The sequence below is a fragment of the Pan troglodytes genome, chromosome 8 (assembly GCF_028858775.2).
Source record: "Pan troglodytes isolate AG18354 chromosome 8, NHGRI_mPanTro3-v2.0_pri, whole genome shotgun sequence".
NCBI classification, from domain to species: domain Eukaryota; kingdom Metazoa; phylum Chordata; class Mammalia; order Primates; family Hominidae; genus Pan; species Pan troglodytes.
This window is the reverse complement of record NC_072406.2, coordinates 74,456,802-74,600,980: the sequence shown is the minus strand read 5'-3', so window position 1 is coordinate 74,600,980 and position 144,179 is coordinate 74,456,802. Positions and strand designations below refer to the sequence as shown.

Below are 144,179 nucleotides of genomic sequence, written 5' to 3'. Positions count from 1 at the left end.
TTTTTTAAAAAAAACATAATCTAGCTATATTCTGTCCACAAGAAACTTGCATGAGATTGAAAGATGAATAGATTGAGTTGTGAGGTGGAAAAAGACATTACCTGAAAATAGTAACAGAAAGAGAGTAGAGATGGCTATATCAGACAAAATAAGCTTTAAAATGGAAATTATAATAAGAAACTAAGAAGGACATTATATATTTTGAATAAGCCATTCCATCAAGGTGATATAACAATTATAAATACATTACCTATATTTTTATTTTATGTATTTTTTGTTTTTTTAAATAAGTAGTGTACACACCTAACAGTAGAACCATAACATACATGAAATAAAAAGTGACAGAATTAAATGGAGAAATAGTTTTATAGTGATAGTCAAAGACTTAAATATCCCACTTTTGAAAATGGATAGAACAAGTAGACAGAAGACAAAAAAGAAAATAGAAAATTTGAACAATATAAACCATTTAGATCTAAGATATATACAGAACATTTCTCTCAACAGCAGTAGAATACGCATTTTCCTCAGCTGCGAAGTGATCATTCTCCAAAATAGACCATATGTTAGGCTACCAAACAAGTCTCAGTAAATTTAAGAAGACTGAAATTATACAAAGTATGTTCTGTAACCACAATGGAGTGAAACTAGAAATAAATAACAGAAGGAAATTTCCAGTATCTTGAAGTATTTTTTATTTTTTCCTAGTGGTTTCTTCTTTAATCTATTGGTTGTTTAAGAGTGTCATTTAATTTCAAATTTTAAAAAAGTTAATCAACATACTCTTAAATCACTAATGAGTTAAAGAAGAACTCACCAGGGAAAAGTAGAAAGTATTTTAAGACAAATGAAAATGAACAATTTTCAAACTTTTGGCATGAAGAGAAAGCAGCACTTGGGGAAAATTTACAGCTGTAAATAATTACATTAAAAAATAAGAAAGATCTTCAGCCAAAAACCTAACTTTATATCTTGAAGAACTAGAAAAAAAAGCAAACTAAGCTCAATGCTAGCAGAAATAAATAAATAATGATTAGAAGGAAGATGAATTAAAAAGAGATAGAAAAATAGTAGAATCAACAAAACCAAAAGTTGTTATCTTTAAAGATCAACAAAATTGACAAACTTTAGCTAGACTAAGAAAGAAAGAAGACTCAAATGAGTAAAATCAGACATGAAAGTGGATCATTACTGTATTAGTTTACTAGGGTTTCTATAAAAAAAAAACACAGATGGGTGTTTAAACAATAAAAATTTATTTTCTCAGAGTTTCAAAGACTAGAAGTTCAAGACCCAGGTGTCAGCAGACTTGGTTTCTCCTGAGGCCTCTTTCCTTGGTTTACAGAAAGAGATCACTATCTTGCTGCCTCTTCCATGGTTGTCTCTGTACATGTGCATCCCTGATTTCTCTCTGTGTATCCTCATCTGCTCTTTTTATAAGGACATCAGACAGATTGGATTAGGTACACCATAAAAGCCTCATTTTAACTTAATCACATCTTTAAAAGCCGTGTCTACAAATATAGTCACATTCTGAGGTACTGAGTGTTAAGGCTTCAACACATGAATCTGAGTGAAAGGGGGGATTACTATTACTATTACATTACAGAAATAAACATGATTATAAGAGAATACCATAAACAATTGTATGCCAACAAATTAGGTAACTTAAATAAAATGAACAAATTCCTAGAAACGTACAAATTGCCAAAGCTGACTCAAGCAGAAAGGAAAAATGTGAACAGACCTATAACAAGTAAAAAGATTGAATCAGAAAAACAAACAAATATTAAACACTTAAAAATTTTCTCAGTAAGAAAAGCTCAGGAGCGGTTGACTTACTGATGAATTCTACCAAATTTTTATTTAAAAATTGACACTAATCCTTCTCAAACTCTTTGACAAAATAGAAGACGAGATAACATTCTCACCTCATTCTGAGTCCAGCATTATCTTACAATAGTATTTAAAAGAATATAAAATCCTTAAGAATAAATTTAACCAAGAAGGTGCAAAACCTACACCTAGAAAACTACAAAACACTGCTGAAAGAAGAAGACCCAAATAAGTAAAAGACACCCAATGTTTAAGGTCAGAAGACTTAATATTGTTAAGATGGCAATACTTCCCAAAGTAATCTACAGGGTCAATTCAATCCCTATCAAAATCCCAACAACCTATTTTGCAGAAATGAAAAAGTGGATTCTAAAATTCATATGGTATTGCAAGTCACCCTCAATAGCTAAAACAATTTTGAAAAAGAGCAAAGTTGGAAGACACACTTCCCAATTCCAAAACATATTACAAAGCTACAGTTATTAAGTCAGATGGTATAGTATAAGAATAGACATACAGATCATTGGAATAAATTGAAAGGTCAGAAATAAACCCATAAATCTGTGGCCAGCAGATTTTCAACACAGGTGCCCAAATCATTAAATGGGGAAAGAATAGTTTATTCAGCAAATGGTGCTAGGAAGTTTGACCCTCATCTCACACCATATACAAAAATTAACACAAAATGGGTCAAAAACGTAAATACGAGAGCTAAAACTTGCAAGAAAGGGGTTGTTGTGGGTTGAATTATGCCCCTCATAAAACATACAGAAATGCTAACCCTAAATACCTCAAAATATAACCTTATTTAGAAATAGAATCTTTACAAAGGTAATCAAATTAAAATGAGGTCATTCAGGTGGGCCCTAATTCAATATGACTGGTATCTTTGTAAAAAGGGAAATTGTGGACATAAAGACAAGCGTGCACAGAGAGAATATGATGTGACTACACAGAAAGAAGATGGCTACATGACTCAAGTGATGCATCTGCAAGCCATGGAATGACAAGAATTGCCAGCAAACACCAGAAGCTGGTAGAGGTAAGGAAGGATTTTCTCCTAAGCTGCCAGAGAGAGCATGGCCTGGCCATGCTGACATCTTTGAATCTGTAGCCTCCAGGACCATGAGGCAATAAATTTATTTTGTTTAAGCCACCCAATTTGGTACCTCATTACAGCAGCCTGGGAAAGTAATACAGGGGTAATTCTTCATGACCTTGGATTTGGAAATACTTTCCTAGTGATGACACCAACAGCATAAGCCATAACAGAAAAATATAGATACATTGAACTTCATCAAAATTTAAAACTTCTGTGCATCAAGGACACTATCCAGAGAATAAAAATCAAACTCACAAAATAGGAGAAAATATTTGAAATTCATACTTCTGATAAGAATCTAGTATCCAGAATACATAAAGAGCTCTTACACCTCAGCAACAAAAGGATGAACAGTCCAATTTTTAAAATAGGCAAAGAACTTAAATAGACGTTTCTACAAAGTATACAAATGGTGAAACAAGATATACAAATGGTCAGCAGCACATGAAAAGATATTCAATATCACTAGTCACTAGGGAAATGCAAATAACAAACACAATGAGATAATGAGATACCACTTTACACACACTAGAATGACTATATATTTTTTAAAAGAGAATAAGTGTTAATGAGAATATACAGAAACTGGAGCTTTCATATGTTGCTGGTAGGAATGTAAAATGGTGCAGCCACTGTGGAAGACAGTTTGGCAGTTCTTTAATAGGTTAAACATAGACTTATCATGATCCAGCAGTTTCACTCCTAGATATATACCACGAAGAATTGAAAACATGTGTTTAAACAAAACTTTGTACAGAATCTTCATGGCAACACTGTTCACAATAACCAAAATGTGGTAACACCCCAGCAACTGATGAGTAGACAAACAAATATGGCATAGCCCTACAATGGAATATCATTTAGCCACAAGAAGTAACAAACTACTGTGATGGTTGGTCAACATTGTGAATGCAATAAGTGCAACTGAATTGTTAATTTTAAAATGGCTAAAATGGTAAATTTTTTGTTGTGTATATTTTACTAAAATAAAAAATAAGTGAAACAATTGTATCTGGGTTCATTTTAGGTCATTGCTCCTTCACATAAAATTTTTGGATGGAACTATACATATCCTTGACATCGCTATAGTATTGAATCTTTCTGTCTATTTACACAGTTTATTAAATTATACATTCAGGTTATTATATTCCAGATACTACCATTGTGACTTCTTCTTTGATTCATAGACTATGTAAATATATCTGCTTAATCTCCAAAGATTTGGGGTGCTTTCTAGTTTTCTTTTTATTATTGATTTCTAGTTAATCCCATTATGATCAAAAGGCATATTCTGTTTGTTTTTAATCCTGTCAAATTTGTAGAGATGTGTGATCAATTGTTTGCTCCATGTACCCCTGAAAAACATGTCACATACATACAAATACAGTACATAGATCTTGTTTGGACTCTGATTCAACAATATGTTTTACAACATCAGAGACATTTGAACATAGACTAAGCTTTGAATAGGATGATATTAAGTAATCATTAAATTTGTTGAATGCGTTAATAATATCTACTAGAAACACAGACTAAAGAGTTAATGGTTAAATTTTATTATATTTTACACAATTTGTTCGTAGAGTAAATTGAAAAGATTGAGAAGTATATTTCCTTTAAGACTTTTACACTAGATACCTTTTCATACTCACAAAGTATACATGATAAATAAACCAAGCTGACTGGCTTCACATGGAAAGCTGGTCTGGTATTTTTCAGAGGACTTAATTAAGCACAGATAGAGTCCCTTTTCTTTTTTTCTTTTACTGCTAACAGATTATTTTTCTTTCTATTACTATACAAAAATATTTGAACCAACCAATATTTTTGGACACAAGCATCTAGTATACACAGTTGTAGATCTGTGGAAATATTTATAGAGTGTAATTAGAAAACCCATAATAAAAATTTTTATTCAAATTATTATTTTTTTAATGTAGCAAGACTGAGGTGTGGTTTCTGATCAAAATAAATTTGCTAGGACGTCAATTGTCATTACTGCCCAGGGACGTGAGTTGGTAGTCTTCAATGTAAGAATCAACTAAGGTTTTGAGCAATGAGCCATAAAGGAGAATGCCATTGCGAATGCATTCAACTAGAATTGACCTTTGTAGGCTGATCACGGAGGGTATTTAATGAAAAGAAATAGTTTCCCTCTATTCCATGGGTTTAAAACTACCTCCACATATAGTTTTTGGGAAATTTGGAGAGACACATGAAAAATACCATTTGCTAACTGCCTGAGCTCAACTCCTTGCAGTCAATATGACAGAAACTAATTTTTTTCTGCTATCTGATGCAGAAACTGAAGTTGAGAGACGCTGAAACTTTCCCAAGTCCACACAGCTTGTATAGTGTAATGAGTACAGCCAACAATTTATTGAACATCCACTGTGAGGTGCCCAGTAAGCCAAGTATTTTACTATCATCAGCATTCTCATGATGAGCCTGTAAGAAATGTATGATTATATCTATTTGACACATGTGAAAAGTAGGTTTCAGAAAGCTTACATGACCTGCTCAGAGCTTTACACTAAGTGCTGCGCTATTGGGATTTAATCTTGGATCTGTCTGGCTCCAAACCCTGTAATTCTTCCCCATGCATTATAAAGCCATTGACTGCCATGTGTTTCACATTAAAATGATCATTTAACTACATTCATATAGAGTTGTTTTAGAACATATTATCTTCAATTTTTTCCCTTTTTTGCCAATGGTTTTGTCATTAGTTTCTTAAAATGTATAAAAATAATGCTTCTTGTAGTTTTTTTAAGTTTAAATAATAAGAAAGGTATAGAAAAATTTCCCCCTTTCCCATTCCAAATTCTTCCCAGAAATGACTGTTAGATTTCTTACATAGGCTGTTTTATAAAGCTTCTATTTATATTCAAACACACACAAACACACATTTTCTGTTTACTCAGATGAATACATATTTTGCATACTCTGCTGTACATTTCTTTTTTCACTTAGCATATCTTGCATATCTTTCTGTACAGGTATATATAGTTCCATATTTTCAATTTAATGGCTACATGTATTCATATTTGTTTGTCATATAAGTACTGAGCTCTAACTGATTATACTACTGGAGCTCCTATTCATATTTCTTTGTATGGATTTACACAATCCATGTAACCAAGCCCTACTATGGTTATTTCCCTTTTTAAATTAAATTCAATTTTTTAACTTTTACCTTAGGTTCAGGGGTACATGGACCGGTTTATTATTTAGGTAAACTTGCGTTATGTGGCTTTGTTGTACAGATTATTTTGTCACCCAAGTACTAAGCCTAGTATCCAATAGTTATTTTTTTCTGCTCCTCTCCCTCCTCCCACCCTCTATACTCCCATAGGCCCCAGTGTCTGTTGTTCCCCTCTATGTGCCCATGTGTTTTCATCATTTAGCTCCCACTTGTGTGAACACATGGTATTTGGTTTTCTGTTCCTGCATTAGTTTGCTAAAGATAATAGCCTCCAACTCCATCCATGTTCCTGCAAAGGGCATGATCTCATTCTGTTTTATGGCTGCTTAGTATTCCACGGTGTATATATACCACATTTTCTTTAACCAGTCTACCATTGTTGGGCATTTAGGTTGACTCCATGTCTTTGCTATTGTGAATACTGCTGCAGTGAACATATGTGTGCATATGCCTTTATGGTAGAACGATTTATCTTCCTTTGGGTATATAGTCAGTAATAAGATTACTAGGTCAAATGGTAGTTCTGTGTTTAGCTCTTTGAGGAGTTGCCACACTGCTTTCCACAATGATTGAACTAATTTACGCTGTCATCAACAGTATATAAACGTTCCCTGTTCTCTGCAACCTCAGCAGCATCTGTTATCTTTTGACTTTTTAATAATAGCCATTCTGACTGGCATGAAATAGAATCTCATTGTGGGTTTGATTTGCATTTCTTGAATTATCAGTGATGTTGAGCATGTTTTCATATGCTTTTTGCATGCATGTATGTCTTCTTTTGAAAGGTATCTGTTCATGTCTTTCACCCACTTTTTAATGAGGTTGTTTGTTGCTTGTAAATTCAAGTTATTTATAGATTCTGGATATTAGACCTTCGTCAGATGCACAGTTTTCAAATATTTTATCCCATTCTGTAGGTTGTCTGTTTAGCCTGTTAACAGTTTCCTTTGCTGTGCAAAAGTTCTTAAGTTTAATTGGAACTCATTTGTCAATTTTTGCTTTTGTTGAGATAGCTTTTGGCATCTTTGTCATGAAATCTTTGCACATTTCTACGGCCAGAATGGTACTGCCTAGGTTGTCTTCCAGGGTTTTTATAGTCTTGGATTTTACATTTAAGTCTTTAATCCATCATGAGTTGATTTTTGTACATGGTGTAAGGAAGGGGTCCAGTTTCAGTCTTTTGCATATGGCTAGCCAGTTATCCTAGTGCCATTTATTGAATAGGGAGTCTTTCCCCATTGCTTGTTTTTGTTGGCTTTGTTGAAGATCAGATGGCTGTAGGTGTATGGCCTTATTTCTGGGCTCTCTATTCTGTTCCATTGGTCAATGTGTCTGTTTTTGTACCAGTACCATGCTGTTTTGGTTACTGTAGCCCTGTAGTGTAGTTTTAAATCCAGTAATGTGAGGCCTCCAGTTTTGTTCTTTTTACTTGAGATTGCCTTGGCTATTTGGGCTCTTTTTTTGTTCCATATAAATTTTAAGATAGTTTTTTCTAGTTCTGTGAAGAACATCATTGGTAGTTTGATAGGAATAGCATTGAATCTGTAAATTGCTTTGGGCAGTATGGCCATTTTAATGATATTGAGTCTTCTAATTCATGAGCATGGAATGTTTTTCCACTTGTTTGTGTCATCTCTGATTTATTTGAGCAATGTTTTGTAATTCTTATTGTAGAGATCTTCCACCTTCGTGGTTAGCTGTATTCCTAGGTATTTTATTGTTTTGTAACAACTGTGAATGAGATTACATTCCTGATTTGGCTCTTGGCTTGGCTGGTGTTGGTGTAAAGGAATGCTAGCAATTTTTTTATGTTGATTTTGCATCCCAAAACTTTGCCAAACTTGTTTACCAGCTGAAGGAGCTTTTGGGCTGAGACTACAGGGTTTTCTAGATATAGAAGCATGTCATCTGCAAAGAGGGATAGGTTGACTTCCTTTCTTCTTATTTGGATGTCCTTTATTTCTTTCTCTTGCCTGATTTACCTAGCCAGGGCTTCCAGTACTATGTTGAATAGTAGTGGTGAGAGGTGGCATTCTTGTCTTGTGCCAGTTTTCAAGGGGAATGCTTCTAGTTTTCACCTATTAAGTATGATGGTGACTTTGGGTTTGTCATAGATGGCTTTTATTATTTCGAGATATGTTCCTTCTATACCTAGCTTATTGATAATTTTTAACATGAAAGAATGTTGAATTTTATTGAAAGCCTTTTTTTTGAGAGAATTATGTGATTTTTATCTTTAGTTCTATATATGTGATGAATCACATTTATTGATTTGCATATGTTTGAACCAACCTTGCATCCCAGGGATAAAGCCTACTTGATCATGGTAGGTTAGCTTTTCGATGTGCTGCTAGATTCAGTTTGCAAGTATTTTATTGAGAATTTTTGCATTAGTGTTCATCAAGGATATTGGCCTGAAGTTCTCTTTTTTTGTTGTGTCTCTGCCAGGTTTTGATATCAAGATGATGCTGACTTCCTAGAATGAATTGAGGAGGAGTCCCTCTTTGGTTTTTTGGAATAGTTTCAGTAAGAATAGTACCGGCTCTTCTTTGTACATCTGGTAGAATTCGGCTGCGAATTCATCTGATCCTGGGCTTTTTTTGGTGGGTAGGTTGTTTATTACTGATTCAATTTTGGAGCTCATTATTGGTCCAAATCAATTTCTTCCTGATTTCTTCTTGAGAGGGTGTACGTGTCCAGGAATTTATCCATCTTTTCTATGTTTTCTAGATTGTGTGCATGGAGCTCTTTTTAATATTATCTGATGGTTATTTGTATTTCAGTGGGATCAGCGGTAACATCCCCTTTATCATTTCTGATTGTGTTTATTTGGATCTCTTTTCTTTTCTTCTTTATTAGTCTAGTTTGTGGCCTATCTAATTATTCTTCTCAAAAAACCAACTCCTGGATTCATTGATCCTTTGAATGGCTTTTCACGTCTTAATCTCCTTCAGTTCAGCTCTGAATTTGGTTACTTCTTGTCTTCTGCTTCCTTTGCAGTGGTTTTCGCTTGCTTCTCTAGTTCTTTTAATTGTAATGTTAGGTTGTTAATTTGAGATCTTTCTAACTTTTTGATGCGGGCATTTAGTGCTATACATTTTCCCACTTAACACTGCCTTAGCTGTGTCCCAGAGATTCTAATATGTTGTTATTTTTGTTCACATTAGTTTCAAAGAACTTCTTGATTTCTGCCTAATTTCATTATTTACCCAAAAGGCATTCAGGAGCAAGTTGTTTAATTTGCATGTACTTGTATGGTTTTGAGTGATTTTTTTAAGTCTTGATTTCTATTTTTATTGTGCTGTGGTGGTCTGATACTGTATTTGGTATAATTTTGATTCTTTTGTATTTGCTGAGGATTATTTTATGTCTGATTGTGTGGTCAGTTTTAGAGTATGAACATGTGGTGATGAGAAGAATGTATATTCTGTTCGTTTTGGGTGGAGAGTTCTGTAAAGGTTTATCGGATCCATTTGGTCCAATGTTGAGTTCAGGTCCTGAATATTTTTGTTAATTTTCTGCCTTGATGACCTGTCTAATACTGTCAGTGGAGTTTTGCAATTTCTCACTATTATTGTGTGGGAGTCTAAGTCTTTTTGTAGGTCTCTAAGAACTTGCTTTATGAATCTGGGTGCTTTTGTGTTGGGTGCATATATATTTAGGATAGTTAGATCTTCTTGTTGAATTGAACCCTTTACCACTATGTAATGCCCTTCTTTGTCTTTCTTAATCTTTGTTAGTTTAACATCTGTTTTGTTATTTCCCTTTTTTATTGCACACAAAAATTGAATTAGGTGCTTGCAAAATCAAGGATTAGCCCTTTAAGCAAATTTTGGTTATAGTAAGTAATGGGACAGAAATTTCAGGGACCCAAGAGACTAAGAAACCAGTTTTAAAAATGTATTGTACAACCTCTTTATTCTCTACTCAAGTGAATATCATCCAGAATTAAGATGTTATAACATTGGCTTCTTTTCATTGCTGGTGAGCGGAAGTCTTTCAAACATCTGAGCTCTCTGGACTCACCATGTTTTACCAACATGATCATGGGGGGTTTTGCCTACTGTGAGTGACATCTTCAAAGGGAGAGTACGTTCTGGCTCTTTTGATTAAGGTGGAAATCATTGTGAGTGCCCCTTTGAGAACTGTTCTAAGAGAAACTACCTATTGCTAATTTAGTAAAGTGATATTAAACAACGTGCTGGAATAGTTTTTTGAACATACATTTTCCATAAACTCTGCAATCATTCCATGTTCAGTTTGTAGCAATCATGTGAAGTCATTCTTTTCAGAAAGGAGCATGCGGATCTTGATGTGACTTACTTGAGAATGATTGTTATCTCACAATTTGGTATTTCTGTGTTTCCTTAAGACACACACACACACAATCAATAAATAGAGTACCTTAAAAAGGGGAAGGTTCACTAAGGATTTATTGGAATAATGGTGAACTCCCAAAAGTGGAATTGTTTACTTAAATGACATGCCTTTTCAATTTTGTAAATATTGTCAAAATATTTTCTGAAAATATCTTTAAATTTATATTCTTACATGTTTATACTACTCTCACTCCCTCAACACACACAAATGTGCATGTACACACACATACACACATTTTTATCCTGGGCAATATCAGGGTTCTAATTGTGGATAATATAATTTGTAAAATATGGTATCTTGGTTTTCAATTGTATGCTTAAATTATGAATGGGTTTTAGCATCACATATTCTTTTACTTATGACTTCCCTGCCTAATAATTTCTTTTAAGAATTTCAAAACAAAATGGGGAAATCATTTCATGACAGATAAATATGAATGAAGACAAACCCAAATTCCCTTTGGAAAAAAAATTATCTTTTCTGCAGAACTGCTCAGATTTTTACTACACTTATGTGCACTGTAATTTTTCAAGAGGGAGATGGAAGAGAAAGGTTTGAAGGAAAATCTTCATTTCACACTCTTCTTCCCCTACCTTTCTTACCTCAACAGCTTATAATGATTCCACCTCTGGTTCCTAGATGCTGTAGAAAATATTATTTATGAGTATATATTACTGTGTGTAAAAATTATAGAGTGAATGGTTATTGCTATATAACTATATAGTTAAATATATTTAAGTTAATATATTTAACTATATAGTTATAGTATGTACCATTAAAAACTGTCTTAGATGATGACAAAAGGGGGATTAGATAAACTACAAAAAAGTATAGAAACTTGCAAAGATGACTACCAAAAATCCATCCCTTCCCAACACCAGCAAGCTGCTCCTCCCATCAACAGTGAAGACCATTTCACCTCCTTTTAACTCCCATTGGCACTGTGATTTGCAGCAACTTATAGAATATGATGGAAGTGGTGCTGTGCGAATGCCCAGCCCTTAAGAGATCTGGCAACTTCTGCTTTTACTTGATTATGGAGTGAAACCTGGGGTTGGCCGTAATGTAAGAGAGAGAAAAACAGGCCCATCCAGCTTGCAGCCAACCTAGATGAAGTGCCCAACATGTGCGTGAAGCCATCTTGGACATTCCAGCTCAAGCCAAGCTCCCAGCAGATTGTAATCACATGAGGGATCCTAGCCAATATCATGTGAAGAGGAAGTACCCCAACTGAGCCCAGCCAACCCACAAGACCATGAAAAATTGAATAAATAACAAAGGGAGGGATTGTAACAGTACCTAAATGTTAAAGTAGAGCTGACAATAGTACTGAGAGACAAAATCACGTGAATTGTAGAATGAAAACCAATTGTCAAGACACGCGAGCTCAGTGTAGATGGGTGGGAGAGGCCCCAGACCAATGAGACAGTACAAAACTCTAATCCTGAGTTAGACTTCAGCAGCTAGGACTGATATTTTACAACTGTGTTTCCAGTGGAATTTTCTATGATGATGAAAAAAATATGTAGCTTCTGAGTACTTGAAATGTGACTAGTGTATCTTTGGAGCTGAATTTTTAATTGTATTTAATTTTGCTTAACTATCATTTAAATTTAAATAACCACATGTGGCCAGTGACTACAATATTGGATAGTGCAGATACTACATCACATGCAGGACTTTACTCTGATGAAGGGATAAAAATCTCCAACAACTCACCCCAAAATTGTGTCTTTTCCATGTGCATATCCCTCAGAATTCTGAGAGGAACCTTACTACTTAGACCTTGATCTACCTGAGCTGCTTAGAGTTACCAAATTACCTGTCAATATCTCCATACGCAAACCCAAGAATCAGAAAGCATAAGTAAGACACTCCTCCTTGTGTTCTCGGAGTAAACAGAGATGGGGCTGAAAGTAATGACTTAAATAAAGTCTGTCTCTACCTTTTATACTAAGTCTATAAATAGCCTCGAGGTAAAATCATCTATTATAAAGGGAATTTCTAAGAACTTTAATTAGGGTATTTAAAATTTAAATTCATATATATATAGTGTGCTCCCCAAGCGTCTTTCAGTATAGAAATATTTTGTCTATATGACCACTATTAACCTCTTGCAGTGGCGGTAAGACACATTTTGGGAAAGCTCTGCTAGAAAACTGCAGAAGAATTTCTATTAAGCTAGGCTAAATGTCATAGTGAAATATTGAAAACTTCAACCATGAATACTACATAACTTTCCAAAATCAATTCAATTTCCTTAATTAGAAAATTAATCATTTGAGATTATTAAACAAATATGAGACAAGATTAAAATGATGATTTTCATTTCCTTATAGGTTAATTTTTAAATATTTTTTAAAAATAGAGTAATACTCTTCTCAAAGAAGGCAAAATTGTAGCTGAGACTTAATTTAATTATATGGTAACTGGGCTCCAAAATTTTCAAACACCGATTTTAACATTTTTACCTAATGAAGGCAATATTGACATTTACATGAATAAAATTACCATTTTTCTGTACCTATCTGGCAATGAGCCATGATTTTCCAAAGAGCCAAGGACAAATAACTATTTCAAGGACTCTTTGCTAGAGAGAAATGCTTGTATTCTTAGGAGAATAGAATTTGTTCTGCTTCACTGTCTAATTTAACACCACTGAAATTGAAAATGAAATGTATTATTTCTACTTCCTATGAGTCCTCAAAAATCTTTCTGCCTTCTAGAGTTTGTTCCAATTGGATCATCAAACTAAGGTAAACCAGGAAATTATTCCAGTCACTTAAAGATTTGGCTAAAATATGAGATATCTCTTCTCCCAAATTCCTATTCCTGGCATTTTATTTTTGATAGCAGTCCTCAAAGTTCATCTTCCTCCAAGATTCTCATCCTGGATGCATACTGGAATAACTGGGTCTGGGGGTAGCCTTTTGAAAATGTAGATTCCTGGGCCCCACCCCAGACTAATCTCAGCATGGGGAGGAGAGAGTAGGAGGGCCAAGCAAAGACATCCTTAAAACCACTCAGTAGATTCTCATGACAATCACACCATTGGGCTTGTCTATTCTGCTCATTTTACGGACTTGGGAGCCGAGGGCCAGCCAGCTAAGTGAGCTGTTACCATTTCATTTATTCTTCCCAAGACAATCAGGACTGGAGCCGTCTAAATACTTGGTGGTTTCCAAGCTTGGGCATGAGCCACCGGGGTTACAAAGGATGTCTCCAGGGTCTCCTTAGAGGGTGAAAGGGGACATGAGGAGGGAGCAGATTCTCATCTCTCACCAGAGAACCAGTCCTAACTGTATACTGGGGTTCTTCATATTTTGTTTGAAAAGAGGGTTCCACTACTAAAATATGCCAAGTCTGAGAAATCACTCCACTAAAACTGTGAACGTGATGTTAATAATGTCCATGTCTGAGATGTTTATCAAAGTCTCTTAGGAGCCAGACACCAGTTCAACTAATAATGAAATGTAAAAACACTTCAAAGAACAGAGGAGTGTTTATTCTCAAGTCACATTTTTTTTCAGGTGTTTGGTGAGCTCTAAGGAGATATGTGAGTTCAAATATTAGCACCCATGAAAAATATGTGTCACACGTAAGAATCCCAGGTCACAGGTGCAAGTTTATTAAATTAAAAACAAATTTTTTTTTTTGAAACTGACAATTTCTAGTTCATATCTCATTACTCTGATATGTAATATTAAGGGTACTGTTCCTGCCCGTGGTTGGGCCTAATTTGGGGAGGTTAGACAGTTCCAAGGCATCAGGGAAGGGCTCTGGTCCCTGGTGCTTGTCTGACCTCACTGGCATCCTCTAGGATACCCTCCATCTCACCGAGCCTCAGGGCATGAGTACACACAGAGCCCTTTCATTCCTAACTATAAAGCCTCTGGGGTCCAGCTTTCTATCAATGGCCTTTGCCTATCGCTTGGTCTCTCTAGAAAGCATCCTGCTGCTCCCCCAGCCGTCCTGGGTTTGGGGGACCTTGTGAGGGTGTCTCAGGCTCCTCTGTTCAGACACCCCTTCCACCATTTCTACTCCATTGCTTCCCCGCCATACTGCCAAGCGGGCATCTGTGAAGCTTGCTGCCTCTCCTAGCTCCACACTGGAAGCAAGGCACAGCCCTTTCCTGCTGCTGGATCCCCAAAGCTTTCTCAAAGGAACAGCCCCAGCAGTGGGGACCCAGGCATAGGGTCTCTCTGTGGGAACCATCAGTGTCTATGTATCACCAACTCTCCTTTCTTAAGGAGATTGCATTCCAAGGGGAGGAAAAACTCTAGAACTGAGAACATTGTCTTCTCAAACTATTATTCTGTTCTGGAGCCTTAAGAATCCAGGCTTTTGCAACTCAAAACACTTTTTTTTTTCTCAAGGCAATTGTTTACAACGGCCTATTTTAAAGCCAAATACAAACAATTGCCTGCTCATTCTTCCTTTCTCTTCTATCATTTCTTCCCAGGAGCTGCCCCAGTGGAGTTGAGGAGAGTCACAGGAGACAAAGGAGGATGGGGGAATAAACAAGTTAGTTAATACATCAATATTCTAACTTCCTACACATGCATATTGATCAGGTTCTGTACAAAATAAGGTATAAAATAAAATGTACAAAATAAAAGTGTGAGGCTCCTTGTTCAAAAATTATTAGGTTAGTGCAAAAGTAATTGAGGTTTTTGCCATCACTTAAAAAAAAAAAGGCAAAACTGCAATTACTTTTGCCCTAACCTGATACAATGAATTTCAAGACGGCTATAGCAGAGTGTTAAACCACACACGGGGCCTTTCTGAATACAATTGCCCTGTATGACCGCGTATGTCCACACCTACAAAGCTGGCCCTGTCTTTAGCTCTTAAAACATATTTTTCTTCGATTTTCGGTGGAGTGTAATTGGTACTGTCATCCCTCGGCATTCTTGGGAGATTGATTCTGATCCTCCCCTCATCCCCAGATACTAAAATCTGTGGATGCTTAAGTCCTTGATATAAAATGGTGTAGTGTTTGCATATAACCTATGAACATCCTCCTGTATACTTTAAATCATATCTAGGTTACTTATAACACCTAATACAATGTAAATGCTATGTAAATAGTTGTTATACCTTTATATTATACAATTTATATTATTTTATTATTGTTAAATGTAAACATAGTATTATTTTTATTGTTGTATTGTCATTGTTTATTGGGTTTTCCAAATATTTTTGATCCAAATCCACAGATGCAGAAAATTATCAAAATAATTTGGAGGATAATTTAAGTAGCAATAGGAATTCATAATATAAACTATAAAATATGATAGATGACTATGCAGTTTTTTATAATCATGTGTGGATATTAAATGGCATGGAAAATTATTGCCATGATTCTGTATGTTGGAAATGTTAATGTTTCTGCCCTGACTACACCACATTTCCAGAGAAACAGCCCTATCCACCATTCTGGAAGCAGGGCCCCTATTTCACCGCTTGGCTTCTCCCTCCTCCCTCCTCTATCGCTGATTGGCTCAGGTGTGAGTAACAGATCCAAAAGCAACCAATCAGTAGACTTGCCAGAAAGCTTTTATCTATGTGGACATGATGGAAAAATGAAAAGGGCAAAGTTTGAAATGTAGACTAAAAACTCAGAATGTATCAGACAGTAAGGGTAAGGGCTCAGTTACAAAGTCACAAGGTAGAGTTGAAGCTTGAGGAGCCACTGTAAGTAGTAAACTGAAAGTATGGGGGAGCAGAAATTAAGAATAAAAGAAAGCTTGTAGGAAACAGGGCAAGAAGTAGATAGAGGCTAGCCAGCCTTGTTGTCCACAGGAAGGACTTGGAGCTCCTGTTGCTGAGGTGTTGAGAGCTGCTGCAGTTTCAGACTCACACTCTAGCCCAGCTCCCCCAAGGGACTTATCCTAACCTGGGATCTGTTCTTGGATTTCCAAGACAATGTCCTTGTCATTTCTTGTAAATCCTTTCAGTAAGCCCTTTGAATGGACTGCCTTCAGTGAGTCTCCATCTTGCAACTGTTATGAAAGACTGTGTAGATTGCAAGCCCAATTTTATATTTTCAGTGTGTGCTTACACATATGCATGGTTATAAAACAGTGTCACATAATTGCCAATAGCATTTTTCAGTGTACCAAGATTAGGTGGCTTCTTTATTTCTCCACTAACTGATCTGATCACCTAAAAGACACTTCCCACTGGCTCCCTGGGACAATTAGACTTGGCAATGTTCCAATCTTCTGTGGCATAAACGTCTCCATTCAGTTCACACATTTATTTAAAGTTTGGCTGGGCGTGGTGGCTCACGCCTGTAATCCCAGTACTTTGGGAGGCTGAGGTGGGAGGATTACTTGAGCCCAGGAGTTCGAGATCAGCCTGGGCAACACAGTGAGACTTTGCCTCTACTAAAAACTTTTAAAATTAGCTGGATGTGATGGTGCATGCCTGTAGTCCCAGCTATTAATACTTGAGAGGCTGAGGCAAGAGGATGGATACCTTGCGCCTGGGAGATTGAAGCCGCAGTGAGTCATGGATCATGCCACTGCACTCCAGACTGGGCAACAGAGTGAGACCTTGTCTCAGTCAAGCAATCAATCAATAAAAAGTTCAATTCCCTAGGTTATTGTTAAATATATACTTGCATGTGCAGAAAATAACATATTTGTAAGGCTATTCATCACAGTATTATCTGTAACAGCAAAACAATCTCTGTCTGTTGATAAGGAAAGAATTAAATAAATTATGAAGCAGCCTTACAATGAAATTACTTTCGAAAAATCAACAAGCAAAAGAATGAGTACACTATATACTGATATGGAAATCCCAGTGATATATTTTAAATAGAAATATATTTAAAAGGTCAAAAATACTTATGTTACCATTTACTTAAGAAAAGAAAAAAATAAGAATAAGATTACATGTTCACATTTTTTAGTAATAGCATAAAGAAACTCTGGAAAGATACACAAGAAGCCAATTAAAATGGCATCCTTTGGGAGGCATGGCACTAGGGGACTAGTAATGAGGTGGATGGAAAGAAAGACTCTTCCTGTAAGTCTTTGTTTTCTTCCAATTTATGGACCACATGAATATATTACTATAAAAATGAAGCATGGCCGGGCACAGTGGCTCACAACTGTAATCCTAGCACTTTGGGAGGCCAAGGTGGGCAGATCACAAGGTCAGGGGTTTGAGACCAGCCTGGCCAGAATGGTGAAACCTTGTCTCTACTAAAAATACAAAAAAATTAGCTGGACATGGTGGTGCACACCTGTAGTCCCAGCTACTTGGGAGGCTGAGGCAGGAGAATCGCTTGAACCCGAGAGGTGGAGGTTGCAGTGAGCTGAGATCACGCCACTGCACTCCAGCCTGAGTGACAGAGTGAAACTCTGTCTCAAAAAAAAATAAAAATGAAGCATATTTTCAAGTGTAATAATCTCTTCTGAGAGTGATTTAAATAGTATCTTTTGTGTGACTCTGGGCAAAATCATCAGTCCCTCAAACTTACCCTAAGTCCCCCTATATAGCATCTGATTAGAAATAAATTAAGTTCTCTCATGATGGTAGAGTGAGGGGAACTCTGATCCCTGCTGGTGACCTCTCTTCTCTACCTGGTCATGCTTCATGCTTTCCCTGCTAGCATCCGTAGCTGAAGCTAGCAACTGATATACATAGTTTACAGTCTGGCTTTTTTTTTTTTTTTTTTGAAACAAGGTTTCTCTCTGTCACTCAGGCTGAAGTACAAAGGCAAGATCATAGCTCAAAAGATCCTCCTGCCTCAGCCTTCCAAGTAGCTGGGTCTAAAAGAGTACACCACTACACCTGGCTAGTTTTTACTTGTTTTAGATATGGGGTCTCACCATGTCTCCCAGGCTGCTCTCAAACTTCTGACCTTGGGCAGTTCTTCTATCTTGGCCTCCCTAATTGGTGGGATTACAGACATGAGGCACTACACCTGGCTGTCTGGCCTTTCTTAATGGAGTCAGGCCGAGTGGTCCTACCAGGCTGACATGGCTTTATCTTAGCACCTGTTGATGCTCAAGACCTCCTGGGTCTCTTCCATATCCTCCTTCTGGCTCTGCTTTAAGTCCCATCCCGTACCTTCTGCTATACAATCATCCTGCCCAGGCCTGCTGACTGCCACTAAACAATCTCCTGATGTGACTCAAGCCCACCCACCCCCATTCTCCTTTCCCCCAGTTATAGGAACCCCTGGCCCAAGCCCTGGCACATAGGAATTAGAAGAACCCTGGAAAGCTAAACCAGAGTCCTCCTTGTATCTACGTTGCAGAGAATCTCCAAGTTCACACTGATGTGGCCAGTCCCCAGGTTTCTACGGTATGCGGAAAACTTGCAATGCTATCTCCAACCAGAGATCCAAATGTAAAACTAGGCAAAGCCCCTGCCCTTAGCATTCCCCTCCACTTTTTTTACATACTTGGGTTTGGCCCAGAGGGGAAGGACTTTGTTTTATAATTTTTATTTTTAAAATGAGCAAATACTTTCAAGATGCTAATTTTCTATTATCATTGGTGGGAAAATGAGAGTTTTATGTACTGTCCTTTGTACTTTTCTAAATTTTTTTCATATTTTTATTTTTAAAATATTTGAAGACAAAAAATTTAATTCAGTCCCAGTTTTAATGATGTTTCAGGACCATTTTTAGAACTATTTTGGGGGAACAAGCTGGGATTTAATTCAACATCATGATGGGTTTAGTTTGTGGGTTCACAACTAGTAAGAAGAAAATTTTAAATGGAAGATAAAATTCTCATCGATACCACCACCAATAGCTCAGTGATGGTTTCTTTTTCTTCTAATAACCAGATAATTGTCTTGGATCACTAGTTTATTCAGCTAGTTCAGACCCAGTCTAGCAAACAGGTAAGAAGGGATAATTTATGTGGCTCCTCTATAACTATCTTTTCTCAGGTCTCAAAATTTAGTCTTTGAAGTCCATACTGCCTGTTCGAGAGAATGCTGACCTTCCTCCATAGCAATAACAGATTTTATTCAAGGTAACAATGTACGCAGAAACCACTTCCCCATCTCCTTTGTGGATAATTATGTCCATGTGGCTAAATTCTGGCCAAAAAGATATGAGTTAATGTCATATGGGACTTCCAGTAGAACAACTCAGAGAAAGCTAACTCCCCTTCCCCTTTTCTTTGTCTCATTTCTTGAAATGTGGATACAATATGTGGAGATCTGGCAGCTGTAAAAGGAAAATAAATCTTGGGACCCCAAAATCACTAGGCCAAGGGAAAAGTCAAGCTGGGAACTATGTCAGACAAACCTGCTTTCCATTTTATAAGATAGCTACAAAGACAAAAAGCTACATACCTCCCTCACAATTTGCCCACAAGGAAGTTCCTTGCGGACACAGGACAGATAGAACTCAAAGTCATCTCTCCAAGGCTCACCTGAGACAAATGTGTATCTGATTGCTTCCTCTGCCTTTTGTTTATGTAAAAATGAAGATTCACTGAGCCAGACAAAATTGTGCATTCAGTGGAAGGCTGATCAAGGACTCAAAAGAATACAACCTTTTGTTTTGTATCTACTTATAACCTGGAAGCCCCCACCTCAAATTGTCACAAACCAATGTACATCTTAGACATATTGACCAATGTCTTATGTCTCCCTAGAATGTATAAAAGCAAGCTGTACCCTGACCACCTCGGACACATGTCGTCAGGACCTCCTGAGGCTGTGTCACAGGCAAATCATTAATCTTGGCAGAATAAACTTTCTAAATTGATTGAGACCTGTCTCAGATACCTTTTGGTTTACACAACCACCTTGGATCATAAGATGCATCTTCAAGGACTGTAAGACCTCAAGGTTGAAAGCCACCCCAGAGAAATAGAAAGAAGGAAAGAACCAGGGACCAGGGTCCCTTATGACTTAATGGACGCTCTGTATCAGGTTTCAGTCCTGAAAGTCTGCCTCCAGATTTCTTTCTTCTTTGTTTGTTTGTTTGTTTCTTTCTTTCTTTCTTATTTTTCTTTCTTTCTGTTTTTTTTTTCAGGGTCTTAGTCTGTCACCCATGCTGGAATGCAATGGTACAATCACAGCTCACTGCAGCCTCAACCTCCCCTGGGTTAGGAGATCCTCCCAACTCAGCCTCCTAAGTAGTTGAGACTATATGCGTGCACCTGGCTAAACTTTGTATTTTCCGTAGAGACAGGGTTTCACCATGTTGCCCAGGCTGGCAGATTTCTTTTATGTAGAAACTAACCCTTGTGTTTTTTTAAGCAACTTATACTTTGGCATCTTTTAATATCAACCTGGTTTAATGTCTAATGGATATTTAACTGAGTACCTTCATTTTTCTACAAGATAGTTTAATTATTTTTCTCTCCCTTATTTTCTCTTTCCTCCTTTTCTTCACTTCCTACTTAGCTCTTTAGAGATGCAATTATAGCCTTTTACCTCCTCTTCACCAGACACTTCCTACAGGACAAGTTCATCTATGTGCTTAGAACCTCCAGAGCGGATCTCTCACCCACTAGAAGGTTGCCTTGACAAATAACAGTCAATTTATAACCCAAAGTATATCCATGAGAGTTTTTAGCCACCTTTACAACCTATTTCTGCCTATGAAGATGCTAACATTACTGCCCAGTAGATAAGTCACCAAAGTAAGTATGCAGACCCCGCACCTGCTTACTTCCACCTCGGTGCAGGTCTCCCCCTTTAAAAGCACCCACATTCTCTCCAGAAGCAAAGTAATACCCTTAAGGCAGGAATCCTGTACTTCTTCCCATAAGTTATCTTTGCAATACAAAGTCACTTTCTTTGTATTAGCCCTTGCTTTTGTTAATTGGACTCTGCAAGTGGTGAACATTTTGCATTACAGATGCAATCGTGGACAGGAATTTGTTCATTCGTTCAACAGATTATTATTGCACATCCAGGCTCCAGACATTATGCTAAGCATTCAGTATTCTGGTGCCAGGTGCTGGAATAATAAAAATAAAAATAGTAATTATTGTTACTATTATGGATACTGTGTTAGCTTCCTTTTCCACTTGCCCCTCCAAATCCACTCTCCACACACCCCATTTTGTGCCCCTAGGAGGCTGACCTATATGGATACCACGAGTGGGCTTCCTTACCCTTTAGCTCCAGTTGGATGTGGTCAGTGAAGAGAACCAGCGGGAGCTAAAAGGAGAGAGGAGGAAGAGGTTGGAGTGTTTATTCCCCCAGCTCTTGTATTAGTCCATTTTCATGCTGCTGATAAAGACATGTCTGCGACTGCCTAATTTATAAAGAAAAAGAGGTTTAATGGATTCACAGTTCCACGTGGCTGGGGAGGCCTCACAATCATGACAGAAGGCTAAAGGCACTTCTTACATGGCAGCAGCAAGAGAGAATGAGAACCAAGCAAAAGGGGTTTCCCCTAATAAAACCATCAGATCTCGTGAGACTTACAAGAACAGTATGGGAGAAACTACCACGTGATTCAATTATCTCCTACTGGGTCCCTCCCACTGGGAGCTACATGTGGGAATTATGGGAGCTACAGCTCAAGAGGAGATCTGGATGGGGACACAACCACACCATATCAGCTCCCTACTGCAGGATTGCTGTAAACTGGCTTTGTCTGGCTTCCAGTCAGGCAGCTCGCTTCACACTATTCTCTGTCTCCAGATTCTCACAACTGCCCCTTTTCTTCCGTCTGTGGGCCTCAGGTAGTCATTGTGGCCAGCTGTACTGAGCTTGAGTTTTCACTATGTTCTATCCATGTCTTTTTTATAAAAAGTCTCTTTTCAAAACACTCTTAAATTAATTCATTGCAATGTGCCATCTGTTTCTTTCTGGGAACTGAAGAACTTCTTATGACGTGTTTCTTTTTTGGCAGATACTGCTAGGTATACCATTTCATCAAATCTTTACAATCTTGTCTATATTTTGCCTAGTAAGGCTGAAAAATAGAGAGGCTGAGTGAATCATAAGGAAGGTGTTGACTAGGTTCTTTTATTTTCCTAACCTGGACACATATAGAGATAGGCTGGACCTTATACAAAACAATACAAGCAGGATTTATCATGGTGTACCCTTCCATCTTGCTCTCCATCCCAGCTTTTCTCTCTGTGTCTCTTGCTTGCAATATCCTGTTGCTACCCCTTGGAGTTCAAGGATCCCTGTTGTGGTGTCTCTGGTCTGTCATCCCAGCAGTGCTCCTTGCTGTGGTTATCTTCCCTGTGCTACAAGCTCTCAGAACACTGTCCTCCCTTCTCTTCAGTGATGCCGAGTTACCCTGATAATAATACTGAGCTCTGCAGCACTTGCTGATAATTATTCATTGTTACCTCTCCAAGGGTAGCAAGAACTCTAATTGACCAGTTACCTTAAACAAAGGACTTAACCTGTACTGGTAGTTTTAGAGACTGCTGTGGTGACTAAAGAGACATTTTGGTGGTTATATCGTCATTGACTGCAGACCCACTTGGTATAAGGTGGTCTTGTGCAAGACACAAGAAAAATAATTCATATTTAGTTCTACGAAAAATTCTATGGCAATTCTCCATCAAAGTATTCTGATTTGATTCCCAATATTGTCTTCCCTAATGTATCTTTTAAAATTCTTAGTTATATATTCCACACAAGGAGAAGAATTCTCCAGGCGATATGTGGAATTAGTAGAAGTAAAAAAAAAAAAAAAATTACTTTCGGTGGTGGAACGAGACTCCTTGATACCGTTCATCTGTTTAGGAAAAGTCCAGCCAAGTCCATTTTATCGGTATCAAAGACAACATGTAACTTAGCCTCCTAAACAGTTTTAAATTATCTTTCCACATAATAGCACATTTTTTTAAAAGAGTAAGCTGCGTCCAAAAGTGTGTTCAATATATTTCTCCAGACAACAAACATTCTAGAATTTTAACTTATTTGTTTCTGGTATAACTGGAGGCAAGAAAAAAAATTCAAATGATTCTAGTTGCATAACAAAGTCTACATACCAGGAACTGTAAGAGTCATTCCCAAAAGCAGCTCTTCAAATGTGCATGCCCTATTTCCATTATCCAAACAATGCTTGAGTGAGTTAGCACTTTCTTACTAGAAAAGCCTTGTTTATATTGAAGGATACTGATGGCAAATAATTCTGCCAAAAACATTCTATAGCACAGGTAAAAGTCTTGCCTGAAGGATAGAACTCAAGAGACCCCTGGCATTTGGTTCAGCATGGTACATTTAATCATAATATAAAATTTGCAAAAAAGTGTGGACCCTTGCAATATTCTCTTCCTATGGCAGTGGAGAGAATTCTATTACTCTTATCAATTTTTCTTGACTTACGCAGTAAGAGGCAGATTCTAAAGATTATAATAACTTTGATAGTTTTAAAACATGGCTGCAAATTCTGTGACATTCTTCCCATTGAGAGGTGTGGTCTCCGTTCCTCCCTCTTGAACCTTGACAAGCTTGTGAAATCTTAGGCCAGTAGAGTATGGCAGAAGGAATGCTAAGTGATTTCCAGAGCTGGGGCATAAAGGGCCATACAGCTTCTGCCCCATTTGCTGGAAAATTCTTCTTGGAGACTTCAGCCTGAGTCTGTCATGCTGGAAAGAACTGGGGTAGGCACTCCTGTTGCCAATCTCGACTGAGTCCAGGCTTCCAGTCATCCATCCATCCCTAATGATAGGGACAAGAGGCAGGGAAATTCTGGGCAGAAGAGGATGGGTCCCCAGCGAGGGCCCTACCCTCAAGCCTGGAACCACAGCCCAAAGTGAGAACATACATCCCTGTTTTCCCACTCAAATGCTGACATTTCCAAAACCACCCATGGCTCACCCCACCCCTCATTGTGTGTCCATAAAAATCCTAGGCTCTGCCAGCAGAGAGAGAAGAGGAAAAACAGTTGGACATCAGAGACTATGGTTGAATGTTGGAGAGAAGCATTTGACTTCAGAGGGACAGCTTGACAGGGTAGCTTCAGAGAGGAGTCCAATCTAGACAACTGGACTCCAGGGGAAGATCACCTTCCTGCTCCATCCCCTATTCAGCTCCCCTTCCCACTGAGAGCCACTTTCACCAGCAATAAAATCCCCCACCTTTACCATCTTCAACTCATTTATGTGAGCTAATTCCTCCTGAATGCTAGACAAGAACTTGGGTGCCAAGAGGGTGCATGCAAAAGGTGTCACACTGACCCTACACTGAGCTGCTAACACATAAGCCATCTGCAGACAGCAATGGTAAAGGAGTGCTGACTCTAACACTTCTTTTTGGGCTTAAGGGGGAGTGCCCCCCGCTAGATGCTGCTGCAGGCCCCGCATGGAGTTGTGCTCCTGCTGGTGCCCAGAAGCAGTTGCCCCGGCTCCTGCACCCGCATGCTCCTTCCCACGAGGGGTTGAGCACAGTAGGTTCCAGTGAGTGAAGTTTGCCCCTGCTGTTGCTGAAGCAGCTAGCTAGCTCCAGTGCCCGCACTCTAGTTCCTGCCCGCAAAGCAGTCAGGGTAAATTTCCTGTTTCACTGCCAAGAATACAGACATGTGAGTGAAACTCACATGGACCATCCTAACCAGCCCATTTTCCAGCTGAATACCTTCAAGCAAACAGAAAATTCCTCTAAGGAAACGCTTTGGAAATCCTGACCCACAAAATCTTGAGGTGCTATTTCAACCACAAAGTTTTAGGAAATTTGTTTTCTAGCAATAATCAGAACAATTACTTCCTAAGTTAAATAGTCATTGATCAGTACACCACTATTAGGCAGGGTAGTTCTATCTGACAGACAAGAAATGGCTTACAAAGTCACAGAGTAATGTAGGGTGTTTTAGTCCATTTTGTGCTGCTATAGCAGAATATCTGAGACTGAGTAATTCATAAAGAACAGAAACTTACTATCTCATATTTCTGGATGCTGGGAAGTCCAAGAGGAAGATACCAGCAATTGGTCTGGTGAGGACTTTCTTGCTATATCCTCATATGGTAGAAGACAAAAGGCAAGAGAGAGTGAACCCACTCCTGAAGCCTTTTTAATAACAGTATTAATCCATTCATGAGGATGCAGCCCTCATAACGTAAACACTTCCTGGTAACCACTACCTCCTAACACTGCTGCATTGGAGATTAAGTTTCCAATATATAAATTTTGGGAACATATTCCAACCATAGCTCAGGGGTAGAGCCTGATTCCAACTATCATTGAGAACTGTGTGTTTTTTCTTCACTATGCCATCTTTTCTTGTTGGTCATAAAATTTTCAAACAAGCATCTTAAAATAACTAAGTCCATTGGCTTTCAAACTGTGTTCTCTGGAGCTTGAGAGTTCAAAAAAAGGTCACTGAAGACTCATGCTAGGAGACGAAGCAGTGCAGGATAGTCAACAAAGAGTAGGAGGGTTTCTGATCTTGTTTGAAACCAAATGTGTTCTCCTTCTAATAGTTGTATAAAGATGCTGATATTCCACGTAAGATATCTTGTTAATATAATGCCCCCTTACTAAAACAAAAACAAACAGATAAAAATATTTTTGAAGTAGTATTCCAGTCCAAGAGACTCATTTTAAAATTTAAAAGCCATGACCTGATAAACAAAGCATCTTGTCCAGTGTTATATTGTTGACCAATTCGGTCTTATGATTAATATTCCAGTGATTTTGCCATGTTTATACAATCTGCCTTTGTCATGCATATTAGCAAGACTCAGGACTGATAGGAGTCATTTTATCCAACCAATATTTATTGAACACCATGCCAGTCTCCACACCAGGTGCAGTATTGAGCATGATGGTCATGGTCATCGATGTGATTGGGGTTATAACTTGATAGGTAATAATTTTCAACCAATAATCCATTTGTTTCCTTTCTATAAGTAGCTTCAGCTTCTGTCCCCATCTTATTCCTAACAGGAACTATCAACAGAGAAAACATCAAAAGTCATATGATTTAGTCTCTTGCAGAGCACAGGAGTTAAGTTGTGATAGAGGAATAGGAAGGAATTAGGGAACTATAACAATCCAGAAGCAGGAACAATTAGGTACCAAATAAGTGGAGTAGTACTGTTTCTATAAGAGCACCAGTAACATAGACTTTTGAAATTGCTACAAAATTGCCAAAATGATTTTTAAAGAAGTTTACTCACTTCTTCATGTTATTTTATTTTGTTTGAGAATATTGCTTTAATTATTCCATGAATTTTTTTCAAGCACTACACTTTTCAAGAAGCATTTTATATAACATTCTATTTAAAGATCAAACTAAACACAAGTAGGAATGTGAGAAAGGTTTTGAAAAATAAATAAGCCACTTGAGAGAGTATATTGACGTGGGTAATTTCTGAGGTTCTTTAGATATAGAGATAATTGATCAAAATAGGTCATTGATTCAGTTATAAAAATTCAGTCCCTTCAGACAAATCACTTGTAGAACTTGTGAACCAAAGAACTCTAATGATTGAATGAACACAGTGGAGTCTTTATTTTTAAAGGTGCAAGAGGGATATTTTAAACTTTCTATTTTCATTTTAATTTAAATATATAAAGGCTCTGCTTCAACTCTTGAGAAATTCTAGCTGTAGGAACAACCTTTCCAAATCATTTTCTTCTTTAAAAAATTCTAGTTTTGGCAAAAGCATCTTCAGTTTATCCACAAACCATTGACTTTTCATAATCCATAATTTAAATCAGAAAGTGCTTTTCTTTTTCAATAGAGAAAGCTAACTTATCTGACATTGTCATCATGGAATAGTGTGTTGCAACAAGCTAGAATTCTAGAAAGAGTGATTTTTTTTTTTTTTTTTTTTTTTTTTTTTTTTGTGATGGAGTCTTGCTCTGTCTCCCAGGCTGGAGTGCAGTGGCGCGATCTCAGGTCACTGCAAGCTCCGCCTCTGGGGTTCACCCATTCTCCTGCTTCAGCCTTCCGAGTAGCTGGGACTACAGGCACCTGCCACCACGCCCGGCTAATTTTTTGTATTTTTAGTAGAGACGGGGTTTCACCATGTTAGCCAGGATGGTCTCGATCTCCGGACCGCATGATCCGCCCGCCTCGGCCTCCCAAAGGGCTGGGATTACAGGCGTGAGCCACTGCGCCCAGCCAATCATTTTTATTATAGATGAATTATTTGTTTTTACATCTATAAAATACAAGCAAAAATATGTCACACAAATGTATACTGATGATTATTTAATCTTTGGTGATTCACATAGCATAGCTGCATCACCTTGTAAACATTTATTCTCATTGTCTTCAATAATAGATACAAATGATGACAAATATTGGGCTGGATCTCTAATAATGCACTGACAAAACTTTGAGGAAGCTTTTAAAATCAATCTTTTAAATGAGATTTTACTTTCGTTGGTCTAAAACACATCTTAAAAACAACAACAACACACACACATAGTTACATATACAGTCTCTTACTTTTGACCGTTTGGCTTACAATTTTTTGACTTTACAGTGGGTTTGTTAGTACATAACCTCACCCTAAGTACTTATTTATCTCTCCAAATCAGAGCTGAACTCTTTGTGACTATGGCCTGAAGCTTGACTTCTTGAAGCTCTATATGACAAGCTACTAACACAGGAGTCCAACTGAAAGACAGCACTCAATAAATGTTTATCAAGAAAATATATAATAGACAGTGTTTCATAGCAGTTTACTCATATTGATTAGTTTTGCTTTGTTTTTCACAACAACCTTATGAATGAGGAAAGTCGACCAAAAAATTGAGGCTTAGAATATGTATCACTTCTACAGCCATGGTATTATGTGGAGGAACCAGAACTCAGCTCTTCTGACTGAATCCTGTCTTCTTTTCACTCCTCGACCCTATTCCTCTCACAGAAGGAGAAAAAAAAGAAAAAAAAAGGCTTTGAGCAGTTTTGTTGTGTGGTTACTGTGGCGAATTAAACATGTGTTAGAGTGTGTTAGTTCATTCTTACATTCATTTATTCTCCAGCACTGTGCCTTTTTCATTTGCTTCACAATATTTATTACACTTTGCAATTTCATACCTATGTGCATATTTATTTGTTGTCTGTTTCTCCTACTAGACTGTAAGTCCACAGGGGTAGGGAGCAGGTTGGTTTAACTGACAGTGTGTGTTACCCAGAGCCCAGCCCAGTGCCCTACACATAGTGGATATAGGGAAGTTGAAATTTTTCCCTCTGAAGGTTCAAGTCAAAATCTACTGAAGTGAATTGATAATAGATCAACAGGAGAAAAGACATACAAATTTATTAATGCACATATGGACACAGGAATATTTCAAATATGAGACTCAAAGAAGAGCCAGATGATTTAAGTTTTTGTACCAATACAGGAAGTAATACAAGCTGGTAGCAGGTTATGGGAGGCAGAGGGGAGAAAAGGCGTGGTGAGCAAAAGCTGTCATGGTATGCAGATGAAACCTCACAGGTAGCAGCCATCAGAAAGAATAGATGGTAGTCTGTGATAGCAGTTTCTCTGTTGGAACTTTTAAAAGTGTCAGACATTTAGCCTTCTTTTTCTGCGATTTAAACTTTCCTAGATCTGGATAAGAAAACCCCGCAGAAAGCCTCTGTCTCTGCTGTTTACTTCACTAATATAGATTTTCTCTACAGATGCAAACCTGCCTTACAAAGGACTGTTTTTAGAGCTGTTTCTGTGTGTGCAACTCATCTGAATATCCATCTCAAAATGTGCCAAATAACTATATTTTGGAGTAGCATATTTTGGTTTCCTTCCTGGGCATTTGTTAAATATTTTTTGAGTATTTGTTGAATGTTACAGAAATCATATGCATTCCGTCCTTCATCTCTAAGCTGCAATAGTATTAGGGAGCACATTTCTCCTCAGGAGGAGGGGGAACTGAGTAAAGGGCACAGCCAGCACCAGAACCAAGTCCCTAGGGTTCTACCCTGTATACTAACCATATTCTCAGAGCCAAGTCACTGACATTCAGTCTCAAATATTCACTTTTTACCTCACTAAGATGTTGAATATGACATTTCCTTCCACAATTGACTTCCTAAATAGGAAAAATAAAGTTTAGAATTCTTATTAATTCATAGATGCTTCCTTTGTCTTAAACTTTTTATTTAATTTTGAAAGTAAAACGTACAGTGATACAAAACTCATACAAATAATATATAAAATATAACTTTTCCCCAAACCTGGGCCCATTTCCAGAGCAAGCCTCTTTTCAGTTTGTTTTGTTTTGTTTTGTTTTGTTTTGTTTTTGAGATGGAGTCTCGCTCTGTCACCCAGGCTGGAGTGCAGTGGTGCTGTCTTGTCTCACTGCAAGCTCTGCCTCCCGGGTTCACACCATTCTCCTGCCTCAGCCTCCTGAGTAGCTGGGACTACAGGCACCCACCACCTCGCCCGGCTAATTTTTTGTATTTATAGTAGAGACGGGGTTTCACCATGTTAGCCAGCATGGTCTCGATCTCCTGACCTCGTGATCCACCCGCCTTGGCCTCCCTAAGAGCTGGCATTACAGGCATGAGCCACCGTGCCCGGCCTCTTTTCAGTTTTTGTACATCTTTTCAGAAACATTTTATTTATTTACTTCCATGTGTATATGGGGAGGAGGTGTGTGGTGTGTGTGTGTGTGTGTGTGTTTTCAAGGTAAGTGCTTTTAAAGTGTAATGTAAGTATGTATCTCTTAAACATCAAATTTTAGTATATAGCTACAAAATATGGCAGAAATCTAAGAGGTTGTTACTAGATACCATTCCCAAGCTTTTCTCTCAATTACTTTAGTAAGAGAAATCTAAGCAACCTTCACAAACAAAATAAAAACTATTATCTTAAGATAAAAAACCCTGAAGCATTACTTTAAAAGTTTTTATTTTCCTTACTTGCAGTTACCTTCTGTATTAGTCCATTCTCATGCTGTTAATAGAGACATTCCTGAGACTGGGTAATTAAGAGGTTTAATTGACTCACAGTTCAGCATGGCTGGGGAGGTGTCAGGAAACTTACAATCATGGCAGAAGGGGAAGCAAACATGTCCTTGTTCACATGGCAGGAGGAAGGAGAAGTGCTGAGCTAAAGGTGGGAAAGCCCCTTATAAAACCATCAGATCTTGTGAGAACTCACTCACTGTCATGAGAATAGCAGCATGGGGGTAGCCACCCCCATGATTCAACCACCTCCCACCGGGTCCCTCCCACAACATGTGGGGATTATGGGAACCACAATAAAAGATGAAATTTGTGTGGGACACAGTCAAACCATATCACCTTCCCTTCATTTCAGTCCTTTCCACTCACTTGAATAAAGTATTCTCCAAAATACCCGCAAGTGAAAAACTACATGATGTAGTGGAAAGAAGAGTGAAGTTAAAGTCCACTTTGGGCTGATCCTAAAACAGGATTGAGAAGTTATTGTAACACTCTCTTGTGAAAGTCACTGAACTTCTCTCCACTTTCATATTCTTGTCTATAAAGTGAGAATAAGAATTTCTTCTCTACATACCTTATGAGATATTGTGGAAATCAAATCAGACTATACAGTTTTTGTGCTTGGAATATAGAACATGTATTCAAAGAATTTTCAAGACCAGCTTATGACCTCTTTAGTTCCAGCATTCATATCAAGTTCATGCTGGTGTCCTTTACAAGGTGACATTTGGGAAGGGATGCATGAAAAATGTCTTAGAGTTCACATACTATTTTGGTAAAGTGTGTTGCCTTAAGCATTTACAAAGACCAAGTGCAACCTGCCAATTTTACTGAGGATCATCGATTCTTGTATAGCTCTCCCTAAGATTTTTGAGAAATGAATAAATTTCTAAACAATTCCTAAAAAAGAAAATGTTTACATGAAGAAAACCAATAATTGTACAGTAACACCTTTAAGTAGGGTGATGTTATAACTTATTATCCAAACCAAGACATTCTTGACGGTGAAAGAAGATATACTACAAGACAGCAAGTGTAAACCAGGACTGTCCTGAGAAAACCTTAACATAGGGTCACCCAACCTGAAATGCTACCCTGCCTCTAGTAGAGTGAGTCTAGTTCATAACCACCATTGACGGACCTGATTTGCTGACCTGTCCAGCTGCTCCTTCCTTAAGATTTAGAGCTTAGTCTGTGCAAGCTTTTCAGTGCTCCCTGAGGATATGAGAAGAATTAGGAAACGATTATGAGATTTTTATAAAACTAAACTGATTCCATTTAAAGATTTGTATCTTTTATTCTGAGAATATGTCTCTTCCACTTTTTTGGTACTTAAATATAATTTCAAGTGTGCATAGTCACGTTTTTTTTTATTTTTATTTTTCAATGTCAGTTCCAGTTTAGAATGTATTCAACTGCAAGGAACCTGCTAAAATAGGTCTAATAAAAAGTTTGGAAGTAGAAGATCAAGGGCTGCTATAAGTGTTCAGTGATGTTATCAAAGACCCAGGCTCCATCTATATGTCTAGTCTACCATCCACAGCACGATGCCTTCCTCCCTCTTGGTAGCAAGACAGCTGCTACAAGTCCAAGCATCACATCGAAGCTACAGACAGAAAGAAGCAGGGAAAGGCAAGGGCCTTCTATTCATAATGTTTGGTTTAGTTTAGTTTAGTTTTAATTTGACAACAGAAGACTTCCACAGTAAATGGACAGAACAGGGTCAGATGACAATCTTTAGACCAATCACTGACCAGGGGACATCATGACAGCCAAAGAGCTCTTTTTAAAACAAATTGCAAATCATGTCTTCAAATCCTCCAGCAGTTTCCCATTGTAGGTAGGGTAAAAGCCAAAGTGTAGTGGGCCTACACAATCTGACCTCCTCCTACTCATCTTCTGTGTTCCCTGTCTGATTGGGTCTCTTTCTGTTTTCCCCCTCTCTGTTCCAAACCTCCTGGCTTCTTTGCTGGTCTTTGAACACACCCAGGCTGACTTTTCCTCAAGGCCTTCCAGCCTCCAGATACTGGCATGACTCACTCCCTTCTCCTAGGGGTCCCCTCTAACCATCCTATGTAAAAGAACCACCATCCCTGACCTCTCAATACATCATTTCCTAGCTCACCTTGCTTAATTGTTCTCCCTAGCCCATCTTCTGACATAGTCTCTTGGCTTATGTACTTAGTTATCGTTCATCTCCTCTCACTAAAATATAAGCTCCTTGAGGGCAAGAACTTTATCTGTTTCATTCAGTGCTGTATCCTTAATGATTACAATTATGCCTGATTCATAGTAAGTACTCAATTAACAATTGTTGAATAAATGAATGAATTACCGCACTAGTCTAAAGTCTCATGATTCACCCTTAGGGTTGAAGAAGAGGCCAATCTTTCCTATGGTAAGGGATCTGTCCTGTCTAACTGAACAAGTCTGACTATTAGCAAGGAAGAGAAGGAGGGAATGGCTACTGAGTAGGTAGCTTGTAGTGGCTGCCACAACATTCTTACTTGGGAAGTTGAAACAGTAGAAACATTCTGTTGGTTCCACCCCATTTTTAAAACAACTAAAACCAAAATTATAGTATCTAGAAAACTTCCTGGTAACCAACATTATTGCCACTCTATCTTTTCACCTTTGCCCTTCAACAGGACTAGTGACCTTGGTCCTCTCCCCTTCTGCACTGGATGGTCCTTCCAGGTACATGACACTTCTTAGCTATCAGCCTTCTCTGCGTTGACTCCCTGAAAGCTTCCACTTCCCAGAGCTACCCTGTGGGCAGTTCCTTTTCCACACCCAATTCCCGCCTGATGTGGAAGATGGAACCCAAAAAATAAGGGGCTCTCCTGTATGTCTTGATCATAAATTCCTAAGAAGCAAACCATTAATAATGGCTTATAGCATGGACTTGAAACAAAATATATTAGAAGGCACATGCAAGAAAACATTTAGTAACAAAATAATTTCAAAATTATTTAAGTAGAATTCCTAGAAGATAAATTCTCATTCTCTTTATTTACTGATTAGAATCAAGATATCAAGATTTTAGTCCTTGGTCAGCAACTGCCGCTGGAAATGTAATTAGATTCGAAATAACACATTCTAAATTTATCTTTTAACTCTCACAAATTGTATTCTGCCTCTAAACTTTATCCCTGAGCCTCCACTCCTTCTCCCTGGGTTGTTCCAAACTTTCATTTACCTTTATGATTAACCTCAAAAACTTCTCTTTTTAAAGCAAAATGGTGATCTAATGCCAAGAAACTGGGAGCATGGTTCCTGATTCTGTGTTGCATAATTTGAAGAGTGGATGTACCCACAATGTGGAGAACAGTCAGCGGGGTTGTGGGTGGGAAACAAGAGAAAGGAGGACAGATTCCCCTGTCCCCAGCATGCATGGAACATCTGTTCGTTTATATTAAATGGAAAGTCAGGCTCACCACAGCATGGCAAACCAACTTCTGAGGTATAATTGCGTAGTTAATATTCAAAAGAAATAGTATGCTCTGTAAAAACAAACAATTTTCTCTTGGCAAGTGGGACTTTACTTTTGAAATTTTATGTAAGATTAAATAACCACTTATCATCATTTCAGCACTGAATTTCAAAACAGACCTAAAGGTGTTTTGTACTCATTCGGGCTTAATAATTAACAGGGAGATGGCCTTCTCATCCCCCGTTCCCTGCTTGGTGCCCCAGGTGCATGTATGCATGGACATGTGTGGTGGACATACGTTCATTAAACTAAGAATTCAGTGCCTATGAGTGGGCACTCTAGGTGGAGATGATGGTGTTCAAGATCCATGGGGCCCCTGCTTTCCGAGAGTTTACACTGTGGTGGGAAGTGACAGTAAATAACCATCATACAGGCAGAAAAGTGTCAGATATAGATGAACGACAGGTTCTACAATAAAGGGATATATGTACACTCCCTTGCATGCACATACTCCCCAGCCCCTAACACATGCTATGTTTAGATGTTCAGATAATATGTCTAGGGTTTGATAACACTTTTTCCCCACTTTAATGCATGTTCTTTCTTGAAATTTGGAGGAAAAAAAAAAAGCCTATAATGAAAAAAAAAATCATCACCACTAATCCCACCATACAGATGTGCTGGATATCGCCCATGTGCCCCTGCAAATCCACTCTCCTGCCTTCTTCACCCTGTGTTGTGCCCTCGGAGCCTGATCTGTAGGGGCTGCATCAACCAGCTTCCTTGCCTTGTGCCTTCCAGTTGGGCTTGGACAATGGGAGGCACCAGCAGGAGAGTGGAGGGGTGGAGGAGAGAGACTGGGGTATTTACTCTCCTTGTTCACTCCCTGCTGCATCTGTCTATGAAAGGGCTCCTGTCAGACAGCCCACTCCACACAGCCACCCACTCGGGTTCTGGCAATCTCTCTCTTTAAATCCTTCTCACATCTTTGTAAAATGTTCCTTTATTAAATGCTTTTCAAAATACCTAGTCTGAGTGTGCTAACCATATCCTGTCAGGAACCTGACTCAAAGACCAGAGATAATATCTTGTATATTTATTTTCTAATATGTTTCTAGTAACAAATATTTATAGTTTAGCTCATGCTTTTGTCACTTAATGTTATATTGCAAACATTTTGCCATATTATTAAATATTATTTAAAAAGATTACTTGCATGGTAATATTTATTCTATTCATAATTTAAGCCTTTATGATTATTGAACACTTGGATTATTTCTAACTTATTATTATATAAACAACTGTGATGAATAGCCTTATTTGCATTTTTATTCTGTTTAAATAGATATTTCCCCACACTGAGGCTATGAACACATTCTTCCATATTGTCTTCCAAAAGCTTTATTGTTTTGTCTTTCATATTTAGACCTACAATATAACTTGTAGTTGATCTTTCTTCTGTGTAGGCACTCAGGCTGTCCCAGCACCATCTATTTAAATGACCATCCTTTGTCCATTGCTCTGTAATGCCACCTTTTTCATAAATTAGATATCTGTCTATGCGTAGATCTATTTCTGGGCTTCAGTCTATTTCATTGGTCTGTCTAATCTTGTGAAAATACCATACCATTTTAATTAATATAACTTTACAATAAGTCTTGATATCTAACAAAATAGATCCTTTCACCGAGTTCTTTCTTTTCAAAATTGTCTTGACTATTCTTTTATTTCTTTAGGAGCATAGGGAGTGCTGGGAGGGTTTTTCTATTTTGTTTTTAATTTTTTAAAAATAAACATGATAATATTGATTTTTTGAAAGAGTATAGTTCTGTGAATTTTGACACAAATATAGATTCATATAACCACCACCACCAAAGTCAGGATATAGACAGTCCCACAACACCAAAAAAAAAGTCTCATGCTACCCCTTTGTAGTCATATTTTCCCTCAACCCCAACCCCTGGCAAACACTGGACTGTTCTCCATTGACATAATTCTTTCTTCTTAAAAAGATCATCTATATGGAATCATATAGCATGTAACATTTTGAAATTGGCTTCTTTAACTCAGCACAATGTCTTTGATATACACTCAAGCGGCTGTATGTATCAATAGTTTGGTTCCTTTTTGTTACTGAGTAGTATTCGATTGGATGTTTGTACCACTGTCCTGTTTATGCATTCACTTTTTGAAAGGTGAACCACAGTTTTGTTTACCTATTGACCCTTTGGGTGGTTTCCAGTTTTAGCTATCATGAAGAGAACTGCTATAAACATTTGTATATAGATTTTTACTGGAACATAGGTTTTCATTTCATTTGGGTAAATACCTAGGAGCGAGATTGCTGGACCATAAACATATGTTTAATTTTATGAGAAACTGCCAAACTCTTTTCCACAGTGGTTGTACCATTCTGTATTCCCACTGGCAATGTTTGAGAGTTTCCGTGGCAGAACATTTAGAGTTTCAGTGGCAGAACATTTGATATTACCTTTTTTTAACCTTCTAATAGCCTTAAAGTGATATCTCATTTGTTTTAATTGGCATTTCCTATGTGTCTAACAATGTTGAGCATCTTTTCATGTGCATATTTGCCTTTTGTATATTTTTTGTGATGAAGTGTCTAGTCAAGTCTTTTGCTCATTTTTTAACTTAGGGAGTTTGCTTTCGTATTGTTGAATTTTATGTATACTGGATACAGGTCTTTTTTGTAGAATATGTGATTGGAAAATATTTTATCTTACTCTTTAACTTCTCTTTTCATTCTCTTAAGTGTCCTTCACAGAGAAAATATCTTTTAATTTTGATAAATAATCATTTATAATTCTTTCCTTTATGAATTATGCTTTTGGTATTATATATATATATAATCCATTTTATATGTATATATATATATTAAATGGAAAGACAGGCTCACCACAGCATGATAAACCAACTTCTGAGGTATATATATATACACATATGTATACCTATATATATATATATACGTATATATACCTATATATATATACACATATATACCTATATATATATATATACACACACACACATATATATGCCTGAGGTATATATATATAATATAGATATATATTTTTTCCCTACTCCCAAGTCATGAAGATTGTTAACCTACGTTTCATTCTAAAAGTGTTAGGTTAAATTATTCATTTAAAATTAATTTTTGAATAAAGTGAGACGTTTAGGTCAAAATTATTTTGCATGATTTTGTTTTATTTTGTTTTTGCCTATAGATCAAATTGCTCCAGCCCCTGTTGTTGAAAAGACTATCCTTTCATCAGTGAATTTATTTTGCACCTATGTCAAAAGTGTTATCTGCCTGAATATTCATGAATGGGAGACTACTGAGTAAATTATGCCACCACCACAAAATTGACTACTATGAGGTCATTGAAAGCAGAGTAAGAGGAGAAGGAGGAGCTGGAGGAAGAAGAGGAAGAGATGGAGGAGGAGGAGGAAGGAAGAGAAAGGAGGAAGAATAATATACGTATAAAGTTATCTACACAGAAAATACCTGTGAAATTGGTTTTCTCTGGGGAAAGGAACTATCTGGGAAATGAGGTGGAAGGAAGATTTTCACTACATTCCTTTCAGTGCCTTTTGAATTTCATATCACATGCATGTATTACCCATATGAAAAACAGAATAAGTTTTAAAAGTTATAGTGCCCTTCATTTTATAATCACAGGCTATTGAAGCCTGTTCATGGTGTTTATCCCTTCCATATCTTGCTTTCTTGATTCTCAGAACAAGAAGACAGTGGGCCAAGTCCTCAGGACAAGTGATGCTTGGTTGTTTTAATTGTTGCCTTTTTGTCAAAAGCAGAGAAGCAGGTGAGAAGTTTTGAGCCACCCCAAAGAGAAGTTTGATTCTGCTGGTGCTGTCAAAGATGACTGCAATGATAGTTTTGGCCAAAGCTCCAAAAAGTTCCCTGAGAGACTCAGAGACTTGTGTGTCTGTGGTTGCAAGGGGTTAGCAAAGGGAGCCCTGTATGATGAGAACTGGCCACCCTAAAGGTTTTACCTTCCAAGTGCAGCCCATGCACATCAACAGCATAGAGCTGCAGCCAAGACAGTCTGTGATGAGCAGATTGGAGCAACACTGTCTGGAATTGATACTCTCAACAGAAATTCCCTTAATAGTGTGGGATTCCAAGGAGGGAAGACCCCTTTTGTTCAGAGTGATAAATCAAGGTGAGCTCTTTTATCCCAATATATATTAAATTGTAGTAATTTCTCTTTTTCCTGTCCTGGTTGTTCCACATCACTAACTGAAGCAAGGTGAATATCCAGTTAACTCAGTCCAACCTAAGAACACTCTGTCTTCCAAAATAATCACTTGAGTTCATCTACAAAAGGTTGAAACTTTCTAATAAAAGCAAATACAAAGACCTGCTTTAACTAACTGTGTGTGCCTTCTCATAGTTTCCTATGTCGGATTCCCAGAGAAAGCACATAATTCCTCCAAATGAGTTTTCTGATCACTTAAACCAATGGAGCATTCCGTTCCTCTCATTACTTGTCATAATGAATATTTTCAAATTAATGTATCACACAGTTAATATGTATGACATTGTTGTTTTCTTATCAATTTGCTGTCAAACTTTGAAATAAACAGTCCCATAACAGCAGAATAACTCTATATAGTTTCAAATGCTTCTAAAGCTCATTCTATTTCTCTCATTCTAATTTCAGAAAGAATAACAGAGGCATAATAACTGCCTCCTTTCTTGAGTATAATTTCTTGAATCTGATAAAAAATACAAGACACAAAAAATCCTAAGCCTCAAGACTGAAATCTTTTAATGTTTATCCCACAAATATTAACTTCTCTCTTATGTTCAAATGTTGACTTTAATAGACATTAGAATTTTGTATAGCTGTTGATGTTGTTTTGGATTATTTAAAAGAGGGGGTCAAGAAAAAGATTAGAATCTTTTTTATTTCTACAGAGGAAGATGTTTTCTAAGAGGAAGTTCAAGATAGGTTTATTCCAAGTTAATGTGAATATTAGGACAGATTTTAGAATAATAGAAGTTTTTAAGGTGGGAGTTATTTTGCAATAGTAATTTGATAGCATGGCCAAAGTCAAAAGTCAAGATGAAGAATAAATCAGTATTCATTAAATAAAAGATATTAAGAGAAAAAGTGATTAGGCGCCGAGTTCAGGATGAACAGTAACCTGACTCATGTTCTTCACATTTCACCATAGGATCTGTCCCAGAAGACATTTTCTCTCATCAATTTTAACCTTCCTGGGGAATTTCTGTTCCCTTCCTTTCTTCCTCTTCACTTTCTGAACTTTACTGTAGTATATAGAGGGCTACAATGGGGGCTCAGTAATTCAGATTTTCACAATAATTATATTAAATATGTTCTAGTCAATGAGAACACATTGACACAGGGAGGGGAACAACACACAATGGGGCCTGTCGGGGAAGGGCTGGGGTGGGTGGGGGAGAGCATCAGGATAAATTGCCGGGCCTAATACCTAGGTGATGGGTTGACAGGTGCAGCAAACCACTATGGCACACGTTTACCTATGTAACAAGCCTGCACATGTACCACAGAACTTAAAATCAATTTTTAAAAAAGAATGCACTTTTGCTATTAAAATAAAATTTTAATTATTTAAAAATACATATATATATATATATATATATGTTCCAACATATGGGTAACTGAGTGTGAATGGGCTGTTGAAGCCTCAAAGATCCAAGCTTCAAAGGCAGGTCTAGATAATTTTAGCTTTAAGATGACTTAAGTGTTATCAAAATATATGTCAGCCAAACAAAACAGAACAAAGCAACTCAGAAAGTACCAACTGAACTTTTAACTTTAACAGTGCAGCTTCCTGGAGAACTCACTGAGAGGAAAATAGTAAAATGTTATCTCTAGAAAATAGGCTATTAACTTTAAGAGAGTTAATTTTAAGGGAACATGATTTAAACATTATGACTTTGTTATTCAGTGGTTAGACTGAAGTACAAGAAGTTGTAATAGAATAATCAGATTCTAAATCTGTAAAAAAAACCTTAGAACACATTTAAAAGTCCAATCCTGACTACCCTTTCTTTACTTCTCAACCCACCCACTGTTTGTTTTGTATAGACAAGGTCTCAGTATGTTGTCCAGATTGGTCTCAAACTCTTGGCCTCTAGCAATCTTCCCACCTTGGCCCTCAGAGTGCTGGGATTACAGGTGTGAACCATTGTGCCCAGCCCTGTTTATTTTTGATGACAAAACAGAGAGGCTAGAAAGTTTGTTCAAGTCCAAGAGTTGGAATTAGCCGATAATTAGCCAAATACATCAAAAGTTCACCTGCCCATCTGATTTTGCTCATGGTGTCCTCACTAACACAACTTTCTAAAACTCAGTAGTCTTCTCACCCACTCTTGGAAGGTTTCATGAAAACTTTCACTCACCCCTAGACTGAGGTAGATGCCCCTCTTCTTCCTTTCCTTTGCAAAACCACGACACACAGTGCACATGCATTCATCTGCTGCATTGTAATTACGGATTTCCCTCTATCTCCCTTGTTAGACTAGAAGAGCAGGTGCTCTGTGTTTTCATGTCTGTATCTGCAGCACTTACCTAATACTCAGAATACATTAGAGTTTAACGATGGATGTCTTTAAAAGATTCAGTAAACAGAACCAATGTCTCTCTACCACAATTCTGCTTTTTTCACTCTGTGTCCTATACTTAGGCAATGTAAACATTTATTTATTTTTATTATTGCACTGAACATCTGGGACTTTGTTTGCTGATTTGTTTTATCTACAGAGTATCTGCCTTCATTTTTCAGTTAATGACATTGGGAAATAACTCCACTCTCTGTGTGGTTTGGGTAGGATGGGCCCCCACCTCTAGCGCTGGGAGTGATCTGGAGACACAGTCATTATATTTTGTGTATGTGGCCAGAGGGATAGTTTCAAGATCTCAAGTATGGAACTGAAATTGGATGAACTGACTAAATCCTAAAACTGCTCTAGAAATATTTTTGGAGGAAGCAGCTCTCTTTAGGCCAACACTGATATCAGTAAATAGGATACTATTAATAGTTTGAACCTGCCTGGGGCCACTAACTAGGGCCTAATAATGAAGCCAGCTCTGAGGAATACAGAGTTGACAGGAAGAGAAAAGATTTGGTAATATCCGTTAAGCTTCTGAACCTAACTATGCCTCAAGTCAACAATATTAGAATTCATTTGGCTGCGAATAACAAGACATTCCATTAAAAGTGAACATTTATTTTGCTCATATAACAAAGAGTTCATCAGATAGGGTTTTCCAGCACTGATTCAGTAGAACAAATCAAGGCTTTCAGCACACACCTCTTATCCAATTACTGCAGCATCATAGCCTCATGTAACCATCTCCAAAGACAGGAAAGAAAAGTGAATTTTCTTAAGGCCTTTCTCTTTTAATCAAGTAGGAATGTCTTTTCCAAGGGTCCCAAATTGACTTCTTATGTTTCCTTGGCCAGGATTGGGTCGCATATCCATACCCTAGCTGCAAGGGAGGCTGGAAAAGTGCAGATCTGTCATTTTCCATCTCCAGAGTGAGAGGCAGGTTGTTCCAGCAAGGAAAAAGGTGGTAGGAGGGGAAGTCGACCATTAGCAGGATCCATTACATTGATTTTCAACGGATTTTTTTGGTACATAAAGAAAAGTAGTTCACTTATTCAAGACACTTTGAGCCAGGTTTCCACCCCTCACAACCAATTGTGTACAATAAAATATTTTATTTTAAAAAATGTATCTTCTATTAAAAATTTTAAAATGTTTTAAGGGGCCAGGCATGGTGGCTTACACCTGTAATCCCAGCACTTTGGGAGGCCAAGGCAGGTGAATCACCTGAGGTCAGGAGTTTGAGACCAGCCTGGCCAACATGGTGAAATCCCGTCTCTACTAAAAATACAAAAATTAGCCAGGCATGGTGATGCATGCCTGTAATCCCAGCTACTCAGGAGGCTGAGGCAGGAAGAATCGCTGGAACTTGGGAGGCGAAGGTTGCAGTGAGCTGAGATCACGCCACTGCACTCTAGCCTGGACAACAGAGTGAGACTTTATCTCAATAAATAAATAAATAAATATAATAAAATGTTTTAAGGGAAATTTCTTAGAAATCAGTGTACTACTACCAAAGAAATAAATATTTAGAAAAGTTCTTTTGTTTTAGAATATGAGTTTGATTTCTTTATTTTCATATAGCTTGACCCAAATAATCATGCATTTTAAGCAGAGCCATTCATGCTGAATAATTGAGCCATTATCTCACAAACAGGGCTTTGGTACAATGTCAACATAAAATCACTTACTATTTTGTAGAGTCCTTCATCTTTATCTTGTTTTCAATCTTTGAGATAAAAATATTTTTGGAGTTTAACATTAATATGCTCTTGTATCCACCACACATTCTCCAAACGCATGTCATTTCATCGTTCACTGTTTCAAAAAAGATAATTTATAGAGGATAAAGACATAAAAACTGCACTTAGTTGATTGGGAGAATTGAAACTAAGACATTTTCTTCTCTTCAGCAAAAGATGGAAGAAAAACCTAGCCTACTTCCTGTAAAAAATATATTTCTTTAGTGCACTTTTTCTTTTTTCTTTTCTTTTTTTGAAACAGAGTCCTGCTCTGCTTCCTAGGCTGGAGTGTAATGGTGCGATCTCGACTCACTGCAACCTCTGCCTCCCAGGTTCCAGCTATTCTCCCACCTCAGCCTCCCAAGTAGCTGGGATTATAGGCAAGTGCCACCACACCTGGCTAATTTTTTGCATTTTCAGTAGAGACAGGGTTTCACCATGTTGGCCAGGCTGATCTAGAACTCCTGACCTCAGGTGTTCTGCCCGCCTCGGCCTCCCAAAGTGCTGGGATTACAGACATAAGGCACTGTCCCTGGCTGTGTGGAACATATTTTGATCCTGGTTCATACAAACAAAGTGTTATAAACTATGCAACAACAAGAGAACTATGAACACACTGAGTGGATATTTGATGACAGTAAGGAATATTGGAATTATAGGACTATGGTTATGTTCTTAAAGAAAACCCTTTCATCTTTTAGAACACCTATGAAATACTTTGAGAAGAAAAGATATGCTGTTTGAGATTTGCTTCAAATTGATCCATGGCTTGGATCAATTTGGCTTGGGCTGGGAGGAAGGGAGCAATTTAGATAAAACAAGATTGGTTATGGGTTCACAGTCTTGAAACCGGATGATGGGTTTATGAGAATTTATTTTAATCAGTCTTTTTACTTTGGATTATATTTTACATTTGCCATAATACAAATTTTAAAAATATTTAGACATGTCTTTTTAAATAATTTTAGGGTCATACACTATCCCTATATTAATGGCTTAATTTTTTCAGAAAGAGTGATTTATTAATTACTAAGTTAATTGCCCAAAGGAAAACACAATGCATTTGTTTTAACTTAAGTTGGCCGACTCTGTTTATCAACTTTAAAAAGTGCTGCTAAATTGCTGTCTTATATTAAGTAGACAGCAAAATATGGCACGGTGCCCAGTGCAGCAGTGTTCTAGTAGTGCCCACCACCAACCCTGGGCTTCCACAAATATTTGATTCACATTTCACCTTTTACATATTTTCTAATTATGTTTAAAACTGTCACTTTAGGCTGGGAGCGATGGCTCACACCTACAATCCCAGCACTTTGGAAGGCCGAGGCTGGTGGATTACTTGAGGCCAGGAGTTCAAGACCAGCCTGGCTAACATGGCGAAATCCCGTCTCTACTAAAAATACAAAAATTAGCCTGGTGTGGTGGCACCCGCCTGTAATCCCAGGCTACTTGGGAGGCTGAGGCATGAGAATCGCTTGAACCCAGGAGGCGGAGGTTGCAGTGAGCCGAGATTGCATCACTGCACTCCAGCCTGGGCAACAGAGTGGACTGTCTCAAAAAAACAAAACAAAACAAAACAAAACAAAAACCGTCACTTAAAAAACCCAGCTCGAAGAATTACCTGCCTGTTACCATGTATGCAGGTTAACTCAATTTTCCTGACTAAGAAGTAAGATTATTTCTGTCATCACTGTTTAATTGAATAAAGAACATCCTGAGATTGCAAGGTGAGTGGTTGGAAAGTAGTACACAATTCATCTTAACTAGTTTATGCGAATCTGAGTTTTCTCAACATTTTATAACCCTCCAAAATTTTGAATGTTTTAAGTGCTTTATGACTATAACTTACAACCATAATATCCAAATATTAATTTTTTGTTATCTTTGAGCAACATAATAGCTATGGTCTGAATCTTGGTATTCCCACCCTCCACTCCAAATTCATGTTGGAACCTAATATCCAATATCCAATATGATAGCATTAAGAGACGGGAACTTTGGGGAAGTGATTAGGTCATGCAGGCTGTATCCTACTGAATGACGTTAGTGTCATTATAAAAGAGGTTGCAGGGAGCTGCCTTGCCCCTTCTGCCATGTGAGGATACATAGAAGGTGCCATCTATGAAGAACAAACAGATCCTCACCAGACACCAAACCTGCTAGTACCTTGATCTTGGACTTCCCAGTCTCTAGAACTGGGAGTGCTAAATTCATATTGTTCATAAATTAGCCAGTCTAAGATATTTTGTCCTACAACCTGAACAGACTAAAACAGAAATTGGTAACAACAGGTGGGTTGTTGCTATATAACAAATACCTAAAAATGTGGAAGCAGCTTTGCAACTGGGTAATGAATAGAGGCTGGAAAAATTTGGAGGTACATGCTGGAAAAAGCCTGGCTTGCCATGAATGGACCATAAAGGTGATTCTGGTGAGAGCTCAGAAGAGGAGAGCTGTAGAGAAAAGCCGTGATATTCTTAGAGATTACCTAAATGCTTGTGCAATAAGAAACATGTTGTTGGAAACTGGAGGAAAAGCTATCCTTGTTATAAAGGTGCAAACAACTTGGCTGAATTGTATTGTCTCCAAGAGTTTTGTGGAAGGCAGAACTTGCCAGTGATGAAATACAAAATCTGGTAGAAGAAATCCATTCTATTTTATTCTATTAATTAAAAAGGTAGTGCAGTACGTTCTAGAATCAAACAGATCTGGTTTAAGTCCCAGCCAGGTTGGCCACTTGCAGCTGTTTGAGTTGAGCAAGTTTTTTTAAACTTTTGAGTCTTTGTGGCTTCCTTTTCTGTATTTACCTGCCTCAGGGTTGTAAGGATTAAATGAGATAGAACATATCTAACCACCATGACAGCAAAATAAAAAAAAACTAAATATTAACTGTTTCTGCTATTGTTATTACATGTAAATTCTCTAATTCATACTTTATATCATACTAAAAAGATTTAGTTACCTAAGTGAATAGACTCCAATTCCATTTTCAAATGAGAATATTTAAAAGGTGAAGAAAATACTTCAAAGGTGGATATGCTTTTGGCTTATCTCTACTAAGATCCATAGAAATAATTTAAGAGAGGTTGCATAAGCTATGAAATCGAAACCATTAGGACAAAAATACTACTTTTTAGTAATGTAGGTAAAAAAGGAATTGAGTCCAACTGAGTTACATGATAAACTTTTTAAATTTTTTTTTGAATTTTATTTTAAGTTCCGGGGTACATCTGTAGGTTTGTTACATAGGTAAACGTGTGCCATGGCGGTTTGCTGCACAGATCAACCCATCACCTAGGTATTAAAATCAGCATCCATTAGCTATTCTTCCTGATGCACAGTAAGAATTGACTGGCAGAATTTTTTTAAAATGAATTGAATTTTCAGGATAATAACCTTGCTTTATCTTTGTTCTGTAGTTATTTTCAGTTGTTTGACATTTTAACATTCACCTGTGACTTAGCAATTGCAAAATGAAGTGTTAAATTCTACAAATGCAAAAGGGGAATGACTTTTCTCAAATATAGTAACCACGGAAGAAGCTTAACCCTTTGTCAGAAACCCAGCATCTTTTCAATACGCCTAAGATTCAAAGGTTTAATTTATACTCAACATTGTTTTAATCATATTCCTTTTATTCATTTTATTTTACTTTATTTTCATAGAGACAAGGTTTCCCTTTGTTGCCCAGGCTTGTTTTGAACCCCTGACTTCAAGCAATCCTCCGGCATTGGCCTCCCAAAGTTCTGGGATTACAGGCATGAGCCACTGCGCTTGGCCCATACTCAACATTTCAAATCTGTATTCTTTACTATAGCTTCCTAGATAATATGACTCTTGCTCATATCCTCTGCTAAATAAAAATCAAGGAGTTTGATTCTTAATCTCTTGGATTCTTGCTTAAATCAATGGGAAATTTGTGTACCTAATACTGAGTCGCAAAGATCCAAATCAGGAACAAAATGATTACAAAGTTAAAGACATGAATGTTCCCTTTCTATACTTTTAGCTAAACATCTTGAAAAAGAGCTTCTCCTAACCAGTAGTGTAATAATGAGAGGGATGTTTGTACTATGAAGTCAAATATGATTAATTTGAGAATAAATCCATTTTTACAAAACGTATTAGAAGTAGAACTAATAAAATTACTGCAGTACTATTATATTAGTATATGATAATTAAAAAGAAAATGAGCATATCAAATTTAAGGGATGGAAACATGATTTATAATATCCATAAAGATTAATAACTTATAAGAGAATAATTCTTTTAACCATTTTGATTAAAAAATAGAAGTGTGAAATCACTAGGACTCATTTCATATTGACCTATTTTAGAAAAAAAGTAGGTTGATTATTGGGAAAGCAAATGAGAGCCAAGATAAATAATCCATAATAATTGATCATTAATTAATTTTGACTGGTTATTCTTGCTAGACATTTGTATGGAATTATTAATATTGAAAGTACTTCAATCAATTTAGCCAAGTATTTGACATAAGTTATTTTAATGACACATGAAAGATATCTTGTTAACATTCTGGATGAATAATTTTATTCAAACAAGCATAAATATGATGATCATAATAACAGAATCAGATTTGTAGTCTTATTTTTTAAATTGATGACTATGGTATCAAACACTTACTGTTGTGTCATCTTTTGGCATTAATCTTGTTAATTTGAAGTTTGCAATGCAATGCAGCCACAGAAATAAATAATGGTGATCATGGAAATTATTTAATTCAACATATAGAACTTTACAAAGTATATGTAAGTATGAGGCTGAGAATGGAGATGGTAGGACTTTTCATTGCACTTTTCATTTGAAAAATTTAAGACTCACAATTCAGCAGATAATATCATTTGTTTGGTTATACTACTAACAGTAACCTTCCTCTAAAGAAAGCTGAAAATGAACTTAGCAACATTGAGACTGACTCTTGGCTTTAAAGAGATAGATGTGACTATTGTTCAAGAGCTGTATCTTAAGAGATTTTGCTTTATTTTTGAAGAGAAAAATTGCTGCTACTGCAAGGAAGAAACAAATGACTTTATCAGTGGACAAATGAATATATTTGTTCTGTGGTGGGTGCAGCTGTACCATATTGCAGACATGGCATCATCAAGGAAGCATTTTATTTAAAAGACATTGCAGCTGTCATGACCACTGAGTTCCCAGTTGGTTAATGAATTTCATATAAATGGTGACAATTGGGTATGGGAGGCAGAAAAACAAGTAGCACACCAGGATCCTCAGCACTGGGCATCTTTCTTTCTCAGTCTCTTTTCTTCCCATTTAACTGTCTGTTCCTCCAATAGCACTTACAGCTTTTAGGCTCACAGCTGGAAAGACAAACTGCACCAAGAGTCTTTCAAATGTTGCTGCTGTTGAGAGAGGAATATAAGGGGATGGGCCTTGAGGACATAATGTACCTGGGCAAAGTTTTTGCCAATACTGTGAGCAGTCATTTTTAAACAATGGAAAAATATAGTGGTCGGCAGCCATTAATAACCAATTCATGTCCTTTAATAAATGCTGTCATGGAAAACACCACATCAGAAAACCACTTTGTGAAATGTTCTTTTATCAGATACCGAAATCGTACCTGAAGATGCCATAGAGTATACATCAACAATTACAGGAATGCCATAGTAAGTGGAAGCTAACAATTTATCACATTACTAAAAATATTTTGTAATTATTTGTAGATTATCACCATGCCCCTGCCGCAGACTAAAGGTACTTAATAAATAGCAAATTATTTTGTTATTTTAAATAACATTTTATAATGATTACATTATATCTACTCTCTTCTAGAAAAGTGTGGTATAGAAGTAGGTAGATACTCTCCAAGGCTTGTTCTAATTTATAAATACTATGATTGAATCTTTTTTGCTTTGAAAGTCCTGTAATACATTTTCCCATGAGTCCTAAAATTCTGATCTAATTAAGCCATAAAAAAAATGACATCAAACTAGATCTTTTATGCTAAAATTGTTGCACAGTAGGTTTTATTCTGTACCTTAGAAAAACAGCATAACATCCACTTTGTACATGATAATAATTACTAAACCATTCTCATATTCAAAATATATATGGCAAAATCTTGTATTTATTTAACAAATCTAACCAGTCATTATATTAAAATGAATTTTCTAGTACAACCTAAATTTGCAATTTTCCCTAAAAGTTTTTAGGGGAAAATATTTTGTTTGACTAATGAAAGGTGATAAACAAGATTAGTTTCTCCTTTTGTTTCCCATATTGATTTATTAAGAAATAGAAAAAAAATCAGTAAAATATACTAAGGGATCTTAAGAATTGTTTTATTCCTTTCCACAGACAATTTCAATTTATAAACTCATTCTTATTAAAACAGCATTATGTTAAAAAGTGATTTATGAATATCATGATTTCTTTAACCATCCTTTTATTTTATTAATTTTATGAATTTAAAATACCAGTAATTAAAAAAAATTAGTTTCAGTAAATAAATAAGTAATATCCGAAAAGGGGAAACTAATTTTATTTTAGATAATAAAATATATATCATTTTGTATATAATTTCTATAATGAGCTTGAACATAAGAAACTATTAAGTAAAGAAATTCCAAGTAGAATTCAGTTAAATAAAAACTATAGAGAAAAATGTAATATTGGACATTGAAAATTTTTTAGAAGTGAGATGACCTGGTCTTTTCTATTAGAAGAGATCGTCAATATGCCCCAGTAGTGTGCTTTTACTACTTAATAAACAGTATTTTGTTACTTGTATAACATTTTATAATAATTACATTATATCTACCCTCTAATATTTATTAAGTAGTAGTTGTTTCTGGGCATAGCAACATTTTAAAAGCATGTTTTGGTTCAACACTTTCCACATATGAATCAAGTATATGATTAATATACACAATTCTTCGAAATATTTAAAACTACACATTAAGCAACATACATTGAACCTGCAGATAAAATCTCATCTTATTTATATACTATGCTAGAAAGGAGTGATGTTGTTAAATAAACTTCCACGAATTCATATAAATGAAACAAATTCATATAAATGAAAGCAAAGAAATGAAACGCCAAAAGATGAAGAAATTGTTAGGACACAAAAAATAAAGGCATATATGTGATGATACATTCTCTGACATGCACAAATGTCCTTTGAAATAATTAAAGCCAGCCTGGCACAGCGGCTCACACCTCTAATCCCAGCACTTTGGGAGGCCGAGGTGGGAGGATCCTTTGAAGCCAGGAGTTCCAGACCAGTCTGGAAAACGTGAGACCTCCCTTATCTCTACAAAAAAGTTAAAAAATCAGCCCGGTGTGTGGTAGCAAACACCTGTAGTCCCAGCTCCTCAAGAGGTGAGTGTGGGGGATTGCTAGAGCCCAAGAGGTCAAGGTTGCAGTGAGCCATGATCATGCCACTGCACTCCAACCTGGATGACAGAGTGAGACCCTGTCTTAAAAAAAAAAAAAAAAAAAAAAAAAGTCAGAGCCACATTATTTGGGTAACGACTGGCAAAAAATTCTTTGTTGATAGTATAAGCTATTTTACACTTTATTTATTTCAACTAAAGAATTTATTGGGTATTTCAGAAATGAATGATTGCGTTTTCTAAGTGACAGAAAAATGGTTTGAAGAAATGAAATTATATTCATGGCGGATTTCATAGATGGAAAAAATTACAACAGTGACCAGCAAAAAGCAAGCTTACCTTTAGCATTAGAAATTATTTAACACCAGGCTGGTCGCAGTGGCTCATGCCTGTAAACCTAGTGGCTCCGGAATTGGTAGGTTCTTGGTCTCACTGACTTCAAGAATAAAGCCGTGGACCCTCGCGGTGAGTGTTACAGCTCTTAAGGTGGCGCGTCTGGAGTCTGTCCCTTCTGATGTTCAGATGTGTTCGGAGTTTCTTCCTTCTGGTGGGTTCGTCGTCTGCGCTGGCTCACGAGTGAAGCTGCAGACCTTGGCAGTGAGTGTTACAGCTCTTAAGGCAGCGAGTCGGAGTTGCTCGTTCCTTTCGCTGGGCTTAGGAGTGAAACTGCAGATCTTCGTGGTTAGTGTTACAGCTCATAAAAGCAGCGTGGACCCAAAGAGTGAGCAGTAGCAAGATTTATTGCAAACAGCAAAAGAACAAAGCTTCCACTATGAGGAAGGTGACCCGAGCGGGTTGCCAATGCTGGCTAGGGCAGCCTGCTTTTATTCTCTTATCTGGCCCCACCCACATCCTGCTGATTGGTAGAGCCGAGTGGCCTGTTTTGTCAGGGCACTGATTGGTGCGTTTACAATCCCTGAGCTAGACACAAAGGTTCTCCACGTCCCCATCAGATTAGTTAGATACAGAGTTTGGACACACAGGTTCTCCAAGGCCCCACCAGAGCAGCTAGATACAGAGTGTGGATATGTGCATTCACAAACCTTGAGCTAAACACAGGGTGCTGATTGGTGTGTTTACAAACCTTGAGCTAGATACAGAGTGCCAATTGGTGTATTTACAATCCCTGAGCTAGACATAAAGGTTCTCCACGTCCTCACCAGAGCAGCTAGATACAGAGTGTCCATTGGTGTATTTACAAGCCCTGAGCTAGACATTAAGTTTCTCCACGTCCTCACCAGAGCAGCTAGATACAGAGTGTCGATTGGTGCACTCACAAACCTTGAGCTAAACACAGGGTGCTGATTGGTGTATTTACAATCCCTGAGCTAGATATAAAGACTCTCCACGTCCCTACCAGACTCAGGAGCCCAGCTGGCTTCACCTAGTGGATCCCGCACCAGGGCTGCAGGTGGAGCTGCCTGCCAGTCCTGCGCCGTGCGCTCACATTCCCCAGCCCTTGGGCGGTCGATGGGACTGGGTGCCGTGGAGCAGGGGGTGGTGCTCGTTGGGGAGGCTCGGGCTGCACAGGAGCCCATGGAGTGGGTGGGAGGCTCAGGCATGGCGGGCTGCAGGTCCCCAGCCCTGCCCCGAGGGAAGGCAGCTAAGGCTGGGTGAGAAATCGAGTGCAGCGCCGGTGGGCTGGCACTGCTGGGGGACCCAGTACACCCTCCGCAGCCACTGGCCCGGGTGCTAAGTCCCTCTTTGCCCGGGGCCAGAAGGGCTGGCTGGCTGCTCCGAGTGCGGGACCCGCCAAGCCCACGCCCACCCGGAACTCCAGCTGGCCCGCAAGCGCCGCACGCAGCCCAGGTTCCCGCTCGTGCCTCTCCCTCCACACGTCCCTGCAAGCTGAGGGAGTGGGCTCCAGCCTTGGCCAGCCCAAAAAGGGGCTCCCACAGTGCAGTGGGGGGGCTGAAGGGCTCCTCAAATGCCACCAAAGTGGGAGCCCAGGCAGGGGAAGTGCTGAGAGCAAGCGAGGGCTCTGAGGACTGCCAGCACGCTGTCACCTCTCACTGGCACTTTGGGAGGCTGAGGTGGGTGGATTGCCTGAGGTCAGGAGTTCGAGACCAGCCTGGCCAACAAGGTGAAACCCTGTCTCCACTAAAAATAAAAAAAATTAGCTGGGCGCAGTGGCAGGCACCTGTAATCCCAGCTACTCAGGAGGATGAGGTAGGAGAATCACCTGAATCTGGGAGGCGGAGGTTTCAGTGAGCCGAGATCTGGCCATTGCACTCCAGCCTGGGCAAAAAAAAAAAAGTGAAACTCCATCTCAAAAAATAAAATATAAAAAAAAAAGAAAGAAAAAGAAATTATTTAACACCTATAATCAGTAAAATTTGTACAGCTCAAAATGAAACCCGAATATTTTAGGCCTCCCAATGCAAAACTAGAAAGGACAGAGATAAGTAATTCATTCCAGGTTTCTAATACGAGAAGGAACTCAGAGTTTCGTGTATAATTATTCATTACACATCATCATCTTTACTGTGATAGCACCAGTAAATGTAGCACTTCATAGCATCACTGTGGGGGCCTGCCCTACCTGCCTGGACATTCATAACAGCAAATGGCAAGCCAAAAACAACATTCCGTAAGGCGCAGAGTTCCTTCTCACTGACAGCTTCAGTGATCAGTGTATATTCTTCATCAACCGATGCAGAACTACTAACAGGCTCACATACTCTGGAAAGTCATCATAGAATGTTCTCCTGCCTTTAGGTTTTCAGAAAACAATAGGAAGGGCACGCTACAAGAGTCTATGATTTGTTCTTTCTTCTTCTGTTTTTTTTTTTGAGACGGAGTCTCAACTCTGTCGCCCAGGCTGGAGTGCAGTAGCGCGATCTCGGCTCACTGCAAGCTCCGCCTCCCGGGTTCACACCATTCTCCTGCCTCAGCCTCCCGAGTAGCTGGGACTACAGGCGCCTGTCACCACGCCCGGCTAATTTTATTTTTAGTACAGACGGGATTTCACCATGTTTGTTAGCCAGGATGGTCTCGATCTCCTTGCCTCGTAATCCTCCTGCCTCGGCCTCCCAAAGTGCTGGGATTACAGGCATGAGCCCCCGCACCCGGCCTATGATTTATTATTTCTAATGTGGTGATTTCACTGGAAGGCGAGGATCAACCCCTAGGTGCTCAGAATTTGGGGATGAGAGAAAGACAGATGGAGTTTGAAAACATAGCAGTTTAGTAGATTTGACTCTGGAATGTGTAGTAAGCAAGCCAACTCAATCAAGCTTCACTTTGATATCACACAAAAGAAAAATACAGTATTTTCTAAGTCCAAAATAAACTTTTTTTCTTCTAAAAATACCTTTGGTTTTGGCTTTGTTAGTCATAACTTTTAACTTACAATAGGATTTCAAAAACATTAATGAGTCTTTAAAGAAATTTATGGTTATAAAATTGGGTGTGCATAGTCATTGAAATATTTTAGATGGAAATATCTCTACTTCATGCTGAACTTATCAAGTCTTTCATTCCACCGTTATCTGATTTAAATCTTTAGTTTTCATAACTTCTCTAATGTTTTCTTTTTGGGGATTGGCATTACACAGATGGAATAAACCAATTCAATGTTAATGACACTGCTGGCAGATATTTGTACATGCCCTACATTTTTCAAATACTTTCATAAACGCTGGATACCCAAGACAAGCCTATGAAGCAGACAGAGGAAGGATTATTAGTTGTATATTACAGATAAAGAAACTCAGCTTTACAGATGTCAAGTGACTTGCCAAATGGCTATCAGATGGCAGGACTGAGACTATAATTTAAGTCCTCTGTCTTCCAGTTTGGTGCTTGCATCAAACCAGAACAAGCTAAGTAACACTGTAGCATCAAACAATTCCCAGATTCAGAGGCTCAAAATAATGCTAAAAATAACAAAGATTATTTAATGCTCAAAATAACAAAGATATGTTTATTGCTGTTAATGTGTGTTCAGCACAAGACAGGTGGGCGCTCTCTTTAGTTATCTCACTCTGAACCATGCAATATTATACCATCTACAATCTGGAAAGTTGCCTGTCACTGGGACAGAGGGGGAAGAAATGACAGCAAGTCAAACACTTGCTCTTACCGCTGCTTCACAGACCCTTCTGCTCATGGTTCAGCAAAGAAAGCAAGTCTCATGGTCAAGGCTGACCTCAAACAGGCAAACCTATGAGGAAGTAAACCGAACTAGAACTATGTTGTGTCACTGATTACAATAGTCTTCCTAGGCACTAAGTATTCAGTCCACTCTCTTTCCTGTTGGAAATATGCACTCCTGGAAGGAGAAAACCCAAAAGTCCCATGTGGTAAGGGCATCAAGCTCAAAAAGAAGGATCTTTGGTAATACACTGTAGTCCTTACCTCAGGGAGCAATGTGCTTCATGTGAGGATGGGAGTCCTCTTGAACCGGAAACCTCTGAACAAAAAGGGCAAGTTATCTGCCCCACATACATCCAATACATACTGGGGATACATGTTCAGGATAACCTCCATATAACTCTTCCCATTTAGAAAGGAGAAGAAGGGGAGACACAGCAGTGCTGGTCTGTAGTAACTGAAATCTCAGCAAGTAGAAATTTTAATGATCCTCTATCCCAAAGGGAAAGAAAGGTTTCTTGATTAGACCTTGGAGAACACTCCCCAGTCCATTGTTCTTCATAGCACTTTGTTCTACCATCTGAAAAATTCTTCCTTTTTCATTTTCCTCAAAATGGAATATATTCAAAGTGACCATTAAGGAATCTGACCCTGTTGGGACACTGACCAGCTTTTTTAGGCAGCTACATCTGCAGGAGAAAAATATAACGTGGTGAGTTTCCCTTAAAACCAAATGAGTGCAATTTAAAGGACAGTTCTTTATTCTTACATTTTATGTATAATTATGTACTTATTATATTTTGGTATTAAACTATACTTTCTTGTGAATTTCTGTATTAGCAGTTTCTATGGACTTCTTTTCTTTGGGGGGCAGTGGCGGGGGGCAGTGCAGAGTCTCGCTCTGTCACCCAGGCTGGAGTGCAATGGTGTGATCTCAGCTCACTGCAACCTCCGCCTCCCGGGTTCATGCCATCCTCCTGCCTCAGCCTCCTGGGTAACTGGGATTACAGGTGCACACCACCACACCTGGCTAATTTTTTGTATTTTTAGTAGAGACGGGGTTTCACTATGTTGGCCAGACTGGTCTTGAACTCCTGACCTCATGATCCGCCCGCCTCGGCCTCCAAAGTGCTGGGATTACAAGCGTGAGCCACCGCCCCTGGCCTTCTGTGGACTTCTATATTACAGGTTCAGTGGACTTTATGAATAATGTTTCCTCTCACTGATGAATAATTTTTTGTAAAATAGATATATTTCACATAAATATAACTTTTATAGCATTGCTGGGATCTCAGGAAAAAATAAACACCTTTAAGGAACTAGAAATAGAGTAACAACAAAAACAACCAATCAAAAAACTTGAGTGAAAACCACAGTTGGAAGTTACTAGTGCACAAATGCATGTGCACACACACAAATGGTTTTTGCTCTGCCAATGGCAAGTGGAAGGACCTGCATCTGAGATTCTTATATTACGCTTAGAAACCTGAGTTAACTGGTCTCAGGCATCTAGAGCCTATGATTCCCAGTAAAAGCATATGTAAATCCCCCCTGTAAGAAAGCTTGGATTAGGTAAAAATGAACACCCAGTCAATGATTACAAATCTCAAGGAAATCAATCAACGTGAGTAAATGTCGGTGGAAATAACATCAAATTAATATCCTTAAGCACTACAAATATTATAATGATTAGAAACAGAATGTAGAACAATTGTGAAAAAGACCTAAAAAAATAGAAGAATCACAGAAATGAACAGGTAACAAAAGATTATTCAAAATGACCAGGGAGATTTGTAAAAGTCATTACAACAGCACTGTTATAAATGAAAAAATTAATGGTTGAAATAAAAAACTCAGTGGGTGGATTTAAGAGAAAATTGGACACAGATAAAAGAAAAAAATGAGAAGATGGAAAAATACTCCGAATTCAGCAAGAAGAGTCCAGAAAGTAGAGAATATAAAAGAAAAGTTAGGAGATAAAGGCAATAGATTAAGAAAGGCTTAAACCCAAAGCTGCAAGGTAAACGATGTGTACTTAGTGAGATAAAGATTAAAATCAGGAATAAAACAAGAATGCCACCTCCATTTAATATTGTATTGGCTGCCTTAGCCAATGTAGTAAGTCAAGTAAAAAGAAATATGATAATCAGAAAAGAAACAAAAGTGTTATTATTCACACTTGATTTCATACAGAATATATCTAAAAAACCTATAGATGATTTATTAGAAATAATGAGCAAATTTAGCAAGGCACTTGGATATAAGACCAACAGATAAAAATCAGTTTTATTTCTATACACCAGCCACAAACAGAAGATATGTTTTTTAAGTATTATTTACAATAGCAAGAAGAGATATAAGGAACCCAAGAATACATGGAACTAAAGATATGCATAGGCCTATGTGGAAAAAACTGCAAAACTTCATCAAAAGACCTCAAACGAAAATCTAAATTTGCAACATACATGATGTTCATGGATTGGAATACCCAATATCCTAAATAAACAATTTCTCTCTAAATTCAATGCAATTCATACAAAAACTCCAACACGCTTCTGTTTTGTTCCTTCAAACTTGAGGAGCTGAATCAAAATTTCATGTGAAAGAGCAAAAGCACAATAATAGCCAAGATACTCCTCAGGAGAAAAAGGTAGTAAATATCTACAAAAAGAACATTTCCAGAACTAAAGCAGGAAAAGAGGAATCTGTCCTTAGCCTAATTCATAATATTAATCCATCTAAAGAAAAAAAATTACCTAAGAAAGGAGCTGAGACTGGCTTGGAAACTAGAGGGCCATGTGAGAGAATATGAGGGATTGCAGACAGTGGAGGAAATGGTCAGAGGGGAATTTGAGGAAGGAGGTCTGGCTCCATCTGCAAGTGGACCTTCTGCTGTATATCAATGCATCTGGGTATTGTTGTGGGTGCCATCAGATAATTAAATCAGCACTTTTCAAACATTTTTATGCAAATACCCCTAAAATATTTTCTCTTCTATTCATATGTAATATTTTCATATATATGAGGTACATGTAAATATTTTCTATATGCATAGAATTTGTAATAATCAAGTCAGGGTATTTGGGGTCTCCATCACCTGAGCATTATCATTTCTATGTGTTGGTATCATTTCAAGTCCTCTTTTCTAGTTACTTTGAAATATACATAATATTATTACTAAGTACAGTCATCCTAGCCTGCTATCAAACATTAGAACTTATTTCTTCTGTTTAACTGTATCTTTGTACCCATTCACCAATCTCTTTTCATTCCCACTTCCTACTGTTTTCTATCCTCACATCCTTCCCAGCCTCTGATATCTCTCTCTCCCTCTTTCTGTCTCTGTCTCTGTCTCATGTATATATATTTTATATATATATAAATACTTTTTTGACACAATGTCTCACTCTGTGGCCCAGGCTGAAGTGCAGTCGTATGATCATGGCTCACTGCAGCCTCAACCTCCCAGGTTCAAGCAATCCTCCTACCTCAGCCTGCTGAGTAGCTGGGACCACAGGTGTGTGCCATCACAACCAACTAATTTCTTTACTTTTTTTTTTTTCTAGAGACGGAGTCTTGTTTTGTTGTCAGAACTGATCTGGAACTCCTGGGCTCAAGTGATTCTCCTGTCTCAGCCTCCCAAAGCACTGGGATTACAGGAATGAGCCATCCCACCTGGCTATCATTCTACTCTCTATATCTCCATGAGATAGTTTCTTAGCTCCAGCATATGAGAACATGCAGTATTTGTCTTTCTGTGACTGGCTTATTTCACTTAACAGAACGACTTCCTGTTCCATCCATGTTGCTGCTACAAATGACATGATTTCATTATTTTAAAATAATTTTAAAAATCTTTTTACCCCTTACATATTTTTAAGGTGGCATTTGTCATGTTTTACCATACATTTAAATAGTTACAAAGGATGTAATTGTGGGTATATTGAAAATAATTAAAATTTCAAATTTCAAAAATTCTATTTATTAAATGTATCCAGTGGAATCTAAAATGTTAACAGTTGATATCCATCCAGCATCATCCATGTATCCATGTAAAAAATATATAAACAATTTTATGCTGGAAATTGTACATTATTTCTTTTCCTACTTGAACTTGTATTTTTATTCCACTTCCCCCACAGAATTTTATGCTAAAATAAAATATGTTTATGCAAGAGAAGTCTTTACTGCTCATCTTATAATATTTCTCTGCAACAAACATATGTATATAAATTGAAATTTTATACATCTTCACATATCATATGGTGGATGAACCCTTTTTCCTCCAATTAGTTATGTATTCATAGGTAACTATTACTTAATGTAGAATCAATACCAATATATAGATATACGTATATTTGAGATAGGGTCTTACTCTGTCACCCAGGCTGGAGTGCAGTGGCGTGATCTTGGCTCACTGCAACCTCCACCTCCCGGGTTCAAGCAATTCTCATGCCTCAGCCTCCCGAGTAGCTGGGATTACAGGCACCTGCCACCGCACCCAGCTAATTTTTGTATTTTTAGTGGAGATGGGATTTCACCATGGTGGCCAGGCTGGCCTTGAACTCCTGACCTCAGGTGATCCATCCCCTCAGCCTCCCAAAGTGCAGGATTACAGGCCTGAGCCACTAATCCCGGCCCAATACCAATAATTTTAACGGTCCCTTTGACCTCCAGATGGTTTTTATATTCCAGGACAATGCAATGGGTGGAAGTGATGGCTTTCTTTTGTCAAATGGGAAAAGGTGATTGTGAAAGGGGGACCAAGGGGAGGCCTAGACAGCAGGTAAGTTGTTAGGCCAATCAATTTCAGAATGAGGGAACCTAAGTCGAAAATCTTAACAGTGCGTTCCTTTAAACAGTCAGACCTTTACATATACTCAGGCCTTGCAAAGTCTTTGTGTCCCCCAATTTAAGAACCACCGATTCAAGTTATACAACTAATTCCTGTGACTGATTTGCTTGGTGAGTAAAGAGCATTCTGATTATAATGTCACTTGAATTTCCTCAGGATTGTATGTAATATGTAGGTCACACTGACAGTAATAACTTAAATTGCACTTAATTTTGTTCCCGTCTGCTGACAAGAGCTCTCATCCCTTGCAAATTCTGCCAGACTCCTACCCCTTACTTCTCCCAAGCAGTGGTTCTTAAGTGTGCACAAATAAATCTACATAGCCAATTCTTCAGCATCTTTTTTCTGGTTATAGGTACCAATGCATTACAGCTGTGCTTTCCATGCTTTCACATAATAAAAATACAAAGGTAATGGATCAAATGTCAAGTCAAATTCTGTAAGCCAAAATATGTTTGATTAGTTTTAAAACATGTATTATTATATTATAATAATATGTATTATTAGTTTTATAAAAAACCCACACGTTATCACTATTGTTTAACATTTACAAGGACCTTTTTACATATTAAAAATTTCTTATTATGAAAGGTTTGATGCATACTAAATATATGTTATATATGTAAGTTACCAGGTAAACATTACAATTAATACTGGTGAACCCATCACCCAACTTAAGAACTAAAACATGACAAGTAAGTAGCTCTATATCTGCAGGCTCTGTGACTATCCTGTTCTCCTGCCTTCCTTCCAAAGCTGGCCATTAGCCTGAATTTTGTTTTTAGCATTCCTTTCCTGTTAAGAATAAACTTTTATCACACACCTGTTTCCTTAAACAATGTGTTGTTTAGAGTCTCTTGTTATTCAAGTTTACAAAGATTATATATTCTGCGTACTCTTCTGCAACTAGTTTTCTTCATTCAGTATTTCTAAGATTTAGTTATGTGTATGTTACTAAACATAATTATGGCTTATTTTTTAAAAGATACGTGACATTCTACTGGGTAAATCACCACAATTTATTAATCCATGCTCCTGAAATGAGCATTTGGATTTTAAAAATACTTTTGCTATGATAAGCAATGTTGCCTATACAAATTTGCAAGAATTTCCCACAGGATACATACCAAGGAGCAGAATTGCTAGGTAAACACATTTTCAACTTTACAAGACAGTTCTAAATTTGTTTTTTCCAAAGTGATTGGACATATTTCTATCTCCTCCACCAGCATATAACATCTCTTGGACTTGCATCTTTGCCAACCCCTAGTATTATCAGATTTCTTAATATTTCTCAATAGTGACTGTAAAATATCTCTTTGGGATCTTAATCTGCAGTTTACAGACTAATAATAAGGTTAAGCAACCTTTCCTATTTTATTTGTCACTTGGATTTACTCTCCTATAATATGCCTACCATACCTTTTGACCATTTTCCAGTTGAATTTTTATTGATTTATAGGAGTTCTTTATATATAGCATATTATTTAGCAGTGGTAGGTGATATATCTTGAATATATCCAATTCACATACATTTTTCTCATTCAGTTCTCATAGTTCTATAGGTACTTTACAGTTGCCTTTCGGTACTCATGTTTTCTTCCTACAGTAGTAACAACTCCTGTTTTTGTGGGGCAGTTTACAAAGCACTCTCAAAAATCTTATCTGAGTCTCCCAACAACTTTAAAAAACAAGATGGGTGTTATTATATTTGTTTTATAGATAAGAAAACTGAGTGGCTTGCCCAAGGTAATCGGGCTAATAAATCCTCAGACTCCACATTCCATAGCCTCCTTCTGATTATGTGATGCTTCAGCTATTCATAGACATTCATTTAAGAAAATGCTGCACTTCTGCTTAGCACCTTGACCTCAGTTCCTTCTTTCTCTCTGTTTCTTCCATATATAATTCAAAATATAGCTTTAATTTATTCAGTTCAACCTAAACAGATTATCTACAAGATGAACAGATGAGTAAAAGAAAGCACCAAGAGAATTTTTAAGAGGACTTTTTTTTTTTATAAGAGAGGCTAGGAGGATATTCAAAATCACAAGTTATCTGTTCTGTGTCAAACCACATTTTTCAAAATAATGGATCTGTTGTGTAACAGAGAGCTGATTTTAAGTTCAGTGTTTTCTTTTCCTTTAGCCTCTTAGTTTAAAACAAGAATACAGAAAATAAGAGAAGAAAAATATACTTTGGCATCTATTGGTATTATCTAGATTGGCTTCTGTAGTTTTTAATTTATTATAATACTATCTGCTATATTAGGGATAACTAATATATGTATATTTTTAATTAGTATTAAATATTGACCTTATAGTGAGAAGTAATATTGGTAGGACAGTAATTCCATCACTCATCCTCTAGCTGAAGCTACTACATCTGGGCAGTTCGGTGGATATAGACCTTCTGTAAGAGCCCAGGGATGATGGGTTAAGAGATGCCCAAATGTTCTCTCTCAGATATTTGAGATGGTAAAACGTAGTACTTCTCACTTTCTGGGAACTGTAAAATAAATAGATCGATAGAGAAATCCTCAAGCTAATGAAGCCACTGCATATGAACTCTTTAAATTTTGTAGTTTCCATGGATGATTATATTTTATGTGCATTACATAAACCAGAGAAAACTGTGTCTGATGAAATTAGCAGTAACAAGTAAGGACTTGAGGATAAATAAGGAAACATAAGTCCTACTCCAAGGTATTTTAATCATCATATAATAATTAAGTACTTAAGCACTTCCTGGGGACCTCTCCTGGTGTATAATAAAAACAGGACCACATCATAACTTCTTCTCCAAAGAGAAAGGTCTTTTGTAACAACTGTATTCTACAGATAATTACTAAATATGGTCTTGTCTAATCTCTTTCTTCTAGTATCATAAATAAACGTATCTCCAGTTAAATATCTGGTTTTAACTCATCAAATACTCCTCTATCAGTGTCCAATTCTAAACTGGTTGACTCACCTCTGTTTTTATGAAGTGCTGGCTTCTACATGTATTTTGATCTGCATCTGAGAGCTGTATGTGTTGTAAATACTATGTGTCTGATGATGGGCTCGCGGTGTGTTTTTCTTTTGAGTCAGGTACTACAGCTAGGCTCATGCAGCCTCATACTGAGTAGGGGATAATTACACCACAAAGTGGTAGCACAAGAGAGAGATGTGCATTGGAGGAAGGGGCATATAATGATCCTGAAATTCAGACCTGTGTTTGTAGAAAATGAGGTGAGCTCCGTGTTGATAATTTTGAACACATATTTTATTGTTGTAAGGATATGGGTCATTCATAATGCAAGGGGACCATCATTCCCAACTGGGAAGCTTCTAGTATCACCTAGTCCAATGGGTCTTAAAGAGGCATTTTACCTATTTGAGGAAGGGTATCCATTATATTTTTAAAGTACATTCTCAAACCAACTGCTTTTAAAAGGGTCTTGCAGTTAAAATGACTATATAATATCCACTACGGGATAAGGGCAAGATTGGTGCAACATTGGGACAACAGACCCAGACAGGGCCTGTCCCAGGCAAATAAAAAAACATGGGCACCTATTTATGGAGGAAAAATGCCCAAGGGTTTCTAGGCGATGAGGGCTGGAGGGTTGATTTGGTAGACTCTTCAAGAAGAAAAAAATGAAGCCAAAGAGGCTTCCTGTTGCCTTTTCAAGGGGGAAATAAAGATAAACTAGGGACAATGAATTTTAAGGACTTTTCAAGGGTGTGATATCTTTGCTGCTTTCATTTTGAATTTTAAAAATCCCATGTTTCCCTTTATAATTAACAAAATCCATGAATTAAAATGGGTCTTTGTGCTAATCTTTAGGGCAGCAAGAAATGAGGCTCTTGAGAAATAGTACCCCATTTTGCTGTCACCTTAGATGTTGGAGAGGGAAAGAGAGGGCGAGAGAGCTGAAAGAAATCCTTCGCAAGAAAACAAAGTAAGTGGACAGAGTAGTTGGCGGGGAACATCTGGGATTATAAACACTGGGGGCAAAGACAAGACCTTGTGAAATGCCTGACATAGTATCTCACGAACCTGATGAATAAAACCATGATATCTGGGTGACCCTGGTGACAACGCTGGGCAAGGTGAGAGGAGACAGCGAGCGCTGTGTTTGAGAGTAATGTTATTGGTTCTCTAGGAACGAGACCGTGGGCTCTTAGTGACACTGTGGGTTCCTGAGTTGTCTGGGAGTACAGGGACTGCAGCCTCGAGTCTGTCCAGCTACGATCACTTTGGAAGGCCTTCGGTGGGATGCGGGCAGAAAGCTCCCAGTGCAAAGGGCGTGCCACGAAAACCACCAGCCAGAAACCTGAGCTGGGACAGGTGCGCTCCGCCGCCGAAGCTTTCCCCGCGGCCCCTCCCACTCCCGTCCCAGGCCCGCCCACATCCCTGTCAGGGCCTTAAGTCCGGCACCGCCGCCCTCTCCCCCGCCCCGCCGCGCTAGAGCCTGGGGTCTCGGCAACTTCCGGCGGTGGGAGCTGCAGGGCGCGAGGCGCGCCCACTGCGCGTGCGCTTCGGCCGGGCTCCTCCTGCGCCCCCGGCCCCTGCGACTGGGACTTGGTACGGCCGGGCGGTTGGCGTCCTCTGCGGCTCCTGCCAGGGGCGGGCTTTTCAAATCTTCCCTTTGAAGGAGTGGCGACGGCCCGGACAGTTCGCGTTGGAGATGGAGGGGCCGAGCCTGAGGGGTCCTGCGCTCGGCCTGGCGGGGCTTCCCACCCAGCAGGTGAGTTGCGGGAGGGACCCTGCCGCGGAAGGTGAGGGAGTCGGGGTTCTGTTCCTCGCGCATTTGCTTTGTGGAGGAGTCGGGAAAGCCTCTCCCCCGCTCCTCTATTTCAGCGGTGGCCAGAAACAAAGGGAGGGATTAGGAGACTGCGCTCTTGGGGCTTTAAAGGGCCTGGACATCGGAACCCCCGAGTTTCTCAGGCAGCTGAGGTCCTGATTGGGAAGGCGGTGCCGGGGTCCAGGCGCGCGTTTGCGGGCGCATCTGTCCGCTGCCCTCCCCAGGCTTTGGACGCCTGTCTTTTTGCAGGTGTAGGTGATGCCGGGGAAATGGGAGCCCCTCGATTCCCAAGAAACCCAGCGAGGCCAGTGGACAGCTGGCTTATTACGGATTTAATGGGAAGCACAGTAATGGAGCGATGTCTACACACAACACAGAACTGGTTGGGGGGAGGGGGGTCGGAGCGGAGTAGAGGCAAACAGCAACCTCTGCCCTTTAGAAATAGTTGAAGGTTTGATACTGGGTTCTTTCTCAAATCATTTGAAAGGAAAGAGGGAGTACACGTGACATTGGATAGAAGTTTGATGTTTGCTTTTGAGCCATGTAAAATGCGTTAGAAACCTTTTTATTTTACTTTTTACTAGACCAACATTATTTCTTGGCAGCATCAGTTATTAAAATGTTACCACTTTTCACTCTTAACCATAACTTTAGGGTCTTAAAAGAAAACTCTGATGTCTTTAAGCTGGACCTTCACTTCTATTTTAATCTCTACCTTCTTTTACCTACTTCAGAAATAGGTTAAGCCATATGAAATTGCCAGTTTTGTAGGTCAAAATTGGTAGAATATTTGCAATTTCATTCATATGGAGGCACCTGATATCTTTGTTTAAAAATCTGGGATTTCCTTAGCAGACACAAAATTATTAGTTTTCAATAATACTGTGAAAAATAAAGCAAGACATTAAGATTCATTATGCAAAAGAAGTCCAGTGTCTTTATCAGTAATACTTACGCTGTTTTATGCCAGCATTTTCAAAAATTTCAAAGATTTTGATGTACTTTTTTTCAGTCCTGTCCTGTTATGTACTTTGGCTGTCCTGATTGCTAACAAAATCTTGATTTATAGTGAATTGCCATTCTATTGATGTTCTTGCACGTATCATATAGGTGTAGGTGTAGCTGTCCAGGTGTATTTATTGAGCTGCAGGCTGCAAGAATAAGAATGGTACAGAAGCGACAAGAGGATAAAATCTTGAAGTTTAGTTGCATGGAATGAAAATAAATGTTTAAATATACATAAAGGCTGGGTTATTTACATGTGGGAAGATACAATACTTAATTTCTTAGGCAGGACAAAATCAAAATGATTGAAATGTGGAATTACTTCCTCAGTTTGGATTTGAAGAAAAAACACAAAATAGTAGTAGGTTTCAACCTAACAGGAACATTGAGAGTCGGTCAGATAATTTTATACTTGACTAACACTGAATTTTTATTTGGTATTTCCTTTGATGCATGAACGAAGCTGCCATGTAATCGAGATAAGGCCAAAGATTTTGAGGTGGTCACACACTAGTCAAACACCTCTACTGAAACCCTGGAGTCCTCTGCGACTCCTCACAGCATAGAGTATTGGCTTTGGAGTCAGATTCAGGTCAAACCAAACTCTTCTTATTGTGCAACCTTGAATAAGTTATCTCTATTTTCTAAGTTTCAGTTTCCACAGTTGTAGCTTGGGTATTCCGCCTATCCCAGACAGCTGTTGGAATTGGAGAACCTCTCTAAAGTACTTATCACAGCACCTAGCACTCAGGATGTGCTTCAGAGATGACTATTGTTGTTATTATCCTTTGTCCTATTCATCTGAGTGGTTAGGGCAGTCCCCTACTTTTCTTACAAATGTTTAAGCTTTTGGCATCTTAATAAAAATAAAATTCAAAAAGTAATACTATCTCATTGCAGAAAAGTCAACATATACAGAAACATGAATTTAAGAATTCGGTCTCCAGTTCCATTCCCCAGAATGGCCGCTGTTAACAATTTCCAGACTTTTTTCTGTACATAAACAATTCTTAAAATCCACACAATTTCTTTTAGCAAAATGAGAACGTACTGTATTTACTCTTTTCTTCTTCACCTTGGTCTTTGTTAACATGGCTTAACTATATCCATTAGGTGAATCATAGTTTCTGTCTTGATTACTGCAGTTGTCTTACCAGGAGTTCAACTTCAGGTTTTTTTAGTCAGTTTTTAATACCAACAATAAAGCCATTTTCTTTGCACTTCCTTCATGCTAGGCTAGCTCTTAAAACCTAGTAGGTTTCTGTTTCCTACTTAACCTAAATTTCTATTTTTAAGGTATGCTCCTATTTCATTCATAGCCTTGTCCATATATTTTTATCAGCCTGACTTTAACTACTTATAGCGTCAGGACAGTGACACCGGCTTCTGTTTGACTTGATTAGAGGCAAGCCCTTACTCAGAAAATTGGAAAAGAAATAAGAGTATGATGGCCTTACCTCATTCTCTGCTGTTCCTGGAGACTGGCATTCAAACAATCCTAAAAGGAATGGTTACAGGGAGACCAGCTTTTGTCTTTGGTCCTAATCAGCCTTGACTCTACCTGGCCAAGCCATTATGGCTGAGGGAGCGACACTGATGATTTTCCATTCCCTACTCATCTTCTTTGAGGTTAATAAACATCACTATTGAATGCCCAATCGGTACCCTTATTACATGATCATTATTCTTGCTGGGGATAGCACTAGACATCAACCCTTACCCCTGATGCATTGTATACCCTTAGTAACTAAAGACAACTCTAAAGAGTTTTGGTTCCATAAACCCTTCCTTGCTAGAGCTAGCACTGCTTAACCAGAGAGGCTTTTTCTGCATGTAAAGTGTAGATGTGTACTAAAAGAAGTTGCATGGGAAATACAAAACTGGCTAAAACAGTAGCCTTAAAAAAAAAAAAAAAACCAACAGCTCAGAATACATTGAAAACCATATGTACACTTAACAATTCATCCTGCTTATGTTAGCCTTCTGGGATCCACTTAACTGACATTTGCCTGAGACCTGCCTCAGTGAGGGAGGTAAGATTATAGTTTACTGTGTATGTTAATTTGGCTGGATTATGGGTCAGTAAACTATTTCTATAAAGGGGCAAACAGTAAGTATTTTCAGCTTTGCAGGCCACTCAGTCTCTGTTGAAGTTGCTCAACTCTGCCCTTGTAGCTTAAAGGAGCCATAGACAATATGAATGAGTGAATCTGTGCTCCAGTGTAACTTTATTTACAAAGCCAGGCCATAGTTTTCTGACCCTTGCTCTAAAGGAAAAAATCTTAATAGTAGTATCTGTTAGATACACCTCATTTCCTTAATAAATAGTACTTTAATCTTACATCATCTTCAAACTTTTTACACGTACATTTTTTTTTTAATCCTGACTTTACATTTTCTTTCTCTACTATTTCCCAAGCTTCTATAGTTTTATGGAGTCTTCATTATAAGTGATGGTGAGAAGATACTCTTCATTTATGTGATAGAAACACAAACTGATTCCTTAATGTGGCTGTAGCCACCTGCTGGTTCTTTAAGGTTGTTGCAAGTTTCAAGATTGCTGTGGAATTTCAAATAGTCCAGCTGTGCTTCTCTACCCTAGCTGACCATTGAATCACCAGAGGAACTGTAAAAAAAAAAAAATGCTCAAGCCCCACCTCCAGAGAGCCTGATTGGTTTGGCGTAGGTCACAGGTTTAGGTACTTCTATAAGGCCCTTCCTCTCTGCCTTAGATGATTCTAATATGCAGCCAGCTTTGAGAACCACTGTGCTAGTTCAACTGCCTGTTTCATTGCATCATTTAAAACCAAAATTGAATTTAGTGGCACCAGATGGTATTTGTTTATATTTGAGTTGTGGGGTAAAGCTATTCATCCCAGCTTTAGGTTGCTCCCTATGTGCACTCCCTAATATAGTCAGTCTGCCAGAGTTTATTTCTATAGACATATGGGTCACATAGATAATTCTTATAATTAATTGCTAATTACATTGAAGAAGAATTTACTTTGGGGCTAGTAAGTCATAAAAAGATGAAATGGAGTTGTTGAAATTCAGTCATGTGTAATGAAGGAAAACCAGCAAATGACTACATTTATATAGTACACCAGTTTTGAGTTACAACACTATATGAGAAGGTTTTTATGTGGTGATTACATGATGTAATTACAGAAGGTAATTAAACAGAGCTGTTTTCTGTGTGTAAATAGTACAGTTGATTGATTTGGATAGTCAAGTTAAATCATCTACTGTAGTTTGTCTTTTGGGGTAGTCTTCAAAAACTATTAGCTCTCCTAACTTTCATCTTTTCTTTTTGAAAAGGTTGTATAGCCCTTTTGGTATTAGATTTCATTTACATTTTTAAATTTACATTTTGATCCATTCAGAAGGTAAATTATAGTCTTTATTTTTTTGCCATAGAAACTAGGGTGGTCACTTTATGTTTTAGAAATAGACATACCAGAAACATTACATGTTTGTGATATAATAAAGAGTACCTTTGATTTATAATTTTTATAAAGTCATTGTGAATTAAATCAGAACTGTACATTCAGTTTGTAGAATTTTAATGTTGCGTGTGAAACTTATATGTAGAATCAGGCCATTAAAAGATAATTATATGGAATAAAAGACTTTCAGCAATAAAATACTTAGTAGTTTCATGGTGAACCCTAAAACTAAAATAAATGGTATGTCCAGAATTGTATTCTAAAGCTCTGTTCCAGATAGCTAAGGCTTCTGACATTTTCAGTGTACAGCGCTTTCACTCTCTTGCTTCTGAGATTGTATTTACACTGCCTACTGTTACAAATAGGCTGTTTCCTCCCTGCTACTAAACCTTGGCTCCTTTACTCAGTATCTGCTTTTTCAGAATGTTTTTCTTGGTTAATTCACTGTCATCAACCACACTGCCATCTCTTAATACAATGTATATAATATATATGTGTGATATATTGTTCACATTAGTTATTGTATGTTTTCTAAGGCTGCTATAACAAATGACCAAGACTGAGTGGGTGAAAACAAGAGAAATTTATTCTCAAACTTATGGAGGCCAGACTTCTGAAATCAAGGAATTGGCAGGGTCATGCTCCTCTGCAGGCCCTAGGAAAGAATTCTTTTCTTGCCTTTTCCAGCTTCTGATTATTGCCATCAATCCTTGGTATTTTTTTGGCTTACAGACATAATAGTCTCTGTCTTCACATGTCATTCTCTCTGTATGTGACTGTGTCTTCATGGGACCTTTCTTTAAGGACACTAGTCATTAGATTTAGGACCCACTCTAATCCAGTATGTTCTCATTTTACCTAATTACATCTGCAAAACCCTGTATCCAAATAAGGCTACATTCTGAGGTTCTGGATGGACATAAATTTTGGAGGGATGCTATGAAACTTCGTATAGTTATAAGAACACATAATGTTTCTCACCTTTGTTTATGTTCGTTTATTCCGTTTCTTTAGATTGTAAAGACTTCCTAATGAAGCAAGAAGTTAAGAATTGCAAAGAGCATTTTAAAATAGCTATTTTTACACTACATATATTAAAACTTTGTTGCTTTCTCAATATGGTATACAATTATGATATCTATTTTCGATCTATTATGGGTTAAGATGTAATTTTGGGTTTTTGCTATATTTTCAAGATGCATTTTTTTTTTAGGACTGCAACATTCAAGAAAAAATAGACTTAGAAATTCGAATGCGAGAAGGAATATGGAAACTCCTTTCTCTGAGCACTCAGAAAGATCAAGTTTTACATGCAGTTAAGAATCTCATGGTGTGCAATGCTCGACTAATGGCCTATACATCGGAGCTACAGAAATTAGAAGAACAGATTGCAAATCAGACTGGAAGATGGTTAGTAACATAGTTTACCTGTGGCTTTTAATGTACTTAAATATGTAAATTTAAAACATAGTATAATTTAAGCTTAAGTACCAATGTCAAATCACCAAACTGTTTTAAAAAACAAATACACTGAAGTAGCAGCTGACATCATAAACAGTTTGCCGACACAGCTCAGAGTGAACTTAGGCAGCAGCTTTTATTGGGCTGTTGTGTTCAATATGTAATTATAAAATGAAAATTATCCAGAAGCAATGACTGAGGGAGCATTTTAAGAAGAAAGTACCAATATTGATAGAAATGTAGAGTAAGAAAATTAATTGCTTAGAAATATGCTAATATAAAGGTACTAGCTGTGAGACATGGAAACTCAAGTATAGAAATTGAGATGAGTGAGCAGCAAAATTATAAGGAGATAAAACCTTATGAATGGAAAGGAACTTAAAAATCTGCTAGCCCATCTCTTGATATGGTGAACATAAGTCCCAGAGAGGCAAAAAACCTCAAGGACATTCATGCAACAAGTGATGGAAGCTAATGAGATTTAAGATTTGCTAAGTATTAATAACTTCTGCTCATGTGTTCTGTCATCTCATGCTGTTCTTTTAGATTAGATCTATGATTTGTATATGAAATTTATATCCTATCTTTTTACAATGCCAAATCTTACTTGAACCTAAGAATTGGTTCAATTTAGAGGCTGGATTTTGGTGTATTTTAAATAAAAACAGTCTTACATTCCCCTTTGTTGATTCACAGCTCTGACACAAGGGAAGAGTTTCTTGTTAGACAATAGTGACTGTTGGGCTGAGCATAGCATCATTAAATTCTTGAAAAGTAAGTTAAAAACACCAGTCAGAGTCTGAGATTTCTGTAAAAATAAAATTTTGATGAGGATGTAATGTAATAGAGACCTGGATACAAAGTAGCCAACCTTATTAGCTATATTGCCATGGGATAGCTTTTATTTATTTATTTATTTTTTAAAGACATAGTCTCGCTCTGTCACCCAGGCTGGAGTGCAGTGGTGTGATCTCAGCTCACTGCAACCTCTGCCTCCCGGGTTCAAGCGATTCTCCTGCCTCAGCCTCCCGAGTAACTGGGACTATAGGCGTGTGCCACCACACCCAGCTGATTTTTTTTTTGTATTTGTATTTTTAGTAGAAATGGGGTTTCACCATGTTAGCCAGGATGGTTTCAATCTCCTGACCTCGTGATTTGGCCACCTCGGCCTCCCAGAGTGCTGGGATTACAGGCATGAGCCACTGTGCCCTGCCGGGATAGCTATTTTAATCTCCTTGTGCCTCAGTTCCTTCCTTACAGTGGGCATGATAATATTTACATTTTGAAAATTGAGATTTTTATATATACAAAAACCTAATGTAATGCCTTTTACATACTTAATACTCAACAAATGTCAGTTTTCATTCTTATATGCCTCCAGCATTATACAATGAAATTGTTCCATTAGCATAATGTAGGAAAATGTTTTTCAGATAGACATACATTGGTTTAAGTGAGTGCTTCTCAAAGTTGGTAACTTGTAGCACTGAGAGTACATGATGCAAAGTCATAGAATAAATATGGCATGTCTTCTTAGAGCATGAATTTTTAAGATTAAGCATGAGAAGTTTAGAATAGTGGAGTATTTGGAGGTTCTGCTTTCTTATTCCTGGGGATAGGGGATATATGTTCCCTCTCAGCCTTTTTATTAGGATATTTTGTCAAGAGGGGCAGTTTCAATGGAAAAGTTTGAGAAGCCCTGATTTTAGAAAGTATGGGACTAAACATTATGTCATCTATCACAATATCTGGAATATTATTTTTGGGACCATATCTGCCTCCATATTTAATGCTCTTTAAATATTTATAATGAGTTATGAATTGACTGTTTCTTAAATTCGGCAGTGTGGCTTTTCTGAAGTTGCTGATTTATAAAAACTATTAAATAAGCCTAATGCCTGTTCAATTTATATAGCAGTGATGGGGAAAAATTAGGATCCCTAACTGGAAATGTGTATAATTTTCAGTTTCTTTACTAATTATCTGTGATAGATGAGAATATCTTTGTCACTATACACACACACACACATATATTTGTTCATCATTCATGTAAAAACAGTGTTTCCCTTAATTATTGCTGGAATTTAAAAAAATCTTGTATAGTCTATATGTATTCTTTGTTTATACCTTCATTTTGTATGTGAAGATATAACCTGAGGTGACTGATCAGATGTAACTAGAAATTATAATTGCTTTGTCATTACACAAAAATGACTTGAAGATTAATGATTTAGTTCCTTGAAGAAAGTTATGTAAATTATGCAGATATACTGAATATCTACCGCTTGCAGAACACTTATTAAGCACTGTGCTAGGGTGTCTATGTTAAAAGAACAGAATTTGTCAAAATATGACAATATTGTATATTCAGCAAATATTTTGCCTTTAGAGACTTAGCAGTCTGTACCTTAGTTTGGTTAGTCCTTAAGGTGGAAAAATGCTCAGTTTTATATTGCTGCCAGAGTTAAAACAAATAGCATTTTAATGAGAACACTAGTCTACCTTCTCTAAATTTTATGATAAGATGTCAAAAAATAAGTATAGACACTAAATCTAGACTTTTTCAAAGAAGAATCCAATAAGTGTGAAATGGTGGAATTGAGGAATATCTAATAGAACAATTGGGTTTGGATCTTCTAGATTGTGAAGGATGGATAGAGTCCAGGTAGGTGAGCAGGAGGAAGGCAGCATTCCAAGAAAAATTACAAAATAGGCCGGGTGAAGTGGTTCACACCTGTAATCTCAACAATTTGGGAGGCCAAGGTGGTCAGATTGCTTGAGCTCAGGAGTTCGAGATCAGCTTAGGCAACATGGCAAAAACCTGTCTCTACAAAAAAGACAAAAATTAGCCAGGCATGGTGGCATGTGCCTGTACTCCCAGCTACTCAAGAGACTGAGGCGGGAGGATTGCTCAAGCTTGGGATATCAAGGCTGGAGTGAGCTGTGATTGCACCACAGCACTCCAGCCAGCGCAAAAGAGTGAGATTCTGTCTCAAAAAGAAATAGCAAAAGAAAAATTTACTTTGAAAAATAAATATGAATTATTCAGGAGCAGGGAAAAGATCTGTTGTGTTGAGTCTGAAGATCAAGGCAAAGATGAAAAGGAAGGAGGAAGCAAGATTCAAGAAAGCCTGGAATGCTACAAATTTCTTTGGTATTAATTAACAGCCTTTCCAGGTGCCAGGCATTGTGTAAGATGTTCACAAATATCACATTAAAAATGGAGAAAGATATTGTATTAGTTCATTTTCACACTGTTAATACAGACATACCCGAGACTGAGTAATTTATTAAGAAAAAGAGGTTTAATGCACTCACGGTTCACATGACTGGGGAGGCCTCATAATCATGGCAGAAGGCGAAGGAAAAGCAAAGTCATGTCTTACATGGCAGCAGGCAAGAGATCATGTGCAGGGGAACTGCCCTTTATAAAACCATCAGATCTTGTGAGACTTACTCACTATCATGAGAACAGTGCAGGAAAAACCTGCCCCTATGATTCAGTTACCTCCTGATGGTCCCTCCCATGACACATGGGGATTATGGGAGCTGCAATTCAAGATGAGATTTGGGTGGGGAGACAGCCAAACCATATCAGATATAAACCTCTTTTAAAGGCTGTAACTCTTTAAGGATACACAGTGCCTTTGTGGCTAGGTCATGAATCCAGGTGACTTAAAAACCCATGTACCTCCATCTCCCACTCCGTCCAAAAAAGAACCTGTACTTTTTTTTAACTATTGCTCCAAGCTGCCATGGTGAGCTATTACAGGGCTTTATATATATATTTGCTTACCCGTGAAAATATCTTTTATGTTACATATACACATTATATTTCTTCGTCATTCATATAAAAACATTGTTTCTCTTAATTATTGAATTCTGGAATTTAAAAAATCTTGAATATTCTATATCCTGTTATGTTTTATCATTTTATTTTAAGCAAGGAAGAAGTATGATAAAAACAAGTATTTGGGGAAGGTTATTTGGCAGCAGGGTATTAAAAAGATGAGAGTAAATAATTGAAATAACCAGTTTTTAGGGAAAATATTTAAGAATAGGCAGACATAGAAATGATCATATAAAGAAGTAAGCTTTTATTAGAGAAATGAGGAAATCAAAACTGTGGATTTCTTTAGGGCTTTTCTAATAGATCTTCACTCAAAGTGCTCTCTGTACATAATCATTCTGCAAGAAGTTTTAAGTTATTTCTCAATCCAGTGAAATTATTTAAGAAGTCAAATAATCTTACTTCATTCTAAAGCCGCCTAAAACTCGGGTTCCAGGAAAGAATTAAGTCCTAATGTCCTAAGAAGTTCATTGTATGCATTGACTTAACTGCTGCATATAGAACAGTGCTACTTTTGTACCACCCTTGGAAGAATTCAATCAGTGGTTACTCTGCTTTAGATGAGGAACCACAGTTAAGAAATCACTAATATCATTTGTTGTTTTTTTAAAACCACACAATCCTGAGAATATTGGCAACTGGTTAAATGTTCTTTTACCATACTGTTCCAATAATATAACAAAAACTTTTTTCTAAGTTGTGTTTGGGTATGAAATACCTAGTACATTGCCTGTTCTTTATGCTTGAACAAGCCAAAATACCCAGGCTTCTGTACAGTTCCCAATGGAGTCAGGATGTAAAAACCTTTCTGGATTGGGTAGGCAGTAGGTCGTTAGGATGAGGTGCATAGGTTGCTTACTGCCTCAATTTAGAGGTATCGTGGCTTGGTTATAGCAGTCTGTTAATTTGCTGGACTTTTGACTAGTAAACTATCATTGTACCTTTTTTTCTGCATGCTGTGGCTGGATATGGCTACTTAAAAGATGGTTTATTTCAGTCTACTTTCAAAAAATAGCTATTGGTTTCCATTTACTGAAATAGGCATTCCAGAATCCTTGTGGTCTGATCCCAAACTCCTTGCACTCTTATCTTTCAATTTCTGCTTTACAAATTTATTGCAGCCAAATGCTTGATTGGTATCCCGAAAATAGTTCTTGGATTTTCACATCTCCAGTGTGTTTGCTTACACTGAAATGCCATATCTTTCATTCTCACTTGATAAAACCCACTTGTTCTGGGACACCACACCTGCCTCAAAGTTTCCTTGATAATTGTATTCAGAAAATAATTATTCCTTTATGTCCATGGTAAGGACCCAAAAAATGACTATTTACCTCCTTTTACTTCTAGTACCATCCAAATCATGAATACCTCACTATAACATACTAAATTCTAATAGAGCTATTTATAAGCAACATATCTTTTCATAAATTATAAGCTTTTGGAAACAGGGACAATGTCTGATTCTTACTTCTTATCAGTGAAATAGAGTTGATATCACCATTAATTTCACAGGATTACTGTGAGGATTTGGTGCCTGGAGCTTAGAGGCAACTCATAGCTGAGGTAACTCTTGGTTCTCTCCTTCTTTCTACCTTATATCCCGCAGAACACCAACAGTGTTGTGTACTTACTTAAGAACAATTTAATGTATGCTTCATAAATAAGTTTTGCCTTGTATCCCCTTAATGTGTATGATGAGCAAATAGGGCTTAGAATTTAATAGGAGTTAATTATATCCCAGTTACTTTTTTTTTTGTCACCTTCTTTTATGTTCTTAGGTTCTTACTGTCATTTGTTGGTCTAAGTGTCTGTTCATCATGTTCCAGATTGTCATTTATTCCTAACTATGTTTGCTTTTTAATCAACTTTTTATTATGAAATTTACATATGTAAAAATTACAAGAATAGTACAATCAACATCATGTATATTCTCCCCCTAGGTTGTCCAGTTAATAGCTTGCTATATATATTCACTTCATCTACTCTACCATTTTTTCTATACACACACACACACACACACACACACAAATACACATACTAGCGTGTGTATATATGCACACATTTTTCTTTTTTGTTGTTGAACCATTTAAAAATAAGTTGCAGACAACATGGCACACACACCACAATAATTTGGCATGGATCTTTTAAAAATAACATTCTTCTACATAATCAAAATATTATATACAAAATATTAGTAATTCCATAATAATCTAATATCCCGTCCATATTCAATTTTACCAAGTTGTCAGAAGAAAACTGTTTATCTTTTTTTCCCCCAAACCAGAATTCAGTCAAGATCTATGCAGTACATTTGGTTATAACTCCAGTTTCTTTTAATTACTCTGCCTATTTCTAAAAACCCCTTGTCATTTATACTTAGAAGAGCCTCGGCAAGGAATGGTGGCTCACGCCTGTAATCCCAAGACTTTGGGAGGCTGAGGTGGGAGGATGGCTGTAGCCCAGGAGTTCAAGACCAACCTGGGCAACATAATAAGACCTCGTTTCTACAAAAAAATACAGAAAGATTTAGCCAGGTGTGCTGGTGTGTGCCTGTGATCTCAGCTACACAAGAGGCTGAGGCAGGAGGATCACTTGCATCCAGAAGCTTGAGATTGCAGTGAGCGACAATCATGCCACTGCACTCCAGCCTGGGCGTCAGAGTAAGACCCTGTCTCAAAAAAAAAAAAAAAGAGTCTAGATTTTTAAAATATAGCCTTTAAAATATCCTGCATTCTGCATTTGCCTGGTTGTTTCCTTGAAGTATCATTGAACCTTTTCTCATATTCTGTGTTTTTGCCATAGATGGACATTGAGTCTAAAGGCTTTATCAGACTCAAGTTAAACATTTTTTTCTAGGTGAGGCTGGGGACCATTATATGCTCCCAATTGATGCAATATGATATCTGGTCTTACCACCAGGTAATGCTGAGTTTAAACCCTTGCTTTAGATGGCAGTTGCCAGCTTTCTTCTTCATGATAAAATGGTTTTTTCCCTTTGCAGTTCATAAATAATCTGTGGGGTGTTGGAATTGGGTGACTATTCTGTTATCCAATGAGCTTTAACTTAATGGCTTTATCATCCATTTATGATTCTTCCCTAAATCAATTATATTTATAATGGGGTTTGTAAAACTGTGATTATCTAATTCTAGTATTCCTTCTACACTTATTGGCTGATACTCTTCTATAAAGAAGGACATTCCTCTCTTTAGTCTCTCCATTCCTGGATTTTTATTCAATGTTTTATTATCATTTATAGTCACTAAGAATCTCTTGCTTCCTGACACAAAAAGACAATCCATTCTTGCTTTATATTTTCCCTGCCCCAAGCCTAGAGTCAGCCATTTCTCTGACACCTGGCTCCCTTTACTGGTGAATCATATTTTGAATGCCAAACCTGGGCACTAGGTATGCTCACGGTTCCTGGGGTATCACTGCTTCTAGGCTTTTTCAGTGGACATAGTGATGAAAGAGATGAAAAAATCATGAGTTTATATCAATATTTATAGGTTTTTGATTACAGTACCAATATTATTACTGACAGTAAACCTACTTAGGCAAGTTCAAGATTTCCTTACAATTCTTTTTTAACATACAGAAATTATGAAAATTTTCCAACATACAGAAAAGTTGAAAGAATTATACAGTGAATACCCATATACCTACCACTAAGGTTCTACAATTAATATTTGTTTTATTCCTCTGTCCAGTCCATTTTATTTCATTTTTATTTTTTAATTTTTTTAGAGACAGGGTCTCACTGTGTCTCCCAGGCTAGAGTGCAGTGACACAATGATAGCTTGCTGTAGCCTCAAACTTCTGGGTTCAAGTAATCTTCCTGCCTCAGCCTCCCAAGTACCTAGGACTACAGGTTCATGCCAACACACCCAGCTAACTTATTTATTTTTTGTCTCTCAGCTTGCTTATTTTTTTATTTTGTAAAAACAGGGTCTTACTATCTTGCCCAGGCTGATCTTGAACTCCTGGCCTCAAGCAGTCCTCCCACCTCAGCCTCCCAAAACACTGGGATTACAGGTGTGAGCCACCATGTTCAGCCTAATCTATTTTATTTCTTTATGACACAATTTAAAATAAGTTCTTTGCAGTTCTTTGTGTGTGTATACATATATATACACATATATGTACATCCCTGTGGATATAGGTGGAGAGTACTCAAAAATTACTTGAAATAATTGTATTACTTTGTTCTCACAATGCTATAAAGGACCACCTGAGATTGGGTAATTTAAGAAGAAAAGAGGTTTAATTGACTCACAGTTCTACATGCTATACAGGAAGCATGGCTTGGAGGCCTGAAGAAACTTACAGTCATGGCAAAAGGGTGAAGGGAAAGCAAGCATTTCCTTCACATGGCGACAGAAGAGCGAGCGAACTAATGGGGAAATGCTACACACTTTTAAACAACCAGATCTCTTGAGAACTCACTATCATGAGAATAGCAAGGGGGAAATCCGCCCCCATGATCCAATCACCTCCCACCAGGTCTCTCCCCCAGCACTGGGGATTACAATTCAACATGAGATTTGGGTGGGACACAGAGCCAAACCATATCAATGAACTTTTTCTTATGGTCTTGTTATTAAATCATAAACAGACTTATTTGTTTCTGTTTGCTTTTTTTCTCTTTGAATTAATTACATTTTTTGGATAGATAGTGTTTCTGTGTCCTCCTTCCCAGTTTCCAATTAGTAGCTCTTGCCACGGTTCCCACCCCAAGAATCAGCCACTATTCTGACTTTTTTTTCCACTGTAGGTTAATTTTGCCTGTTCTGGAACTTAGTATAAATAGAACTATACAGTGGAGGTTTCTTTCTTTCAGCATAATGCTTTTGAGATTCATCATGTATCAATTATTTTTTTTTCCACTGTATCACTTTTTCCAGTGTTGATTCTTTTCAAATTTCTGTATAGTTTTGGTCACATGCCAGTCACTTCAGGTAGATGTTTTTAAAATAGTTTTTCTATATTTTTTATTGTTTTCTGTGGGAAGATTTCTCCAGCATGAGCTACTCTGCCATTACCAAAAGAGGAATTTTAATTGATTAAAATTGCATTTTAATCAAATAAATTTTTATTTTTTCTACTTTATGGAACATGTTGAGGTTTTCTTTATGACTTAATATGGTCTGTTTTCATGACTGTCACATTGGCTTTTGAAGTTACATTTCTTTTTATAAGGGTGTAAAGTTAGCCAAAGGAGTTCGAAAGATCTGTGTTAATGACTGTGTTAGGTTTTCTGTAACCTTCCTTATTTTTTGACCCGTTGAACTGTCTTGTACTGAAACAGATAGGTTAAGATTTTTTATTATTAAAGCTTGTCTTCATCCTTGTATCTTCTGTACATTGTGCTTTAGGAAGATGCTCTGTAACATTTGGTACATTCGGTACTTGCGATATATTCATTGTTAGCTGCAGCCTTTTGCATTATAAAGTGTCCTTCTGTTGTTGTCTCAGGTAATGTTTTTGAACCTGAATTTTGCCTGGTAACAAAATCACATCCTCTGTTTTCTTATTTGTATTTGTTTCATATATCTTTGTCCATCTCCTTATTTTTAGCCTTTCTGACTCACCTTTGAAGACTTGTTTCTTGTGTTCATCCTAGAGTTGGGTTTTATATTACGAGCCAATCTGGAAATCCTTTTAATGGGAAAATTAAGACATTTTATATTTACTGATATAACTGATATATCTGGTTTCAGCCACTGTAATATTCTTTTATATTATGTTAACTGTGTGTATTATAATTAGTCTTTTACTATGTGGTCTGTTTTCTTAAATTTTGGAAGCATTTTATAAGTCATAGTAGTTACTATAATTTTATATAAAAAAACTTTATATACTGATAACTATATAATGCCCTTAGTTCTTATAAGTTTTTTTATGTATTTCCCTTAGCTCCATGAGCCAACTAAACCTCTTCTTAATTTACCTAGCCTTAGGTATTCCTTTATAGCAATGCAAGAATGGCCTAACTCAGGCTTCTGCTATTTTGATTTTTTGCTTTTAGTAATATCATTTTTTTCCAGCTACTATCTATGTCAAGATCAATGAGCTTATTGTATTTCCCCTACTCCACTTTTTTTTTCAAGTTGTGTTATTTCTACTTTGGTGGAATGGATAATATTTACATAATAATCTTATAGTCATATCTTCACCTTTAGTCTTTGATATGCAATTAAATAGGTATAATTTTCACTTCTTGTTCTTCCGTTGTACTTTCCAAAATCATCTCTTTTGGAAGAAGTTCATCAGCTAGAAGATTCTTCCACATGAGTACGGTTTTCTTCACTTTCTTGCATGTTTAAGGTGTTTTTCTTTAGTGTTTCTACTTTTAGGGTGACTTTGCTAGTTATAAATTCCTTAGCCAACACATTCTTTCCTTGAGTTTTGTGAAGACTTTGCTCCATTGTTATATTGTTATTAAGAAATCTAATCTTTCATTTTCTTTCCTTTGTAAATGAGTTTGACTTTTTGCCTGGAGACTGAAAGTACTTTTCTTTATCTTAAAGTCTGATTATTTTACTGGAATGTGTGTAAGGCTGACCATTTGGCACATTTTGGGGCTCTTTTGATATGTAGATTTTTCTTTTTTATTTTCAGAACATCTTTCTGAATTATATAAAAATATTATTTCTATCTCATTGTTTTGTTTTTCCTGTTTAAGAATTCTGATTACATATACGTTGGATCTTCTTTGCCTGTCCTCTGTGTCTATCACTTTCTGATCTTTTTTAATACTTTATTTCATTTTTGTTCTTTTGGTTCTTTTCATTCCCATTTACTATGTCCCTTTGTGTACTTTTGCTTCTATATATTTATCATTGGACACCTTATATTTTAACGTTCATTTCAGAAATGATTTTATTTTTCCAGTTTCTCTCCTTGTTCTTTCCTCTCATTCTCTCCTCTCTTTGCATATCTGCCTATTGTTTATTCTTTACTAGTCTCAAATTTTGGATTTTAGATTCCTGGTTTCTTTCATATTTGCAATAATTTGTATAAATGCACTTAATTCATTTTGGAGTATTGTATTATGGTTTTTGTTACTTTATATTTTTTGGAGGTGGAGTTGGTAGAGGATTTTAATCAAATGAAGAGTTTTGATTATCTACTTTTATTTATAGTAGTTTTCTATGGGTAATTGGAGTTCATTTTTCTCCCTAATGAAATATGTAGGATTTTTCTGAGCCAAGTGATTAGAAGTCAGGTGGAAGGTTACTAGAAGGGATCACAGGACCCCTTACCCTTGAGGGGGTATGTTCCATCATCCTTCCTGGATTCCTGAAACCACAGATAATACTAAGCCCTATGCACACTATGTTTTTTCCTATACATATACCCCTATGATAAAGTTTAATTTGTAAATTAGGCACAGTAAGAGATGAACAACACTAACTAATAATAAAATAGAACAATTATAACAATATACTGTAATAAAAGCTATGCAAATGTGTTCCCTCTTTCAAAATATTTACCCTTTTTGTGATGATGTGAGGTGATAAATTGCTTTTGTGATGAGTTTAAATGAGATGAATGTCATAGGCATTGTGGTATAGCATTAGGCTACTGTGGACCTTGAGCACAAGCACTGTGATACCTTGAGAGTTAGTCTGATAATCTAGATGGCAGCTAAGTGACTAATGAGCAGGTGATGTGTACAGCATGGATACACTGGACAAAGGGATGATTCACATCCCACAGGGCAGTGTGAGGTTTCATTACACTACTCAGAATGGTGTGCAGTTTAAAACTTATGAATTGTTAGGCCAGGCACAGTGGCTCATGACTATAATCCCAGCCCTTTGGGAGGCCGAGGTGGGTGGATCACTTGAATCCAGGAGTTCGAGACCAGCTTGGGCAACATCGTAAAACGCTGTCTCTACCAAATAACATAAACATTAGCTGGGCATGGTGGCATGTGCCTGTAGTCCCAGCTACTCAGGAAGCTGAGGTGGTAGGATTGCTTCAACCCGGGAGGTGGAGGTTGCAGTGAGCCGAGATCATGCCACTGCACTTCAGCCTGGGCAACAGAGTGAGACCCTTCCTCAAAAATAAATAAAAATAATAAAACTTATGAATTATTTATTTCTGGAATTTTTCATTTAATATTTTCAGACTGCAGTTTACTCTGGACAACTGAAACCATGGAAAGCAAAACCATGGCTAAGAAGAGAATACTGTATTTGGTTTCTTAGTTCAAGAATGTTTTTTATTATTGGAACTGTGAAGAGTAGTTTCCTTAATAAATGATGTCTTTTGGGATGCTAGTTGGTTAATTTTCTGTTCTTTGATACTAATGTTTGAAACTAGTGTTTCTTGGGATATTAAACTTCGTCTACTTTCTTCCTTCTTTTTCTTCGTAGCCAAGGCTCCAAAGGACACCTCACTCATTCTTGTGTATCTCACAGGACTTAACTTTTGAATCAAAGTACTTTTGGAGCCCTTTCTTTTACCTCTCCTGGAACCAGTGCTCTGGTATCCACTAGGTCTTAGACCCATTCACACTTCTTCTAGGGGAAATCCCAAGTTGATATTGCTTGTGTTTTGCAATGCCCACCTCATTCTTATATGCAAGGCTTCTACAAGCTGGTTTTGACGGTTTCAGATGTTAGTTTCCCCATTTACGGTAAATTAAAATTTGTAGAAGTCTCTGTTTTCTAGCTATGCTGTTGGTGTGGACTATAGGTCATTTTATTTGCTTTCCTTGTTGATCTGAAGGCTTTTGTAGAATGTGTGAAAATCTGATTTAGATGGCTACTACTGTTTTACAGGAACTGGTAAGTCATTCCCTGATCACTTTAACAAATGGTTTAGTGCCTCTTCTATGTGAGCCCCAACCTAAATACTGAGGCCAAAAATATAAATACTCAGAAAGTAATCCTTGTATTTGTGTAACATTTTGAAGAATGACATAGGATACATTTAAAATATTAATTCATTTAGTATCTCTGTGAGATAGTGAATCTTTTTGCCATTTTACAGATAAAGATGCTGAGGTTAAAAGATTAATAGCAACCCACTTATGTAATTAGTTAATAATGAGTAAAATCCAATTCTAAGACTTTAGAATCCCTATCTACTGCCTGTTCCATCAAAATGAACGTATCCTTATTTCATTTCATTTAACAGTCCCTAAACATTCATTGAGTTCTTTAGAATGTACTGAGCTGAATACCAGGCACTGGTGATAGAGCACTGAACAAAGTAGACGCCCCACCCCCACGCACAAAAAAAGTACACACGGAGCTTATATTTCAGCAATATCCTCCATCTGTGCCCTTCCCACTGCCCCCACCACCCCCCAACCCCGCAACCCCTGCTCAACCCAGTTCATTCTTCTTGACCTACTTCTGAAATGCTTTATTTGGCTTTGTAAAAACAATACTAATCGGTGTCATTTATAGCACTGAATTATGTGTGTCATTCAACATAATTGTGATTTTTAATATTGCCAAAATAATTTTGTGAGTTTTGTATGATTATCCTACTCTCTCATCCTCCAGTTTTTTTGTTCATTGCTCAGGTACTGTATCTCAAAAAAGAAAACGTATAGGTTGGAAGTGAAAATTGTGTACTCTTAGTTTTATAATAAAACTTGTATTTAAAGACATTACTGATTTTATTTTTAAGATATTTATGAAGCTATAAATTTTATAGCATAGTTTTAGGATGGGTTAAAATTTCATGCTAAACATTTGAGTGTTTTAATTTTTACTTATTTGTATCAGAGGTAAAGGATTTTATAACCTGCTTTCAAATAATAGACTCCCATTTATAATTATTTTAGTACTTCGTTAAGAAAATGTAAAATGCTTTCATCATTGGGCTATTTCTCATTATAACTTGTTAATTTTGGCAAAGAAATGCTGTTTTAAATTCCCGCTTGGAACAATATAAGGTAGGATAATCTGTATTTACTCAGTCAATTTTAATACAAATTTTTGAGCAACAGTGTGGCAGATTGGCACCCTCTTTTGGTCATTTTATTTACCTACAGGCAGAAATATAAGTAATAAAAATTAACTTTGTCTTTTATATGTTTATCTCTGTCTTTTAAATTAGCATTTACAAATCTCAGCCAAAATAATGCTCTAGATTGGGTTCATATGGATAAGGTCCACTATTATCTAGCTGTGCTTTGTTTTGGTAATTTTGTGGTTATTTGCTATTTCCTCAGGCTGGCTCTCTAATTCTAGCATTCAGAATTAGAATTAATATTGCAGATTTTTGAACAAGTATTTATATTAAGCAAACTATTAGCTACAGTAGCACATTATTAGACAGATAGTGTTTAACAATTTCATTGTCAATTTGGATTAATTAGAAAAACATCACATTTTAGTACCCTAAATAGCAGTTTTGTTATTTGAATTGAAAGTAATTCAAGCTTCAGAAAATTGAGGCTGAATTACTTCAGTTTTTCTCCTCTCATTTTTTAAAAGACAGACTTAATTCTCTAAGATTATATGGTTAATTGAATTTATATTATAGTTTGACAATATTTGTGTATACTAAGTTTGCTTACCAGTCCTGGAAATGCCTATGCAAATAATTTATAATTGCAGGGGAGAAAGCTATACTCTGCCAGGTAGTTGAGTAGTTTGGAAGGGGGAAATTTTTCTTGGTAAATATTCATCAAGTTTGCTTTTGGTAGTTCTAGTATTTCAGAATTTCATTCGCCTGCCAAAGCCTCAAATTTAATCCAATTTAATAATACCTAATGGATCTCAACTTTAGAATAATCTGTGACCTATTCCATAATACTTAAGTTACTCACTATATTTGAGCTTCCTTGTACTTTTTCACTGAAATAAGTATTTTAAGAATTTATATTATGCATTGCTCATATAGGCATTTTCAGAAATATTACTTTCAAATGCCAACCAATTATGTTTGTATTGTATTTCTTGCACAAGTTTGAAGAAATTGAGATTTGTGTTTGATTTCTAGTGGGCCTTTCAATATATTATTTCACCAAAATAGATAATAAACTGTTCAATTGAACTGTTGAATTGAACTTTTTATTCTGTGAGGAAGTAATAAGCAAGATAATCTTCTCTGACATTACAAACTAATATAAAATGTTGAACTTCACTCTTTTTAAAATTTATGATTCAATGAAACTTTATTTTGAAATAAACAATGAGTATTTGTATGTTTCACTGAGTGAATTCCCTAGTTTTAATACCAGATATGGCCATAAAGTAATTAGGTAGAATTCTGAGAATATATGGCTTTAAATATACTGCATTATTTTAGTCATACCTAATGTATAATTCTATAAATACTATGTAAATATCTCATATAAACGTACGAACTTTACATCAGTAAATTATTTTAGCTCATTCAAAATATATGTCACCTATATATTTATGAGTTTAATCCAGTAAAGGGGCAAAAAAGTAGGATGATATATTTGTTTTCAAATTTGGATGCATTATAATGAATATATTGGCAGTCTTTTTAACAGACCTACTGAAAGCAGTGTGTTGCTGTCATCCTCTTCCAAAAATTACTTAGATAAAGTCCCATTTCAAACTCCCATCAGTCTTTCTCCAGAAGCCTTCTTAGAATCAAACAATATCCAAATGGAAAATTTCCATCTTATCACTTATTTGAAGTAACAAATTAAATTAGCTGGTAGTTAATTAGCTGACCAAATTAAATAGGAATGAAAAATACAAAGAATACTCTTAAAAATATTGCCCTGTAAATGGAATGCTAATCTCTAAATGCAGTTTATTAGGAAAATAGGATATTAGGGAAATAGTCAAAGATTGGATTGTTTCTATCTTTTTAAAGTTTTCATGGTAATAAAATATTCCAACTTCAGATTTGGAAGTGTCTTATATCCCCAGAATTTCCTTTGAATCGTAATATATTTCTCTCTAAATTTTATTCTGTCTACAGAGCTACTCTGTTTCTCATCTTAGTTTGTTAATTTATTGTTTTAACATACACTTAGTTCTTTGGAATCTTGGGGAAATTAAATATGATATTAAATATGATTATACAGCAGAGGGTACTTTTTTGGATATTTATCAGATTCTATAAGGATAAGATACTCCTGGACAGTAAATTGCATGATTGGGAAGTTCATTAACTTTTCCAGGCCACTGTATCTGATAAGTTAGAAATGTAATATATGAAATTGTGATCTAAGGTATTATACTTCTGGGGACATGGACAAATATTGTACATCTTGTTTACAGATATAAATGATCACAAAAGTCTTTCATTGTAAAGTAACCAGTATACAGTCATCAAGGAATATAAAGTTTATATGAAAAATCGGGAGTGGCTCCAGATATTTCTTTTAACTTGCTAACTTGACTAAACATCTTAAAGTTTGAGTCAAATAGTTTACATTAACTGGAAGTCATTATTATTCACGGGTATGCATTTGCTTTTAATATTTTGACATTTGTGAAACACTGTTAAAATAATTGCTTATTAGAAAAGATCTTTTTTCCATAAGTTTTTTTGTTTTGACAGTGATGTGAAATTTGAAAGTAAAGAACGAACAGCATGTAAAGGAAAGATTGCCATATCAGGTATGCTATAAATGAATCTTTTATATTGCTGAATAAATTCTATAACGTAACTACATGGTGGATTTTGTTTTATGCCCTGTCTCCATTCTCTTCATTTTGTTTTTCATACCTCTATCAGAATATTTGTTCTAAAACACTGTTTTCAGCATTATATGCTACATTGATATAGAACTTTAGAGTTTAAGAAAACTGTTTCATATGTTACATACTCTACAGTTTTCTCCCTAGTGCAGTCTTGTAAAATAGGTAGAGTAATTGTTATTTTCTACAGACTCAGAGGCTAAGTGACTGAGCTGGGCCAAACCCAAGTCTTTTGACTCTGTTCCTTTCCTGCTCAGAAGCTATAATAATGTTTTTAATGTTTTGTCTAGGTCAGAAGTTCCATGAGGTTTTGGTACCATGTTTATTTTGGTCATCACTTTACACCCAGAAGCTAGCATGGTGCTTGGCTCATAGTAATTGCTCAGTGACTCTTGGATGGATGGCTGCTCTTCATTGCCTGTAGTGTAAAGACCAAACATTTTTCTCCAGTCTTCCATTTTGACCCAATTTTTTTTCTAGTCATATCTTCTATTACTCCTAAACATAAGCTGTCGCCTTTAGCAGACATTTCTCTCCTTGTCCTGGCAACATAACCCATGCTTCTGACACCCAGTTAGCTTGTGAAATAACTACATTCTCTTAAATATCTGTTTGTTTATCTATATATAATATAATCTCTGTTACCGTTCCAACTAGAAAGGATGTTTCCTTTCTCTCAATTCCTAATGCAGTTAGGAGACCCTTCACCACTAGATGGCACTTATGCTGTGCAGTCTCAGTTTCTCCAAAGTGTTCAGGAAGCTAAAGACAATGGCTTGGAGATGCCACAGACTGAAATGAATACATGGCTGACTCGTGTGTACACTAGTCAGATAATGCACTTTTACAAATATTTTCTTATCAGTACATTTTTGAAACAATAGTATATACCTCCATTGGTCCTTAAGTAATCACTAGGTTATTGGCTAAAAGTCTTGTACTAGAGAGCCTGCTGCTACATTTGAGGTACTGTCACCTAAGGAACTGTTTCTAGTAATATTTTTCTGGATAAACAAAATTATCACACAGGACGGTAGACCTACATTTTACAAAGTACATAAATGGCCAAAATCTGAAGAATTGCATTCAGCTAAGCAAAATATTCTTCAGAAAATAACTGGAATATGTAAAAATTTGTTGCTTGTTTTATAGTTATTTATATTTGTTTTTATCTTTATAATACAAAACAAAACATGTTTTATCCTTGTATTCTTTTGCTATCAAACATGTATTTTTATGTGGTATTGTTCATTATGTGCAATAAATTTTTTGTGAATAAATTACTATAGATCTTTGAGATTTTATAAAAACTAAACATATCCTTCATTTCTTGCTTCTAATATAGTGTCACTCAGTATATAAATGACATATGTTAAGTTGCTGTTAAACACTCAAATGCCATGATAGTCAACATCTATTGTCATTTCATAACAGTTTATTGATTGTAGCAATTCATAATATTAGAAATAACTGTACATTTAGAAGGAGGCTCAAGTAAAAGTATTTAAAATAAAATAAAAAACTATTTCCTGCCCACAATTACTCAAGTGTAAAAATTGAACTTATTTCTGCATGTGTTTCTTCTTTCCAAAAGATAATTTTAAATTAAGGAACGGAAACTCTGAGAAAATCGGATACTTACGTAATGTCTTTTCATCTTTGCCTAGACTTAATTATATCTTGTATGTGTTTGTAAAAACAAAATAAAAAATGAATTCACCTTTATAAATCCATTTTCTCTTGATATTGGGATGAAAATGTGACCTTTGTTTTGGTAAAGATGAATATTTGCAACAAAGTTTCATAATGTTTTGAGATTACATTGATAGCCAGAAAATACCTGGGTTTTCTGTTTCCAGCTACACCAGTCCCTGGCCAGGTCTTTATGAAACTAAATCACAAATTTATTATTTCTGCTGAACATCAAATATTTACCATATGTAAATGTAGTATTTACCGTAATTATATTGTGGTAATTAGCTTAGTCACCGACTACTAATTTAATGAATAAACCAAATCAGTTCACCAAGTACCTTAGTTTTCACTTTTGAAAATGATAGACAGACTTCTGGGACTTGATAGCATCAAGTCAGCTGTCTTATTATGACTCTCCCAGTTTACCATTAAAATGGCAATGAAGACATAAAACAAGACAAAAGTTAGAGTACTGTAAACTGAAACTGAGCCATTTGCAAGAATCTGGAAGGAAGTTCTATCATTGGAAGCTGAATTCAGAAATAGAGTTGATGGGTTACAAATCCATTGCTATCTGAAGAGCACAAGACTACCTGGAAAATCGGTATCCAGCTTCTCCTCTTGTGGAGCTGATATCTACCCTCCTCTCTTCGGCATGGGATAGAAGAAGGCTGACCCACAGGTTGTGGGTGTACAGCAAAGGAAGTCAGGATCCATGTCCCTCCCATGATAGTGTAAATAGTTAATGCTCTGTTAATCCTAACAGAGCAAGAACAGCTGTGAATAAGTACAGTTGTGAAATGAAATGAGTCAGCAGCTGTGGTCAAGCAAGAAGAAGTGGACTTTTTGGCAGGATATCAGCCAAGTCATAATTACAAAACAATAAAGCATTCTCATAAAAATCAAAAACAAAATTACAATGTCTGTTATGCCAATATAATTTAACAATTTTAGAAGTTCTAGCTAAAATAATAAGAATAAAAGATGAAACTATTGAAAATAAATTCATAGGTGGAAATTGAACAATGAGAACACATGGACACAGGAAGGGGAACATCACTCACTGGGGACTGTTGTGGGGTGGGGGGAGGGGGGAGGGATAGCATTAGGAGATATATCTAATGCTAAATGATGAGTTAATGGGTGCAGCATACCAGCATGGCACATGTATACATATGTAACAAACCTGCACGTCGTGCACATGTACCCTAAAACTTAAAGTATAATAATAATAAAATTTAAAAAGTAAATAAATAGATAAATTGAATACTGTTTGAAGATAATAGATTGTAGGCCCAGCACAGTGGCTCATGCCTGTAATCCCAGCACATTGAGAGGCCAAAGCAGGCAGATCACTTGAGGTCAGGAGTTCGAGACCAACCTGGCCTACATGGTGAACCCCTTGTCTCTACTGAAAATCAAAAAATTAGCCGGGTGTGGTGGTGCATGCCCGTAATCCCAGCTACTCCAGAGGCTGAGGCAGGAGAATCACTTGAACCCCGGGGGCAGGGGTGGTAGGGGAGGGTGGAGGTTGCAGTGAGATCGCATGATTGCACTCCAGCCTGGGTGGTAGAGCAAGACGCTGTCTCAAAAAAAAACAAGATAATAGATTGTAGACTTACAAAACTTAAGAGAATTTACTGCAACACTATTTGAATGAATAAAGAATTCAGTAAAAGTGGCTGGATTCAAGATAAATATACAAAAAGTGGTAGTTTATCTTAAAATCAACAATAACTAATTAGAAAATATAATAGCAAAAAGATACCCTTTACAAGAAAACCTCCAAAAAACAAAAATATTAATTATTCAAGAATAACCTTAATAAAAATGTAAAGACAAATTATTATGCTATTCTGTGTAAAGATAGAATATTATAAAGTTATCAGTTCCCAAATTAATTTGGATAATGGAATACTAATAAAACACTTGGGAAAGGGAAATTTTGACAAAATTTTTTCTAAAATTTATGTAAAGAAATTAGCAAGTAAGAGTAAGGTGTTTTCAAAAAAGAAATATATCTAACAAATTTGTAAGTATATTATAAAGGTACAATAGTTAACAATAGTATAGTGTTGCCAGGCATGGTGGCTCATGCCTGTAATCCCAGCACTTGGGGAGGCCAAGGAGGGCAGATTGCTTGAGCCCAGAAGTTGAAGAACAGCCTGGCAAACATAGTGAACTCTGCAGGCGGATCACGAGGTCAGGAGATCAAGACCATCCTGGCTAACACGGTAAAACCCCATCTCTCCTAAAAATAGAAAAAAATTAGCCAGGTGTGGTGGCACATGCCTGTAGTCCCAGCTACTCGGGAGGCTGAGGCTGGAGAATCGCTTGAATCCAGGAGGCGGAGGTTGCAGTGAGCTGAGATCGTGCCACTGCACTCCAGCCTGGGCAACAGATGGCACACACCTGTAATCTCAGCTACATGGGAGGCTTAGGTGGGAGGTTTGCTTGAGTCCTAGAGTTCAAGGCTGCAGTGAGCCATGATGGCACCACTGCACTCCAGCCTGAGCAACAGAGCAAGACCCTGTCAAAAAACAAAAAAAAGAAAAATAGTATGGTGTTGGTATTTAGCTAGACAGTAATTAATAAATGATTCAAATTCATAAAAGTATAGCCAAGGAACAGACATTTACTCAGAATGGCATATATGATAAAGATGTCATAATCAGTAAGGAAGAAACAGATATATATGGAGTTAGAACAGTTATTTTTATAAGAAGAATATATTTTTACCTCACAAAAATTTCACGGATTAACTTTTTAAAAGTACAAACTATAAACAATGTCTAGAAAATGTGCTGTTAAATAATAACACTTTATTTTAGCTATAGTAGTCAGAATTATTATGGAATGCAGAGTTTCAGGTCACTGTAAAGAATAAAACTTACCAAAATTATTACTTGTCATTTCTTTTTCCCTTCTTTATAGATATTCGAATACCACTAATGTGGAAAGACTCTGATCACTTCAGCAATAAAGAACGTATGTATGATTTTAATTTGTAATTGAAATGTTTTCTTTAGTATGTAGTGTATCTGATTATTGAGAAAAAAGACTGCTTCCTTGCTGAAATAAATTGATGTCATTTGAAAGAATAAGCAGCATCTTGAACTGTTTTCTGATTTTTAATATAAATATGTTGCAGTCACTTGATACTAATTAATATAGTGCATATGTAGTGTACTTTTAGTTGTTGATAGGAACCAGTGCTAGGACAGTAAGTACCGGGTTCAGAGTGGGAACGGGGGAAGGGAAATATGGAACAAAAGAAAATGTTTAGCGAATAAAGGTAAAGCCAACATTTCTTGTATTTGACCAGAATCTGGAAGATTTTTCTGCCTTATTTCATTACTTCAGGTTATTTAACAGGATGAAATAGGGAAAGATTTTTAGCTTGATCTGATTTTTTTTCCTTCAATATTTTATGGTTTTATACAGTCTTTACAAATCCGTGTATTGCTTAGGTCATGGAAATTAACCTCGAATGATTTCTAGCTATTAGAGGCAAAGCAGGAAAGATATGATAATACTTTATCTTTCTTGTCTATTGTGATAGCTTTGTTCCTTGTACTTTAAAAACTGAATCATATTAAGCACAATTAGTTTTATATGAAGAATTTAAAATCAGGTTAGTGTTTATTATTCAATTAGGAAATATAATTTACTTTACAAAGGAATACATGTGGGAATTAAGTAAAGCTTTCTGATTACTAAAGAGAGTAAGTTTTTCTGAAGAGCTACATTTTCTCAATAATGAGGATTTAGCCTTTTAATCACCTAATACTTTTTAAAACATCACCAAATCAAAAGGCCCAGCAGCTATGTTTTTTGTGTTCTCATGTCTATTTTATTGTTTTGTTTTGTTTTTTTCTTGTGGTTTCCTCCCTTGCTGTTAGTTTGGTGGAAAATATTTTGCTGTCGTTAATGTGCCTACTCTTAACCTCTTCTAATAAAAAACATCTTTTTCTTAAATAGACTTGGAAACCAAAATGACAGCGGTAGTAGTAGTGTGTGTGTGCACGCTTGCATGCCCGCGCATGTGTGTATATAAAGTTTACTATTAATTAAAGCTTAAGAAGTTTAATAGGAATAAAATTTATGAGTTTGGTGGTTTCTTTAGGCTGCTGAGAGGCCTGTATATTTAACTTTATTTTTTGCTTCCTTGTTTAATTGTGTTCTAGTTGAGTAAGGTATTCCTATATACTGGGAGAACAGTCACTGTAAGACTTAAGGGTTACAGTATACAATGTATGAAAAGAATCTATTAATAATATTTAACCTAATATTTATTTTCAAGTAGATTTTAACATAATGATTTATTACATGGATTGTTGCTTAATATGTTGTTATTTTTCCTCCAGGATCACGACGCTATGCCATTTTTTGTTTATTCAAAATGGGAGCTAATGTGTTTGATACTGATGTGGTGAATGTGGATAAAACAATCACAGATATATGTTTTGAAAATGTAACCATATTGTAAGTATTTTTTAATCTTCAGAGAATAAAAATAATTTAAAATTCTTCTTTTTTAAAAGAAAGTTCTTATTATTGGTTCTTTGGATTCATTTTATGTTTAAATGTTTAAGTGATCTTTAAATGTTTAATATGATTTTAAAAATTACTTTGTTCAGAAGAAGTCCATTTCTCTATCTGCAGTTTTCTGATGTGAAATAAAAATGGAAATCTTGTAATTACTATTAGCAGTAAATATTTGACTTATTAGATATGACCCATTTTTAAATTGTTAATAAATATAGTTCAGTTATTAACAAAGCTATGCATACAACAGAATATCCTGTAATGTTATTTGATATAGAGAGAATTTAAGCATAAAACAGGATTTTTATCTCATGTAGGATATTTGGTTGCAGAAATACTAAAATAGTATAGCAACTTTATTTACAAGATAGTCCTGAAGTACATGCTATATAGGAAGAGCACTTTGAAATTTTGGGGTGTTCTTTTTCTTATGGTGCACTTCTTTCATGTACTTCAAAACAATAAAAAAAAAATGGGTGATCTCAGGGCTGTTTTTATTGTCCCTGCTCTTTTACAGGCTCATTTTATTGTGGTCATAATACAGAACAAGAAGGAACTCCTTGGGTAGCCATAGAAATCATTTTTAACTAACATAGTTTTTCCTGCCCTCCTTCAAAGGTTTTATGTGCCTAAATCAGTGTGGGATTTGTATTTTAGACTTTTAAAGACACGATCTTTAGATCTAAATGTTAATAGCTACTAACTATTAATATAAAAATCCATGTGCATGGTTTTTGCCATTTTCAGCTATGGAGCTAGACAGGTGAGATTTTAGAGGCCTAGTTTTGCCACTCACATAACATTAAAAAAACCTATAGCAAACCATATTTTGTGGCTTCTGGTCCAGTGTCTCATAGTAATAGTATAGCCTGGAAAAATAAAATGCATTGTTCTGAGTTATAAGTAGTAATTCAGGCCTTCTTACAAGCTGTATTGAACCAAAGGAATTTATTTAGGATCCAAAACATATCCCCAAATGCTTATATAATTGAGGCTAAAAAAATTACTTTTTTCTTGGTTATCTGAATACATTTATTTCCATTATCAACTATTGCTAGTGAACTTTTTTTTCTGCCAAAATTACCAGTTGATGGGCCCTTTTCTTCACATCATTTTGCTATTGTTTGTTTTGATCATGGAGACAAAATTCAGACTTTTTTTTCCAGGGAAAGAACAATAGAAGTTACTGAGGAAGACAACACATGATTTATAATTTTTTGAGAATTCTGTAAATATTTTAAATTGTACTAAAAATAACTGCTGACAAATGTTCTAAATGTTGAAAAATGTGCTTTTTGTTATGATGATTGTTTTTAATAAGTATTCAATATTTATGAATCTCTGGTTTTTCTCTAAATATTGACATTTGTTAGTCATTACCAGGAATACTGTATGTTTTAAAGTTGCCAAATAATAAACTATAAAAATAGCTGGAAGTTATTCCTGGGATTTTTTCAAACTATAGATTGGCCATTTATATCTTTAAAAGTCTGTGCTCCATTTTTTAAATCTCTGAAACTGATGGATCTTCCATCTGCAAGTAACATCTGCTGCTGATGGACCTCTTTTGCAGTCTTAAGTATATTTTATTGTTAGTAACACCACCACAGTCTTTAATGCTAAAGGTAGTTCAAAGGTAGTTCGTTGTGTCTGAAAAAGGGTAAAGCCAATCTTAACATTTGCTAAAATTGCAGAATTTTGCATATTTATTTAATAAATATATATCTAATACCTCCTACATTCCAGGCACAATACTAGATTAAGAACACAAAGATCACCCAGACAGCACCCATTCTCAAGGAGTTCATGCTTTGAAGTACATTTTTCCCCTATATAACCAGATAGTAAAATGTTATTTATAGTTATTAGGTACAAAAGTGGGGGAGGGTCAGGGGACACAGTGACGAGTGCACTATAAGTGACTCTTTATAAAGAAGAAATGAAAACTAAAGGTTTAGCAGATTTTTTTTGGAAGAACAGTCATTTCAGAAAATTACACATATAAATACCTTAAAAATGTATTAAAGGAATGACAAGGAGAAATAGTATTGGCAACAAAATGACCAGGGTATTTTATGCTTTCTTTAACATGCCTATGTATATATTGGTTAAATTGAGTTAAGATTGCCCTAGTTTTGAAGCTGATATCTGTGAAAGTTGCGGTAACTCTCTCAGGCCATTTAGATGCTAAATAAACACTGAGAGATTCTGTCTCATTAACATACATTAACATAAACTTATTCCAAATTCTTATTTTTTTCCCCATAAACCTTGCACTTATTGAGGAGATTTTGCAATCTTCTCTTGGCTCCCCTGCAGTCTTTTATTTATTTTAAAAAGAAATTTTATTGTGTATATTTGAGGTTTATAACACGATGTTACAGGATACATATAAATAGTAAAATGTTACTATAATCAAACAGTTTAACATCTATCATCTCACATAGTTACTTTTTGTGACAAAAGCAGCTAAAATCTATTTAACAAAAATCTCTAACATGATTTTATTAACATTCACCTCATGTTTTTACAGTACATTATATCGCTAAACTTATTCATCCTACATATCTGCTATTTTGTGTCCTTTGACCTATATCTCCCCATTTCCTCTCCCTCAATCCTTGCCCATGGTAACCACTGTTTTTTTCTCTATTTCTATGGTTTTGAGCTCTTTTTTTTAATATTCCATATATAATTGAGATCACACAATATTTTTATTTCTATGCTTGGCTTATTTAACTTAATATCCTCCAAGTTCATCCGTGTTGTAGCAAATGGCAAGATCTCCTTTTTTAAGGCAGAATGGTTGTCCGTTGTGTGTGTGTATACACACGTACCTTATTTTCTTTATCTGTTTTACCATTGATGGACATACCTTGGCGATTGTGAATAATGCTGCATTCTTATAGTTTCTTCAATATCTTGGCTATTGTGAATAATGCTGCAATGAACAGGGGAGTGCAGATAACTTCACAAGGTAATGATTTTACTCCTTCCAGTATAAACCCAGAAGAAGGACTGCTGGATCATATAGTAGTTTCCCTTTTAATTTCTTTAGGAACTGCTATACTGCTTTCCATAATGACTCCGCCAGCAGTGTACTAGGGTTCCCTTTTCTCCATACCCTCGTCAACAATTTATCTCATGCCTTTTTGATAATAGCCATCCTTATGGGTGTGAAGTAGTATCTCTTAGTGGTTTTAATTTGCATTTTCCTGATGTTAAATGCTGATTTTAAATGTTACATAAACATAAAAGAATGGTATAATTTTATTTTCTACTGAGTTAAATTTCCAACATTATGAATGCCCTTGTTTTTAGTAATGAAGCAGGGCCAGACTTTCAGATAAAGGTGGAAGTATATAGTTGCTGTACAGAAGAATCTTCTATAACCAACACACCAAAAAAGCTAGCTAAGAAATTCAAGACATCTATAAGTAAAGCTACAGGAAAGAAAATAAGCTCAGTGCTTCAAGAAGAGGATGATGAAATGTGCTTGCTCCTCAGCTCTGCTGTTTTGTAAGTTTTTAATACTGTATTTATGGTGACATAATTATACATTTGTGATATTTTAAAGTATTATATGTGAAGTGTATGTTTACTTTATAAATGGAAAAACATCAGGAAACAAAAACAAAACTTAGTTGTTTGACATTTACTCAACTGAGGTATCCTTAATACCCTCCTTTAAAGGTAGGAAGTTGGGTGAGAGTGTTTTTAGTGATTTGGAATTCTAATACAAGTTGAATATCCCTTATCTGAAAGCCTTCAGACCAGAAGTGTTTTAGATTTGGACTTTTTCAGATTTTGGAATATTTGTATATACATAATTAGATACCTTAGGGATGGCACCCAGGACTAAACATTACATTAATTTTATATATATACATGTATACATACACACACACACACACACACCTTATACATATAGCCTGAAGGTAATTTTCCATGATATTTTTAATAATTTTGTGCATAAAACAAAGTTTTGACTGAGTTTTGACTTCAAACATCACATGAAGTCAGGTGTAGAATTTTCCACTTGTGGTGTCATATAGGCATTCAAAAAGTTTCAGATTTTGGAGCATTTCAGATTTTCAGAGCAGAGATGCTCAGCTTGTATCTACCAAAAAAATGAAATGTTGTTGGAAAGGAACTATGTATATGTCAAAGTATTTCTTTACATATTAATCTACTAATTAAATTGCTGTATGTATGTCATGCTTTATTCTTATAGAAAATATTTTATCTCTTTTTAACAAAACCACATTATCATTATCATACTTAACTAAATAAAAAATAAGTCATTAATATCCAGTCTATATTCATATTGCCCAATTCTGGAAAAAATACTGTTTTGATTTGTTCAAATCGGAATCCAAACAAGGTCTACAATATTACATTAAAGTGAGTCTTTTAAGTTTCTTTTAGCCTACTACAATTTCCTGTCCTCTTTTTTTCTTGTCATTATTTATTGAAGAGACTAGGTCTTGTAGAATTTTCCATATTTTGAATTTAGTTGATTGCATCTTTGTGGTCTTTTTTTACATTTTTTTCTGGCCCTTGTATTTCCTATAACCTCGCAGTTAGATCTAGAGGACTGATTAGATTCAGTTCTCTTTTAGGGGAATAATATTCATATTATTAGATGTACTTCCTACTAGCTTCTAGTAGGGGGCTTTGTCCCACTTTCAGTAATGTTAAAATTGATGATGTTAAAATGTTAGGTGTTGCCAGCCAAACCCATCCAATATAAAGTTCTCTATCAGTCTTTTATCTATGGTTTTTAACAGCCAAAGATAATCATTTATTATTTCATTATGGATTATAATTTGGTGACTTTGTATATCTGTCCTGCATTCTTTTCTTCCAAACTGGAATTCTTGCAAAGAACGTGTCCTTGTAAACTCTCTGGATACAACTACAATAACATTGGTGGAGGAAACAGAAGAAAAAAATGCCTGATTCTTCCGTTTACTAGATTTTAGAATATTAAGTTGAAACCCTAGCAATCATGGAGGTGATTAGTGTTGTTTTATTTGAACTCTTGAATTTTCTTTTCTTTTCTTTTTCTTTTTCTTTTTTTTTTTTTAAGACAAGTCTGGATCTGTTGCCCAGTCTGGAGTGCAGTGGAGCTCTCAGCTCCCTGCAGCCTCAGCCTCCTGAGTAGCTAGGACTACTGGCACATGCTACCATGCCTGGTGGCTAATTTTTGTATTTTTCTTGTAGAGATAGGGTTTTACCACATTGCTCAGGCTGATCTCAACCTCATGGGCTCAAGCAATCCGCTTGCCTCAGCTTCCCAAAGTGCTGGGATTACAGGTATGAGGCCACCACACCCAGCCTTGAATTTTTATAATGTTTGTGTTTCAATCTGCCATTCTCTTTGATGCCCAAGTTGTTCATCTTTGATCAGTGGGAAACCGTTAAGCTGACTTCTACATCCTTTGACACAACCTAATCTTTGATAGCTTTTTTGCTTTCTGACACAGTAAGATGTTCCCCTTTCACCTTGTATTTTTCTGCCAAGACTTGGAAACACCATTTCTCCAAGGAGCGTGGTTTCCTTCAGATACCTTCTTTAAACATTGTATTTGTTTCTTCACAAATAGTTTTATGTTGATGTTTCTTTGGAACACTGTTGATCAAGCTGCATTCCTAGAATTTCTTTGCATGTTTCGTCGAGTTGGCTCTTCAGCATGTCAGTAATTTTACTGTAATTATAAAAAGCAAAATATTTTAGGTATAGATCCTAGAAATGCCAGTCATCAGAATTTAATGAAATTACTCTTTTCATGTGATATATATTACATGCAAAATATACTTTGGCACTCTAGCATAGTGTCTTTCAATCTCTTTGGATTGATGCTCATGCTAAAAAAATACATTTTACATCGTGACTGAGTGCACAGTTATGTAAGCAGATAGATTTTATGAAGTAATTCTTAACCCTTACTATTTACGATATAATTATCAGGCATTTTCTTATTCTTTTGCTTTCAGTTTTTTTTAATGCTGTTTGTAAATCATTAAATTGATTTCATGACCCATGAATCAGTCCCAGTCTACATTCTGAAAAACAGTCATAGAAGATGTCTTTCCAATATAAATGTCATTTAAAAGGAGGCAAGAGACCTTTAATTTTCTTCTCTTAGATCTAAGACCATCTTTAAAACTTTTCTGCATTAATATTATATCAAGGATTTGCTGGAAGGTACTTTAATTCAGTCATAAGGTGGTGGAATTAATTCTTTTTAATGATTAGATAAACAATTCTATTTCCAGGTTTAAGCAGGTTTTAGTGCAGAAAGAGATCTTAGAGATAATTACCCAGTTCAATAATTTTTACATTTTTTAAGTAGCAAAGCTCCTATTTTAAAAGTGACAGGACCAGTAGTGTCTTTTATCCAACTACACTATATGGTAGAAAAGTTACATTTTTCTCTCACTTTCTCATATGAAAGGCAAAGATGTTCATACACAATCACTTCTTTTTAGAAAGCTTTTCAGAAACATTTTTGGAGTTTCATGCACCTTTACAGCATGTAAAAACAATGAATGTGCTTCTTAAACAGTTTAAAACTTCATTGTTTGTCCATGAATACTCAATTTTTAATTTCTGTAATTTATTACTTCTGTGACCCAAGAGAGATTAATTTACTCTGAGTTTTTGTTTTTCCTTCTGTAATAATAATACATAATAATATCTCAACTCCATAGGATAATTACGAGATTTAATAAGATAATTCATGGATTTGGTTTATAAAGGAAGCATTTTGTAGTAAGCTCTGTTACCATTATGGTTACTATTTTTACTGTTCCCAGACCAGTGCTTTTTCTAGGCCTTTTTTTTTTTAAACTTATGCTAAAACTTCACAGTTTAGAAACTTGACATAGGATTATAAAATGTAGCCACATTTTTTCATTTAAACTACGTTTATAATTTTATAGGAGGTCATTTAAATGATGTTAGAAACTATATTTAAGGCTGGGGGCAGTGGCTCATACCTGTAATCCCAACATTTTGGGAGGCCGAGGCAGGCAAATTGCTTGAGCCCAGGAGTTCGTGACCAGCCTGGGCACCATGGTGAAACCCCTTCTCTACTAAAAATACAAAAACCCAGCCCCAGCTGTAGTCCCAACTACCCAGGAGGCTGAAGTAGGAGGATCACCTGAGCCTGGGAGGTTGAGGCTACAGTGAGCTGTGATCATGCCACTGCACTCCAGCCTGGATGACAGAGTGAGACCCTGTCTCAAAAAAAAAAAAAAAAAAAAAAACAAGAAAGAAAGAAATTATATTTAATCTATATTTCTTTTTGAAGCCTAGAGGAATTTTTGAGAATAAATTATTGTGCATTACGTTCTTTTTAATAGACAGCCATATAGATCTTGGAGTGTCTGTTTTCCTGTTCAGGATTTTTCATTCTATTTGGTTTATTCTGAGTTCAAACACGAATTTTCTTTATAAACATTTCCCCCTTGAATCTTGCGTGCCATTTGTTTATTTGATACCATTAAAGTGAGTCAAAAGATACAATAAAACCTTTTACAACATTTCACAAATCATGTCCTTCTAATACCAGCATTCTGTTGACACTGTAGTGTGAACCCAGAGTCTGCTAGGTTAACTCATAGCCCAGGACTACTCTTACCTGATGCTTCCTTAACTGACCACTTCAGCACCATGGTAGGAGTTTAAAAATCAGGATGCATAAGGGGATCAATTTTGTATATTTAAGTGATCTAGGTCAATGCGAAGATTTCTAATACAGCTTTTAGTCTTTAACCAAAATGGACACATATAAAATGATAAAATTTTCCCTAGTAATATGATATGTGACCAAATATAGCCGTTCTTCCTGACAAGAGTGCATTTTTTAGACTACCATTTAAGCCATTTTTTTAAATAACATTCCCCTTCCTCCAAAAAAATGTTGTAACAATTGGCCTATTTGATAGAAAAAAAAATGTAGCTGATTAAACTTTTGGGAACTCAAAATTAGGGTTGGCTAAAAGGAATGAGTGTGATGTTTTAGAAAGAAAATGTTATCCTGACAAGAATGTTTTAAAAGTGAGGTCACTGTTGGTTTTGGAAGCACTGGCATTGTAGTTAGTCATGTTTTAAAAATGAAGCAACTTGAAATATCATAAAGTATTGTTTGATCTGAAAGAAGACAGTGAACATTTTTGGTAATTTTTAGTAAGCTCCCTGATAAGATTCATCTATTCATTTTATTGTGGAATTTAGCTTACTAAAATTCCTTTAGCCAGATTTTCCCAGTGCATCTAATAGCTGAATTAACTATTTTATGTTCCTTGATAACTATTTAGTACATTATTCTTTAAATATACATCATTTTAAGCAATCATCTTGTGAAAACTGGTAAAATTCAGCATGATTATTTACTTGACAAAAGATGTATTGTTTCTTAAAAATAAGCCACTAATACTACATTTTATAATACTACATTTTAAATATGATTAAAGTTATAAAACGTGTATCCAAACACTTGTTCAGAATACACGGATTATTTATGTTTTGAGGAACGAGACTGTTAAAGATTTGGTGATGTGACAGATAATACAGTTTGTAAACATAACTAAGAAGTTACTCAACTATTATATATAATTAATTAAATCATTGTAGAAATGATTATTCAGCAATTATGTCATTTGGTAAATTCAAAGGTTAATAGGTCCCTGCACTCAAAATTCTTCCAGTTTAGTAAAATGTAGTCATTATTTGTTTTAAAGGAAAAAGTATCTTAAACTATTTATTAATGAGTTATAAAGCCAATATAATACACTGGGGCTCAGTGAGTTATAAAGCCAATATGATACACTGGGGCTCTCTTTCCAGTATACCTCTTGCAAGCTACAGGCAAGTCAGTTACATTCTCTGAACATCAGTTTCTTCATCTGAAAATGTGGAACAAAATATCTGCCCTGCCTACCTCTAGCAGTTTTTTTGAACCTTAAAAAAGATGTTGCTTGTCAAAGTGCCTTAAACTGCACATAGAGATGAAGTATGACAATGCTTTGCATGCAGTTGATTCCTAGGGGTGGTTTTCATCCTGTTACCACTTAACCACATTAATCATTTTGTTAGAAAAATAATAGGCCCAGTGCATTTGCTCATGCCTGTAATCTCAGCACTTTGGGAGGCCGAGGTGGATGGATCACCTGAAGTCAGGAGTTTGAGACCAGCCTGGCCAACATGGTGAAACTCTGTCTCTACTAAAAAAAATACAAAAAATTAACCAGGCGTGGTGGTGAGCGCCTGTAATCCCAGCTACTTGGGAGGCTGAGGCAGGAGAATCGCTTGAACGCAGGAGGCAGAGGTTGCAGTGAGCTGAGACTGAGCCATTGCACACCAACCTGGGCAACAAGAGAGAGACTCCGTCTCAAAATACAAAAAGAAAAAGAAAAAAAGAAAAATAATAGAAACTTGGAAATAGAACCTAGAAGGAAAAAGTTACTCGTAGTTTCTAAACCAAATAATTTTTATCATTTCAAGCTGATATTTTACTTTCAGGTTTTTAAATGTCTAGCTTTGGGGGATATTTAGATAATAATTATACTGCACATTCAACTTTCTTCAGAATTTGTTACAGAGTCTTTACATAATTATTTTGATGGCCACATTATCTGTTAGTTGGCTATATCATAGTTTAACTGTTTTTAGAGGAGGCTATCAATAATTTTTTTCATACTGTTATGTGTCATTCATTGGAAATAGAGGTAAATATCTTACATATTAACCTTAAAGTAGTTAAAAGATGTCTTAGTCACAATCATTTCTTAAGGCCCAAGAAAAAAATTTAAACATATAGTTTGGTTATCACATAATTTTAGTCAATTCTGCCACACAAATTGCCTTCTAAACATGCCATCTCTCCAGTGCACCCAGTACAGATGCAATGAATAACATAGTTTCTTCCTGTGCACACTAATAGTGTTTAACATTCTACAGTATATTGAAATGACTCTTCCTAAAGTGAAGACTACTCAAATGTTTTTAGTGGTCAATGAGAATAAATTACAGTGTCAGTCCTAAAAATAAAACCCAAAAGTGTCTTCATTGTCTTTATTTCTGTATCCTACCATTTCAGATATTTTTCTTGATAGACTTAACATACGTGTGTTAAGAATAATACAAGTGTTAGCCCATCTAATACCTTGACCTCTCAGTTTCATGACCTTGCACCAGTAATCTTGTCCTCTTTCAATTCAACCATCTACCCCGTGATTGTATTCTAGATCTTGTCATTACTAGTAATTGCATGTCCTCTGTAATCTTTGTAGTAGGTATCCCACTCTCTCCACCATATCCCACATTTCCAGGTTCTTCCCTTCAGTACTCTGACTCCAACTTAGCTTAGAATACATAATGTACTGTTTTATCCTTTCCTAGCATCTCTCTTCTTTTGTCATACTTGCCTTGGAAAAACTCCAACCTTGGTTAACTCCTACTTTTAGCTCCTTTGCACTCGTACTCATGAGGAATAGATGAAGAAGCAAGAGAAAAACAGTTATACTTCCTGGTCTCACTTGAGATACATAATCCCTAACCTTAAGTGGGTTCCCAGTATGACCGAGCAATTCTACTGTTTCTATAGTCTTCTACTTTACCTCTCTTCAAGGTAAGTATTTCACATGTTCTCCTCTCTAACTGCCAATATCCTCTCTCTGCCCCTCATTCATAGCTGATAACTTTGTTTCATATGTCATTGGTATTACTGAAGTAATTGGAAGAGAAAAATATCCTCCATCCACCAAATCTGCCAGCCTACCCACATCTGCCTCAGTGTTTGCTGTTTCCTTTCTTGTGAACTGCCTTCACCTCATCTAAGGCCTGTCTGCTTGTGCGCTAGAGCCCACTTCTCAGTTACTCACAGTAGGCTCCTGCATGTTTCCTCCCCACCTATCCTACATCACCAACTTTAGTACGGCATCATTTCTGTGTACTTATAAACATGCTGAAATACCTTCAATTTCATAACTATCCTTCATGGAAAATAATTTTTTATTTCATAACTATCCTTCATGGAAAATAATTTTTTATATTCCTATCTCTACTTCCTCTTCTGCCATTCTCTATTGAACCATTTCAGTTGGCTTACCTCATGTTACCTCCATCCCATCCTACAGAAACTAGTCTCGTCAAGGTCAACAGTGATCTAATGTTGCCACATTTGATTGTCAGTTATTGGAGTTCCTCTTCCTGGACCTTTTGGTATTAACACAATTGATCACTCTCCTTGAAATACTATTTTTATGTGGCGTCTAGAATACCACTTTCTTGATTTTTCTTCCACCTCAGTAACCATTTATTCATTGCTTGTCTCCTTTGTTCATTGCTCTTCATTTAATGGAGTGCTTGTGTCCCAGTATTTGGTCCTTGGACTTCACCTAACTAACTTTCATTAAATTTCATGTATATACTGATAACTCCCAAATTTATATCTCCAATACCTATTTCTCTTCTAACTCCAGACTCATATATCCAGTTGCCTGGATGCATCTAGATACTGAAAACAATCTCAAATAATGCACCTAGATATCAAAAACAGTCTTAAACTTATTTGCCCCAAACTGAATTCTTACCTCCTTTATCTGTTTCTCTCTCAGTCAGCCTCATTTCAGTTCATAACAATTCCATTTTTCTAGTTGCTTGGACCAGAAGCCTTGGAGATGTCTTTAATTCTTTCCCTGCTTTCACATCCTGTCTTTGCACTGAAACTTAGAGAATATATCAGGAATCTCAACCATTTCTCACCACCCCACCACCACCATTCTATTCCAGGCCTGCAACAGCTCTTGCCTGGTCAGTTGCAGTAGCCTTTTAGTTGGTGTCTTCATTTTTCACTCCTGGCCTCTGTAGTCTGTTCTCCACACAGCAGCCAGAGGGATCATTTAATTTTGATACAAGTCAGATCATAGCACATGACTGCTCGGAACCTACCATTTGCTGCACATCTCACTCCAAATCCAGTGTTCCTTACCATGCCCCACCAGGACTGTGGTATTGTCTGTCTGTCTGCCCCCTACTTACCTTTTGGACATCTCAAATCACTCTGCCTCCCTCACTATACTCCAGTCACAGTGACCTCCTTGTTTGTCAAACACACCTAGCATGTACTCACCTGGGCCTTTATATGTATTGTCCTCTGCCTGAAATACTCTTCCTTCTGTTTTTCTTGTGGCTCCTTTCTTCCTTTCAGGTCTTCACTCAAGTGTTACTTTTGCAGATAGGCCTTCTTCTCCTTTGGCCATCTGAAATAGCACTCTCCCCTGACCTTAATCCCTTCAGCATGCTTTACTTAGCTTCATGGGCTTGATACAATTATATATTTTTCTATCTATTTTTCTTCCTGTATAAGAGAGGAAAAATAGATAAATATATAAATGTATGTTTACATATTTATACATTCTCCTCCCCTATTTCGTTGATTGTTGTCGTTTTAACACCTGGAACAGTGCCTGGCAAATGAAGGCACCCCACTTATTGTCGATAATCTTTTCTTGAAAATAACATATTCTGCCCTAAAGTGCTCACAGTGAGTCTACTTCCCATTATTTTAAGTGGGAAACGTTATAATGTGTTATCAATTTAAAACCCCCATCTAGTTATTTTTTTGAGACAGTCTCGTTCTGTCACTCAGGCTGGAGTGCAGTGGCACGATCTTGGCTCACTGCAGCCTCCGCCTCCCGGGTTCAAGCAATTCTCCTGCCTCACCCTCCCAAAGTTCTGGCATTATAGGCGTGAGCCACCATGCCCAGGCTACTTTGATTCTTTCTCCACAGTTTTCTTTAATACTTCAACTTTTTGGGGACTCATTATGTGAACAATAGGGAAAAATAAGAGCTTATTGTGAAAGGCACTGTAGAAACTTGTTCAGAATAAATGAATAATAGCAGAGAATGGCCACTTGTCCCTCTCTTAGTTCTAGCAGCAGTTAAGATTTGTTGATATATATTGAACTTTTGAAAAGCCTAAGTGTGAGTCTGACATTATACCAATTCAGAATGTAACTCGAAAATGTACTCATGCATTGTTTTGTTTAAAATGTTATGTTGAAATTTGGAGACAGAAACATAAATTTTCCTATATAAATGTTGACCAGAAACACTGGGTATAGAGAGTTATCTTTGGTCTGTAATGACTATATAGTAAAAGCCAAGAGGCATTCTCCAAGGGAGTAGTATTCTATGAAGTATGCTATTATTTATTGAAGTGCATGCATACATTGCATACTTACTAAGTGTATGCATATATATTTTTGTAATAGAGACTTTATTAAGGATTTAGTAAGAAACAAAGGAGGTTTATGAAACATAACACCTAGCATAATTAATATAAATTCCCATCAGACATCACTGTCTTCTATATCTCTCTTTGTCTCTCTCTTTTAATATACTCGTTGATGTTTTGAGATTTTACTGATTTGGAAAAAAAATAAAATCAAGAAAATCATGAAAAAAATTAGGATTGCTAGCATAGAAAATACAGTTGTTGCCGGGCGCAGTGGCTCACACCTGTAATCCCAGCACTTTGCGAGGCCAAGGCAGGCGGATCATGAGGTCAGGAGATCGAGACCATTCCTGGCTAACACGGTGAAACCCCGTCTCTACTAAAAATACGAAAAATAAGCTGGGCATGGTGGCGGGCGCCTGTAGTCCCAGCTACTCGGGAGGCTGAGGGAGGAGAATGGCATGAACCCGGAAGGCGGAGCTTGCAGTGAGTCGAGATTGTGCCACTGCACTCCAGCCTGGGTGACAGAGTGAGACTCCGTCTCAAAAAAAAAAAAAGAAAAGAAAATACAGTTGTTACTGAACATAAATTCACTTTTTATCACCACGAAGTGCCAGGATATGAAATTCATCATGAGAAATTCTAGGTATTTTGGTAAGAGTGCTATTTTAACGTAAGTACCACAAAGGGAACTATAATGAAAAAAATGGAATGAGTGTAATGAAGTCCTCCATGTTCTCACACTATAGATAAAACCCTCAAATCTCGAATGTAGATAACCAGAAGAAGGAGATTCATTCTGTGAAAAATAAAAAAAGTTGGATGCTGAAGTGGTAAGGACAGATTTGAATCAGTAATGTGCTATTACAATAAGAAGAGTCACACATGAATTGCACTCAACTTTGATTTGTGTAGAGACAACTGGTCATTTTAAAGGAAAATGAGGAAACTGGGAGAGGTTGAGTGAGGCTCAGAGTTAGCTAAGTGAAAAGTTCCAGATAGTGGGAAGGGGGGATTGGTCCATGTGGAACCCACCTGGGTGCTTTAGCTGGTATTTATCAAAATTAGTCTCCTACCCTCTCACAGAGACTGAAAGACAAAGGCCCTGTTTTCAGCTCTTGGTTGGAAAAAACAATAAATTCTTTTGTCAGCCTCGAGTTTTCTCAAGCAGGCACTTTAAGAAGACATCTTAGGGATGCAGGTTAGAGCTGCTAGAAACAATGCTAGTGTTTGTTCAGGTCCTTAGAGGCCAAGGTTGAGGCCTAGTTGAGTAAAGGACTCAGAGGATCATGGCTAGAGTTTGGTCAAAAAGACAGCCTTTGTCCCTGGGAAATTAATATAAATCAGACCCTATCATTCCACTTTTTATCAACTTTCCTATTACACTTAGAATTAAATCCACTCCTCTTCCAGGGCTCACAGCGCCTCCAGGTGAGCTCATCACTCCCTGTATTTCCAGCCTTGCGTTGCACCATGCTTGCTGCTTGCTTGCTGTGCACTAGCCACACTGGTTTTCCTTCAGCCCTCCCTTTGCAGATACTCACTCTGCTTGGAATGTTTTCCTGCATTCTTTGCTTGGCTAGATTCTTTTATGACTGGATAACTGTTAACTCCTCAGAAAGTCCTTCCCCAGTTCACCTACCTACTACAGGTCCTCAGTTTTCTCATCTCCTTTGTTTCTTTCATAGAAAAAGTTGCATTCCAACTTGCAAATGCTGGTATTTGGTTTATTCCTCTACCTACTTTTTTTTTCATTCTGCCTGCATCAGAATGTAATGCTGGATCTTGTTTACCATTGAATGCCCATCACCTAGCATTGGACTTGGCACATTTTAAGTGTTCAGTAAATATTTATTAAATGAACGGGGACCCTTCAGAGAAACATTTGTGTGAATTAAAACAAATAATGTGCAGATTTTTATTGACAAAGTATAGAGATAAACTTGCTAAGTTAATAACTTGCATCGTTGAAAAATGTCATCTATTATATCTAAATTTTTTTCTTTTTTTAGTAAAGCATTCTTGAATATACATTCAGAGGCATTAAGTACATTCATATTGTACAAGCATCACCACCCTCCATCTCCAGAAGTTTTTCATCTTCTCAAGCTGAAATTCTGTACCTATTGAACACTAATTCCTCCTTCTATCCTCCTGGCAGCCACCATTCTAGATTCCATCTCTATGAATTTCACTACTCTAGGTACCTCTTATAAGTGAAATCATATATAGTGTTTGTCCTTTTGTGACTGGCTTATTTCACTTAGCATAATGTCTTCAAGATTCATCCATGTCATAGTATGTCAGAATTTTCTTCTTTTTTAAGGCTGAGTAATATTCCATTATGCATATGTATGTGTATACACACACACACACACCCCTACCCCACATTTTGTTGATTCCTTCATCCCTGGATAGACACTTGGGTTTCTTCTACCTTTAGGCTATTGTCAATAATGCTGCTGTGAACTTAGGTGTACAAATATCTGAGTCTCTGCTCTCAGTTCTTTTGGGTATATATCAGAGTAGAATTGCTGGATCAGTAATTTTATTTCTTATTTTTTGAGGAACCACCAAAATGTTTTCCACAGAGGTGGTATCATTTTACATTCCAACCAGCAATGTACAAAGGTTTTAGTTTCTCCACATACCAGCTAACATGTGTTACTGTTTTTTTGTTTGTTTTACTAATCTTAATGAGTATGAACTGATATCTCATTGTGGTTTTGATTTACATTTCCCCGATGACTGATGATACTGAGCATCTTTTTATGTTTTGTTGACCATTTGTCAACAAAAGAGAAATAGACATTTCTCTCTTTGGAGAAATGTATCAGAATGTAATGCTGGATCTTGTCCTCTCTTTGGAGAAATGTCTATTCACGTCCTTTGCTTATCTTTAAATCAGGTTGTTTATTATTTGTTGTTGAACATACAAATATTTTGTGTAGTAGTAGAAATACAAAAATACTTAAAACATGTCTTCTTTCTTACTATTAGTGGTGTAAAGTATAATTTGCTAGCTCACACTACCCTAACCTTGGAAAGTGCTGAGGATAGTTTCAAGACCCATAATCTGTCTATTAATGGAAATGGTAAGTACAGTATATATTTTACTTATTACATATATTCTGTCTATATTTCTAATTATAGTATGTTCCCCTCAAGTGGATATCGGCTTAAATAATGGAGACATGAGTGATTCTATTGGTTCTTTAAAATATATCTGTCCCTCTTCCCCAAAGGAGAAAAGTTTATTTTCCTTTCTCTACACTGAGATTTGCTTGCAAGGCGTAGTGGGAAAAGAAGGGTCTCAGGTATGCTCAATCCTTGTTTTTGACTTGGAATTTATGACTTCACCACTCTTCTAGCTGGAAATTAAAGACCTGACTTATTTTTAAATTTGAAATCAAGGAAGCCAGCCTTTCTGTTAGTAGGAAGCAGAGAATGTAAGAAAGAGAAAGGGTTAAATTATCTTAACTTTTTTCTCTTTGGATGGCGGTGGTATTTAGAGTTTACCTTTTTCTCTTTGGATGGCAGTGGTAGTTATAGTTTATCCAAAATAAAGATACAGGAAACTGAAGAAGGGGTTTAGGTCATTAGGAAGATTTGTAAAACTTAGCATGAGCACTTGCTACTCTCCCAGGTTATTTTACTCGTGATGAAAAAATATGGAGCAGTGCTGGTAAGGCAGTTTGGAAGTATGATTTGGATTATTTACTTTTGTTCATTTTCTCCAAGCAAAATAAATAAAAATATGTGGTAAAGTCCTAATTATACTTACTGTTGTAAGGATTGTGGCTCTGTACTGATAAGATTGATAATGTTATACCAATATTTTTTTGTTTCACAATGAGAAATTATGTTAAAAATAGGGAAAAGTTCATGAAATGTAAATATGTAGTTTAAAAAATAATTATGAGGCTAGGTGTGGTGGCTCATCTGTAATCCCAGTTCTTTGGGAGGACGAGATGGGAGGATCACATGAGCCCAGGAGTTTGAGACCTGCCTGGGTAACATAGTGAGACCCTATCTCTACAAAAAAAAAAAAAAAAAGTAGCTGGCCATGGTCGTGCATGCATGTAATCCCAGCTACTCAGGATACTGAGGTAGGAGGATCGCCTGACCCCAGAAGTTCAAGGCTGCAGTGAGGTATGATTGTACCATTGTTCGCCAGCCTGGGCTACAGAGTGAGACCCTGTCTCAAGAAATGGAACATGTCAAGACATAGAATGTTACTACCTCTCCTTTCCCTCGGTTACCCTAGCTGTACATATGTCTCCATTTATCTCTTAGACTGATTTAATTATTCTTAATAGTTACAGGGTTCTTCAGCTTTTCTATTTCTTGGGTCAGTTTCAATAAGTTATGTTTTTATAGATATCTACCTATTTGATCTAAACTTTGAGATTTATAGGCATTAAATTTTCTATAATGTCCTTATATCTATTGAATTTCTGCAGCCTCTGTAGCATTGTTCCCTCTTTTCCATTCTGATATTTGCTTTCTGTACCATCTCTGTTTTTTAATTCTCATTCTTGTAATAGATTAGTCAGTTTTATTCACCCGTGTGTTCCATATTTGCTAATTATTTGTTAGGAGTAATGATTGTAGTCTATATACTTCATATTACTACAAGAGGTATGATAAAATCTCCTTCTGTGATTGTGGATTTTTCGACCCATAGTTATATCTATTTTTACTGTATATAATTTGAACCTTTGTTATTTGATGCATGTAAGTGTTTAAATTGTGTATTTTCTTCTTTTACCTCAAACTGTACTTATTTTTATGTTACAAACATGCCTCTTCAAACAGCATTATATTGGATTTTAATTTTTCTCTAATTTGACAATCTTTTTTTTACCGAAGCTTTTAGTCCTTTCGTATTTAATATCAAATAGCTGTGTATTTAGGTTTAAATCTATGATAACCTGTGTTTTCTCTTTGTCTCACCTATTCCGTGGTTATTTTTTCTTGCCTTTTAAGGCAATTTTTCCTTGTTTGAATTAAAGTTATACATCCTTTTTCTCATTTTTTAGAATTTACCCCTAAAAATTTCATTAATCATACTTATTAAAAACTAAACTTAAAAGATAGTTTTGTGCTTTTCTCAGACAATGCAAGGACTTTAGAACAATTAAACTCTTTTCCCTAACCTATGCTATTGTTATATATTGTAATTCTTTTTTTTTTTAGTACTTATTTAGATTTAATACTTATTTAGATTTACCTACATGTTTCTGTGCACTACTTGTATCTTATGCCTTGCATCTGGGATACTTTTCCCTCTGCTTGAATTATAAGCCTTAGAATTTCTTTTAGTGAGTTATGCTGATATCAGACTTCTTGTTCTTTTTGTTTATCTGAAGATGGCTTTATTTTGCCTCATTATTGAAGATATTTCTTAATTCTGCAGTATTAATTTTTTCTTGTTGAATATTGAACATATAATTCCAACATTTTTGGCTTTTATTATTTTACTATAAATGTTGTAAATCATTTGCCAGTATGTCACCACTATGAGTGTAATCTTTTTATTTCTTTTTGCCTTTGGTTTTCTAAAATTTTACCATGGTATAATTAGGTGTAGAGTTTATTTATGCTGCTTGGGGTTTCTTGAGCTTCTTTACATTGTTGATATGTTTCATCAGTTTGGACAAAATCTCTCCTACCTGTTTGAAACTGCCTCTGCTGTTGTGTAGCTTTTGTGCTTTTTGCATGCCTGTTAAACCTATGTTAGTCTTTTTCATTGTATCCTTCGTGTTTCTTACTTTTTATGATGTACTTTTCAACTAACTTACAGATTTTTAGAACATAAGCTATTCACAAATCTGAGATTGCCTATATAAAGAAATTTGCTTTCAAACTTCTAAATTTACAAATCACAAAGTTGATTTCAGATGTATTACTGAAATACATGCTTTTACAGAATTTTCATTTCATTTGCTGCCTGTTTTAGGAAAGATAACTTTTGTTTATTTGTGTTTGCATTTTGGAATTGTATGTATTATGCTCGTGCATTTATTTTTCCCAGATTAAGCCCCTTATTTCTAAAATATAGAAGCTTTAAAATGTATTAATGAAAAAGATTTGAATAGTCTCAGAACATTGTTGTGTACTATTCTATAGTAGAATCTTGGATAGGTAAATTTAAAACTTTTTGGTTTTACTACAAACCTTCGCTGCCTTGCATGTATATATTAACTATTTTTACAAAAAAAAATTCTGGGGTAATTAAAACTTTTTGGTGAATAATAGTTACGGCCAGTAGCTAGCGATTTTGTAGGCACTACCAACAGGGCACAGCCAAAACTTTAAAAATCATTTTTATGTGATCCAGTGTGAACTAAGGGCCATATGTTTGGTTTTTATTTATACTCTGATGTCTAGAATAAATTATTTAATGCTTTCCTCCATATAGATAGGTAGTACACAGGTAGGTATCTTCATTAAAGGACTATCTTAATGTTTTTTGAAGTAACTTTTTTAAACAATGTCAAACTTACAGAAAAGTTACAAGTTGAATGTCAAGATTTTTTTTTTTTAATTAGAGATGGGTATCGGTATATTACCTAGTCTGGCCTCAAACTCCTGGGTGCAAGCACTCCTCCCACCTTGGCCTCTGGAGTAGCTGGGACTACAGGCAGACACCACCACACTCAGCTTAAATGTCAAGATCTTTTTTTTCTCAAAAAAATTATGACAGCAAGTTGCTTACGTGATAGTCTGTACCCCAAAATGTATTAATACATATTTCCTACTATCAGGACATTCAGCTACATCATCATCACTCTTGAAGTCAAGAAATGAATACTAATACATTACCACCATATAATCCTCAGAGTCCATTCAAGATGTTGCCCATGGTCACAATAATGCTCTTTATGGCAGAGCGATACAGTGCAGAATCATACATTTCATTTAATTATCATGCTTTTTAATTTTCCTTCAATCTGGGCTACTTCTTCATTCATTGGGCTCTAATGTTCAATGTCAGGCTCCTCTTCCCAGGCATACCTCTTTTACCCTGCTTGCTCAAGACAGAGTCCCAAATCTAGGCTGCGCCCCAGTGTCATCACCCTCTCAGGCCCTTCAGGTGCTGATACCTCCTGCAGGCAGCCCCTGCTACTCACCATTCTCATTCTGCCTGTCTCCATCATCCATTTCTAGCACACCACAGCTTCTTCTCCAGTCCTGGCACAGATATTCATGTTGGGGGCTCTATCTAATGGCTTATGACTGAATTGTTCAGCAAGAGAAGGGGAGGAGGAAGGGCCAAAAATGTTGATGAAGTTATCTTAAGTTCTCTGAAATAATGTTTTTTGTTTTTGTTTTTGTTTTGCTTTGTTTTTGAGATGGAGTCTAGCTCTGTTGCCCAGGCTGAAGTGCAGTGGTGCAGTCTGAGTTCACTGCAACCTCCGTCTCCTGGGCTCAAGCGATTCTTCTGCCTCAGCCTCCCAAGCAGCTGGGACTACAAGCATGCACCACCATGCCCAGCTAATTTTTGTATTTTTAGTAGAGACAGGGTTTCACCATATTGGCCAGGCTGATCTCAAACTCCTGACCTCAAGTGATCCGCCTGCCTCGGCCTCGCAAAGTGAAATAATGTTTTATTCAGAGGATCACTTTTCTAATTATTATAATGAAAATCAGAGCAAAAAGTAGAATTTGACAAACATAAATTACTTTATTAGAATGTTTTTATATTAAATGAGATCACTTATATTCTCTGAACAACTTTCATTGGATAATTAAAATCAAACAAGAGACTAAACAGTTCATTTTTATTCAGGAAATAGCATGCTATAAACTGTCAGTTTAATATTATCCTGTCCTTTCTATTCTCATATTTGATTTTCTCACTAAATATGGCACTGGTATTTGGGTAGGATGAATCTTTACATGAAACTAATTCTAAAATATGTTCTGTACAAAGCAAAACAAAATTGTAAAAAGAGAAAAATCAAAATGTATGATGACCTTAAATAAACTTATATTTATAACTTGATTTTTTTTTCTTTCTCCTTTAAATAGAGGAGTCTTCATTTTGGCTTCCCCTGTATGGCAACATGTGCTGCCGACTAGTTGCCCAGCCAGCTTGTATGGCTGAGGATGCATTTGCAGGATTTCTTAATCAGCAGGTTAGAGGACTTTAAATATCCTACAACAATTGTAGCTCTACTTTAAATCTTAATATACAGGCAGTTGTTTCACCTTCTGATATTGAGAAGTATTTTTTAAGTCTTTTTTTAAATGTCAGTTTTCTAAATGTTATCAGATATAAACTGTAGGGGGTGCGGGGTGAAAAGAATGACAAGGTAGGGAGGTATGTACTGCAATGTTGATGGCTAAGGCGCTACCTCTCCATGCTCCTCTGCTTCATTAATAGCAGCAACAGGATAATCAGCAACAGAGGGCTCCTTGTGGAAACTGATGAGGGCTGCTCAACACCTTTCACATAAAGGTCTTTCTGGCAGACAGCGTTTGGCACGGTTTAGGACTCTGAGCTTCCAAAGCTGCCTGCCTCTGTGCCACCTACTGCTGATTTATTTATAACCATAGTTATTTATATTCAGTAAATAATTAATTGTGAACTTCAATGAATCAATAGCTTTTTCTAAAAGATTCCATTAGGAGGAAAGAAAATTTGCATTCTTAAAGGGTAGTTGACATTTTCCGATGCTCTGAGAACAGTAAGGGAAAATAATATTTTGAACATACAGAATTGTTTTTATAATTTTCCTGAGTCATTTGATGAATTGCTACAGAATTCTAAGCACTAATTTTTAATCGACTAGCTTTTCTAAAACACCATTGATCTATGGTTTTATGTGTGTAAAAGTTAGGTGGTAATCGTTGCCTCCATTTCACTTAATGCCTTTAAGAATTCCAAACTTTTCTTCTCTGATATTAACATACTCTTGGATTTGGGGCAATTAACCTTTTGTATATCAAATTAATGGATAATTCCATCACATTTTAAAAATTCTAAATAGCTAATTTAACCTTGATAAGTATTTGGATGAATTTAAAGTGATAATAACTTAAAATTGATAGTCTCTTGATTTTTTTTTTTTTTTCAGCAAATGGTAGAAGGTCTGATTAGTTGGAGAAGGTTGTATTGTGTTTTGCGAGGAGGTAAACTCTATTGTTTTTACAGTCCAGAGGAAATTGAAGCTAAAGTGGAACCAGCTTTGGTAGTACCCATTAACAAGGTAAAGGATATGCTATTTTGAGAAAAAAATATACATCTTAGGAAGTTTGTTTTTGTCTGTGCAGTTTACATTGTTGTTGTCTTATAAATAAAAGAGAAGTACTGGTAAAAACAGGTTACTTCATAAATATGATTTAATCTATTTCTGTTTTTCTATTAGAGCTTATCTGTTATAAGAAAATGTATATGTCCTAAGAAAACATAGTAATGGACATCTATACCAGTAAATAGGTTTTAAGGCAGAGAATGTAACTCCACATTAGCAGTATATTTAAATTTTTTATGAATTTACTTAAGAGATTAAACATAAATTGTTAGCTCATGTTATTATAGTGATGCTGTTTCTAGTTAGCATTCAAATGAAGCCATAAAAAGACATTCTTGACTATACTTTCTGATTTCTTATGGGATTGATAGGCAATTGTCCAATCTTCTGACAGAACAGAAAAGCCTGACAGTCCATTTAGAATAGTTGAGTGCTTATACTGCATTGAAAAAGTAGTACCACACTACCTAGAAAATTTGTCAAGTATATATATACTGGTTTGTTACAAAGGAGACTATTGAAATCTAGCTACAATTTTTTCATCTAGAATCCTATAGGAAAACTTCAATATAAGGCAAACTTAGTTTCTTCTACCTCACGGTCTTAAATTTAGCTTTGTCTGTTATTCAAGTCTAGTGTTGATTAGAGGATTTTTCTTTCCTCATTTTTTAGACCATTCCTACTCTAAAATAATTGCATTTCTAGACCAAAATATCATGGTTTTTGCCTGTGGGCTGCCCCTAATTGTTTCTAGTTGTTCTACTTTGCTTGTCTTTGGTGTAGTTGACGTGTGTGATAAAACATGAACCATCACATTTGTTCTCCTTGTCTTTGAAATTATCCTTTAAAGAAAAATGTAAAGTTGTATGTCCTTTTATATAATAGTTGTATTCCTGAAAACCCGTGGGTACCAGTCTACTAATCTATAAAGACTTGAGTTTAGTTTCATGATCTTTTCCAATAATAACATTTTTGTCTGTTTCTATTCCGCTTTTAGAAATTACACTGCTTTTTACTTACAGAAAGTCTTTTAGTGAGACCTTTTATTATATAAATTCACCTAATTTAACTGTTTTGTTTAAACTGTTTTGTTTTGACAAATCAAGGACATAATACATCAGTATTATAATGAATCTATTTTGGCTTAGAAAATTAGGTTTTTGAAATGTATAATTTTATTAATGAAAAATTGACATGCGTTTTTCATTACTTGCCAATTTTTTATTTTGTTTGGTTTATGCAGTGTTGTATTTCCTGTCGCTTTTTCATACTTTAGTCTTTTGAAAATTTCAGATGGAAAAATTGAAACAGAATAATGAACACCTGTATACCATTCATCTAGACTTTTCAGCTGTTGTTAACATTTTGCCACATTTGCTTTCTCTCTAGTTAAAATTTTTTTCTGAACCATTTTAAAATCAGTTGCAAACAACGTAACATTTCTTCTCTGAATATGTTAGCATATTTCTCCTAAAACCAAGGACACTTTTTCGTAACCATAATATTATTGTCATGCTCAAAAAGTTTATTGTTGATACAGTATTATCTAATATACAGAAGAAATTGCTCTAATTGTCCCCAAAATATCCTTTCTAATTTTTATTTAGTGTCTGATCCAGGACCTCATCAAGGATCCTATACTGCATCTGGTCAGCATTTCCTTTGATTCCTTTCATCTAAATTGTGCCCTTCACCTCCTGCCTTTATTTATTTATGCCTTTCATTACATTGACATTTTTTAAAAGTCCAGGCCAGTTTTCTTCTTAGAATCTCTCCAAATCTATATGTAACTAATTATTTCACTAGATTCAGCTTAAATAATTTTGGTAAAAGTTCTGTGTATATGATTATGTCTACTTTGGCTTTTACTAAATAGCTGAGGAGTAAAAATGAAATCCTACTAATTTTTTTCTTATATTTTATACCATAGAATATTCAGTCATAAAATAAATTAAAATGTAATCTAAACAAATGATATTTTTGAAGTCATTAGTTTTATTTGAAGACAGTCTTGAAGGAATTCAATTCACCTTATCTCAGTCCTTTAAGGTAGGCAAAGCAGGGATGGCAGCCCTGTTTTACAGGTATATTATTTCTTTTACAAGTGAAGAAATAGTCTCAGAGATCAGATAGAACTTTCCAAACTAGTAAGGAAAATTATATGGCTCACCCTTCTCCTAATGAGTAGGAAAAAATAGATAAAAATTCATGGACTGTTTTTGCTATTTCCTCATAGGCATACTGCTAGACCAGATTTGGAAGGCAAAATTAGACTTTTTCCTCTCTTCATATCACTGTAAATCAATTTTGAAAGTTAAAAAGTAGCTATAAAATGAGGTTCTGAGCATGAAACCACAGTAGACTTATAGGCGATGGCTTAGGCATGTGTGTCGAAACTCTACGATTTAAATTTAAGAGAACATTTATAATAAAACTGTGTTATTGTAGTCAGTGTGTCTGTATTTTCAGTCTGATGACAAGGATCTAATTCCAGAAAAGTGGTGACAATGTTTATATGGCCTGACTGAATTGACCTATTTTAATTGATTTACTTTTCCTTGTGGTAATAAAGGCTGATGGCCAGGTGACTAATGAGATTTTGTAGTCAATCAGTGGCATTGTAAGATGACTGAAGTCAGCAGACTTACAAATTCCAGTGTTTCTTCCACAATTGGCCGTTACATATCACAGAAAATTATTAATTTAGTAATTTGTATAGATTTAGCCTTATACTTGGAGACAATGTGAGCTACATTTGACCTTGAGGACTGGTGACTTAATTATCTCTTCCGTTGTACATAACTTCTGTCTAAAGTACAAAAGAGCATTTTAAAATTAGACATAAAATAAGAGTTAAGGTTGCAAAGATATATTTATTATTATTATAGAATATAAATAAATATAATTTAATTGTTAATCTCAAAGATGAAACTGATGACAAAGTATTCTGTTTTCCTTCTTTGCAATATTGCCATCTTAATTTTCTCCAGTGTTGGTTTCCTGTGTTTTTCTCTTTAGAAGCCTTTTTCTCTTTGTGGTTCTTACTTCTACCTCAGGCTTCTTTTGAATTTTTCCATTCACCTGAAAACTTCCCTCTTAATAGTGAATTCACTGATCTCCTTATTGAAAAAATCAAGCACTATCCCAGTCAAGAAATATATTTGTTACTTCCTAAAACATGACTGTTATATAATTATTTTTCCTTTTAAAGTAATTTTTGTTTTTTCTTAACTTACAAAATGATTCAAATGTACAGAAAAGTTGAAAAAAAAAAAACCATACTGATGGCCCATATGCATACCACCTAGACTCAGCAGTTAACAATTTGTCATATTTACATTATCTCTTTGATTAAATCTATATTTTTGATGACCCATTTGAACATAAGACTTTGATATCATGATACTTCATTCCTGAATACTTCAACATGTAACTCCTATTAATAAAAATAGGGACCTTTCATATATATACATAATCATAATACCGTTATCACAGCTAAGAAAATTAAAAATAACTTTCTTATGTCACCTAGTATTCAGTCCATATTCAGATTTCCCCGTTTTCCCAAAATGGCCTTTTAGCTCAGGTCTTCAGTCCAGGATTATTCAGGGATTATGCATCCTCGACAGTTCTTCTAATTTGTAAATGAGGTCTAGAGGCTTGATTGTATTTATGTAAAATATTTTTATTAGAATATTTTATGGTCGATCAGACAAGTACTTTATAGAGCCTCCCGTTAGGAGGCTCATGATGTCAGGTTGTCGCCACTACTGGTGATGCCCTCTCTCCAACATAATCTTCCCTCTTTACTATTAGCAAGTAGTCAGTGAGGAGACACTTTGGCACTGTGTGACTGTGTTTGTTTTCTAACAATCTTTCACATAATGGTTTTAGCCACCTGTGATTGTCTTTGCCTAAATCAGTTATTACACGGGAGATTCTGGGTGATTTTCTCATACTACTTTCCTTCTACATATGTCCTTCCTTTTGGCATTCTTTTTGTAAAGAAGTTTTTCTTATCAACTAGGGATGAATTACAGTCTCTTGTGAAAAGGCAGGATAAATATTTGGTATCTTAATTGCCAATTTTCAGGGTAAGAAGTTGGTGTCATGTATTGGTATAGCATTGGTATTGGTAATATATATTGGAGTTGATATTACTCCCTCCAGGGGTAGCAGATGAGTGTTATCTTCCTCCCTGCCCTACCTTCACTGTCTCATATAGTGATAAATTCATAGGTTTTTATCTATTCAGTGTTTTAAATTACTTGGTTTTTAAATGTAACGTAGATATTTTGATTGTTTTTCTTACCTTGCAGATTTGTAAGGGAGACATGCTATTAGCGTTTTCTTTTTGGTTTTTTGTTTGTTTGTTTGTTTGAGACAGGGTCTGGCCCTGTCTCTCAGGCTGGAGTGCAATGGTGCCATCACAGCTCACTGCAGCCTCCACCTCCCAGACACAAGGGATCCTCCCACCTTAACCTCCCTAGTAGCTGGGACTACAGGTACATGCCACCACACCTGGCTAATTTTTGTATTTTTTGTAGAGACAGGGTTTCACCATGTTACCCAGGCTGGTCTCAAACTCCTGGGCTCAAGCAATTCTGCCTGCCTCAGCCTCCCAAAGTGCTGGGATTGCAAGTATGAGCCACCATACCCAGTTTCTTAGTATATTCTTTTTTTTTTTCCTATTTATTTATTTATTTATTTATTTATTTTTGAGACGGAGTCTTACTCTGTTGCCCAGGCTGGATTGCAGTGGTGCCATCTTGGCTCACTGCAACCTCCACCTCCCAGGTTCCAGCTATTCTCCTGCCTCAGCCTCCTGAGTAGCTGGGATTATAGGCACCTACCACCATGCCCGGCTAATTTTTGAAGTTTTCGCTGTGCCCTGTTGGTAGTGCCTACAAAACAGCTAGCTACTGGCCATAACTATTATTTACCTAAAAGTTTTAATTACCCCATATATATATATTTTTTTAAGTAGAGATGGAGTTTCACCATGTTGCCCAGGGTGGTCTCGAACAATGTATTCTTAAATAAACAAAGGATAAAAACCAGTTTGGTATTTTCTGATACAGCAGGTAAGGATCAAGTAAAACTTTTAATAGTGTTTCTCGGCTAGGTGCGGTAGCTCACGCCTGTAATCCCAGCACTTTGGGAGGTCAGCTCGGGCAGATCAGGAGATCAGGAGATCAAGACCATCCTGGATAACAGGGTGAAACCTCATCTCTACTAAAAACACAAAAAATTAGCCAGGCATGGTGGCACACGCCTGTAGTCCCAGTTACTCGGGAGGCTAAGGCAGGATAATTGCTTGAACTTGGGAGATGGAGGTTGCAGTGAGCCAAGATTGTGCCACTGCACTCCAGCCTGGGTGACAGAGTGAGACTCCATCTCAAGAAAAAAGAATAGTGTTTCTCTTTTAGTTTTTAGTATATTTCTAATGGTCTCTAAGATATTTAAGCTTAATAATGTTAAACATTAAATACAAATCAGAGTTTTTTGTCTTTTGATTGTCTTTCTTCTTTTCTCATGAAAATAATTTTCCTTAATGCTACTTAAAAATTATTTGAAAACATAAATTTCACAGTTGCTAAGGCATATAAATAATAGTTCTGTTATTTAGATCACAGGATCTGTTCTCAAGCTATAATTCTTGTCCTTCTAAATGGCATTTCTTGTAAGGCTAAGTTAGTTCATTAATTTTCATAGGGAGCCGTCTGTGGAAATAGTCACATTAAGGGAAGAAAAGCCTAAAAGCTATTCCCCTCCCATTGTCAATCCAAATTTGAAAGGGTGATTTACTTCAAAGTGATTGCTTCAAATTCAGAAAACTTCACAAGAATGTTCTTGAGCAAGACATTCTCAATAACAGGTACTTAACTGAATTTCCTACACATTATAGAAAGCATTTTGTTAACTAAAGCTTTATCCATTGTCAATATGGTGAGGGGTGTGATGGTTAAAAAAAAGTGCGAGTCTTTGAGATCAAGCCTTTTCTTGTTTTAAATATTATATACATCATTCATTTTAATAAAATCTGTACTAAACAAGTCAATAACACTATTTAGTGTAGTAGACTTTGGATAAATTGTTTTGAAAATACTTTTAACTATTATATTGATCATAGAACCTAGAAAGCAAAATTATTATGAAGCACATGGGATTTTAATCCAATTATATTAGTTTCCTTAATATCTAATCATATCAACTATTCAGATTTTTAAAAGTAAATATAGCAAAAATAATTTTTCAAACATTTTCCTGTAGGAGTTTACATCTGATTTAATTAATATAAATTTAAAATAATTATATTAAACTGATACTAATCATACCTCATGGTTGGTTTAACTTACAGCTATGCATTACATATTTCAAACATTCCTTGTCGTATACATGAAGATATCCTTTTTTGTCATTAGAGTATATATAAAGTCTAAAGCTTGTTTTTAGCACCAACATTTTGTCTTCATTGCTGATTAACGGGACTTCAGATGAAGCACTTTTCAAATAACTCATTTATCTTTACAGCATGTTTGTAAGGAAGATGTGAGATATCTGCATTACAGCCAAGAAAGAGGCATTAATAATAGACTGACTTTGGTTTTTGTGTTTGTATTTTATTTTTTAATTATTTTCTTTGGAAAAAAATTCAAGGTAATTTATACATAGAATAGTATAAATGAACCCATTTGTACTCTCACACATTGCCCCCACATTAGATATATTTTGAAGCAAATCCTAGAGACCATATCATTTTACTTGTAAATATTCCAGTTGTCACACTTAAGAAAATTTATGGTTTTATATATAAGTTGTCATATGTAGATATAATTATATGTAGTTAATATATCGTTAAAAATCCAGGCAGTCTTTAAGATCCCTAGTCTCAATTTTTGTCAGTTTTTGAGTTAGGATCCAAATAAGGGCCACATATTATGGTTGGTTGATTAGGTCTTTTAAGTCTCTTTAGAAAAAGGAATGCTCATACATTGTTGGTGGGGGTGTAAATTAGTTCAGCCATTGTGAAAGACAGTGTGTTGATTCCTCAAAGACCTAAAGACAGATACCATTCGACCCAGCAATCCCATTACTGGGTATATACCCAAAAGAATATAAATCATTCTATTATAAAGACACATGCACACATATTTTCATTGCAGCACCATTCACAGTAGCAAAGACATGGAATCAACCTAAATGCCCATCAGTGGTGGGCTGGATCAAGAAAATGTGGTACACATACACCATGGAATGCTCTGCAGCCATAAAAATGAACTAGATCATGTCCTTTGCAAGGACATAGATGGAGCTGGAGGCCATTATCCTTAGCAAACTAACACAGGAACAGAAAACCAAATACCACATTTTCTCACTTATAAGTGAGAGCTAAATGATGAGAACACATGGACATATAGAGGGTAACAACACACTCTGAGGCCTATCGGAGAGTGTGGAGGGTGGGAAGAGGGAGATCAGGAAAAATAACTAATAGTTACTAGGCTTAATACCTGGGTGATTAAATAATCTTTACAGTAGACCCCCATGACACAAGTTTACCTATGTAACAAACCTGCACTTGTACCCCTGAACTTAAAAGTTTAACAATAATAATAATAATAATGAATATGTTGGCTTATGTTCACTCACACCTCTAACTCCCCACTTCAAACACACACACACACACACACACACACCATAGACAATTTATTTGCTGAAGAAATTGATCTTTTATCCTGCAGGGTTTTTCCATAGTCTGGATTTTTCTAGTTGCATACCTGGGTTGCCATTTTTCTTTTCTTCTTCTTTTTTTTTGAGATGGAGTTTCACTCATGTTGCCCAGGCTGGAGAGCAGTGGAGCAATCTCGGCTTATTGCAACCTCTGCTTCCCAAGTTAAAGCGATTCTCCTGCCTCAGCCTCCCGGGTAGCTGGGATTACAGGCATGCGCCACCACACCCAGCTAATTTTGTATTTTTAGTAGAGATGGGGTTTCTCCGCGTTGGTCAGGCTGGTCTCGAACTCCCGACCTCAAGTGATCCACCTGCCTCTGCCTCCCAAAGTGCTGGGATTACTGGCATGAGCCACCGCACCCAGCCTGCCTTTTTTCTTATATTTTTGGATCATATTCAGATTTGTTGGTTGGTTAGTAAGAATACATTTTAGGAAGGGTCATATACTTTCATCAAGAAGCATATCATATATCTAGGTCTTCCACTCATCTTAACAACCACTGATGAGCATTGTTTTAGATCCTTTATTTCATTAAGGATTACAAACTGGTAGTATTTATACATTCCTTATAGCTGGAATGCCTCTACTTCATCAGCTATTTGATTACCCTGAAGTACAATTCTTATAGGGAAGACAGGAAAAGTGCTTGGGGTTTTTTTTGTTTTTTTGTTTGTTTGTTTGCTTGTTTGTTTTTTCCCATTTATATGTCAGTTACCAAAACAATGAGATAGTTTCCTACCATCTTTCACAGGTGACCAATGAGTTCGTTTTTAAATATCGTTATGAATTTTTGGATTTAAATACATGTCATGTGTCTGTCCATTGCCATTGCTATTCTAATCAATGTTCTAATCAATGTCCAATGTTTGACTAGTAGAAGCCCCTTCGAGTTGACTCTTGAATCCTTTTGACATAACCCTAGGAATCTTAGATTTCTGATAGGACAAGATGTTCCAGAATCGTCTTATACATTTCCTGGCCCAGGCTGAGAGTCAGCCATTTATTTGAAAAGCTCTGATGTTTTTAGTAAAGAGTATTTAGAGACCATAATCTGGGTGCATTTTTTATGGTCGTATAGTCAAAAGTAACATATATAATTTATAAATCTAGTCCTGATCTAGTAATTTTCCACATATATGGAAATGAAGAGGAGGAAGTACAGTTTTAATTCAAAATAATAATTTTTAAAAACCTAAATGAAACTTTCCTGTGACTTTAGAGTTTATATTTTATTACAAAATTGACTTCCCAGTTTATGTTTTTATTGACTTCACTTGGCATTCTCTAGGTAACAACACCATCTCATGGAGTGAAAAATTGCAGACTGACGAAAAGCAAATCCAGCTACAGATTAAAATTACACAGTGAATAATCTCAAATCTATTTACAAATCAAGAAAAGTTGACTATAAAACCTCCTAGATAATTGAAGTTTTGAGATTAGCAAAAACAATACAGGAAACGCTGGGCTTAATAGAATAATTCTCACAGAACATGTTTCCTCATAAAGAATTGGATTGGAGATTATTTCTAGGATCTGGGTCTATCAATACAAAACTTTTTAATCATTATTTGAGTTGTTCTTTTCCTGTTTCATTTGTTTATTCTTCAAATGTTTTTTAGCCATTTACTGAGTACTAGGCAATATTTTAGGTGGCAGAAATATGGGGGGGGAGGCAAGGAATTACCAAGTTCCTTGTTTTCATACCCTAAGAGGAGTCACTTATATAAACACATAAGCCCATAAATAACAGTCCTAAAATTCACCTTAGTGTTTTCTAATCACTTCCTTTTTTGAGAATTGAAGACGTGAGAACTATTGTTGATATTTTTCCACAGTGAAAAAACAGCTTGCATGAACTTTCTGACACTCTAAGAAACTTTACTTGTATTAATCACTTTGTCTTCAACACGCATTTTTTTGATTAAAAGTTTTCCATTAAATTATTTTGGATGATAACATATAGAAGTTAATTCAAATTCTGCATTTCATTTGCACCTTTCAGAAACCTCTGATGTTTTAAAAATGTAGTGATATTTATGGCTACCAGAATTAATGGAGTATATACAGTAGTATTTATATATTTTTGCATTATATTCTCTTAGAAGGATATAAATGATTGAGTTCATCAGATTTTCTATGTAGTGGTTTCATATGAAATGATACCTTGGTAAAAATATCCAAATTCATCTATAAAAATCAAATTTCCCTTATTTAAAGATTGAATCCACTTTAATCCTTTATACAAAAAGTAGTCAGAAATGTTTATTAAAATGGAATTGGTGGAGGGAAGCACAATTTCAGTAACAAGAATACTTTTTATTTTATTTTATTTTGTAACACAATAGAGGGCTTTTCCCCTACTATGATTTAACCTTCAATTAGTCTGATAAGAGTAGCATATCAAAGATTCTTCCTAGAGCTTAAGTCATTCTCTGCTTGTGATTATAAGCTTTATATTTACAGTGGATGATTAGGTGCATCGTTGAGCTCCAAGGATACCATTTAGGGCAAAATTTGTTACATAATAAAAATAATTACTTAAAAGAACTAATTCACAAAGTTTATTACCAAGACATAGAAGTGTAAAAAGACTCTATTATGATAAAATTAAGATACTGGGCGTATAGTCAAAAGTAACATATATAATTTATAATTTTATACTCTATTATGATAAAATTAAGGTTACAGTCCTCTAAAGACACTCACATTCCTAGATTTCTACTGTGACAGGATAGACTGTCTCTAAGATGGTTAATGATTGTTATATTTTGTGATACTCTAAAGGTTCAAAGTTATGTTGCTGCTTTATACAACATACATTTTTCCCCTGCGGTGTTTGAATAAGAATTTATTCCTTCAGAAGGGAATTCCTTGTGTAGTATATATGGTGTTCACCTGCCTGTATTTATCCATTTTTCAGGGAATGGATAGCTTTTCTTCCTAACCCTGCTACTTCTGTAATGACTACATAATATCCATATTGTATGTATATGTAGGTTTTGGTGTGTGACTGTATAGCCTCTCTTCACACTTTACTCAGTGAAGAATTTCTTTCTATTCTTAATCAGCCTTTATTACTACCAGCCAAAATATTATTGTCACACATTACAGTAGGCTTAACCATGATTCTCTTGAACCACTATGTACAGTGCAGTAGCCACTATCCTGGAGTGACTGTTAGACACTTACAATATGGCTGGTCCAGATCGAGATGTGCTGTAAGTGTAAAATACAAACTGGATTTTGAAGGCTTAGTATGAAAGCCTTCAACATATTTCAGATATGCTGAGTTACATGAAATACATCGTTAAATTAATTTCAGGAGTTTCTTTTTACTTATTGTGGTTTTTAGAAAATTTTCAATTACATATGTGGCTCACATTGTACTTATACTGGACAGCATTGCCCTAGAATAGTGTAAGTGAGTCATTATCTAGGCATCAAATCTCTATCTTTGTGTAATAGATAGTTCTAGTACAGACTTTATCCCCCAATATTCCTTGGTCAAAGCCACATGTAGTTGCCAGCTTACCATGTGGCATGGCTGTGCCTGTGTGTGACTTGGGAATAGACTTCTCAGAATCTTCTAAGTATAGAATCAATAAGTGTCATCATAATAGCATTCTAGTATCACTCAGAAAAAAGGTACTGTCAGCGTGAATGAAACCATTGTCCTTGTGGTAGTGTTGTACTTAGCACTTTAAAAATAATTTAAACATTATAAAGATTATATTATTTTATGGATCTTTAGCTATGAACTTTGTAAATGAACGTTACGTACAAAATAAATGTTAATGAGGAAAACCTGTTTTGCTACAGTAAACACTAAGTTACGGTTTTACTGCTTTAACTGATAGCACTAGATATTATGCATGAATATTAGAATAAGAAACATACTTTACTGATTCTTCTGTTTTATTAATTTGAAATATGGTTAACATGTAATCCACATTACAGCTATGACATGCTGTACTTGTTTTATTGGAAATTTTAAGATGTATATAAAAGACAGTAAACTTCCACTTAAACTGAGATAGATCAAAACAGGGGTTATGTTTTAATCTCATGTAATTTAGCATAAGTGCTATATATAGCATAATTTAAGACATTATTCAGTATTTTATATAAAGCATTCTTTTTTAAAAACCTAGATTGGAGTTTGAATATAAAAAATTCTCAAAATTACATGTTTTAAATTTCAAATGATCAGCAATAAGATTATGGTTACATCAGGTATAAATATGGTAGCTAAGCAATAAAACATTTGTTTGATCATTACAGAAATTTTCTCATGCAAAACCCCAATTTTTTTCTTAATTTTTAGGAAACCAGAATCCGGGCAATGGATAAGGATGCCAAGAAAAGAATCCATAATTTCTCTGTCATCAATCCTGTTCCTGGACAAGCTATAACTCAGATTTTTGCAGTTGACAATAGAGAAGATCTTCAGAAGTGGATGGAAGCCTTCTGGCAGCATTTCTTTGATCTTAGTAAATAGATATTTGGATTTTTTTAGTTGTGTATTTATGTAGCCTAAAAGGATGTGCACAGCAATCTTAAAATTGTAATCTTAGAGTTTGTAGCAAAAATTTTTTATGTTCTTGAAAGAATGGTAGTATATCATCAATGCACTGATGCTTCTTTCTGTCAATCTCTTTCCAGTGCCTGACTATTGTATAGTATACGTTTGGATTCTAGCATCTCTACCTCCTACTTTTTGAAGCTCCCTCTGGTCACTAAAACAACCAGACCATATTCTCTCAAAATGTTAGGATTTAACTGTTGAAGGCAGTGTGTTTGATCCAAGGGATAAGAAGCCATTTGAGGAACAAAAAACTTTTCCAGGATAATGATGATCCTAAAATATTGAAACATTCAGGAGTCTCACTTTGTAGCCTTCCCTTAACTCCAGATTCGTTATCATCTTCTTGGACATCATCCAGACAGGTTTCTTTTTAAACCACACACATAGGATTTTCTCATCTCAATAATACAGTCCAATGACATGGACATAAAAACAATGTATGGTAATGTAATAGGGCTCTAGTGTATAAAATATATGAGGTTCTAATATTTCTCGAGGAATTTTATCAACAGGAAAATACTGAAATCGTAACAGTTCTTTGTGTTTACTGACAATAAGTCAAACAGCATATTATCATTATATTGAAAACGTAGAATGTTGATAATGTCTGTTTCTGATCAAACAAAGCCTACTGATAGATACTACCAGTATTTTGTCTACTGAATGCTATTCCATAGAAAGTTGAGACATTTCCAAAAAAGGAAAATTATTTCTGCAACTCATGGAAATAATCCTAGGGACAGACATTTTAGGAATTCTGTTTTCTGGAGCACTATGAGGAAGAGTTAATACTTGCAGCCCTCAAGTTAGAAGTTGGGTAAGAGGCAAGAAAGGGATCTAAATTTATGGATTATTTCCCATATAACAGATTATTTCATTTATTTCTCATAACACTCCTGTGAGGTAGAAATTATTTCCCTTTGCTCTGAAGATGAGAAAACTTAGGCCTGAAGAGGTTTCTGGTTCACAGCATCGAACTAGAGGATACCCTCCATGGCCTTCTTGGATTGTTTAGGACTTGTTTTCCTTAAGTATCATCCCTAGACACTCAATAAATGTTCAAATATTCATTTCATGCTTATCAGCGTGTACCACATTTATTTAGTTAAAATTTTCAGGCCAGGCACGGTGGCTCACGCCTGTAATCCCAGCACTCTGGGAGGCCGAGGCAGGCGGATCACCTGAAGTCAGGAGTTTGAGACCAGCCTGACCAACATGGTAAAACCCCGTATCTACTAAAAATACAAAAATTAGCCAGGCGTGGTGGCACGTGCCTGTAGTCCCAGCTACTTGGGAGGCTGAGGCAGGAGAATTGCTTGAAGCCAGGAGGCGGAGGTTGCAGTGAGCCAAGATCTCACCTGTATACTCCAACCTGGGCGATAGAGCAAGACTCTTGTCTTTAAAAAAAAAAAAAAAAAATTCAGCAGATCTCAGGTGTATAACTTAAAAGACAAGAAATTCCTTGCTTTTGCTAATCATAGCTAAAACTTTAACCATTTTACTAAATGTTCTGTCTTAGAGAATCCGTCTTATAAATGACTATCTTATTTTTAGAAATGATTTTGATATTTTTATTTGTTTTATTTTTATTTTTATTTTTTGAGATGGAGTTTCGCTCTTCTTGCCCACGCTGGAGTGCAATGGCGCAATCTTGGCTCACCGCAACCTCTGCCTCCTGGGTTCAAGTGATTCTCCTGCCTCAGTCTCCCTAGTAGCTGGGATTACAGGCATGTGCCACCACGCCCAGCTAATATTGTATTTTTAGTAGAGACGGGATTTCTCCATGTTGGTCAGGCTGGTCTCAAACTCCAGACCTCAGGCGATCCGCCCACCTTGACCCCCCAAAGTGCTGGGATTACAGGTGTGAGCCACCGCACCCAGCTATTTTATAATTGTTATGTGCATAAAAACAGGAGGAGAGGTAAATGAAGGTGATAATACCAGAATCTTGTAGTCTAGATATCAACTACTATTAGATGATCATCTCATGCTTTCGTTCTCTAGATTATGTGAAATAATTTATCATGCTGAAATGGAGATTTGAAGGAATAAGAACCTCATGACATTTTTGTACTGTCAACATAATAAGGAAGTGATGACAACTTGGTTCTCGGGTCTGGTTACATTTTTGGTATTTAATGCTGTTTTGCATAAAAACTGCCAACCTATGTAATTTTTAAAGTACAAATTCTATTACATTTATACTTCAAAATTCAGAATTCATTGTGTATGGATATATGAAGCAAAGATGGAGGTATTTATACCATACTAAAAATTTGACTTGTACTTTAAAATTTTAACTTTCCTAGTGACAGGTGCAACCTCTTGTGATCCTGGTTGAAGTATGGTATGTAGAACAAAGTACAGGATAGGTATTCAGGGCAGAATAAAGTAAGAGAAATTTAATATTGAGAGCAAATTTCAATTATTTGACTCTATTTAAGAATAGAAAACCAGGAAGGTGAGATAATTAGAACTCAGGAGGAAACACTTATGGAAGTAGATCTGTTTAGCCCGGGGAAGAATAGCCTCGGGTGGATGTTGGTGGGCAAGGGGGATGTAATAGCTATTTTTAACATTTGTGAGTTAACAATCATGTAAAAGAGGAGTGACACATGTTCTGGATGGTCAATAGGAGTGGAGCAAAGAATGGTAGGTCAAAGATAGAGAAAATTAAGGTAGATTTGGAACATTAAATTTTTAAAAAATATTTAACAATATAAATATTGAGTTACATTAGGAGCTTAGCATAAAAAATTATTTTGACTGGGAACACTATAACAGTAAATGGTATTTTAGGAAACATCTTCAATATATAAATTGTTATGTGAACAAAACATACCCATTTAATATTTCATATTGCACCCTTGTTTTCATGTTAGCATATTGGCTATCATGTATAGCTATGCATAGAGATTTATTTGCTGGCAAAATAAATGTTTCAATCGTAAAGTCTTGACCCATGAACACGTTTATACCTCTGACTTTAGTAACACGTGAAATAATGTGGCATTATATTCCAGTTTTCATTGTAACTCATATTCTGCTACTAGTTTAACAATGAAATGCTTTCATTTATCGATATAGAGGAAATACTGTACTTTATAATAGTTTTTCTAAGAATGTGACAGAAACGTGTGCCAGTTTGAAGTGTTTCATTATTTTTCCATTAGATATGGGTTTTTTTCCTGCCCCTAAGAAGAAAAAAACTGGCTCTTATATATTTATCTATAAAAGGAAGTGTGGGGAGGAATAAGTTATCAGATCTCAGATCCTACTAGATGTACATTCTAGAGATCAACCTTTGAAGCCTTGTACTCAAGAATTTATTCCCTTTATCAGTTGCTATGTGGCTTATTTTGAAATTTTTATCATATTCTGTGCTTAGCATCATAATAAAACATACTGAAAGGCTTTTTTATGTTTCTTAACTAATGGTGGTGGATTTTTAATTTATGCGTATATTATCATATTACTGTGATAGTATATTCAACTACAAACAACAAAAATGAGTAATTTTACTAAACATGAAGTGTCCTTAGTTTTTAAGTCACAGAAAATAATCAAGTTGGATATGAAATACGGATATACAACATAGGTGTATTACATTTACTTTTCTATTGGTATAAGATAGGCTATAAGAACGTGAACCTCAGTAACTAACTCTTATAAAATTAATATACAGATACGTAGGAACTAGCATAGTTGCTATCCAGCATGCAGGTGCACAATAAGTATGAAAAGATTAAATTTTTAGACATCACTCAGGAGAAATCTAAAAAATTTAAGATTAAAATAGTGTGAAACATAATTAAAATAAAAATTAATGTCCACACTCAAATTTTAACTTAATAGTTGAAAGATTTTATTCAAGACTATTTTTTTCTTATTCCAAATGCCTTTATTTAATGTGTCCTTCCTAAAACAAATTAGACTCAGAATTTTATTGGGTGATATGACTTTATAATAATAGGTTTTTATATACCTTTTAAAACCTAAATGAAAATACAGTGTTTTTCTAGAGTTAAATGATTTTGAAAAGCATGATAATCATCTTAAAGGGACAGTTGTTAAATAAATAATTTTTATTTCTTAATCAAAATTTTCATAGTTAAAACCATTTTTGAAAACCTCACTCCTTTATGTTTTTTTCTATTTCCTTCTAGGTAACTATATTTCAGTTGATTGTTTAACCTTTCAACATCTTGAATACTTAATGTTTACTATTCAAAAGAAGAAAACCCTTCCCAAACTTTTGCAATAAATAGAAATTTTAAAGTAGTTATTAACCATTTAGTGAAATAGGATAGTATTTAATAGCCTAGAGATTTTAGCCTAGTGTCTTTGCATAGAAGTACTTCTTTTTCTTTTTTCTTTTTTCTTTTTTTTTTTTTTTGAGACGGAGTCTCCCTCTGTTGCCCAGTCTGGAGTGCAGTGGTGCAATCTCGGCTCATTGTAACCTCTGCCTCCCGAGTTCAAGTGATCCTCCTGCGTCAGCCTCCCAAGTAGCGGGGACTACAGCCACCTGCCACCATACCCAGCTAATTTTTGTATTTTTAGTAGAGAAGGGGTTTCCCCATGTTGGCCAGGCTGGTCAAGACTCCTGACCTCAGGTGATCTGCCCACCTAGGCCTTCCAACTTGCTGGGATTACAGGCATGAGCCACCGTGCCCGGCCAAACTTTATTTTTTAAATAGATTACTTTTATGTTCAGAACTGGACTTTGAAATTATGGATAGTATTAGGTTTTTCTGCAAGCCTCCCTTAAGGCAGTGCTTTATGTATAAATTCACTGATTTTTATTCAAAGCAAAAATGTATTGCTATCTATTAAAAATGAAATATATATCTTCACATTTATGTTTTAAACTAGTCTACCTTTTTTCTGTCTGTCTTAGGCCAATGGAAGCACTGTTGTGAAGAACTTATGAAAATTGAGATTATGTCACCACGGAAACCACCTTTGTTCTTGACAAAAGAGGCAACCTCAGTCTACCATGATATGAGTAAGTGGGGTTTGTCTTTTCTAAGCTGCAGGATAACAAAAACAACATTGTCCATACTGAAGCAGCTTATTCTATTGACATTAAAATGCTAAAATTTTCAGGGCACAATCAAAATGAATGAAAAAAGACTGATTATAGACTAAGGAACTCATGTTTAATAGATGAATTAATACAAAATAATGAATACACATTTTTTCATAGTCTGAATGCTTAAGATCAGACAAAAAATTTAAGGCTTAAAATGAGTAAAGGTGCACTGAAAATAAATATTAGCTGAGTAGCTGATGAAAATTCTGAAAATAAACACTTGCACATTCTAAAATGTAATCATGTTCAGTAATTTTTTTCTGTATTTTATTAAATTTGTTTTCAAGTAGTGTTGATAGATGCATATTAATGAATGGAAGCTTTCATCTCTCGCCAGAAAAAAAAATTGGTTAAGTTTAATACTTTGGAAAATTTTAAATTTCTAGACTCACTAATAGTCAATTTCCCACACCTTGAAGGGTGTTTATTTTTGTGCCATTGCCTCAGTAAATAATGTTGTGAACAAGTGCAAGTCAGTCTAAATTCTGTTTAATTTGCCACTAATGTTCCTGTACTTACATTCACTTTAAAATGTCAGGTTAAAAATGATACATTTGGGTTCACACGTTTTAAAATACCAGTAATTTATTTAATAGAGATTTATCTCTGTTCTTTTATTTTTCCCAAGGAAAGTTTCACCCACCACCCTTATTACCAAAGTGGTATGAGGGCTTTACTCTGTTTTCCTGGGTTTTTGGTTTTAAGCATTTTCCCTTTTAACAGAGACTTTGCTGGTCTACAGGAAAGAATACTCATCCAAATGCAGTCATCCTAATATATATCTAGCTTTTGTAAAAAAGGAAATCTCTTACCTAGCAGTCAGAATAAGGTTTTAAATCCAGGAAATGTTATCTCATAAATACTTAATCTATAGAATTTTTTAGAAAACTCATATAACTCCACTTCTTTGAAAGATGGATTTTGCTAATTTATATAGGAATATATTTATACATGTGTATGTATTATGTAAATTATATGTATGTTATATATGTTTTATATACTATGTATTATGTGTATGTTTATATATATAATGTATGATTAGTTCAGCACATGATCTTTTTAGTTCTGATGGTGTGGTTATTTTTACAAGTGAACGTTTTCCTTATCATAGTCTTTGATGACCATTGTATATAGCATATTGGTTTGGAAAAGAACTTATTCAGATAAAGTGCATACTGCTTTTGAATTTTTCCATGTTTTTTTTTCTTAAAATTATTATAGGCATTGATTCACCTATGAAACTTGAAAGTTTAACGGATATAATACAAAAAAAAATTGAAGAGACAAATGGGCAGTTCCTTATTGGTCAGCATGAAGAATCCTTACCACCTCCTTGGGCCACACTCTTTGATGGTAACCATCAAATGGTCATCCAGAAAAAGGTACCGTCTCCTGCAAGTGAGCCATTACATGATGAAAAAGGGAAAAAGAGACAAGCTCCCCTTCCTCCTTCTGATAAACTTCCATTCAGCTTAAAATCACAGAGTAACACAGATCAATTGGTTAAGGACAACTGGGGAAAAACAAGTGTATCTCAGACATCGTCTTTGGATACCAAACTATCAACTCTAATGCATCACTTACAGAAACCAATGGCTGCTCCTCGAAAACTTCTGCCTGCCAGGAGAAATAGATTAAGTGATGGTGAGCACACAGACACTAAAACCAATTTTGAAGCCAAGCCAGTGCCAGCTCCAAGGCAGAAATCCATCAAAGACATTCTGGACCCTAGATCATGGCTGCAGGCACAAGTATAGACAACTCTTAATGATAAAACATTTAACAAAATCTATAACTGTGAAGCTTAATTCAGAGGCATTATAGAATAATGTGTAATTATATAGGTAAATATAGTGATTTATACCAATAATTAATAAACTATTAGGTATAGAAAAACATTTTATAATGAAGAAGTGGATTTCTCTTTTACTCCTGATTTGCAGAATGTAAGTGATTTCTCCAGCAGTGTGCAAGAGGCAGTTTCTAGACAATATCCTAATTGTTGGAAGGGTTAATTTATTCCTGAATTAGTACCAGGCAGTGAATAAGCCCTAGGCAGAATAAAGCATTAAAATTTCTTTTGGGGAGAGACTGTCTAGTAATTTAAAATGTGTTAAATATGAGCCATATTCTCATTGTGAGAATTTTAATACTAATGGAATGTTTCAAAGGTTTTATTCAAACCACAAATTATAGAATCCACCCAAGAAAATTTTCTTCTTAGCATTCTGGAATTCTCATCTAATGGTTCACTGGCTCTCATCTGTTGTTTAACTCACTAGTTTATAGGCCTGACCTTTTAAATTCCTGGGATAAATTTTAGAATATTAAATTCTTCATCTTTAAAGGGAATTTGTAATGTGCTATTCAAACTTGTTTCCTTGATGATCCCTGAAATACTGTTGACATTAACTTTCATAAATGAAGCATAACACTTACTAGTTTAGAGAAATGGTAGATGAAATGCTCTTTACATTCAATTTTCTGTGTGTGGTGCTAATTTCCATTGTGACTTTGGAATTGAGGGAAGTGAGTAGCTGATCAACACCTTAAAATTCATTTAATACTTATTTAAAAAGGAGATGAGAGATTCAAAAATATCAGAAAAGTTGGCCATGGTAAATAATTTTCAGAATTCTTTTTTAAAATTTTAATTAGATTTCCTTTTCCTAGTAAGAGTTGATGTCTGCTAGTGGTATTTTTCATTAAATGTCATATTCTTACAACAATGACATTGGAATCATTTCCATAGGAGGTAATTTCCATAGCAACTAATCATAGTGACCCAAACAGGATTATAAAGTCAAGTGAGGAATAAATAGCAGAAAAATACCTTAAAGGAACAAAAAATCCATTTTTTATAATAATGCTTTTTGTAAACAAGAGCAGAACAGTTTTAAAAATCTAATTAGAATTTCCAAATAAAACAGTTTCCATAAGGTGTCAGCAACAGCACTAAAAATCTCAAATCACACTGAACCCTAAATGTCATTGCAAGAAATAAAAATTTAAGAATTAAATTGCTGCCCTGTGTATAATCTCTTGAGATCTTTTTAAAGCTAGCAAGAACTCTATTTGGATGAGAACTACATTATTATAAAACAAAATGAACACTTGACCAAAAAACCACATTAATTTAAATGGAGCCTTTCATTATTTTCAGATAGCAGGGTCTTTTTCATTTATAGAGAATGATGTAACTGCCAGGACACTTTTGTGTTTGCCCAGGACTCCTAGTAAGAATTGAATCTTGAGGGAGTAATGATAACAAAAGGTTTCTTGTGACTGGTAACATCAGGACAGACACAGTTTTTGGTGAGGAGAAAATACTATATGCCTGCTTGATAGCATGTAGAGATCATCACATGTATGGAAACCTTAAAAAGTAAACTTATTTTTTCCAACTAGAAGGCTCTCATAAGTTTCTGTTATGATTGCCATTTCAATAAATGACATTAAAAATCTAAAGGATATTATTGTTTGAATTTTTGGGTTATTTTTTAAAACTTCATTGCTGTTTTTGACAGCATTTGTGACTGTCATTGCCACTAAATTATTGAGCTAGAAGATGCTGCAGGGAAAATTGTTTTGAAGCTGGCATCTAAGCATTCTTTTTTTTTCCTAGTTGATGCCTTCCTTTATTACAAATCAGTATTAAAACTTCCAGATTATATTCTTGTCATTTTTCCTCATGCAGATAACAGCAGGAAGGACTTAAGGTGTATAAGAAAAAGAAAGTATTCATACAGAAATTACCTAGCAGTTTTTCCCTCAGAGTAGAACTTTGAAACAGGACTTGAAGCCCTTTTTACCTAGAACCATTTAAAAGCCTGAGCAAGGACCACCACCCCCTCCCCACCAAATTATTCGGTCTCTTTCTGGGGGGCCCAGCTTACTGTATGTTACAAGTCTTTGAAATGGGTCTGGTGTCTTCAGCTCCTGAAATGCTAATTTACCCCTTACCTAAGGAGTGTAGTTATAATACAAAGTTGGTTTCCTTCCTTCCTTCCTTCCTTCCTTCCGTCCTTCCTTCCCTCCGTCCCTCCTTCCCTCCTTCCCGCCTTCCTTCCTTTTTGTTTCTGTTTCTTTCTCTGGCCCCCTGTCCTCTCTCTCTGTCTCATCCCCTTTTCCCACTTTCCTTCTGTCTCTCCTTCCTCCCTTCCTTTACAGTTTAAAAAAAAAATCTAAAAATAGTTAAGCACTGTGTCAAAGAGTGTTTCAAAAGAATTGTTTGTTTTCTCATTTCTTAAACCAGAAGTTTATGACAAATAAATATGCCATGTAATATGAAAGCTGCTTCAGCTTTTTATGAGCTTTCACATTCCTTGTTTGTCCTTTTAATTTGTTTCTTGATATATGAAGACTATAAACTTGAAACAAAGAGTTAGCTGTCAGCTCTTGATAATATAATTGGGGAAACAGAATAGATATTTTATGATATGATAATTCTGATGATCTAAAGATAATGTCTTAGACAATTACCTTTACATTTCAAGCTCTGGGATATAAATTACGTAGTCAGCATTAAGACAGTATTATTTTTAATTGCTACTAAGTGGTAACTTTTGTATTTTAATATCTTGCAAGGGCAAAGAAGGCATTTTTAAAATTCTAAATGCACACCTCCTAAGGTAAATAGTCTTTCAAAAATATCAGGCATGCCAACTCTTGCTGAGTTTTGTTAAATCCTCCTTAACTGTCTGCAGTGCCCCCTGACTTCTTTTAAATGGATGTGAATATATGTGGAAAACTAAATCCATTTATTATAAATGCCTTATCTTTACCCTTTGGGACCTTACTAAATGCATTTTACCTGCTACTATTTATTAAAAATGGAAGCTGTCTTGAATTAGAGATACCTCACGTAAGGTAGGTTAAGCAGTCAAGTATTTCTTTAGGCTTATGTTCAGCACCTCAGCCCCCTACTGAGAAGTTAATTAATTCAGTCCAAAATGAAATTGTAGGGCAGTTTGGTGCAATTTATGTTAAATGCCATTTGAATGTAATCACCTGTGTTACCACGAATGAGGCACAGCTATACTACATGGACAGAGTACTGCATTGCACCATGAGCAAGAACTGCTCTGCAAGAAAAATATCTGTCCCTGTGGTCTGAATTTATCAAAACTCATTTTCTTGTTAAAGAGTGAATTATTGAATAGTAATTAAACTTTAACTGATGACCATTTATATTCTAGTAGCTATCTTCACTGTTAGTCTTAAATTATAATGTAAAGTTGACATTTTCCCCTTACATTTCAAAGGCATCACTATTTTTAAATGTTTACATATGTTTACATGTTTGTGTGCAACTGCTTCATTGCTATTAATAGTTAAATGAAATCTGCTTATTCTGGATCATAGATGTTCTTAGTTAACTCTGGGAAAGATGTTACCTTTGGGTTTTTAAAAGACAAGTCATCATTTGAAAATATATTAGGGTGTGTTGATTTTCTGACATGCTTGTGTAATTGGCTTTGTTTATAATTTTTATTTTTTAATATGGGTCAGACTTTTGGATTAAAAAGTATTATATCATGGACATACATTTTTTAAAGTACCAAAGGTATTTGGTAAGCAAGCCCAAGTCATGTAATTGAAACTTCTGTACATTAAAAGAACTGATTCATGAAGACGTTTTCTAACTTTTTCTCTTTAAGTGCTCCTCTAGACTAGACTGATTGAAGTAGACAGTGTGGTGGAATCAGTTTAATCAGAAAAAGACATACCAAGTAGCTGGTGCTAATTATTATAAGACTAACATTCTGATAAGCCATGGTATAATTAATATTATTAAAATGTTTACATATAATCCTTCTTAAAGTATACTCTTTTAAAAATCCATTGACATAAGCTTACTTTTAGTTTAGTGATCCAGAATTTCCCCAGAGCTTAAGCCACTGCAGTAAATTAGGTACGTAGGATATTCAGTCGCTACTAGCCACAAGGAGTCTCCTTATTTTAATGTACCTCCCTCAGTACTTTATTCCTGCAGAACGCCTCAGAGTGGGGGAGAGAAATGAGCAATCCTGGCTCAGTTGGATTATTTCAGCATTTTATTTCTAAATCTGTAGTGTGATCAGAAATATTTAAAATTAAAAAAAAACTTTACGGAGAGAGGCCTACTAATCAATGTGCTTAGAGAAACAAACTACCTTTACATTCAATTAACAACAAAAAAAGTTACAGAAATTTTAACAAACATTTTTCTTTATCTGAGTATGGGAGAAAATACTAATGCTGACACGTTTAATAATTAGGAAAGATCATTCCAGATCTCATGGAAAATTGTGTTTTAAATTCCAGCAGTTTGCTCTTGAGACATGGTAATCTCTTAATGTAACTACTAAAGGAGAGGTAGATTGAAAAGATCTTGTATATACATAATTATGTCAGATGGTTCAAGATATCAAAATAAATCGTTTTGTTGAAAATGAATACTTTTTGGTGTCTTGCTTAAAAATATTTTTATATTTTGTTTATCTACTCAAAATTATGAATGGATGCATTTTTGTAGAACTTAATCTTAATAAACATTTAACTGAATTAGTTGTAGCAATTTTATAATTTTATATTAACAGGGAGAATAGTAGTAAGAGGAATTATTCACTTACCTCAAATATTAAAATGTGTGTTTTATGTATATAAAATATAATACTATAGATATAACATACATACATACATACTCATACACATAGTGTGTTAGATTCTTCAGGTATTTTCAGTTAGTTTTAAAAAATTCTTTAAAAATGTGCTTCCAATGGAGCAGAATAAAAATTTCAAATCCCCTTCCATAGTTTACAGAAACCATTACAACCCAGCTCCAACCTGCCATGCCCTACTAGGTACTTCATGCTCAGTTCCTGTGCTTGTAGGACTAGCTGTTGGCTAGGGGTCACTCTTAGCTCCTAGAAACTGTGCTCCGGCCCTTGCTAGTAGCCCCTTCGGTCTTCAAAGTCAGCAACAGTGCATCAAGCCTCCCTCATGCTTCAAATCTCTGACTATTTCAGCTGCTCCCAATTGAAGAAAGTGCTTTGCTTTTAAAGGGCTCTTATGATTAAATGAGGAATGCCCACCACGATAATTTCCCTTTTGAGTAATTCCAGGTCAACTGATTCGGAAATCCCTTTTGCATGCAATGTAATCATGGGTGTGATATCTCGTCGTCTGCATGGGTAAAGAGCCATTGAATTAGAGCCACTGGAGTGCTATTTTAGCAGGCTACCCACCACATCTTATCAGATTTTTCAAGGGCAGAAAGCATGTTTTATTGACATTTAACCCTGTCATAGTATACTGTAATGAGAGTGAGTACAGCTTATTGGGTAATATGTGTAAGATACTATACTGTGTTAAATATTTTATATAAATTAATCATTACCATATTCTCTCAGTAGCCCCCCTTAACACACAGAAGAGTGGAAGACTTGCTCTGGGTCATATACTGCATGGTAGTTGACTATGGACTCTGGAGTTAGACTTGGGTTAAATTCTAGCTCTGTCATGACTTAGCTATATGATTTGGGGCTTTTTTTTTTTAACCTCATTTGGGTTTTTTATTTTAATGTTTAAGATAAAAAAAAACCTTATAATATAGTTGTGTTTATTAAATAAGATAATGCATGTAACACATAGTCTAGGACCTAATACTTAAGTTCCTGCCTTGTTTCTATAGGTTGACATATAGTATGTAACACGTTTATGAAGAGGGAAGAGGATACAGCTGATAGAGACCCAACACACACACAGTAACTTAGTCACTTATAACCCCTCTCCTATTTTCATTTCTTGCTTGATGTGAACATGTTAGGCTCACAGTGCATAAAAGTTTAGGAAATACCTAAAAGTGTATCCAAATACTTATTGTTCATTGTCTCTTGAACTCTATATTTGGCACTATTGGGGCTTATAAATTAAAAGACAGCCTATTCTTAAGCTCACGTGAATTCCGGTGAGTAGAACCAATCATTAGAGACTATGGAGATGAAGCATGGTTTGACCTGCCTCCCATATATCTAACATAAATCTGTCTGGATACAAGCAATCCCTACCTGCCACTGGGAAACTTAGGTTATAAAGATTAAAAAATACATAAAACACTGTGGGCAGTATGAAAGAGTAATCAGTATTACACAATTTAGCATCCCATTTTAAGTGCTGTGAAAGATCTGTGACGGATTGAGTTAAGGCTGGGCACGGTGGCTCATGCCTATAATCCCAGTACTTTGGGAAGCCAAGGCAGGCAGATTGCTGGAGCCCAGGAGTTCAAGAGCAGCTTGGGCAGTATAGTGAAACCTTGTCTCTACAAAAAATAATAATAATTAAAACATAGACATGTGTGGTGGCACATGCCTGCAGTCCCAGCTACTTGGGAAGCTGAGGTGGGAGGATAACTTGTAACTTGAGCCGAGAGTTCCAGCTGCGATGAACTGTGATCGAGTCACTGAACTCCAGCCTGGGCAGAGTGAGACCCTGCCTCAAAAAACTAACGAGTTAAGACGTGCAAAAGTATGTACTATGAATATCTTGCAAAGATATAAGGATTAATAATAATAGGGTTTTCAAATCTAGAAGGGATGAGTAAAATAGAAGATAATTCATCCAATGGGTTCCTGGAGGAGTTTCATTTTGCAGCATTCAAAGGGAGGTTAGTAGTCGTAGAAGTGGAAAGGAATGAATGGATAAGGCAGTTGGCTGGGCAGAAATGGAATGAGCGTATTGTGAAGTAAATTGTAGGCAAAACAAGTAGGCATGATTGAAGCAAATGTGGCAGTAGGGGAGAGATGGGATATGCTGGACCACATAAGGGACCTTGAATGCTAGTTCAAGAAAGTAAGACGGGTTAAGCTGGAATAGTTGGCATCAGAACTAGAGCTGACAGAGTTAGTAGAATGAGCACTCAGCCCCTGGCTACCATTAACTAGCCACGTTGTCTTGGACAAGGTATTTACTAACCTGTTCAACTTCCTTATTAACATTAAACAGGTGAGTAAATACTTTGTTCTAGACAACATGGCTAGTTAACAACTGGGATGGCTACTGATGTTTGTCTCAAATTGATCTAGACAGCCCGAAGTCCCTGAGTTGATGCCCTTGGAGGTGGCAACCAGTAGGGTGATGCCAAGTGAGGGAGTCTCCGGATCTCTCCTAATTTGGCCAAAGCAGCTCTAAGTTTACCTGTTTTATGTTTTAACCCCATGAGGTAGTATTTTAACAATCCCCATTTTACAGATTAGTAATTGGAGGCACAAAACAATTAAGTAACTTGCTCACAGTCTCCCAGTAAGTGGAGACAGGATTTGAACCTAATCAGTTATTGAAGAAAGTGCTCTCATCCTCAGTATACCAACAGCCTCTGATAAACGTGAAATAGCAAAAAAGCATTGAGACCAAGGTTTGCCAGAACAGCCTCCAAACTCTTTTTTCCCCAGTAATGTGGTCACTTGATGTATTCCTTTGCATTAAAGCCCTAAATGAAAATCCATTTCCTTCGCAATTAGATCCAGCCTGTATTATTCTGTGCATAATGCTTGGCCCTGGGTTGAAGGAACATTTGAGCATATGTAAACCTAGATAGACTCCACTGTCAGGCTGCAGAAAGCACTAAAAAAAATATGAATGAGAGGAAAAGATAAATTCTATCCAGAGACATCTGGGACAACTAGAAGAAGTGGTATTTGAACCAGACCTTGAAGTATGAGTTGGTTTTCATTAATTACATTTCTTTAGGTAGAAGGCAACAGAAACTAACTTAAGCTGAAAATGAAGGAAAAAAAAAGGTGGGTGAATTCATTTATTTTAAGAAAAAAAAAAAAAATCTCTGTTGCCCAGCCTGGACTACAGTGGCGTGATCTTGGCTCACTGCAACCTCCCCTTCAAGCCAGGTTCAAGCCATTCTCCTCCCTCAGCCTCCCGAGTAGCTGGGACAACAGGCATGTGCCTCCATGCCCAGCTAATTTTTGTATTTTTAGTAGAGATGGGGTTTCACCATGTTAGCCAGGCTGGTCTTGAACTCCTGACCTCAGGTGATCTGCCCGCCTCAGCCTTCCAAAGTGCTGGGATTACAGACGTTTGCCACTGCACCTGGTGGGTGAGTTTATTGATAGGCTATTGGAATCACTCAGAAGACTGAAGAATGCCTAGGAAAGGTTGACAGGAAAACTCAGGGGTCCTCAGCAACATCAAGATTGAAAGAATACAGTCTGTTCCTCTCCTAGCTTGTTAGAATGGCCTTTCAGAGTCATGAGTTGGACATTCAAAATGAATCACAGAACATAATTGCCTAGAACTATGATCTCAACCAGGGGTGATTTTTTTTGCCCACTACAAAACATTTGACTATGTCTGAGGACATTTTTTATCGTTGCAACTAGGGGCAGAAGTTGCTGCTTGTGTTGGGTGGGAAGAGACCAGGGATGCTGCTAAACATCCTGTAATACACAGGACAAGATCCCCACAACAAATAATTATCCAGCCCAAAGCATTGGTAATGCCAAAGTTGATAAACCCTGGCTTGGAATACCAAATAATTACCATCTAAAATAACAAGTGTAGTTAAAAAAAAAAAAAAGTAGGAAATATGGCAGGGCGCAGTAGCTCACGCCTGTAATCCCAGCACTTTGGGAGGCCGAGGTGGGCGGATCACAAGGTCAGGAGATCGAGATCATCCTGGCTAGCATGGTGAATCCCCCGTTTCTACTAAAAATACAAAAAATTAGCCAGGCGTGGTGGCAGGCGCCTGTAGTCCCAGCTACTCAGGAGGCTGAGGCAAGAGAATGGTGTGAACCCGGGAGGCGGAGCTTGCAGTGAGCCGAGATCGCGTCACTGCACTCCAGCCTGGGCGACAGAGGGAGACTCAGTCTCAAAAAAATAAAAAAAATTTTAAAATTTAAATATATATATACATATATAGAAAATATAGTGGGAATGAAAAGAAAGGAAAGCTCTTAGGAGACATTTGGGAAGGATTTTTGGAGGAAGTAACAGTTGAACTGGGTCTCGTAAGACGTAAGATTGATTGGGCTCCGCGGATATGGGAAAAAGCATTCTGAGCAGCAGGAACAGAATGAGCAAAGGGGTGAGAGCAGGATGGTGATTTAGAATACGTTCACGAACTCTCTGACACTCTTCCCTTCAAAGGTGGAGCTTAGTTCTCCTCCTATTGATTGTGGGCTGGACTTAGTGATTCATTTCTAACTCAGAGAATATAATGGAAGTGATACTCTGTGACACATGAGGCTAGGTCATAAAAAGATAGCACACCCTTGCTGTTTCCCTCTCTTGGATCACTCACTTAGGGGGAAGAGAGTAGCTATACTCAGACAGTCCCGGGAGAGATCCATGTGGAAAGAAACTGAGGCCTCTCACCAATAACCAGCCCCAACTTACTAGTGAGACACTTTGGCAGCAGACCCTCAAGTGTAGGCATGACTGCGACCTTATGAGAAATTCCAAGCCAGAAACGCATGGCTAAGCCGCTCCTAAATTCTTGACCTATAGTAACTGATAATAGGAAAATGAATGCATATTGTTTTAACCACTAAGTTTTGGGGTTGTTTCCATTGTAATTGATACCTTAAAAAGCATGAAAATATAGGGTCTACCTAAAAACTTGAAAGTGTTTCATTTGTATATGGTTAGGGATTACTGAGAAATAAGGTTAATAAGGCAGATGTGGTCAGATCATGGATGGCCTTGAATGTCAGTCTAAAGTTTGCTTTTTTTCTGGTATGCTGAAGAAATTTGCCATATGGGCTTTAGTGGATTCAGATCACATCTCTGACAGATTCTCTCTGAGTAGTTGGGGCAGGGATAGCTACAGATAGTATTGGGGAGCATCCTCATAAATTGTATCTAGAAGAAGAAAAGCAGCCTGTAAATGCCACCACTACACGTTAAGTTCACCGAGGGCACAGGCCAGTTTTTTAGGCATGCTTTGTCAATATAAGTATGCTGAGAGAATCACACCTCACCTGACTTGATTTAAAAATTTCTAAAAAAGAAAAAAAAGTGGTTCACATATATCCAGGTCACTAATGTGACACTATTGACTTGATTTTTCTTGCCTGGCAGCTCTTTTGCAAGGGGAGGGTGACACATTAAATTGCATCCACCTGTGACATCTTAAGGTGACTGAATGTATGTAATTCTCTTCAGTACACAAAAGGAAAGGAGAGGCCTGAGGGCTCTGAAGGGTGACACAGAGGGGTGAACAGATTGAAGGGAGGAAACTTTAGGGGCTTCAGGCAAACCTCATTTACATGTGTCCAAGGACTTTGAATGGAGT

The 144,179-nt window shown here is 36.2% G+C and overlaps 1 protein-coding gene across 2 annotated transcripts; it reads left to right on the top strand.

Annotated features, from left to right (window-relative positions):
* Positions 1-62,753: 62,753 nt before the first annotated feature.
* On the top strand, positions 62,754-138,331 carry RTKN2 (rhotekin 2). Of its 2 annotated transcripts, XM_009458530.5 has the most exons (12): positions 62,754-63,242; positions 68,964-69,160; positions 85,581-85,639; positions 90,350-90,403; positions 91,783-91,900; positions 95,285-95,482; positions 108,216-108,310; positions 113,253-113,359; positions 114,302-114,433; positions 126,541-126,706; positions 131,699-131,806; positions 133,115-138,331. In XM_009458530.5, the coding sequence occupies exons 1-12, from the start codon at positions 63,183-63,185 to the stop codon at positions 133,648-133,650; spliced, it is 1,830 nt and encodes a 609-aa protein (XP_009456805.1). In that variant the 5' UTR covers positions 62,754-63,182; the 3' UTR covers positions 133,651-138,331. The 2 variants fall into 2 exon arrangements, with proteins under 2 accessions (XP_009456805.1, XP_063637900.1); XM_063781830.1 differs by lacking the exon at positions 85,581-85,639 and having other exon boundaries at positions 62,916-63,242.
* Positions 138,332-144,179: the final 5,848 nt, after the last annotated feature.

Excerpts from the sequence above, each read along its gene's own strand:
- RTKN2 (XM_009458530.5), top strand. The coding sequence starts at position 63,183 with ATGGAGGGGCCGAGCCTGAGGGGTCCTGCGCTCGGCCTGGCGGGGCTT. Across the intron at positions 85,640-90,349 it reads AGGAAAGATTGCCATATCAG|ATATTCGAATACCACTAATG; the intron begins GTATGCTATAAA and ends CCTTCTTTATAG. Across the intron at positions 108,311-113,252 it reads TCTGTCTATTAATGGAAATG|AGGAGTCTTCATTTTGGCTT; the intron begins GTAAGTACAGTA and ends TCCTTTAAATAG.